This window comes from Bombyx mori, chromosome 12 (assembly GCF_030269925.1).
Source record: "Bombyx mori chromosome 12, ASM3026992v2".
NCBI classification, from domain to species: domain Eukaryota; kingdom Metazoa; phylum Arthropoda; class Insecta; order Lepidoptera; family Bombycidae; genus Bombyx; species Bombyx mori.
Window position 1 is genome coordinate 11,218,118 of NC_085118.1, and position 137,104 is coordinate 11,355,221.

General features: G+C 36.8%; 3 protein-coding genes across 4 annotated transcripts; 1 reads left to right on the plus strand and 2 right to left on the minus strand.

The window, feature by feature from the left end:
• Window positions 1-22,198: 22,198 nt before the first annotated feature.
• Window positions 22,199-117,870, minus strand: Pbanr (pheromone biosynthesis activating neuropeptide receptor). 2 transcript variants are annotated; one of them, XM_021347554.3, is made up of 6 exons: window positions 117,575-117,870; window positions 54,457-55,266; window positions 52,053-52,159; window positions 51,093-51,200; window positions 33,522-33,707; window positions 22,199-23,951 (listed from the first exon to the last, which is right to left on the minus strand). In XM_021347554.3, exons 2-6 carry the CDS (start codon window positions 55,262-55,264, stop codon window positions 23,733-23,735), a joined length of 1,428 nt encoding a protein of 475 aa, XP_021203229.1. In that variant the 5' UTR covers window positions 55,265-55,266; window positions 117,575-117,870; the 3' UTR covers window positions 22,199-23,732.
• A 7,774-nt stretch (window positions 117,871-125,644) lies between these two features.
• On the plus strand, window positions 125,645-126,001 carry LOC119629247 (uncharacterized). Its single transcript, XM_038014434.1, has one exon. It carries the CDS (start codon window positions 125,645-125,647, stop codon window positions 125,999-126,001), a length of 357 nt encoding a protein of 118 aa, XP_037870362.1.
• Window positions 126,002-129,849: 3,848 nt separating this feature from the next.
• LOC101736971 (uncharacterized) lies at window positions 129,850-131,864 on the minus strand. The gene is made up of 2 exons (XM_038014645.2): window positions 131,281-131,864; window positions 129,850-130,296 (listed from the first exon to the last, which is right to left on the minus strand). Exons 1-2 carry the CDS (start codon window positions 131,695-131,697, stop codon window positions 130,105-130,107), a joined length of 609 nt encoding a protein of 202 aa, XP_037870573.2. The 5' UTR covers window positions 131,698-131,864; the 3' UTR covers window positions 129,850-130,104.
• Between the last annotated feature and the right edge of the window lie 5,240 nt (window positions 131,865-137,104).

The window sequence follows — 137,104 nt, forward strand, 5'->3', positions numbered from 1 at the left end:
TTAATAAATTTCAAAGGTATTTTGCTCGAAACACAACATAAGAAAACCAAGAAAGCCAGAGTTGGCCTTCGAACTTTTCACCAACATTTAGATGAAGAAATCAACAATCGAATGAAAGTTCTCGCCAACTTTTATCCTTGGAAATTAACATAGCTCATTCATTTCTTTGGCTGTAGGTGTATGAATGTTTATTTAAAGGTAGCCCTTCGGAAACACAGCTAATACCCACTGGAAAAACACCAACCACAAAAAGTCTCACTCTAATACCCGCTTAATTTGATTTCAGCTATTAAAATACCTCTTCACGAAATTACTGAGGATCTGAAATGCGTAAGGCCGATTCTATGCAGAGCAGCAGCTCATTTAAAACATCTTAAGAAAGATACTAACGGACTATGCAGACTGGTATTAAATTTTCAAACTAATTGAAATAAAACGAAGAACCTTTCGTTTACCTTTGATCCAGAAAAAGTACTATTCTTGAGAAGTAATAAATATTTAAAGTAATAAATATTTATACACTAACGCCAGTGAACCACGTATAAAAGCTAGTGTAGTATAGAAATAAGAGACTCAATTTCGTTACTAAATACTACGATGTCACAAAACCACTGGGACTATGTACTGGTTGTTTCTTTTAGTGGTATCATTATCCTTGTATACTAGGCCTAAGAGAATAAAACAGAAATAAAATAAATCGGTCCCTTCAAATGGCTCATGGACGAGATTTTATTAAGTGAATTTCTGTGGTAGAGAACATTTCCATTTTGTAAAAAAGATGTGTTTTAATTGTTACTAAAATCTAACTATGGCTTCTACTTAACAAATATATTCTTACGTAGCTGCGTAGTTGATGTTATTTTGAATTTGACATTTTACCCGTATTGAAAATGTGCACACTAGAAATACGAAATAGGAACGCAGATGGTGCTTGTCTCTAGACATTGATTGATGAATATCGATATTTGCTTTGTGACGTGTTTGGGCACCGGGCACAAGCGATTTTTTCCTAAAATGTGAGTATTGTAATAAGCATGTTTATCAAAGCGGCATTTTCCCGCGTAAGATAGTGAGTAGAAAAGTTATTCTTAGTTACCTGGATAGTGATAGATTTCAATTTAAAAACAGGATCCAAGTATGATTTAATGAATGCCACACAACAGACAAAAAATGCTCTGAGGAATTGTTTGAGATGATCATTCATCTCCTTTTTATCATCGCACGTCCCGCCATCGGAGCATCCATATTACCTGGAACCGCTGTGTTCATCGACAGTGCGTTTCCAGAGGTCTTTTTTGCCACACACCATCCGGCTATGGAATGAGCTCCCCTCCGGGGTGTTTCCCGAGCGCTATAACATATCCTTCTTCAAAAGAGGCTTATGGAGAGTATTAAGCGGTAGGCAGCGGCTTGGCTCTGCCCCTGGCATTGCTAAAGTCCATGGGCGACGGTAACCACTCACCATCAGGTGGGCCGCATGCTCGTCTGCAACAAGGGCAATAAAAAAAAAAAAGACACGTAGACCCCGAATATGAAAGACATATACTGACTGCAATCGAGTATCAAACCAACCCTTATCACAGTAGTTAGGGTCACTAATATTTGACAAACAGGATCATCAATTTTGAGTCCTATTTAAGATTATTTTCAGAAGACACAATTGTCACCCCTAATGATTTATTGATAAATTTAATTATGCAGCCGTTAATATTTCCATATTATATCTTCCATATAACGATTACTGAGTGTCTAACTTGAGAAAATGAGAATCTTAATTTCATTTTTACAATATACCATACAGACTTATCTGCATCTGTCTTTTTTTGTGTCATTAACGGCTACAGCCCGATCTTTTATATAAAAATGAAGTGTAATGGATTGAAATTTAATTGATTTCTTTGAAAATGTTTTGGGGATTGAACGGTAGGTTAGTTCTTTTGTCGTCTATTTTATGTATATATGAGAACGGTTAATTCGTTCCTTATCGTCTGGTTCGTCGTATCCGTCTTTTAGGAAGTCAAAAAAACTACTGCCATATTAAGTGTATAATATATGTGGTACTGCCTGTCGCTAGTCACGTACACACTCGATTCATTTCTCACTTTATTTTTGAATTTTTGTCAAGTGTCTGTCTTAGTCTGTTTCTAGTCGTTGTAGGTCTTATGTCCTGTCAAAGAGGTTGCACGCCACGACAGGGATGACATTTCATGCAATGAAATAATGTTTAAGAAAAAGGTGACTAGCTCAGATTTATAGTCCGGATATTAATATGACTTCGATATTTTAAAACGTTTGGTTAATTGATTGATTGAATATGCTTTATTGTATACCAAAACAAAAATAATAAAGCATAAATGCAAATACAAATGATACAATAAACGGCCTTATCTCTAAGATATGCATGAAGATTAATATCTTCCAGACAACCATCAAGTGGACAAATATCATCTAAAGGCCTTAAATGTGGTATACTTACTATTTGAAAAAAAAAGGGTGCAGCACGAACTGAAAGAACGCCAGCGCGATGAATGCGTTAATTTAAGCATCGCGTTGCATAAGAGACATATTAACAAAGGATTTTGAATCGCATGGTGCCTTACGATGAAAAATACATTGTTTTTGATAATCGAAAGCAGTCATTATGTTGGTTAGACCCTGATTCAGCACGTAGGGAATGCCCCAAACGAAAATCTACTCCCAAAGTTGTTTGGTGGTGTAGTGCCAGTAACAAAGTTCATCATCCAGGAGACAGTATACCAGGCTAAATACCTTTTAAGCGCTTATTGGCTCCCGTGCACCTGACCTCTTCAAAAAGGACAAAATTACCACTGCGCTTTTAGAGTTCCAACGATACCATACGTACCACATATTTTTATTGAAAATTATTTATATAGAAAATTAGTTGAACTTTCCGTATAGTGCCAATGTTCCATTTATGTTAGACTAATTAGGTTCTGAGCAACAGTGACATAGTCAGAATTCCATTGCAGAAATATCACGATTCTTATAACTTAAAACACTGGATCGGGTGAATATACATGGATTGCATGAAAGCGGCGCACAGAGCGGTGCAAAAATCAATAATCGCTGAAAACTACCCGCACGTAATGTGCACTCGAGGACTTTTATGAAACGAAGTTCCTTATGGGACGATGCGGAGGGGTACCCTAACCGGGAAAAAACGTCCGTAACGTAAGATTTTTATTAGTAATGTGTACTTAGTAGTGTACGACTTAACTTTGTAAAACGTACAAAAAATAACATATTTTTTTATCATTCATTGACCACGATCTCGGAGCGTTCGTTTGCGCAATTAACTCTTATGCAAACAACCGTGAATGAAGTGTACCACAATAAGTTTGCACCTTACCGAATGACCGTGGGTTGTTGCGAAACCTTCAGTTTTATTTTCTTTATACCTCGAATAGAACTTAAAATTAATATTTTTATAATAAGGAACTTCGTTCGTGGTGTCCCACGACACCACACATCTTTTTTTTTAAATGTATGTATGTACATCATCACAACGTAAATGCCACTACCACCCACTCTGAGAATCCAGGACTGTGTCTCAATTGTATCGCCGTGGTGAGGTGGTGTTCATAAAATCATTTCCACCCCATTCGTAAAACAACGCGATTTGGAGACGTCCGTTTTCGAAGAATTTTACCTTCGTCACTGTCATTAGTATTCGAAAATATTCGAGGCGGACGAAATTATAATGACTCCGTTTTTTTTGTTTTTTAGTTAGGAAATTCTCAAACGTAATTGAGAGGCGCTTTCGAACTTGTTAGTTACATATGAAATTAAATTGCTTGCATCAAAAGCGACGCTGAACAAATTGTTCAAGTGGCACAATTTAGTTTCGTTAGTTATTATGAAGTACGTGTGATAATTCGAGAATTACATTACACCCAAAAGTTTACTTACACTTAATTACTTACAATTACTTACTTAATTACTTACACTTAACTACACACTTAATGGTACTATTATTTAGACATTATCAACATTCAACCAAATTAACGTACTGTAATCTATTATTTACCTCTAAAGCAGACCAGTACTAAATAGATTAATGGAGAGATCTTAGTGATTGATGTAATGAAGAAATTTCTGGTTGTAGGTACGGCATCTTGTTAGCCCGCACCACCACTCAGCCTGTTTCTGACATGAAGTAGTAACGCGTTTCGGTTCGAAGGGTGGGGCGGTTGGACTCTATAACTGAGACTTAGGCGACGATGGTACGCCGATAAAGAGTCCATCCAAACCACCGGCCTTAGGATTATAAGATTCTAAATATAATTCTCCATTTAATCGTTGACATTTACAACCGTCCCAAATCGTACAATAACAAAAACCGTAAGACTTAACAACCATAATAAGTATCACAAAATTTTCCTTAAAATTCTTCCACCAAGAAATGAATTATTTTATTGTGTATTGCTTATTTTTATTAACTGGTCTTAACAGTGTCACCATTATGGCCGATTTACTGTTTAGTTTTCCCTAAATAAATAACAGAAAGTTTCTTATCTCTTGCTGTTTCGGTCAAAGTTAACGATACTTTTATATCGAACGCGATTTTTATACAAACTGTTTTATACAACTGAGTTAGGTGATCCTGCAACATTTGTCCTACTTCCTGTTTTTGATGACGTCAGCAGCTATATTTATTTTATGTGTTCAGAGATTCTGTCGCATTTCAAGGTGTGAGATCGTATCGGGTCAATGACGCATTTCTTTTCGCCCGATTTGACAATTATTTGCACGCTTCATCACGGTGTCGTTTCAATGTAAGCCATTTAGCCCTTATCTGAAGTTGCCTGTGCAGATACTATAGAAAATTTTGACCGTAGTTCAACTTTCCGTAACTTCACAAATTTATTCACCATATCACATGATCTAGACAAAATGATTAGTGTTCATTTTGCTGCAAGATGAGTATTTTTATATCCCTTTTTAATAAGATTCGAAAGAAGCTCGCAGATGTAAGGGGTTTGGATGCGCGTCTGTAATTGCGAACATCCTTAGAAATCCGAAAGACGAAAACTCGTTAGCTTGTGAATGCAATTTAAACAATGTGGAACGGATTTAATGTCAGATACATCAATTTACATCCGTAACAATATTCCTGAGATTCCCTGAATTTTGCAATGTTAAATGAAAATATAGAACGAAGTGAACTCACCCCGAAGGAGGTGGGAGGGTAGATAAAATGTTACCTCGCTCTGCTACGGACGTACCCCAATTGATAAAATGACTCCATCTATTTTGCCATATTTTAATCTAAAACGAATTTGTAGCGCATACACGTCGTATGGAGAAATTCATGTTTAGTTTTTTTTTTATTGCCCTTGTAGGCAGACGAGCATACGGCCCACCTGATGGTGAGTGGTTACCGTCGCCCATGGACTTCAGCAATGCCAGGGGCAGAGCCAAGCCGCTGCCTACCGTACCTGCTTAGTAATGCAAAGACAAGGTAAATAGTAGGCATCCCGAAACGCCCCACTCCCGCGTTATTTAAAATCGTTAGGTTAGTGTTTTTATCGCATTGGATATACTAGGTCGCGGTACAAGTTTCATTTTTATGGCACGATGTTATACTCTCGTCGTGAAAATCGTTCGTGAACACGAGACAAGTACGTATTTCGTCAAGAAATATTTGTACTCAGCTGCGATATTTGGACTCCGATTTAGCAAGCCGTTAGCATCGGCCACGATAACTTAAACTATTTTTAATACTAGAGGCATACTTAAACTTTTTTTTAATACAAGAGGCATACATTAATGCAAATTATACAAATATGTATTACAATCAATTAGTACCAGTTAGTAAGCATGTAACATATCTCGTAACTATCTAGGTCACTAATTAAAATCAGATATTAACTTTTCATCAATTGCCATGATCACTGACTGACTTTTTTATTTCAATGCTGAGAAGGGTGCCCATGCGATAGACCGACCAGATCAAGTCGGCGGTTGGCGGCTGTTTGCATGAGTGCACCAGGCTCACCACAAACCGGGAGGAGTGGCGATTGCTCGTGAGGCGCATAACATCTGCTGAGAAGGGTGGACAAGCTTGTGGCTTACTTGGTGTTATGTGGTTACCAGAGTCTGTAGGCATTCACGACGTAAATGTGGCCACCCACCTCGAGACATGAGTTCTAAAGTCTCTGTCTGTACAGTACAATGACTGCCCCGTTCTTCAATCCGAAAACGCATTACTATTTCATGGCAGAGATAGGTAGAGTGATGGTGCCCGTGCGGACTCACAAGACGTCCTACTAACAGTAAAAACTTATATTTTATTAGAAGAAATTTGTTCCGATGATATTTAGAGGTAAATAAACAATTCTTATATTTTTTTAATCAATATTCCAGTGTCATATTTCGTTTTCGATGGAATAAATTAACTTTTGAGCTTTGGAGAATCGACGATACACGAAAAAAAAAATTGTTTATTGAGATCCTTCAAGAGATAAGGAAGGAAATTTTTGGAAGGTTTCGTTCCTACTTTTCCATAAAGCTAACTACTCAAAAGCTCATAGCTCAAAGTCACATCATTTATTCAATTTATATATGTCAGAGATAATTAATTTAGGCGGATATGCGACGTCACTTATTTTATTAGAGTTGCAACTCCGCACAACATGACTGACGTTTTATAGGTGGTCAGTTGTCAATGTCAAAGTATCTGTCAGTAGTGCGTCTGATCCATAGACTGGTGTGATCGTTTGCCGAAGCTCTCTTGCTCGATTAACACCATAGATAATACACATAAACTATGTAGAGGACACTGGCTGCGCTGAACGTGCGCATTGACTGATTAAAATAAAACCACATGTCAAGCGACGATGGCGGCCATTTAGATGGCAATTAATTGAAATCTGCGACACTTTATATGCGACAGTGCGACACTCCGAGATATAAATATGTTTAATAATAATAAAACATATTGTAAGCTCGGCTTTCTTTTCACTGGTGGTAGGACCTCTTGGAAGTCCGCACGGGTAGGTACCACCACCCCGCCTATTTCCGCCGTGAAGCAGTAATGCGTTTCGGTTTGAAGGGTGGGGTAGCCGTTGTAACTATACTGAGATCTTAGAACTTATATCTCGAGGTGAGTGGTGCATTTACGTTGTAGATATCTATGGGCTCCAGTAACCACTTAACATCAGGTGGGCTGTGAGCTCGTCCATCCATCTAAGCAATAAAAATAAAATAAAAAAAACCAGCTACGTAAATTAAACTTTGTGAGCTGATCAGCGCACCGTGGACTCTTGAGTTTCACACAAATCAATGAAACCTTTCAAAATGTTTTTCCGGGTCAGTTGCCAACTTTTAGGGTTTCGGGAATAAGTTTCAATGAGAACAGTTTCAAAATAATGCGTTATACAGAACACGGAAACCTATTAACGTCCGTCTGGTGTAGTGGTAAGTGACATGGTCACTACATTAGGGGGTCGCGGGTTCGAATCCCGCCAAGGGAAGATATTTGTATGATAAATATAAATGTCTTTTCCAGGGTTATGGATGTATATTAAATATGTGTATGTGTATAATAAAAATCTTACATTTATTTCCGATATCTGGAACCTGTAACACAAGTTCTTTACGAACTTATCACGGGACCAGTTAACGTGGCGTGATTGTTAGTAAAATATTTATATTTATTTATTATTTATTTATATATTTGCTTTATTAATTACAACGTTTTATGGTTAATAGAGACATCGTTTGTAATAACGAAAAGTATAATAATATGAAACAATGAAATTATAATAAGTTTCTACATTTACTTTAGCGCTTTTTTGCTCTTAAACATTTGAACCTTCGTCATCAATTAATGTGGAAATTAAATCGTTTTTGTTCTCATTCAGCTCTTTATGTGCACATTTGTATGTAAGTTTCAGAAATGACTTATTTCTCCTTTACATCAATTCGTTGTTCTTAAGCATCGTCTTTTTGCAGACTTGTTACAATATCTCAAAGAGAACACGGGAAAGGTGGAAAAACGTTTTCATCTTTAGAATTACGAACCGTGAACTACATATTTTCTCGCTAACAATTCCCACAGTGTCCGCTCAATTTCCACACGATTTTCCTCGAGAGCTCGTAATATTTTAATACGCCGAAAGCAAACAAATTACTCGTTTGCTCCTTCGTACGATTTTACTGTCGTATATTGTTAAGTTCGCCTCGAACATATTTCTTTCGCTATGAATCATTACAATAGTTTCTATAGGTACGTCCGGTGTCTTTGTCCGCGAGTCTTAGACATAAATATATACACTTTTACGATTTAATTAAAAGAGTATCTAAATTCGTGTGTAGGATTAATAGCTTTCATTTATTAATTACATGTGGTATTGGTAGGCAGCGGTAGGCAGCGGCTTGGCTCTTCTCCTGGCATTGCTGAAGTCCATGGGCGACGGTAACCACTCACCATCAGGTAGGCCGTGTGCTCGTCTGTCTACCAGGGCAATAAAAAAAATGTGGTACTATACTTGTAGAATTGCGCATAAAGTTTCTGACCATGTTCCTTAGGTGTCATGAATGAAACCGTCTCAAATCTGTCTTTTAATTGTTAACTCTGATTATTTAATTCTCCCAAAATAATATTAATAAATTATTACTATATTATATACAAAAACTATATTAATATTATTTCTGTATTATTATTAAACTACTATATACTGTAAACCTAGGACAAATGTAATAGAAACACCGTCGAGGTCACATAGACCGTAAGTGTTATGTGGCAAATAAAACAGAAACTCGAAGAAAGTGATTTCTGAAACAAAACAATCAATTTTAAAATAACGATGATGTACATAAATAGTTAACAAAATGATCCGGATAATTAGTGACGTCAATGTTCAGAATCTACATTCTTAAAACTTCTGAATCCACAGTTAAAACTTTTGCAATATAAAAGTTTTAATGACACGAACAAAACAAGACAATAACATAGTTCATAAGGTCAAACTAGTTTCGCCGTCTTTGTTCAGTCTTAATTACATTTCTGAATAATCTAAAGCATCTAAGATGAAGTGAAGGCCAAAGAAAAAGTATACTTGAATTAAACAATAACGTCTACGGTTGCATTTGTGTTCGTATGTGTGGGTGGGATGTGGCTGTGTAATGGAATAGATGACATAAGATATGATAATTTAGATTAAGATATGATAATTAAGATGATAATTTAGCGTAAATAAATAATAAATACTCAGCGGATTAATTAAAAAAAAAACTTACTTATATATTTAGAAACTTATATATTTAGAACAATTTCACCATGCGCCGGACGTAGAACGAAGATATACTCAAGAACGCTGACTTCTATGAATTTGTCTTTGTTCACAAGATAAGTGTTTCTTAGATTTTTCCGCCCTACTATCAGTAATTACGCAAATAAACATTTTTGTAGGTCTTGATTTATATTACACAATATTATTCCTACATCGTGAAAGTCATTTGTGAATATTTGTTAAATATTTCAATTAAAAAAATGGTATCCGCCAGCGAGAATCGAACCCCGGTACTGTCGCATCGCTTGACATGAATGCACCTTTCTTTTTTTTTCTACCAAAGCTGATAGCCTTAGAGGCTATTTCAGCGTAACCCTAACGTTTGTAGGTAAGCTCACGGGGCTCAAACCTGATGACGTTGCTAACACGAACCCTAGCAAGAGCCGTGCTTCGCAGAATCTACCACCGGATTGGAAACGCGATCCACTGAGAAGATCCGGCGAGAAACTCAGTGGCATGTGTCTGAGAGTTAATTTACTCGTCGAGCCCTTCGTCGCAAGCGACGGGTTCGACGAGAACGGTGACCGGTGCTTGAAGTACCTAAAAGCACCGTTAGTGGATCGGAAGGATCCGAGATGACGTGGAATGCAGCAAACTTCTTGTCTTTTAGTTAGTTTCTTGGCCGGGGTCACGACGTCTTCTATTTTTCAGGTAACACTTATAAATCAAAACTAATCGATTTCATACGATAACTTTAAAAGGAAGTTTATCACAATGTTATGACATTTTGAAATTAGGATACAATAATAAGGTTTCAACATAACAAATGTCCCAATTTGCAATGCAAAGTCTCGGCGCTGAGAAAGCGGTCTGGATCTGTCTTAACAAATCGTGTTCTTGAACAAAGTCTTGTCTGATTATTCTGTTTCCAACGGCAAATATTAGCCGATGATCAGGGAACAAGGAAACGCGTAGCGTACGTAAGGACCCCTATGACGATACTTTCTCGTAATTGGCAACCCTTAATACAATAGGATCGACCAGAAGCACTCGTTTCATACCTTTCCTATCATCTACTGCTCGCCATATACGAGCCAATTATAAGATCAACGAAAATGTAGTACCTACAACTGTTTGAATATTAATTTAAAATCACATGGCTTTGTCATAAACGATATCAATGCCTTACCCTTTTACTTTTATTGACTTTAGTTACATAGTTAGTAAAGATCTCTAATTTGGGCAAATAAGATCTAGCGCAAAAATACATACCATATGTACATATACTTAACAATTTTAACAAATTCGTGTCTGGAGGTAAAATGCTTATTAATTATTTAGGTAAGGTAATTGCTGAGACGCAAGGTCAGACATATCATTCATTGCATGAGAAAATAGAAAAATAAAACAACACAAACCGTCTACGACATTTAGCAACTACTTAAAACCGTTTGAAGAAATATCGGATCATTAATTTTAGAGGAATTACCTAATAGAACGTCAAGAAAATTATAATATTTCAGAAAGCTTTCATAGCACAACACGACGCAATTTTTTATACTCTACGGACATCTGACGAATATCGGTTACGACACGGTAAACAAAAATGGCGCCTGAAGAATTATAAAGAGTCATTTTACACAGGAAATCCGTTTGTCGAAATTAGCAAAGCTACAATTACTTCTTTATAGTACCTAAATCTCAATCCTCATAAGTTGACTAGCCATATCAAGATTTAATTTAATTTAATTGAACATCATAATATAGTCAGGTACATTACAAGCACTAAAGACTTCGTCAAACAGGACGCGTAATTAGCGCGCGTCAGAGCGTTAAACTGACGGCGCGCTATGACGCCGAGATGTGTTGTACTACTATGATAGCATATCGTCAAACAGAGCGCCAGCACTATAAGCGCAGAGCGCCAGCGCTATACGTGCAGAGCGCCAGCGCTGTAAGCGCTATAAGCGCTAATTACGCGTTCTGTTTGACGAAGCCTTTACAGTGTGTCACGTACACTCAAAACAAACAGATGGATTTATAGCATTCGCCATTACCAAATAAAGCCTTCGTCAAATAGAACGCGTACTTAGTGCGCGTCAGAGCGCTATACTAACGCCGCGCTATGACGCCGAGATGTGATGTACTACTGTGGTAACATACCGTCAAACAGAGCGCCAGCGCTGTAGCGCTCTGACGCGCGCTAATTACGCGTTCTGTTTGACGAAGCCTTAAGATTTTTTTAAACATAAAAATTTTACAATAACAGAGAACATAGTGTGCCTACATTTATATTAAATTCATTCTTAAATTACGTAAAACTTTTTACCAGAGAACAAAAAATGCCAAGAAAAAAGGAAAGATTCAATATAATTATCTAAGATCCAGTCTTGGCAATAATTGAGGACATTAATTAGGCATGTATAGCGAAACGATTCACATAATCCTACAGTGTTACAGAATAACGTACGGTATAAGATTTTGTGTTTAAATTACACAAATTGCACAGTACCCAGTAAATGAAATTTAGAGGCGCGTGACATACAGCCTAAACTGAACACTAAACAACCTCAGATTCATTACTGCGCCGGCAAACAAGGTAATTATGTTGCATGTTTTTTTTTTAAATGTAATGTTGTTACTGTACAAGGATTTACAAAAAAGAAATGTTGGAAGTTGCTAAATCAAAGATAAACTACCAAGTATCGAATCACGAATAAACTTCTAGTGTTGAAACTTTGAAATAATATGAGAAACATTTGTACAAATCACTGAACTGAATTCACAAGATCGTAGTAAGAAGAATAAAGTAACTTACAAATTTACACAAACAAACAAATAATGTAATATTAGTTTTTTTCCTTACCTGTTTATCTCAGCGAGTGGAAATTCTGAGAACATTCTACTTTATCCTACTTTCGCTGGTGGTAAGACGTCTTGTGAATCCGCACGCAGTAATGCGCTTCGGCTTAAAGTTTGGGGTAGCCATTGAACTGTAAAAACTGAGACCTTAGAACTCATATCTCAAGGTAGGTGGCGGCATTTACGTTGTAGATGTCTATGGGCTCCGGCAACCACTTAACATCAGGTGGGCCGTGAGATCGTCCACCCACCTGAGCAATAAATAAAAAATAAGTAAAATATATATGCTCACAATCATAACGTACCTTATAAACTTGGAGTTAGTATTGAATTTGAAATTTATTCCTATTATTATTATATTGTATTTCAGTACAAATATTCTGCGTGAAAAATGTATTTATTTCCCTTTTAGAAAACTTTTATCCCTTAATTCGATCGAATTTCAGAATTCAAGACGTAATTCCGCACAATTATATGAAAACATGTAATTCGCAGGAATTGTTTTCGCGACATCGGGTCTTGATTGCTTTTATATGATTATGCCGATTTATTCCCGGAAAATTCGGAGACATGTTCAGAGCGAAATTCATTTCAGATAACGCTAACACGGTTGTTATCACGGTCAATCTTATTTCGTTTGTTTTAATGGTAAGATGTTCTGAACTTTTTTTTACCTGAGAAACTGAGCCAAACCGTTATATGGGCTGAGGAATACAGCATGAGAGAATATGCTAACCAAAAGCGAGAGCAGTGCTTCGCAGAATCTGCCACCGGACCAGAATTTAGTGGTGTGAACCGGTTTTTAAAAACCTAGACAAAACCGGTTTTTATAGAAACCGATTACCATCATACCGATACCGATACCGATACCAAAATATATTTTCGGGCATTTGATATGTGTCTGAACTTTCAGAATTGTACCGCGCCGCTTTCTCGAAGAAGCGTTCTGACGCTGTTTTCAGATACTTATGGATCGGGTAGTATAAGGTGTACTAACAACCAGAAACATACCACAATAGTTTCGGAACGTATATTTCTATAATGCTGCAAGACACCATTCACCTAGCAAAAGTTTATTTGAATGCAAAAAGGTTTTATCCGGGGCTTAATAGTACAATTGGGATTTTCACATCAATTTCCGATGTCTGTTGACAAAAATTATGAGAGAGAACATCTCGTGGATGTCTACCACAATCAGCTATCACTGACAGGGTGATACAATAATGTAACACCAAAGGTTTGGTTTTGGTTTGTTTCGATCTTATTCTTCTTCTTTAGGTTTAAGATTTTGTCACCCCGTCGACCGAATAAAGTGGCTTTAAAAAACCTTTTTTTAGAAGCATTTCGACACTTAAAAGGCAGACGTGACTAAGAGACAATAACTGCTTTATACATAAATGATAGGCAATAACCATATTCGATGCGCAAAAAAAAACATATTTCTAGGTCTATTAAAATCATTTCAATCCTACAGCTCGATTCGTTAAAATAGAATTTTTTTCAGGTATTTCAACTTTAAATTAGTCTACTGTAAAGTTCACGTATTGTCGCTTAGTCACGTTTGCCTTTCAAGCGTCGATATGTTGTTGCTTGCTTGGAAACGAACATGGCTTCTGTGAAAGCAGAGAGTTCTAATAATAAATTAGCTGAAAGTTTAAAACAAGGAAAACCCACATTATTCTTGCGTTTGTCTTTGAAAATTTAATTAAGATGTCGGATTGAGAACTTTGAATTTTCCTTTCTGTTTGTACGTATTAGTGATTCAGGCGCTCATTATGAAATTACTTTTGAAGTCAACGTTAAGTCAGCATCAATTTATGTGGCTTCTTAGGACATTTTTTTGTTTCTTATAGATAATCACATCGTTTCCAAGGCCTTTTTATAGCGTGACCGAGGGAACTAGCTCAAGGCCCAACTAGTGTTAATGGTTACTGAAGCCCAGGGACAACATGACTCAAATGCCGTTACATTGAGACTTGAGGTACACTGTCTCAATTGTATAGTAATTACGCAAATTTTCAATTCGCATGTTTATCTTTTATTACCGGAGGTTATTCCTTCATTGCATAAGTTTTCACGATCATGAGTAGGCGTTTCAATGGAAAAATCGGTATTTATTTGCGAGATTTGAACACCGGAAAGTCGCTTCGCTCGATACGAATATACCGGACATCGAATCCTTTACGCCAACGTGTGTCCCGTTGGAGCACGTGAAAATTATATTGGAAATACTATTTCCAATATAATTTGAAATACTGACAAGTTAAAAGAGTTGAATGAAATAAACTTTATTGGAATGTAACCCCTTACTTCTTCAATAAGTTTGTAGTTTGAAACAAATCTTAAAACTAATAACTTACTTAGGCGCTAGACTGTGAGCGTTTTAATAATAAGTCTAATAGTAAGTAAAAGTAAGTATGTTTTAACAAAACGAGACACATAAAGTTAAAGTTTTATCAAGGAGTACGAGAACGGAAAAAGGTTTTAGAACACAAACCTACCTCCTTGGGCTTAAGCTGTTAAAGCCCATTGACCCGCGAAGAAGAAACTGACCCTGCCACTTCATTTATCAACAATGAATACAATGTAAACGTTTCAACTGCCATCCTTTATCCAATTCAGTATTTACGTCTCAATATAATAACAACCAGCCTAAAAGCGTTATCAATTCTGCGAATTCTATGCACTTTCTAAACTCGGATACATATTAAGATCCAATTTATATGGATGTCCGATAGAGTGTTCCTGCACAACCTTAATTCATCTGTAAGGTCGATAGAGATAAGGCTTTTAATAATAGTAAAAGTGGTTTCAATATTGTCTACCACTAGCAAAAACTGAGGAAAATACTTGTATCTTGTAAATAAATTGATTAAGTATGAACTATATAGGAATTATTTGAATAATGTGAAACAAACAATAACTCATTCACAAAAATAGGCAAGAATACCTAATATGCCTAACTAAATGTTCTTTATAGTGCTCATCATAAGAGTCCGGTATTTACTGTTACAGAGGTAAAGACAGATTTACGACAGTACCGTAAGCAATACAATCTAATCGAGTATTGTTTGTTTACTCATTCCGTAAGCGAATAAAACGAATAGTGTTTTATTGGTCGTATCCAATTCACGCAGGCTTTGGCTGTGAGCAGGGTCGGACAAAGGAATTACGCATGGACCCTCCAATACTTTCAAATTTCGTTCCATTGTTTAACTTAAGCGTGATATTAACTAGTGCTAATCATTTTTCATACCGCAGGTTAGCACCACCATCAACAGTGCTTCGAACTAGCCGTTTTAATACTACTAGCAATACCGTCTTTACCATAAGGGCACACGGGGCCCGTGCCCAGGGCCCCCATTCTCAGGGGGCCACGAAAGACCGACAATTTCTCTCACACGTTTATTCTCTAAACATTTTTGTCGGGCACATTACACTTTTTTTACAAATCAGTAATCAGAAGGTATTTACAAGGCATGTGCTATGGCCTATAATAGAAGATTTTGCTCAACAGAAATCCCGAAAGAAACCGTTATCGAAATCGTAACCAAAAAACCAGCAGCATTTTAATATCATTAATGACATATTATATCATACTGTATTTGATTACCTATAATAAATGGTCATACTCAGTAAAAAAAATGTTACTATAATTCGCTTTTTTTACTTTCCAAAAGGGCCTCGAATTCTTGTGTGCCCAAGGGCCCCTGCCTAGTTTAAGACGTCCCTAACTACTAGACTACGTTTTGTCATCTTTCAATCATGTTCGAAGGATGAGACACTAGTAACACAATTGATACCTCCAGTTTGTGGTATCTACAATTTTCTCTACTACTAAATCTTAAGTTTTTCATTTAAAATGATAAAAATAGTGAATTGATACTATGCGAACTATATTAATATAGATAAAAAACTTTACACAACATAAGCGGTATCTCCAAAGAACATTATCAATAGGCTTTATAGTAAAAACGTGTATATTTGAAAAATACGCTTTGATTTCTCGTCAGGTCTACGTGCTGTAAGCGGATTATTTTTTTATAACAGTGAGACCCAGATATAGTTTGTAAAGCCGAACGGAAAATATTTGGGGATGGAGGTACTAAAATGAAAGAACTTTTTTTCGCTACATAAAAAAATTATTCATCAACTTTAATTTACAAAATAATATTGATTGCCTAGTTTACTTAGCAACAAGTACAACAAAAGAAAACATTATCTTTTAAACGATTTTCATAAAGCATTAAGACCGACTGATTAACAAACGCTAAGACTGGAAATATTGAATAGGAAGTCGTTTAAAAAAGCAGATAAGTATTTATTTTCATTGTATCATATTGCTGTTCGATATCGTATCGTTATAAATAATCGATGGTTAAATGTTTTAAATCCACAGTGACAAATTCATACTTCTAGCCAATTTAAATAAATGATGTGCTTTGTATTTCAACAATTCTTTTAATTCAGAGATTATTTTTTTGGTGTTACGTTTACCTGTCGGTAACGAATAAACTTCCTAACTGTTAATGATACCGTGTGTGAACATTTACCGATTCTACCATAATGTCCAGTTAAAGTTAAAATATTTTACAGAGAACAGCTTCCAAGCCCTTCAAACCCAAAACGTTAAACTCGGAAGATATTATAGTTTCATAAAAAAATCTACTAAGAATCGAATATAAATCACATATTCTACAATAACTAAATAGATATACCCAATAGAATTCAGTTTATTCCTTCACACATCCCTGGAGAGCGTCCATAACGGTCGAACGAATACGTTGATCATTAATGCGAGGGCAAAGGGAATCACCTGGAGCCGAACTGGCAATCTATCTATGTCCAAATTCGGTTACGCTAATAAACACGGATATGTGACCACTTAAATGAACAAATCGTTAGTCTTGGCCTTAATGATAAGACAAGGGAAACTGTCAGCTGTGCTTATAGCGCATTTGTGGTACTATGGACAGTTTGCTCTTCGACATCAAAAGCAGAAACTAAATCCGTTTATTAAGTCGCGATATAATTTTGAAAGTAGTCACGCGTGACCTTTTCAACTCTTGAGTGAATTTCTTAATTCTGTTCGTAAATTACGTCTTTTCTTTTCAAGAATATTTCACTCATTGACCATTAATTAAAATTATTTTTCACTAACCAATCCGTTGCTTTATTCAACTCTTGAGTAACTTTCTTAATTACGTTCGTAAATTACGTGTTTTCCTTTCAATAATACATATTTTTCTCATATTATACCACCAACCAAATACCTGACGACCGGTAACTCGGAACTGGGATCAATATCCCTAACTGATTATGCCAATTATGGTAGGGATTAATGTAAACATAGAAATTGTGTAACATTACTACAGTGGGCGTATAATGGGGAAGAAATACCTAAATTGAGGTCGTAGACCCCTAATTGGATATCATTATGATGTCTTTAAGTTTCTTGGCTTAAATACAATATCAATTTAAGGTGTACCTGATCGTATAGACTTCATTCATTATAATTCGTGCCTCATTTTATAATAATGAAACGGACACAGTGAGGCAATAGAAAAACTTCGTTTTCTTCAACCCTATGTCATCTATTTTTTATGCCCCCGATACACGTGTCTTCAAGGTTTCTATCATAGTTGGTGCAACTAAAATCCCTAATTGTACTCAATGTTATGAAGACGATATTATCAATCAATTCCTCTGATTTTGCTTAAATCGATACTACGAAAATTGTTAAAGCACCATCCATCACCAAACTCATTTCAATTACACACATTCGTGATCTACATAATATCGCACTCAAAGTCGTATCGATTTTTATTGCTTTTCGTATGCACACAACTCTACTCTCGTGATTCACTTTGAATAAATATAGATAGACATCATGTCATTTGGTTTTTATGGATTATAATATTATTTATAAAACTTTTATCATGGGTAGGTTTACGGGAAAAAAAGTTTCAACAAACATATTTTTACACTTTACCCCCCTTTTCCTTGACCCAGTAACCTTACAAAAACCGAATCTGTCACGTAATAACTGTCGATAGGAATCTCGACGTAAGTCCCTTTGCTTTAGGAAAGCTATTCTCAAAAATATATGGCGTGAATGGGTTTACGATAATCCATTTTTAGCGAAAAACCTATTTTATTATTTATCTCCACAATCGGTGTCTCCGTTGTCACGCAATAACGTCGAGAATGTTGTCGAAAAAATCTAGACTTTTACAAGCAACTTACATAAAGTTACAGAGTGCGAAATAGATCGTAAACTACGATTGAATAGTTTACTTGTCGAATAGAAATATTTTTAGAGTATCGTGACGTCAGTTTGTAAAGGATTTATATCATGAAGTAACTTTGTAGACTCTTTTTTGAGGTAACTAGGTTTTTAGAACCGGACCAAATATACAAAATGTAAAAAACTCAGCGACTACCTTTCATTCTTGTCTAACTAACTCTTTATTTTATTGCGTAGACAAGTGATGAACTCACGGCTGGTGTTAAGTAGTACTACTGGAGCCCATGGTCATCACAACGTGAATGCCCTCACTTTTCTTAAGAGGCCTAAATTTCAATTGAATTGTGACCGAACGTACATAGCCCCTTCAAAATGAACCGCATGACTTCTTCGGGTAAATAGGTAAGAGGGAAGTATAAATAAAAGGGGAGGATACAAATTTGCTCTTTAAAAATAGTTACGTACGCACTATTTAAAAAAAAATTATACTTGAATTGTTAGGTAGTTTGAACACCAAAATAGTCCTATTATAGATAGTTAATCTTAGCACACCGGGCTTATTATTCTTAAGGCATCAATTAAATATTTCAAATGTTAACCCATACAATTAAATCTGGTTTATTATTTTGTTACATATGTGTATCTATTCGTATTTATGAAGTAATGTAGTTTGATTATACTACTGAATATGTTATTACAAAGCAAATATGCGTTCATAATTGCAGAATAAGAGATTTTAATATTTAAAACCTTTAATTACTACACCCACAAGTCCTTTTAACCATTTAACATGAAATAGTGGGCTCTGAATTCGTTTCTATATTTTGACCTATAAAAAAATAAAAGAGTGCTTTTTCTCGACCTTGCTTAAAGTTAGAAAAGTAATTTGGAATTTACTTTTTGTTCATAAAAGACGACAACTTTTCTCGTCGTTGTAATAACAAACTATTCTGTATAATCAAAATGGCACGAGTTTGATATGTGTAAGTACAATTTAGCCTATTGTTTTATTTACACCGTCAAACAAGTTATTATTACCTACATGTATGTTACTTTCGAAATATCGATATATTTTTTTAAATTAAATGTAATTAAAAATTTCATATTGACTGAAATATTAACAAAAGGATGATGATTATGACTCGACCAAATTCATCATGACAAGTAATTGAAAAGCAATCTTTCGTTCAAAATACAAATTTCCTTTTTGTAAATTTATTGTAATCATAGCAATCAAACAAATTAATCGTAAATCAAATAAAGGCAAAATTATTTGGTCTATAAACTCGAATTCAATGCTTTTAACTACGGGTTTCTTCTCAGTATTTGATGTTTAATAAGAAATGCTATTCATATTTTTTACATTTTTATTTAAAAAAGTGTCAATCACGAAATATACTTTAATTAACTGATAACTTATTTACTAGAGTTACGATACTTATGTAAATTATGAGACTTGTTTCCATTATCCACGACTGTCCATTATCACTTTCCATCAAAAATTTACCCCATGCTCAGCTAAAGTAAAAAATCAAGCCCTAACGATGCGTATTAATAGTAGGATTAGTATCTCTTGTCTAGTCTAGTATTTTAAAGTTTTCTGATAAAGTCTTGATGGTTGATTCTGAATAAACATACATTCAGATTTTGAAACCCCACCGCTATGAAGAATATAAAAGAGTTGTGAAAGGGGAAAATGAGGAAAACAAACATCACTGTCGGAGTGCTGTAGCTTTGTTTTCGTGGCCTTTCCCCGTGATGCTTCATTTTATTCATACGAAATGTACTACACATATTCACCCTTACTTTGTTTGTTTATTGAATAAAAATAATATCATGGATGAAGTTCGAGATTCGTGTTTGAATTATTAACTAGGACAATAGCTAAAATATAACATCGTAGAAATAGATTTCAATGGATATTAGTTTTAAATAGCTTGTTTTTGTTTTCTTGAAGCAAACTAATACATGCTTCCACTTAATTTTACTGTTTTTCTTTTGATAATATTTCAGCAGACTCAAAAAAGTAAATAAATGATAACTGGGCCTTAGAACTTTGGTAATTTTAACATCGTACTTAAAGCATTTTCCAAGGCACATAGGGCAAAATTACTTTGGTAAAATAGAATCGTATAGTAAATAATAATTTTACTATGACAAATAACTTCTCTCTTGAATTCTTAAACTTTTATAATATCTACCTCTTGCATGTATGTACATGAAATATATAATGTAAACATCAATTTTACTGCATTCACTTTTTGGAAACCTCACCATCTCTCGCCTATAGGAATTTAATTTACTTATTGCTTAAGCCATATGATTTGCTTGATAAAATTCATTTGTCAGACTCTTTTTAACAATTCAACCTAAAATAGTATAGCCATACATGAGACAACTCATCAAAATTTTGTTTCCTGCAGCTTTAAAACAGAGTGCAAGTAAATATAAAGGATCATTACTCTATTTTATGTCTTAAAATAACCAAATGCTTCACCACGCTCCACAGGATACATTGATAAAGTTAGTTGAATTATTGATCAGTTGTAACTCAGATATTGAACATTATTTTTGCGGGTTATTTTTTATAAAAAAGTATAATCTACAAGTATAATCTAAATAAGTTGTATTCTAGGGCTTCTCAGTCAAGTTTCTCTTACATTATAGGCTAATTATACTCTCCGAACTTATATTCAAATCCTCCTCTTCGAAATTTGTCGTGTTCGTGCGACTTAATTCCGTCGAAAGTGCCAACAAAACAATTTCTCAAACCAATAAAAGGTCTTGTACGTATGAGTAAGTAGCGTCATTCAACGTCAGAAGAGTGCTATTATGGTTATGTACGATACGCGTTGCGTAGTTCCCTCGTACGGGACTGTGTTTGAAGATTCCGAACGATACCCTTGAGGGATAACGTACTCTCAATATTGACGATGTTAGATTATTGACTTGACAATACCTTCACAATTGCCTTTTTGGACAAAATACTTCAATTTTCATTTACTTCAATTTACCAAAATAAATTCACCCATTGCGTTGATGATTTTTTACTGCCTGTAGGGTTTTTGAATTTGGTTGCTCTCAAAAAAGGCCGCATTCTGCAAAAATGTGGAAGTCTGTGAGCGTAAAGACTGCTGACGCTGGATGATGGATGAGTCCCAGCAGTTGCTCTTCTAATCTGAGCATCGTTTGTTGTGTAGTCGGGTCGTGCATTGTCGAACTAGAGCCCCCTAGAACTAGATTAACCTAAGCAGGCTTACAGATTTATTAATGTTTTACGATTTTCCATTGTTATATTCAGTTCTTACTTACTGGTGGTAGGACCTCTTGTGAGTCCGCGCGGGTAGGTACCACCACTCTGCCTATTTCTGCCGTGAAGCAGTAATGCGTGGAGAAGCCGTGGTAATTATATTGAGACCTTAGAACTTATACTTCAAGGTGGGTGGCGCATTTACGTTGTAGATGTCTATGGGCTCCAGTAACCACTTAATAACAGGTGGGCTGTGAGGTCGTCCACACACCAAAGAAATAAAAATAAATAAAAAGCTCCGCAGAGTATGTTGGGGATAAATGTAGCAACGTCTAGGAGTCTAGGCTACCGAACAGTCTGCAGACTGAGAGATGTTTATTGTGTAGGCTATGGCCACTGGTCCGACATATCATGGAGTAAATGCGAAATATGCGCGAAGGATTGCGTTATAAATGGTTTCTCCGCAACTCCTCTACGTGGGACGATAAAATACTTAATAAAACTTTAACTTTAATTTGAGAAGAAATCCTTGGATCCGAAAAGGTATATTGAACACACACTGTTAATAAATAAAACTCAACATGGCTGACATCAATTTAATATAATCATAAACTTGGATCGTATAATCACGCGATCACAAAATTTTCCCTTGTTTTTTTTTACAATTTTATACCTATCTAAATCGTTATTTCAAAACACACACCAATTAACAATTTTTAATACTCACAATGTCTTATAATATGTTTTCAGGTATGACTATCACTGACCGAGAACTATTTACAAACGGTTTTGACGAGTATAATATTTGCCAACTGTTCAAAATTAAAGGTCATACACGGTATAAGTGAAACTGTTTTACCTTAACGTGAATAAATAAAAAACACTATAAATATTGCTATAACTAAGCATCAATTTATTCGTTCTTGTAAGATGGCGTATTTTGCGAAACAGCAATCTATAGCGATAACAGTAGCCCCTCGTCGCATAAGGTCGTTGACTCCGCGCGTCAGCTGATTTTTGATTGTGATACAGTTTTTTTTTTTTTTGATTGCTTAGATGTGTGGACGAGCTCACAGCCCACCTGGTGTTAAGTGGTTACTGGAGCCCATAGACATCTACAGCGTAAATGCGCCACACACCTTGACATATAAGTTCTAAGGTCTCAGTATAGTTACAACGGCTGCCCCACCCTTCAAACCGAAACGCATTACTGCTTCACGGCAGAAATAGGCGGGGCGGTGGTACCTACCCGTGCGGACTCACAAGAGGTCCTACCACCAGTAATTGCATTTCATTAACACAAATATGTTGTTTGTTCAAACGTGTTTTACCTATACCTTGGACAATCATTACTGTCAACTGTCTTAATTTTTAGTACTGTTAGAAGGGAACCGTTAGATTCGGTAAAACACTGGATACTTACTTTCCTAAAAAGGCTTCCGTAAGCTCTGAATGGTAAATTCTAATTTGAATAATTTCTTGAACGTGACTGTTATTTTAAAGAGTAGCTTATCAAATACTTAGTTTTTTTGAGATTTACACTATCTGAACATTTCCTCGTAAATCTAATGAGGAATTACGATAATTATTTGTTTAAAATATTATTATTCTAGCATTTATAAATTTTTAATTCATATTTACTTAACAAATTTTAAATTTTTTAATATTATTTAAGAAAAAAAAACCTTTTTTCAATCAGGTATTTTTCCGCACAATCGTAAGTTTTTAATTCATTACAAAGTTCGACTGACGAAAGCTAATTTAACAAATCTTAGTGCCTATCTAAGCTCCTCTATTGCACTATATTTACTCATAAACATATAGCAAAGAGCAGAGGTTTTTGTGATCGATAGTAGTTTTCACATGGAGCATCTAAAGCAATCATGTACTATACCATAAATCTGTACAACTTACGTATTATCATCCTAATGAAACCCACAACAGCTGAATCAGTTAACAAATTACAGTCTTTATACGTTTATCAATACGTTCTACAGCAACTGGACATCGACACTACAACAAACGACAACAACTTTTACTCCAAAGCTCGATCGTCTGTACGCGCGATCCTTTCTCCAAGCGTCTGGATTATTCACCAAACTTAAACACTTGTGTCTCAGGTAAGTCCTTCTATATTACAGTTCACATGATACATATAAGTGGCCAACTCCTCTCCGGTCAGTTCGTCGTCTACTTCTCGGAGACTGGAGTTGGAGATACTTCGTGGAGATCCGATGGAGTCGGACGGCTCGTTTCGTAGACGCCAAACTCGGCTCCAGTGGCTGCTAGCGCTGGGTGACTCGTTCACTATGGAGAGATCGCGATTTTGGTAGCACTGTAATTAAAATACAACAAACTTCAGAGAAAAGGTTTTTATATGCTTAAAAATATAGATCATTAAACGGCCTCTTTCGAATTTCGCGATCACTGGATGAATTGGACTGTAGTAATGGTAAACGTCACGTTTTCTATTACCTCTTAAAACACGACACGAATGATCGACGTTATGAATTGTGCCTTGAATACAAAGAGAGACCATTAAGAATGCTTCTTTTTCTATTGAAATTTCAACCTCAGAGTGTAGATGGGCAAGTTTAGTATATTATTTAGTCACTTGGTGAAAAAGTACTCTCCTAGAGCCGTGTTTCTTGAACTAATTTTACTATTGGAGCCGCGATTCGCAGCTACTACCATACACGATTACTTTCCACAAATTAATTTTCAAAATTGACATAGTTAAGTCAATTAAGCATAGTAGTGACACACAATGGAGGAGGCTCACATTACGCACTACTATCAATATTTACCCTTACAAACTTTATGATAAGAAAACTTTGCTTGAGTTGTTCATGAACATTTTACGTTAGGCGGGCGATCGATACGAGCACATGGGGCATCTTATCGTTGTTTTACAGCCGTGATGACTTCCAAGAGCAAGCATGTGGCTAGGTTTTTTTTTTTATAAAAAGTAATCTAGGCGCTTTTGGAACAGGACCGGATGAAACCTGGTTATGTTTGAATGGACAAATGAAATCTGAATGGACTAATAATGAAGCAAAATCAAACTCCAACTTAAAATCAAAATAAAGTCCAATAAATTACACTCGGATGGCCTCGAGCTGGGAGACGTGGCAGGGAATCGTGAGATGCGTCAAATCTACCACCTTCAGCACTACAATAAGATCACGACCACTCCGTCAAGAGGTCGTTGGTGCGCCCAGTCATGGCCGGGGTTCCCCAGGGAAGCGTCCTGGCACCAATCCTCTACGCTATCTACACTAACGACATTCCCACACTCGAGAGCAACCTCCGAGCGTTGGAAACCGACGTGAAGTTGGCGTCATTTAACTTCCACTCTGCGGCCATCTCGAGGATGCAGAGGGTGGTGGACGAACTTCCCCAGTGGCTGGACCGATGGAGGATCGCGGTCAACGTGGGAAAAACTGCGGCAATCCTCTTCGGTCCGGTCCGTACAAGAGTCGTCCCGAGACAGCTCTGCTCCTAGCGTTAGAGCTGAAGGCGTCTAATGAAAAGGTTATTGGATCTGATGGATCCGTGAGGACGTGTCTAGGGTGTCGACGATGACTGGCTCCTGTGTGATCAGGATTTGGGGAGTAATTAGCGGCGGCAACGATAAGGCGATTATCATGACGCATAGCCCTATCGAAGTATCGTTCCGGCGCTGTCCTCATGATTTCCGGATAGATTGGAGGTCTAGGTCGTCGCGTAGGTCAACCTTCCTCAAGAACCACGAAGCTCTGACGGCTAACCTACAAAAGCGGGATAGTACGGATTGGAGGGTGTCTATGTGTATGCGGGTGCGTGAGCGAACACTACACTCGCGTAAGTCATGACGGGCCTTATGCAATATGCGAGCGGAACGTCATGGATGATCCAGAGTGACTCCTGGGTACTTGACCTTCTTGGCCCAGGGTATAAGTTAGCCGAAGAGCGTGATCGGGCTTTTTGATCATCTGAACCTATTAGCAGTAGGTAAAATTTCAACCTACAGGTAGTCATAAGTTTATTGGACCATTAGTCATCGTGGCCTAAAGAATAAGAAGCCCAGTGCATTCGTATCAAGCAATGAGACTGTGCCGGTGCTCGATCGAATCCCGTACCAATTTTGGACGTGAAATACGTAAATCCTTAAAAAATGTTCACGAATGACTTCCACGATGGAGGATTAACATCATGTAATAAAAATCAAACTTACAAATATTATAATTTGTGTAATTAGTGGTAGAAGGGCGGCATGTGAGCCGGCACTGGTCGGGAACCACCACTACCCTCTCCCTATTTCTGCAGTGAAACAGTAATGCGTTTCGGTCTGAAGGGTGGGGCTGCCGTTGTACTGTAAAACCTGAGACATAGATCTCATGTCTCAAGGTAGCTGACGGCATTTACATTTATAGTATCTATGGCCTCTGGTAACCGCTTAACACCAAGTAGGCCTTCAGATCGTCCACTCAACTTAGCAATAAATAAATAATTGAAGATACAATTTCGAAAAGGGCACATGTCTGAAAATGTAAAATGGAAATGAAAAAAACTAATTATTTTCTAAAACAGTGTAAAATTTAAAATATTAACTTTTGAGATATATTTTAGTGTTAATTGACAATTGAAAATTACTGGAATTATTATAAAATGGGTGTTTAGGTAAGCCTCAAAAGTACATGTATATATGAAAAAACGTATTTGACAAAATATGCGACATGTGCCCTTTTCGAAATTGCATATTCAATTAAAAACTAAAATATTATTTTATCGAGCTGCTATCCACTACAGCGCCTCTTTTAGCGCGGCGCACCTAAGCAAATCAAAACTTCGCAGGCTCAAACAAAAAGGGGATGGCCCATTTTAGGCCCAAAGCGGACAATAGATTATAGAAAAAATACTTAGTGCATTAATTTTGTCATAAATAAATATGCATTTACTTTCTTGCAAATAAGCGCCACTACAGTTTACAATAAGTAGTTTAAAAAAAGTAACTCTATTGAAAAAACAAGGATTTTTATTTTTGCGGGAAAAATATTGCCAGCTTCAAAACCTTTTACGTATGAAGTAAATATTTTGAGTATATAAATAAAACATATAAATAAATCATTTTAAGTATTATCATTAATCAATCGATTTTAATGGATTTTATGCACATAAAATAACATCGAAGACATACCCATTGGACTTTAACTTGTAACTATACTTGAGACCTTAGAACTTATATCTCAAGGTGGGTGGCGCATTTACGTTGTAGATGTATGTGGGCTAGAGTAACCACTTAGCAACACCAGGGTGGCTGTGAGCTCGTCCACCCATCTAAGCAATACAAAAAACTTTACTAGTATTTTTATTTAAATATGTACAACTAAAACAAAAACATAAAAAATAATGTGTACTCGTAAAAAAAAGATTAAGATAAAAATCAATTATCGGTTATTTAAAAAAATAATCGATATATGAATTTCATGTAATTATTTTTCTTTATACTGACAACACTGAATTTAATCTGACTGACTGACACTTCGCTTGCTGCTTGTGGTGTTATGCTTGCGTACAAAATGGATGTGTTTTGATTTTTCTTCGATTTATTTTACTTTTATCAATAACGTTTCATACTACGACTAAAAAACATTGTGTGAATTGTGGTTTTACCCTGACCGAGATTTAAAACCGTGTATATGCTCTCCTTTGCTATTTTTAGACGATAATAATTGTGTATGAAGATGAAGAAAATATAGATATTTAAAGAATTAAGTGTGTTTTTATACCCTATTGGATAAAAATACATTAGGAACATCTTAAACATTAAGAAAAGAAAAGTTCTTGAAGTATCTCACAATCCGACACTTATTTATATAGAAAATTAACCTCAAAACGAGTTTTTTATTTTTATTATATTTTTTATAATAGTGGCGTCAATTTCAATATATTTTTCAGATATCTAATACATTTATGAATTTGAATCAGTCCATTTTTATAGTAATATTTAATGTCCACCTTGGGCCTAGCACACTATGGAGAGTGGGCAATCCCCTTTAAGTCAAGCGTTGGAATTTAATTCACACGTGAGAAACGTTCCCGTCGAAATTATATTTTACTTTATAATTTTATCCATTGTGTTAAAATAATACATATTATTATTATGAAGTGTGTATTGTGATTTTAGTCACGTGGCCTCGTAATGAGAGATCGTAAAGTAATACAATTTTACTGCCTGTATTCACGCTATTAAGTATTTAAGAAAAAATAGATTACAACAGTTTCTTATCTTTATATTACTTCCTGGAAAGAATATTGGCTCTATAATTTCTTGTGATGTTTTCAGTGATAGATTCACAATTCAGAAACCTTGTCAAGAAACGATACATTTATAATACTAATAATTACAAAAGTTAAATTAGATTATTTTTATATACTTATTAGATTTTTCCTATTTGAGATGAATGAATTTTAAAATAATTTCAATTACATGAAACTGATAGTGACGTACGTCTTTTCAACTTCAATAGTTCTAATTTTTAAGTAAACTGGACTACTGTCACGTATAGTTGCCTCACCATTAGTCACATGTACTTATTGATACCGGTTTGTTTACAAAGCTTTTTTTCCCTACCTATGCTGATAGCCTTGAGAGGCTATTTCAGCTTCACCCTAACGTTTGTAGGTGAGCTCACGGGGCTCAAACCGGAGAGTTGCTAACACTGACCCCAGCAAGAGCAGTGCTTCGCAGAATCTAGCATCGGATCGGAAACGCGACCCACTGAGAAGATCCGGCGAGAAACTCAGTAGGCTGTGTCTATGGGTTAATTCACTCGTCGTGCCCTTCGTCGCAAGCGACGGGTTCGACGAGGACGGTAACCAGTGCTTGTGGTGCCTAAAAGCACCGTTAATGGATCAGGAGGATCCGTAATGACGTGCTTTGGGCGACGTCGACGGTTTACCATTCGGTAATTTACAAAGCAATACTCGTTTAGTTTTTATGTCGAGGAATAAAAGGCTATTTGGTTTAAACGAAATTTCCCTTAATCTCTACTTCTATATCGTTCCCTCACTACTGAGGATTGCGACCACATGTGACGTTCTTCCACTGTGTTCGATCACGTGTGGCGTGGACCGCTTGATACAGGGTACCACCAAGTACTTCTCTTACTAGATGACCAGACTGACCATCTGGCTGACGTTCTGCCCCCTTAAGACGCGATATTTATCTTTGTAATTAAAGGTGCATTCCATTTGGTATTAGCATCGACAGTTCGATGCTTTTAATTGAACTTAAATTAAATTAACTACATTGAAACAGCTGAAGAAGTTTTTTTGAATATTTTTTCAAATTTTAAACTTTAAATGGCTCTCCGTTAACGTTGTAAAAATTTCGCTTAAATCAAACAGCCTTTCCCCGCTCGATATATATAGTCTTCGTGGGTGAAAATATTGTTCACGAACGGATCGTCCAATTTGACTACGTTAATTTACACCACTTTACCAGGTTCCTATTCTTGAGGTATTTGATCCGAAAATGATTCGTGCTAATTTGATACTAGGTCTCTGCTGTCGCATGCCTGCACTTAATTCGCATAGTTGAACTTGACTCGAATACCAGCACAAGTAATTCCCATTACTTCACCGCTCTCGGTAAATCGACGTAAGATGTAAGCTAATGCGCTTTGCAGCTTTCTTTTATTTCATCTTTATTTATCGTAAACTGGACTTCCTCCGGGCTTAGTTATGAAGTAGGCAATTCCAGGTCAAACGAGTACCCGTAAAAGGACTCTAGCGTTAAAAAAAAAGAAGATCAACAGCAATCAAACTAAAATCCCAGCATTACGGTGGCGAGTAAGGATTGAGTAGTGATATGCATTCGATTGTTATTTTTTATTTAAACTACTTTTGTCATATTTTCAATCAAAGATATTTTACGTGTGTCATAGTTTGTGTCTTTAAGTACCATAAAATTTATCTGCAAATCTGTATTTATGACTATAAGTATTAAATTGACATATATTATGAGTAAAATAAATATTTAAAAAAAAGAACTTTTTTTCGGATTGTGTGAATATATTGTCTTCGTAAACATCTGTCATGAATACAGTAGACGGACACGGCTTCGTGTTTAACTCAAATAATAAATTTAAATAATTAAATAACGGAGTATATAAGTTTATAAAACAGGAATCTCAAAGTTTAGGTGCAAAAAAAATATACTAGATTTTCATTTGAACATGAATATTTAACTTTCATTCAAGTGGGCATGGCTTCAAACGAAAATTTAATCCCTACTATTTCCACTGTAAGGTTATCTATGTGGTATTTTTATCACAAAAATATAGACAACATTTTGCCGTACATTGTTAATTAATTGATAATTGTTAATTGTTAATTTTGAAGTCGTCGTGGCCTAAAGGATAAGACGTCCGGTGCATTCGTATGTAGCGATGCACCGGTGTTCGAATCCCGCAGGCGGGTACCAATTTTTCTAATGAAATACGTACTTAACAAATGTTCACGTGTGACTTCCACGGTGAAGGAATAACATCGTTTAATAAAAATCAAACCCGCAAAATTATAATTTGCGTAATCACTGGTGGTAGGACCTCTTGTGAGTCCGCACGGGTAGGTACCACCATCCCGCCTATTTCTGCCGTGAAGCAGTAATGCGTTTCGGTTTGAAGGGTCGGGTAGTCGTTGTAACTATACTGAGAGACCTTAGAACGTATATCTCAAGGTGGATGGCGCATTTACATTGAAGATGTCTATGGGCTCCAGTAACCACTTAACACCAGGTGGGTTGTGAGTTCGTCCACCCATCTAAGCAATAAAAAAAATATTGACTACTACGATCTGTTTATACAACTTTTTTTTTACACAAAAAAATTTTAGATGAAAAGAAAAAGATAATATGTACAATGTATATTTATTTGTACAAACAGCGTGTACATCATGATGTATTACATGAAAGTAATCATAAATAGCTTACACGTACCAACTATGTAGATATTAATAAACGGGTAAGTTAAATATAACATTACAAAATCCCCGACATAAACCGCAAAACACGTGTAGTAAACAGATCGTAACATTAAATCCCAAGTAAATAGTTTTCAGGTTCGTGTTTGATAACTATTTGATTTTCAATATAGCTTGTTCATTTTATTATTACTAGTGTTCGCGTAATGGTCTAAATCCGACCATAATTACTGAATCTGAGTTCGACAAAGACCAATTGACAAACAGAGAAGGAAACTGGATTCAACTATTCATAGGTACTAGTGAACCCGGTCACATTCAAGTATCACTAATTATTGAAGAAAACTCAAAAAAATTATAAAAAAATGTTACAAATAGTCAATGTAAAATGTAATTGTATCAAAACATACGTGCTACTATAGGCACGTATACATTCTGTAATTTGTATTCTTCGTACGCCGTTTGGTCAGTCTGATATTATTAAATTTCATAAAATTTTATTATTTAGAATAACATTTATTTAGAACATAATTTATAACATTAGATTATTTAGAATAACACTCGTATATTATTTAAATAATGTATTCAATTAATTACACTTCATACTGGGGGGTGTTTCGCTATTTCGTATATAAAGCAAAACGTAGGAAAATAAAAAAAAGAGGCGTACTAACGTGGGTGTACGTCAAGAATGTATCGTATCGTAAGCGGCGGCTTTACTTGAATTGTACATATGTTCGAATGTACATACCAAATGCCTATTCGTACTGGTACGGAATATTAAACAGACGGCGCTACGGCTGGTAGATATTAATTTGCAAAACTGCGTTACGCTGACGAATTCAATTCTTTTGCTACCAGTGTTTTAACATGAGGGGGATATTTCTAAAAATGGAACTGAGTCTGGTGTTCGGATTAAGGTGTTTTTTTTTTTGTTCAGGATGAAGTTGGAATTTCGGACGGTATGCGAGACATGTCAGAGCTAAGCCAACTAAAACCACCTGTCAGTAAATAACCCACGCTCAAATCTCGCATGATTCAATCCAGGTAGGAGAGAGCAAGGTAACGCGTTATACACAAAACCCTCCTATAACCCTATCTCCATGGGATGCCGAACCAGCAGTCATCAGTGCCTAGCTACCACCTGTCTTCTCGTTTGACCACCTAAATCTATCCTACGTCTTCGTGGCCTAAAGGATAAGACGTCCGGTGCATTCGTATCTAGCAATGCACCGGTGTTCGAATCCCGCAGGCGGGTACCAATTTTTCTAATGAAATGCGTACTTAACAAATGTTCACGATTGACTTCCACGGTGAAGGAATAACATCGTGTAATAAAAATCAAACCCGCCAAATTATAATTTGCGTAATTACTGATGGTAGGACCTCTTGTGAGTCCGCACGGGTAGGTACCACCGCCCCTCCTGTTTCTGCCGTGAAGCAGATGGTGCTACATCTACAACATAAACGCGCCACCCACCTTGAGATATAAGTTCTTAGGTCTATAGTTACAACGGCTGCCCCACGCTTCAAACCGAAACGCGTTACTGCTTCACGGCAGAAATAGGCAGGGTGGTGGTACCTACTCGTGCGGACTCCCAAGAGGTCCTACCACCAGTAATTATGCAAATTATAATTTTGCTGGTTTGATTTTTATTACACGATGTTATTTCTTCACCGTGGAAGTCAATCGTGAACAGTTGTTGAGTATGTATTTCATTAGAAAAATTGGTACCCGCCTGAGATTCGAACACCGGTGCATCACTCAACACGAATGCACTGGACGTCTTCTCCTTTAGGCCACGATGACTTCAAAGTTTGCAAGTCTTTTGTGGAGCAACGTCCTTAGGCCCGAGCTCTCAAAAGTCAATGATCAGCATGACGTCTGCGTATACCAAATTATCCGGAGGCTCGGGAAGAGTATTCTCCTCAGCACCCCATTATACCTGATGATCCACAGCAGAGAGCCAAGGGCTGACTTCTGCTAAAAAAGCTATCCAAGCCTTAATAAATCCCCGAAATATTAAAGTTTGTAAATATTGCAAAGATTCCATCAAATAAGTTAGAATTTCATTACAAATCAATTTGCAAATGTAATTGCTAGAGCTGCTAATGTATCTATCCAACGCTAATCTCAACGTTGCTTGGAAACGCGCAACAATTTATTTCAGACTCCTCAGATTGTAAGCTCTAGAACTATTTACATCAACTGCGTTTGCTTTTAAAGGGCTATACTGAAATATATTTTGCTGGTTTTCAACATTCAAATGTTTGATGAGTTCTGAAAGCGGCTGAAATATTTAGAAAGAATATGCTTTTTATGGTAGTTGAAATTTTGCAATTTTTTATTGCGCCTCAAATAAGTCTATTACGAGCTACTTCAAATGGAATCTGCAGGTAGGGCCTGTTGTATCATCCTGACAAGGCTTGACTTGCCTATTTTTACCACGCAGTATTTTGGCTCTTCATTTCGTTCCGTTCTGACACTTTTTTATCATGCGTTTCCACAAGAGATTATAGTTTTCCACGTACCATTCGGCTTTGGAATGAACTGTGTTTCCCGAGCGCTTTACTCCACGGTGGTTCCTACTTAAAACGAGGTTTGAGGAGAGTTCTCAGCAGTAAGCATTGACTTGGCTGTGCGCCTGGCATTGTTGATGTCCATGAGCCATAGTAACCAGTTACCGTGAGATGGGCCAAATACTCACCCGGAAAACCAATAAAAAATCATACCTTAAGGTCGGCAGCCATAATTAGTTTATTAGAAGTCTTGGTGTTTCCTCCTGTACTATCGGTTTTCAAGATTGCTTTCTCTAGTTATAAAAATTAAAGCATACACACATAAAGCCTGTTAGTTAATATCTTAAGTCAAAATACCAAACCAATGTTAAACCATAGTCCAAGATAACCCGCTAATGCACAATGGGTCTAACCTCACCTGCGCTCTAGGAGGCGCATCGCAAAGGTGCGTAGTAGCGGTCGACAGTCGCCGAAGTCTTCGAGGCCCTCGAACTGGATCTGTCAAGCCATTGGCAGCCCTCTGCCGTTGCGAAGCCAGCAGTGCACTGTATGACCGACCCATGCGAGGCCCACCTCGCCTTCCACACCAAGCCGCTAATGTCATCTGTTAACAAGATCCTTATATTATAATTTACATCTTACACTAGTAAAGAAAACGTTGATTTTTGTTTAAAAATCAAGTCTATAAAATTTATGCTTCCTTCAATTTTCTCCAATCGTGGAAATAATTATTTTAACCCTTAAATTCCAACTTTTCGAACAATTTACGGTTGTCATGATCATTCACAGGCGACAAATGTGTTATTCTTCAATTATTAAATATTGTATTAATCGCTGCTTAATATTTAACCTCTCTTTACATGCAAACATAATTATTAGTATGTTGGGGTCTGGAAGTTTGATTTGAGGTTTTATCTTCACGATAAGATTAAACCAGGTAAGCTCTGAGAAACTAAGTGTATTATTTTCAATAGCAAGACCATCGCGTACTAGACTTGGATTTAGTAGCAAGTATTTGAATTCGGTTAAATTTCATAGAATTGTAGGAACCACTACAACCCAGAACCTTATGATTTTAAAAAGAAAACAATAAAAGCTAATTTAAACCGCACAAATTATATTCATGTTACGATCAACTCTAGCTACTTGTTATAATTAATAAGTAAAACTTCCTAATGCAAATTGTTATAACTTTGAATTGAATTCTCACGAGATCCTGTAATTATCCGTGTTTCATACAAATAGCCTAAAGCAATGTTGAAAGCTACAATCTCATTTCATTAAATCTGACCGAGGTTAGAGAATTTCCATTAATGCGGTTTAAAGTTCAACAGAACTCGTAAATCCCTAAATCGATAAGCGGAGAGTAGGGCGAGCCACTTGTCGCCGACATTTCCACAACGGCATCCCAAATAGCCAAATTATCTAAACGCGTATCTAGATTATGGCTATACACTTTCCTTTTTATTGTGGGCTGACAGTACCATTGAGGATCGGGGATTTTCATACGAACATATTATTATGCTCATATCTCTCGCGGCACAGATTTTAACTTGAAAACAATACAATATATACCCATAAACATACAATGAATTGAATGTGAAGATATTTTTATGTACTTATCTCGAAACTTTTCTAGCTTTTGGGTATTGTGACTTTTACACAGTGCAAATTACTATGATTGCCTTAAAAGCCTATATCATCTTAAAGGATTGGTCACCGATAAATCCACTGGAATGCACGAGGCCCACATCCAAATTACAAAGAAACAAACAACTGGTCCAGAATCAATGGCGTCAAACTAGAATTTTCTCCTGCGTTATGGGTTCCGGAAACTTGCGACACAAAAACACGTACACCCAGGCCTTGAAGACTAAATATCATAAACAAAGGCTTTAACCGGGAACCGAAACAGAAATCGTAGTAATTGCTAACTACATAACAGAAATAGCGCTCCAATGATTTTGGAAAATCCCCATAGATACAACCCACTGATTTTCTCGCCGTATCTTCTCAGTGGGCCGCGTTTCCGATCCGGTGGTAGATTCTGCGAAGCACTGCTCTTGCTAGGGCCAGTGTTAGCAACACTCCCAGTTAGAGCCCCGTGAGCTCACCTACACGTCAAGGAGAAACTGAAATAGCCTCTCAAGGCTATCAGCATAGGTAGGGGAAAAAACAAAAAATTGGAAAATTTATAAATTATACGCCTCCGGTTTTTGTAAGTCAATGTTAATCCTTCTAATCCTAATTGTACTAAACGTGATGATGACTTTGGAAATTTTGAAAGCTCGATCGAAAGCGAACACTTAAATGCTGATTACTGTAACTTCGTTAGACAGTTGATCGACTTGGTTTTTGAGAGACGGATTCATACAATAATTACGGCCAAAATTACAATACTCATCAAAGCGATGGACTAGCATTGTTGTGGCGAGCAAGGTAAGCTCTTCATTTTGCATTCCTGTTTTTCTATAGAATGCACGAGAGTATTTTTAATTTTCGGGCTTTCGAAGACTCGTATTTTGTTCAAGTATCGTAAAACTATTTCCTTAATTCTACATGAAATTAAGTTGACCGAGCTAATAATGTAATGCATCAATGTAAATTAGGTGAGTTATGAATGTTCTTGCTTGACAAACCTTGTTAGAAAAAATGCACCAGCGCTGATGACGTCACGTTTTTGAAAACAAAAGAGGGTAACCCCTTTCGAAGCGCTTAACTATAACGCAAGTTCAATTTACAGCTTTTTTCTTTTCTTAAAATAACGTCTGAAATCCTTTTAAGCATAAAAACGTAAACAATTAACTCCAATTTAACAAACAACACTTTGTTAAGTTTGTTTTATTCTCGGAGGGTATCTAAGTAAATATTTGGATTTAATTTCTTTTGAGCATCTGTTCGTGTCTAGTCTAGTCACGTCCCTTTCTCTAATAAATAAATCTAAATGTAACAGCCAAGTAATCAGAACAATTGTATTTTATTTTAACTAAGCACGAAAACCACAGATTATTTGGTTTATTGGTTTTCGTTAAAAACACACGAGAGTTAGAACCAAGTTCGGTTTCAAAGTTTACCGAAAATAGTAACCAACATTTTCACGAATTTTTCCATCATTACCGAGATTTATATAAAATGGAGAGTGCTATAAGAGTCGCTCAGTTATCTCAGAACAATATCAGTGGGCCATTGGTCCATTTACACCAAATTATTATAGTAAAATGAAAACTTTGGCATTACCCACGGAGGTAGAGGGCATCCCCACTTTCTAAAATCACTGCGTTCACCCACACTGCATTGACAGCGATCATTTTGGCACATATCAGCCTTTGGAATCCTCCTTCTCGGAGTTTACCGAGCGCTACGGCATTTGCTTCTTCAAACGAAGTTTAATAAGTCCTTTAATAAGTAAGTGGATTACGGCGTACCTGTCTCTCTAGATTTCCTGAAATTCACAAGCAGCGATGCTCTCACTATCAGGTAGACCTGACTCCGGAACCAAAAAAAAACACCATCGCATCCTATCTCTTTCGTAGAGCTGTTAACATCCGGGAGCACGCTTCAATTAAGCACGTAACAATAGTGATATTACTCGTAATAGTATAATAAAGTTTAATTTCTGTTTACACAGAAAATGGAACATTTCATAAGCTTTGATTTCTTTCACGTTACACCAAAGTTATTTGAAAGTTGCCCTCGACTTCAAATATTGATACGGTCTGGCTATGTCGTCGTATTTGATGACTCCCATAAAAACACCCTCTGGTTCGTCCCACCTTTATGACGACATAAAATTTATGTTCCATGGCGGTCGTTTTATATCGTCCAACGATTTTATAATTGACATTAGATTAGCTACAATTTGAGATGTACACGCGCACTTTTGTGAATACTAGTGATTTTGTTCTACTTGTGTTGTATGGAGACGAAAAAATCAACTGAAATTAATAATTTTGTTTGCGAAGTTAAAAATGAAGCCCAGGAAAAATGGATTCAGGCTTTGTAACTTAGTTTGCGGAATGTTCTGAGATTAGATTATTTTTAGCTTCCATACTTAGAGTAATTGATTCTGGTTCAATTTTTCTAAAATATAATCTTCATGAATATAAAAAGTAGGTGTAGATTTTTTAACCAAACCATAATAAACTTGGCAGTAATTTTGTATTTGTAACTTTTAGCATATTAAGAAAAAGAAAAAAACTTTTATTTATAACCATAATTAGTCTATTTTGTAGTGTTTCATTATATTTTGTAAAATAAACACATTTTCTCCATTTTTTCAACAATAAAATGCAACAATATTTTATTGCTTTACCAAAAAAAATATTTGCCTCGTTATATATATAAAAAAAAAAGAAAAAACATTGTGATAAAAAAGTATTCCTTTAAATGCATTGTGACAAACAAATACTAAGCTTTATTACCTTAGATTCCTTTGTTCAATATAGCGGTTATTGCGAGTTGTAACTAATATCCGCATTGGGCCGTCTACAAAGGAAGATCCGCTTGCACTACGCACGTAAATCGCAATCAGAAATCCAATATGGAGGTGCTTCAGTATGTAGATAAATAAAGCTAGATTGCTAAGTTTGATGGTAGTTCGACAGCTTCGACGTAATATTGTAATAAGCCAATAAATGTACGTAATAAACTCAAACATATCATCTAAGCCTCTAATCTATATATTAATACGTGAAGCAAAAACTTTGTATCCCTTTTTATGAAAATTGCGCGGACGGAGGAGTATGAAACTTTCCACACTTATAGAGAATATAGAGAAGAAGTGCTCAATGCTAATTTTTTTTTTTTAATAATGCCTAAAATATACATTAAATCAATAAAGAAAACATTACACACACTACATACCATGTATTTGAGGCACACACGCATGCATACTATTTATTGTCAAACTTTTGCTCTTGACGTCTGTGGTCAAATTGAGAATAGATTAAATATTGTTTGTCTTTATTAATATTTTTTTATAGTGTAGCCTTGGCGAAATTTGTGATTATAGAAGTATAAAATACAATCATAACAGTGTATAAACTTACAATTCTAATTAATTATAGTCGAATTTCGACTACCTACCTTGAAATTTATCAATATGTACGTACTGTATGTAGGTAGGTAAGTAGGTACTGTAATTAATTTGACCACGATGTCGACCGAAATCCGTGGTGATTTACCTACCGCCTTTATAGTGAGTGTAAAAATAGTGAAATCCGATCTGTCACAGTTATTGGAAAACTTTATTAATTACGACTTTGAAGCGATCGAGAGAAAATGTTTCAAGTTTAGGTACCTATAATTTTTGCCGTTCTATAAATACTGCCGCCCTAGAACCAGGCATCATAGGCCTAATTCCGCCGCTACACTCAATTGTCGTCACGAATGGTTTTATCGAAACAAATACTTTAGCCTATAATTTTGTGTACGGCTCAATGCCAGTTATATTATGAGTTCATTGAGACTCATAGTCTTTATCTATAGTTAGTATATATTAGTAGTCAGTGTATTATAGTATATAGTATAGTATAGTATTATGTATAGTGTATAGTATAGTATTATAGCTTATATCTATGCGGTGTATAACAATCAAAAGTGTTTTCAAATGTATTGTACTCAGTTCGTAGAAAATATAGAAATTATTTATTAAATCAACTTGCAACATTAACGAAAGCAAACTCATGTCATTTCCTATATTTTCTTTTTGACCCTTTTCTTTATGCCACTAATAATGTCTTCACCTTGGAAAGCGACGATAAATAAGACCTAAAATAAATATAAATAAGGCAGACCGAAAGGATTAATAATAACAGATTGCTTCGAATTGTTTCATTTTTTATATTCCGTTTATAAAAGCTGAATGTTGACTATGTCTACAAAAAAACCAAAAAAATCTCCTTAAATGACAAATGACAAAAATTCTTGAAATCATTTAAATCACCACTATTTAAATCAAATATAATTCCACTACACTTAATAGTAATAAAAAACATTATGTCACTACTACTTTTGCCATTTACTGTCGAAGTATGTATGTCAAAACTTATTTTTTCATCGCCCTGAATTATAATCTCGTAGAGTATAATACACAATATAGAAAAACTTCGTTTACTCTCAAACTAAATTAAGTGTGTAATTATGTAGTTCATTATATAAATAATAATATTGGTTCAGATGATTATGCAAATTTGTACACCCAATCAAGAATAGAGAAGAAGCTGATCGGCGCTAAACAATATAAATTTAAGAATTGCTCTGATTTTCAACTTAAGACAATAACGAATGTTACAAAACATAATAATGGAAACAATATAATACAAAGCCTACGTTTTTATGACCACGACGCACGTCGATGGCACAGATTACCTTATCTTTTTCGCTATAAATTTCCTATTATTTTCCCCAAAAGCCCTTTCAATCTTCTAATTGGACGGCTGATAAAGTAGACGAATGTTGCCATTTATGAAGAACCTCGAACCTCTTTGAGTTGTTTTTAATGTATGATTGGTATGTAAAATTTCCATAACTCAGTTGATCTTATCTTTGTAATCTCCAATTGAAGTATGAATATTTTTATTTCAGCATTGATTGCATTAGGAATATTTTACAAGGAACTGCTCGTTCAACTTCCAAATCAAATATAGTAAAATTAACACTTTCTTTATTAAATGAAGATTCAAAATGCGTTGTGGTTTTTTTAAAAACTTAATATGTATTTACATCATTTAAGTTCATAGGCAACGACATGGCTGTGCCCCTGACATCGCTAGCGTCCACAAGCGACGTTGCCTATTTACAATCTGGTGGACCGTATTCTCCTCTGCCCTCAATGGCAATTTAAAAAAAATGTAGAAAAAAATTAATTGTGATTTCTCCTGATTAATGGTTCATTCTGTCATGAAAGATGAACTTGAATTTACCATTTGGAATGTTTTAATAAAGTACATACACGACATTAATATGGCTTTTTAATGAAAATTATGTCTTTCTTGGAATGTCACCTGTGCCGAGACCAAGGATTACTAATTCTCATTCAATCATTCATTCTTTCAATAATTAATTAATTAATTAATTAATTAATTAATCATCCATTATTTCCCTCATTCATTCATGCATGCATTAATTCTATCATTTAATCAATCAGTCAATCATTCAATATTACAATAATTCATTCAATCATTCATTGTCTTGTCACCTTATTTTCCTACTCAAATCTCATAATCATGTTAAAACACAAAAACAGGATTCATCTCGCGTTTTTACACACTAATGGTCTATGAAAACAACATTTTAACGCAACAGTTAAGTTCATTACATTATTTACAATTACAACTCTAACTTCTGTTTAAGCTGCATACGACAAGCGACGACCGCAGCTGAACAATTCGAAACAAAGTGTATTTACATATAAAAAAAATTAACGCCTAGTAATACGGTATATTTTATTTTAATTGTTATCATCTCAGCATAAATTCAAATATAAATTTGGTTTTAATGTTCAGAATATCAGAACAGTATAATACGAATAAATAAAAAGCATAAGTTGATATACCAGTTGGTCGGAAAAGATCGAGAAATAAATTTATAAAATAATGAAATGGTATAATAGAGATAATAGAAATTTAAAACTATTCGTAATCCTCAATTAACTTCAATTTACACAACATTAAAAATAAACGTGGATAATTTCATAAGTATTATCAAGTATTAACGCAGCATTGTTAATCCCGCTCGATCCTCCCGCGCTCGCTAATATCGAAGCATCAGTGTGCCGAATCTCACTGACGGGACACGCGCCGATCGTTATCGCGTCCGTTTATCTTCCACCGGATAAGATCGTTCTAAGCAGTGATATCGAGGCGCTGCTCGGTATGGGGAGCTCTGTCATTCTGGCGGGCGACCTAAATTGTAAACACATCAGGTGGAACTCACACACCACAACCCCGAATGGCAGGCGGCTTGACGCGTTAGTCGATGATCTCGCCTTCGATATCGTCGCTCCGCTAACCCCGACTCACTACCCGCTAAATATCGCGCATCGCCCGGATATACTCGACATAGCGTTATTAAAAAACGTAACTCTGCGCTTACACTCGATCGAAGTAGTTTCAGAGTTAGATTCAGACCACCGCCCCGTCGTTATGAAGCTCGGTCGCGCTCCCGATTCCGTTCCCGTCACGAGGACTGTGGTGGATTGGCACACGCTGGGCATCAGCCTGGCTGAATCTGATCCACCATCGCTTCCGTTTAGTCCGGACTCTATCCCGTCTCCTCAGGATACCGCTGAAGCCATAGACATCGTAACGTCACACATCACCTCGACATTAGATAGGTCATCGAAGCAAGTTGTAGCGGAGGACTTCCTTCACCGCTTCAAATTGCCCGACGATATTAGGGAACTCCTTAGAGCTAAGAACGCCTCGATCCGTGCGTACGATAGGTATCCTACCGCGGAAAATCGTATTCGAATGCGTGCCCTACAACGCGACGTAAAGTCTCGCATCACCGAAGTCCGAGATGCCAGATGGTCTGATTTCTTAGAAGGACTCGCGCCCTCTCAAAGGTCTTACTACCGCTTAGCTCGTACTCTCAAATCGGATACGGTAGTAACTATGCCCCCCCTCGTAGGCCCCTCAGGCCGACTCGCGGCGTTCGATGATGACGAAAAAGCAGAGCTGCTGGCCGATACATTGCAAACCCAGTGCACGCCCAGCACTCAATCCGTGGACCCTGTTCATGTAGAATTAGTAGACAGTGAGGTAGAACGCAGAGCCTCCTTGCCACCCTCGGATGCGTTACCACCCGTCACCCCGATGGAAGTTAAAGACTTGATCAAAGACCTACGTCCTCGCAAGGCTCCCGGTTCCGACGGTATATCCAACCGCGTTATTAAACTTCTACCCGTCCAACTCATCGTGATGTTGGCATCTATTTTCAATGCCGCTATGGCGAACTGTATCTTTCCCGCGGTGTGGAAAGAAGCGGACGTTATCGGCATACATAAACCCGGTAAACCAAAAAATCATCCGACGAGCTACCGCCCGATTAGCCTCCTCATGTCTCTAGGCAAACTGTATGAGCGTCTGCTCTACAAACGCCTCAGAGACTTCGTCTCATCCAAGGGCATTCTTATCGATGAACAATTCGGATTCCGTACAAATCACTCATGCGTTCAACAGGTGCACCGCCTCACGGAGCACATTCTTGTGGGGCTTAATCGACCAAAACCGTTATACACGGGAGCTCTCTTCTTCGACGTCGCAAAAGCGTTCGACAAAGTCTGGCACAATGGTTTGATTTTCAAACTATTCAACATGGGCGTGCCGGATAGTCTCGTGCTCATCATACGGGACTTCTTGTCGAACCGCTCTTTTCGATATCGAGTCGAGGGAACCCGCTCCTCCCCACGACCTCTCACAGCTGGAGTCCCGCAAGGCTCTGTCCTCTCACCCCTCCTATTTAGCTTATTCGTCAACGATATTCCCCGGTCGCCGCCGACCCATTTAGCTTTATTCGCCGACGACACGACTGTTTACTATTCTAGTAGAAATAAGTCCCTAATCGCGAAGAAGCTTCAGAGCGCAGCCCTAGCCCTAGGACAGTGGTTCCGAAAATGGCGCATAGACATCAACCCAGCGAAAAGTACTGCGGTGCTATTTCAGAGGGGAAGCTCCACACGGATTTCCTCCCGGATTAGGAGGAGGAATCTCACACCCCCGATTACTCTCTTTAGACAACCCATACCCTGGGCCAGGAAGGTCAAGTACCTGGGCGTTACCCTGGATGCATCGATGACATTCCGCCCGCATATAAAATCAGTCCGTGACCGTGCCGCGTTTATTCTCGGTAGACTCTACCCCATGATCTGTAAGCGGAGTAAAATGTCCCTTCGGAACAAGGTGACACTTTACAAAACTTGCATAAGGCCCGTCATGACTTACGCGAGTGTGGTGTTCGCTCACGCGGCCCGCACACACATAGACACCCTCCAATCCCTACAATCCCGCTTTTGCAGGTTAGCTGTCGGGGCTCCGTGGTTCGTGAGGAACGTTGACCTACACGACGACCTGGGCCTCGAATCAATTCGGAAATACATGAAGTCAGCGTCGGAACGATACTTCGATAAGGCTATGCGTCATGATAATCGCCTTATCGTTGCCGCCGCTGACTACTCCCCGAATCCTGATCATGCAGGAGCCAGTCACCGTCGACGCCCTAGACACGTCCTTACGGATCCATCAGATCCAATAACCTTTGCATTAGATGCCTTCAGCTCTAATACTAGGGGCAGGCTTAGGGACCCCGGTAACCGTACTCGTCGAACTCGACAAAGAGGTCGACGTGCAACCTAACCCATGCATCAGCCCGCTGAGTTTCTCGCCGGATCTTCTCAGCGGGTCGCGATTCCGATCCGGTAGTAGATTCATTCGCGAAACAATTGCTCTTGAGTTGTTAGGTCTCCTTCGGAGGCGCTCGGGCAGTTGTTAGCAAATCCCACCCCTCTTGGCTGAGCCTTTGCTCGCCCACCTGTCCTGGTGAAACTGGAAAGGCCTTCGGGCCACCAGTAAACTTTCAATCATAAAAAAAAAAAAAAAAAAAAAAAAAAAAAAAAAAAAAAAAAAAAAAAAGCATTGTTAAATGAACTCATAGGTATTGTGGTTCTTTTTTTGATGAGAGTAAAACCTATTGCATGGCCAGTTATAAAAAAAAAGAAGAAAAAAATGAAGAATATCGCTGACCGCGCCGCGCGCATTGTACACGCCGCTTGTTTTTCATCTCAATAATTTTTGGTTTCTTGTTACTTTTCTCTTGCCAACTCCCACGGACAATCATTCTCGTCATTATGCGAGTGTTATACCCGTTCTGTGAACACAAATAATTTAGAGGAATGCTGTCAAGCCGTCAGGCCAACCGCCGCCATTACGCGTCATCCACCAGTGACGTTTCTTGGATTCTGCAGCCTGCAAGAAGCCAGCGATGGGTTGGCAGGTAAGTCTACGACTCATTATAATGTTAACCAGCCTCGGCCTGGCCCTTTTTTTGTTCACTTTTTCGCGATATCCGCAGGAATCTCTAATAATAAAGAACCAGCTCACGGCCGTTGTGAAAAATTCTAAAGATTTAGTTTTTTTCCACTATATTGTATAAATAATGATTTATTTTTGGACATGTTTTTGCTTTAGATGGACAGATGAGCCCACCTTGTGTAAAATGATTCTAGACCATAGAAATCGTGCATACGTGCTACTTGCATGCCACCACGCGCCTTGATGCATGATATCGGAGTTAATTGAGATTGTTGATTGTTGTTGTTGAGAAAGATTGTTGTTTAGAAATCGACGTGGCCTAAAGGATAAGACGTCCGGTGCATTCGTATGAAGCGATGCACCGGTGTTCGAATCCCGCAGGCGGGTACCAATTTTTCTAATGAAATACGTACTCAACAAATGTTCGTGATTCAAAAAATTTATTACACGATGTTATTCCAAGGTGAAGGAATAACATCGTGTAATAAAAATCAAACCCGCAAAATTATAATTTGCGTAATCACTGGTGGTAGGACCTCTTGGGAGTCCGCACGGGTAGGTACCACCACCCCACCTATTTCCGCCGTGAAGCAGTAATGCGTTTCGGTTCGAAGGGTGGGGTAGCCGTTGTAACTATATTGAGACCTTAGAACTTATATCTCGAGGTGGATGGCGCATTTACGTTGTAGATGTCTATGGGCTCCAGTGACCACTTAACATCAGGTGGGCTGTGAGCTCGTCCATCCATCTAAGCAATAAAAAAAAAAAAGATTGCTGTCCCACCCTCCAAGACGGAAAACATGATTGTTTCGAAGCAGAATTAGGCAGAAAAGGTATACCTACCCGTAACTACCTAACCTAATCTACCTATTACTTACCTAATCTTAGTACTGTGCGATAATACATTTATGCAACAAAACACAATCACAAACAATTGATGGTGTACAGAACTTAATATACCATTCTTAAAGATTTTAATTAGAAATTACATCGGCTTTTCATCGGAGAAATGAATTCGTTCGAAATATGAAATTTAATTAACATCCCAACAATGCCATTAAACGTTTGGATTTTATTTTTCATTTCATTGTTGCCGTATTAGGTAATATTTAATATGATACGATTAATTTACAATAATATACAATATGTTTTTTTATTTACTTACCAAAAGCACTCGAAACGATTTCAAAGAAATAAATTATTAGCTGTCAAACCACAGTAATTGAAGTTTTATTTTCGCCATTTAATATTAAACTAGTGGTCCCGCAGTAGTCGAAATTCGGCTATAATTAACTTAAATTGTAAGCTTGTACACTATTATGATTCTTTTTTCAAAGACTATTTCATAAATCACAAATTTCGCCAAGATTACACTATAGAAAAATATTAATAAAGACAAACAATATTTAATCTATTCTCAATTTGACCACAGACGTCAAGAACAAAAGTTTGACAATAAATAAATAGTAGGTATGCATGCGTGTGTGCGTCAAATACATGGTAGTGTGTGTAATGCTTTCTTTATTGATTTAATGTATCTTTTGTGCATTATTTTAAAGAAATATTAGCATTGTGCACTTCTTCTCTATGTTCTCTATAAGTGTGGAAAATTTCATATTCCTCCGTCCGCGCAATTTTCGTAAAAAGGGATACAAAGTTTTTGCTTCACGTATTAATATACTTAGTCTGGCCATAAAATTAAATACTGTTACAATTAAAAATAAACAAAATATTATATTTGAATTTGGAATCTGTCATTTTTATATGATTGCTCATTGAGTTTTCTCATGTTGGCGCCAATACATTGTGCAAGTGATAAAGAGAACCGAATCGCTGTGATTGCATTACACAAAGTAGGTATGGAGCCAAATTCAATTTTTAAAACTCTCCATACGCTTGGTATTAGTAAAATGTTTGTGTACCGGGCTATTAATAGGTGCAATGAGACCTCCTCTGTTTGTGACAGAAAAAGATCTGGCCGTCCACGTAGTGTTCGTACGAAAAAGGTGGTCAAAGCAGTAAGGAAAAGAATTCGAAGAAATCCTGTCCGAAAGCAAACGATTTTATCTCGGGAGATGAAGATAGCACCTAGAACCATGTCGCGTATTTTAAAAGATGACTTACAACTTGCAGCCTATAAAAGACGTACTGGTCATTTCTTAACTGATAATTTAAAAGAAAATAGGGTGGTAAAATCGAAACAACTACTGAAGCGGTACGCAAAGGGAGGTCATAGAAAAATTTTGTTTACGGATGAAAATTTTTTTACAATTTTACAGTTTTGAATTTTTTTTTTAATACGCTTGAGATCTCGCTTCTTAGAATCGAATGAATCCTCCTTGAAAGCGCAGGCAATTTCAAAATCAACCTTTTTTTTATTGCCCTTGTGGGCAGACGATCTGTCGGCCCACCTAATGGTGAGCCGTTACCGTCGCCCATGGACTTCAACAATTTCAGGGGCAAAGCCAAAGCGCTGTCTACCATGTGCCAATGTGCCAAAACTCCGTTTTTCTTTTATGAAAATATTATCGCACATTCAATTGTCGTGTCCGCGTAGCCCGCAATGTTAAATTAATCAGCAATTAGGTACACTTAGCTTTGCTTATTTCACTGCTGTGACGTCACACCAGAACTATAATTAATTTTGTAATATGCTCGCATCTCATTCGGTGCTTGAAAACGCTATTGAAGACTCGACAGGCTGATAGCATCAAGCAATTCATTCGCTTCAATTCATATCACATAAACCATTTACCACCGTAATACATGTAGAGTTATTTACACGTTACATTAATTACCATTTAAAGAACTTCCCAGACAGTCGCCTTTCCTCAAACCATTCATAATATTAAGAACAAATATTCTTACAATTTCTCTTTCTGTAGTACAAGAGCGACCTTAATTTTCAGAAACGAAAAGCTTCGAGCTAGGATTCGGAGTTCTTGAAGCAATTAGATTCATTATATCTGACATTTAAACATTTCACTTGTTTCAGTTTATAGGAAGTGAGTAGTTGATAGAAATTTTACTTCTGCTTTCTGAACCGAAAGAAAAAAACAAAAGGTAAACTTAGTAAGTAGTAAGTAGTTAAAGTCTACACAGTAATCGAAATACAAAATTAATTTACTATCGTGTGTTACATGTTTTAAATTTCGAACTTTCGTGGTTTCCATTCGATAAAAAAAATCGAGTAAATAATATTAATTACAAATGTTTTTAATCTTCGATTTGACGCGATTGAAAATTCTCAAATTAAATAGAGATTTCATTACAACAGACAGTTGTGATTTTTTTACTATTTGAAAAAGCATAAATGGAACAAAAATTTCATTTGTTTGCGTACAGAGCCTATAAATACCTACCTATTATAACAATTTCATATTCTTTTATTGAAATTGAACCGATTGAAATTATTGTTTAAATAGGTAAATTGAAATTGGAAAAATATTTGCTTAGACCCTAAAGAAACAAAGTGGTAGTATTACATCACAGTACTGGGATTATAAATTTTTAGTTATTCGTATTTCGTCCCTAGTTCGAATTTTTTTTTAAGATAAGCCAAATGTACATTGGCCTATAGAGCCTTATATCACTGACTAAAAAGGAAACTTTAGTAACATACAATTTAGAATGTTATAAGGTAATTACTAAAGCAAACTAAGGAATTTATGCTCAAATTATTCAGCGAAAACTGTTAGATTGATTCAGTAAAACGAACAAAAAAAAATACATTAAGAATGAACATTTAACATCCAAAGTTACTTACAAACTTGTCTTATCATCAACTAACATTTTTTTCAACTCATTGGTTAACTACTAATCGTTAATCAAGATAATTATCGTGATAAATAAATATTGAGCTTGAGGCAAACGATGTGTAATTTACCCGTTTGCCTTAGAAATAGATAATTATTTTCGAGAGTGTAGGATATCTTTTTCATGTAAAGTATCGCTTTGTAAACATACAACAAACAGATTTAATTAAAGATTGTAATACTAGACACACTTATCAAATGAAATTCGTAGAACCGGTCTTTTGATGAGCCTTTTACGAATGGACCCCGTACGGATATATACCACCACCCTGCCCATTTCTGCCGCGAAACAGCGGTGCATTCTGGTTTGAAGGGTGAGATCGTTCAAATCTATCTATATATATAAAAATGAATTGGTGTTCGTTAGTCTCGCTAAAACTCGAGAACGGCTGAGCCGATGTGGCTAATTTTGGCCTTGAATTATTTGTAGAAGTCCAGAGAAGGTTTGAAAGGTACGTAAATACGAAAATGCTGGGAGTTAAATAAAAATAACGATTTTGTTTTTCCTGTGATGTGTCCCCCGTCGGACGGATTCCTTTTGTTTGTTTTAAGTTTATTTTATACAAAAGCTCAGGTCTTCTATTTATCGATTGAGACACTACAAAGTCTGCCGGGTCAGCTAGTGCTATATAATTGAAACTTAGACTTCATGTCTCATGCTATGATGGTGGTATTCACATTGTGATGTCCATGGGCTCAGGAAACCACTCCACAACCGGCGGACCCTGAGCACGTTGAGCCGTCTTAACAATAAAAACTAGATATTACATATGTTTTAGTGTCAATTTTGGGAGGAAAGGAGGGAGTAGAGTAGGCTTTGTGTTTTAAAATATTAGGGCTTAAAGTATGAAATTGCCGATTTGTACTGAAAAATTCAAATTCGTTTTTTTTTTTCATTGAGCACATTTATTACTGCCATCTAATAGCAAGGTCATTTATGCCTTTGCGATAGAGCTCTGGTGATCTAGATTCCACAAACTGTGTGAAAGCATTTTGTACTGCCTCCTAGGAAGAAAACTTTTTATCACATAGAAAATTGTCGAAATTACGAAAAATGGTAGTCCGTTGGCGCAAGGTCTGGGGAATACGGAAGGTGACGAATGGCTTCTAATTGCAGTTCCTGTAGAGTTAAAACGGTTTCTCGTGCTGTATAAGGTATCACGTTATCATAGAGCAATAATGGTGAAGATCGATTCATGAGTCGGGGCTGTTTCACTGCAAGTTTTGTTATCATTTTTCACAGTTCCGCACTATAGATATGTGCCGTTATTGCTTGACCAGATCGGAGTAAGTTATAGTGAATAACACCACACTGAGACCACCAAACAGTTACATTTGACCTGGGGTCAGTCGCATTTTTCGCTTACGGTTATCGTAAATAATCCACTTTTCATCACATGTCACAATTCGATCCAATATTCCTTCATTTCTGTATCGATTCAATAAGGCAACACAAGTTTCAACATGCATTTCTTTCTGCAGATCAGTCAAATCCTGAGGCGGGAAAAACGGGTTTTCATATTTTTTTGTTTTATTGTTGTGACGCAACGCATTAAATAAGCTTAACGCGGCCATTCAACTACTTAATTGAAGCTACAAAAAATCATTTTTTTTTCAATTCTGACCGCTTTAGAAAATTAGCAATTAGAAAATTAGCATTAGTATAGAACAGCGCATATTTTTTGTTATAAATAAAATAGATTGCTACTTTACCAATTCAGCATTTAGTTTTATTCAAAAAAAAAATGTACTTCGTTGTCATAAAATAACTTTTTATTAAGGCGAATTTACAAATGTTTTACAAAATTATCAGTACATTTTCGAACATACAATTTTATAATAAAATAGAGGATGCAATCATTGCGTCTATTGAAGTATTACCGGACGGGGGGTAAATTAGATAATATGTATCATTGGACTGTTTATTGTACTACATTATTGTGTTATTGGCTAAATCGAACTAATCTATCTTGCTTTTTAGAGCTTTAATAAAACTTTGCAGTCAATAAAGTGCGAAAGAAAGCGCATAGATTATGTAAATAATGATATTTACGATTGATAGGTTTTTTCAAGGAATACAATAAAACACATAAGTACACTACACTACACTAAAATATTACACCTTTAATTTTGAACTGTCAAAATCCCTCGGCACGTTCAACTACAGTGTACAATGAACCTCGCTATTTAGTTTGATGACTTGACACAAACCATTAAAATGTCTTAGTCTTTTTACGGCCAATCCCTAATCATGTTTCAGCGATAATTTCTATTAATAAAGTCTATAAACGCACCAACAAATCGTTTTCGTGTTATTATTCGCGGGCAGACAGCCAAATGCCTACAATATCTTACGATTTATCACAACATAAACAAATTATGTAGAACTTCAAACTCTCAATACTTGTTGCGTATGTTTTTCGTTAAGCTACATATTAAAAACGATGTCGATTTTGAGCTGAATTAAAAATTGCGTTTTTCCCTTTTTTTTACACGCTTTATATTAGCTTCACTTGTATGTATGTTTGTAACTGACTCCTTTAGAGGCGATTTTGACCCACTTTAAACGGCCAGATTTCATTCAAACTTTGTAGATTTAGCGAGGACCGATGACAATACACTAATTTGATAAGATTATTCCATTATTCAATTTGCAAAATAAGATTTTTGCTAACTTGTATAATTTTTATCTATAGTCGACAAGGCAAGAATTGATGTTAAAGTACTTAATAGTTTTAAAAATACGCTTTATAGAAAATTTAACTAAGAAATGAAAAATAAATAACAGTTTAAAAAAACAAAAAAAACACGCTTTATATAAAATTCGATTAAAAAATACACGCTTTTTTTACAATAAAATATATGTATATATATTTTTTACACGATTTTCAATTTAAATTTATTAAAATTTATTTTCTATTTTTTTGTTGAATTTTATATAAAGCATGTTTTTCTGTTTTTCTAAACTATTATTTATTTTTTTCAACTTAAAAATGTACTCCCTTTGCCAAGATATTGATGAACACATTTAAAAATAAATAGATTTTCATCAAATTCAGTCAATGGTTTTTGTTGTGCCATGATTGCGTAAACTTTAAATTATCTACCTTCACCTTTAAGAGTTTCGTACTAGTTTAATCTTACCTTGAAAGCGTTCCTGAATTTGTTCGACATTATGTTGTAGAGAAATGGATTAATAGCCGTCGAAAGGAAATACAGGACTCCAGATAAAAAGGTCAACACTATGTACACCTGCGAAAAAATATATATTTTAGTGTCTACTCAAATATGTACATACACAAAAAAATATGTTTGGGCGTAGTTTTTTTTATTGCTTAATCGTGTGAACGTATTCCCGCCAACCTAGTGCTAAGTGGTTACCGGAGCTCATAGACATCAACCGCCCACTTTGAGACATGACTTCTAAGTCTCAGTTCTATAGTACTTCGCTACAGAAATAGGCGACGTGGTGACGAGGCGGCTTACTCGAAGACGTCCTACCATCAGTAATTACACAAATTATAATTTTGGGCGGTTTGATTTTTATTACACGATGTTATCCCTTCACCGTGACAGTCATTCGTGAACTACGTTACGTACATACTTATTTTGTTAGAAAAATTGGTGAAAAAGAAAAATTGGTCTGCGGGATTCGAACACCGGCACAGTCGCATCGAAACGACAGCAGCGAGCGTCTTATCCTTTAGGCTACGACGACTACAATTTGCACTTAAACAAGTCATGTAAACACAGACACAGTATGATAAAGTTAAATATTAATTCGTATTTAACATTATATAAACATTCTTACCAACTGTACAATGAAGTCTGTTTGAGACTGACTGAGATACAAAGAAAAGTTCAAAGGCTGTAAAACATCGTGTTTTAACGTAGATGGCCAGACGAGCTAACTGCCAATATGATATTAAGAGATTACCTACTTAGCCCGTAGATACCACAAACCTTGAAAACTGAGATTGGAGTTTCTGTTATCTACATTGAAATCTCTTCATGTCCCTCAAACTCGAACGCCCAACTGCTTCAACTTTTCTGCCTTAATATCCTTAAATACACGTCACTGTAATACGTGAATTAGATTCATACCAGATAAAATGTATCAGACGGATGTTCCAAACTCTTCCCATAAATCGCGAGAAGCCTCTGCACGTGAAATGGAGCCCAACAGATGAAAAACGACAGCGCCACAGCAACTGAATCGAAAGTAATTCACGTGAATATCTTGATAAATGGCGTCTTCGTTAATATTAAATTTTAAAGTTCGAAGTTCGGGTTTTGAGAGACAATTTTTTTTTAAATCTGACATTAATAGAGGTGAATATAAAATAATTTATTGCACAAACAAAAAATCGTTCGGGAGCGTACATAATACCGAAAAGTATTAGTTGCATTTTTTTTTTGTTGTGAGGCTAATTATTTATTTAATAACTAGTTTTTGCCCGCGACTCCGTCCGCGGGGAATAGTTACGTTGGCATAACGTTAAATTTTACCCCCACTTCATTTACGTAGAAAGTCATAATATTTTTGAATTATAGAATGTTAAGGAGCTATTTAAACCCCTATTTTGAAACATTCTTTATTGGTGCTCCACTTGTATTGGCCTTACCGTGATGTTATATAGCCTATAGCCTTCCTAAATAAATGGGTTATCTAATGCTGAAATAATTTTCATTCAATTAAAAATTATTTCTACTGTTCCTCAGGAACTACTGTTCCTGAGATTAGCGCGTTCAAACAAACAAACTCTTCAGCTTTATAATATTAGTATAGATTCATACCTACTTAATAGGTACTTATTAGATACTTTAGCAGGCAGCGGCTTGGCTGTACCCCTGGCTTTGTTGACGTCCATAAGCGACGGTAACCACTCACTATGCACGTCTGCCAACAAGATCAATAAAAAAATATTAGAATTGTAGCGGGTTTAGTTTCGTCTGTGTTGAGTGATCGCACTATAAACAGGTTTCAATCTGACGTGTCTTTTGTCATTATCACCCTACATAATACACACGCTCTATACTTAGTCTGGCCATAAATACTGTTACAATTAAAAATAGACAAAAAATTACATTTGAATTTGGAATCTGTCATTTTTATATGATTGCTCATTGAGTTTTCTCATTTTGGCGCCAATACATTGTACAATATTTTGCGATATTAAAATGGAGTGGGGTGATAATGAGAACCGAATCGCTGTGATTGCATTACAAAAAGTAGGTATGGAGCCAAATGCAATATTTAAAACTCTCCATACGCTTGGTATTAGTAAAATGTTTGTGTACCGGGCTATTAATAGGTGCAATGAGACCTCCTCTGTTTGTGACAGAAAAATATCTAGCCCTCCACGTAGTGTTCGTACGAAAAAAGTGGTCAAAGCAGTAAGGGAAAGAATTCGAAGAAATCCTGTCCGAAAGCAAAAGATTTTATCTCGGGAGATGAAGATAGCAAGCACCTAGAACTATGTCGCGTATTTTAAAAGATGACTTAGGACTTGCAGCCTATAAGAGACGTACTGGTCATTTCTTAACTGATAATTTAAAAGAGAATAGGGTGGTAAAATCAAAGGTAGTGAAGCCCCTTAACAACACCATGTTCAATAATCAAGAATGGTCCTTCCAGCAAGACTCGGCGCCAGGTCATAAAGCTCAGTCTACTCAGTCTTGGTTGGAAACTAATGTTTCGGACTTCATCAGAGCTGAAGACTGGCTGTCGTCTAGTCCTGATCTTAATCCGCTGGATTATGATTTATGGTCAGTTTTAGAGAGAACGGCTTGCTCTAAACGCCATGATAATTTGGAGTCCCTAAAACAATCCGTACGATTGGCAGTGAAAAATTTTCCCATGGAAAGAGTGCGTGCTTCTATTGATAACTGGCCTCAACGTTTAAAGGACTGGATTGCAGCCAATGGAGACCACTTCGAATAAGCTTTTTATACTTTAAATTGTTTTATATTTATGTATTAAACTAACACACTGTAAAAGTAATAAATGTTACGTGCCATAGTTTTTTTTTTGTTTTCCTTTGTAACAGTATTTATGGCCAGACTAAGTATGTATTTAACAGATTGACTGCCGTGTAGGTCACCGGTGCCCTACGCGGCGCACTGAAGTGATTATATCGATTTCTGTTACTAAGCGCCTTGATTGCCTAACTTTGCCTTCTCTTGTTTGTTAATGTATGTTTTAGTATTTTAGGTCTTAGAAATAGATTCATTCTCAGTAAATTCGGATTCGTCTTTCCCAGAGTCTATTAGATATTCCGGCGCCTTAGCAAGAGGATCGAAGAGAGAAATAGACATAATTACTTCAGTGCGCTGCGTGGGATAGCGGCGACCTACATGGCAGTCAATCTGTTAAACACAGACTTAGAATAGAAAAGTCTAATGTGTGAATTAGGCAAATATTACTACTCAGAAATAAACATATTAAAAATTATCACACATTATATTGGCCTTGATGCGGAACGAGATATCGTTTCAGTAAACTCACCGAGCATTCTGATGACCCTCCTCTGTGAGCTTCCGTTTCTGTACGGTGTGTGCGCGCCAGGCCTCTCATTGCTATCTAATGACAGCTTCTTAACGGGATGCAAAATACGAGACGTACGTAACTTGAGCCCTATCAACGCGTACAACACCGATATAACCGACATAGGTACAACGAAGAAAACAAAACTCGAAATGACAAACACTTGGTGCACACCAGGTCCTTTCACAGTACAAGCACTCATGCTCTGTCCGTTTTCAACGTAAGACACTATACCGAATTGCATCGCTTGAGGTACCGCCGTACACAGCGCGAACACCCATATAGCAATAATAAATCGCACAGCCCGTGAAAGCTTCGACATGGTATGCGACATGAACGGTCTACATATAGCAATGTATCGCTCCATAGTGAATGCCGTAATAGTCAATACGGTTGCGTTCGCAGACGTTTCAGACGCCAGACCTATCGTGATACATTGCGCCTCACCGAGGGGGTACGTAAACGGATTCCACAAGCGATACAATTCTAAGGGCAGACCGCACACAAGGAGTATTATATCGGAGATAGCAAGACTGAAGAGGTAGAAGTTAGTGGCGGTGTGCATGGAGCGGTTACGCGCTATGACCACGCATGTGCTTGTATTCCCTAAGATCCCGACTATGAATATGACAGCGTACGTAACACTTAATGGTACTAGCAGATGTAATGGGTAGGATTCACTGTACGCAGAAGATTGGTCTGTCACGTTCGTGACATTCAGCAAATTGTTCTCGAGCATTTCCATGTTGACGGTTTCATCTGCCATCATTTCTGTGAACAATGGAAAAAAATATTATTTTAAAATAATATTATTGTTCTTTTCGTAAAATCAAGGATACATACATGTAATTAAAAACTTTTCTCGAGAGCGTCGTCAATAAATAATTAAAGTTAAAAGAAGATTAACATATCCATCAACGCCCGCTGTAAATAAATTATATTTTTTTTCGACAACTTTAACGTTCTAAATTATTCGTGTCACTTTTTTTGGACGGAATCGAAAATTTTAACAATAGGGATTAAAGTATGAAATTCCCGTTTTATTGTAATATGTACTTCGAATTGACATAGAACCTTCATGGTTCAAGATTTTTGAGTGAAACTTTATTCAAATGGCACCTGTGAAGTTCTTCTTTTAAAAAATGTGCAACATTCGATTATTGACTTTCAGTTGTTTTTTTTTTATTCAGCTTAGACAAGAAAGATGGATATTTCGAAAATTCGAGTGATTTTTGAATATGAGTTCCCTCCACACCCCATACATAATATTAATATCTCATATAATTTTAAGCAGACAATATCAATATTAGCAAATTATTTTATTTTATTAAATTTTACGATAAAAGTTGCAATCATTTCATTACAAACAGGTTTTTTCCTGTATTTATTATTACTATTCTTAAATAATGTGGCTGTTACAAAAATTATCTATGCAGACCGAAGTGGTTTTAAATTCTAATCGTTACAAAAGATTGTATTTTGTAATTCAAATGGTCTCTAATAAAAGTTCATGGTCGCTTATTTAATGACCCGTTTTCAAAATAATGTTGCATTTTCATTTCTGACGTATTTACTTACGGATCATAGTGCTGGCTGGGTTAAATTAATGCTAATATTAACGTAAACGCACCTAACAACGACCTCTCAAATTCGGTACCCATTACCGCCCGTTTTATAAAATTCTAATTTTGAGCTGTTGTATTAAACTTAGACTAGTGGTTGCTTTAAAGAAAATACAGATGTATTTTTATTGCAAATATACATCACTTCCTTTTGTGCCTAAACCAATAAATTAAATAATAATTGCCTAGTTCGTCGTTGGAGTACGGAGACAGCGCAAATTTCATACTAAGTCGGTCCCGCTTACATAAGTACATCCATTTCGTTTTTAGTAAAAAATATAATCGTAAATTATTGACTTTCAGTTGTTTTTTTTTTATTCAGCTTAGACAAGAAAGATGGATATTTCGAAAATTCGAGTGATTTTTGAATATGAGTTCCCCCCACACCCCATACATAATATTAATATCTCATATAATTTTAAGCAGACAATATCAATATTAGCAAATTATTTTATTTTATTAAATTTTACGATAAAAGTTGCAATCATTTCATTACAAACAGGTTTTTTCCTGTATTTATTATTACTATTCTTAAATAATGTGGCTGTTACAAAAATTATCTATGCAGACCGAAGTGGTTTTAAATTCTAATCGTTACAAAAGGTTGTATTTTGTAATTCAAATGGTCTCTAATAAAAGTTCATGGTCGCTTATTTAATGACCCGTTTTCAAAATAATGTTGTATTTTCATTTCTGACGTATTTACTTACGGATCATAGTGCTGGCTGGGTTAAATTAATGCTAATATTAACGTAAACGCACCTAACAACGACCTCTCAAATTCGGTACCCATTACCGCCCGTTTTATAAAATTCTAATTTTGAGCTGTTGTATTAAACTTAGACTAGTGGTTGCTTTAAAGAAAATACAGATGTATTTGTATTGCAAATATACATCACTTCCTTTTGTGCCTAAACCAATAAATTAAATAATAATTGCCTAGTTCGTCGTTGGAGCACGGAGACAGCGCAAATTTCATACTAAGTCGGTCCCGCTTACATAAGTACATCCATTTCGTTTTTAGTAAAAAATATAATCGTAAAGCATCCTAATGCAGTTTAAATATTTTGTGATGTCTTCGTAATGCTTTAATAAACACAAATAACAAGTAATTTCCATGAGATACAGCTTAAATTTGTCTAAAATTCTATATTTAAAAGTAGCGGTAATAGGAACAATTATCACTATTTTATTTCTATTACCGACCTATGTCGCTATTTGGTTTTAGATGAATATTTTTGTTACTATGTTTTCCATTATGATATATGAATTAATAAGTAATGGGCTATAGTAATTTGGTTAGTTATGTCAAGTTGTATATGAGCCATTAACGCCATATAATTATAAGTACAGATAGTTGTAAAAATCAGCAGTTTTCTTAAGTATTTTTTTTGTAAATGTACGAAGCTTATTTCTCAAATATTGTATTTTTTTAGTTAAAATATCACTATCGTTAAATATTCATAGCTAATTCAGCTAGATTATTTCACAAAAATACTAAAACGCAATATGTTTACACCTTACATAAACATTTTTATGGGTCGGTAATATATATTACGATTTCCTTTAATATTACCTAATACCGATCTACCTGTACTTTTGCGTTATACTTATATTTTATTTTTATATTATACGTTATATTATATTATCATCAATATCGGATTAAATCAAAAGTTCAGTGACATTTCGATTTAAATAACTAATCGATGAAGTTTGTTCGTTCATATTTTCTTAATTGCCTCTTACAAATATTAGTTTATGTAGAAATGGATACATTGATAAGAATGCTGCCGCTGATAATTTATCGCATTTCTGCTAATATATTCTTAATTGCTTCTTACAAATATTAACATATAAGTTTAGAAAAATGTATGCATTGACACATATCAAGCTATCGCTTTTTCGCTAACAAGTTTAAATAACTAATAATGAATTATGTTGGTCAATATATTCTTAATTGCTTCTTACAACTATTAGTATATATAGAAATATATGCATTGACATTGGTGACACTGGTGACTGACTTTTCACTGGTGGTAGGACCTCTTGAGTCCTTGTGAGTCCGCGCGGGTAGGTACCACCGCCCTGCCCATTTCTGCCGTGAAGCAGTAATGCGTTTCGGTTTGAAGGGTGGGGCAGCCGTTGTAGCTGTGCTTGAGACTTTAGAACTGATATCGCAAGGTGGGTGGCGCATTTACGTCGTAGATGTCCATTGGCTCCAGTAACCACTTAACACCAGGTGGGCTGTGAGCTCGTCCACCCATCTAAACATTGAATCTATATATTAGAGCATTAACATTAGATTGCCAAAACTTGACGGATTGTAAATCCTTTTTGGTGAGAAGCTCGCTGCAGCTTTCGCTGCAGGATGTTCATCTGCTGAAGACGATTTCAAGAGTGAGTACTAAACCGGTACATCAAACGTGATTCTTCAACCCTTGTCAAATCGTCGGCTCATCTTGTCAATGGACGATAACAAACACACCTCGTGACTGCAGTTTGACAACCACCCTCAACGCCTGAATTTAAAGTTTCGGACTTACTCGTTCATATATAATTTAAAAATGTTCTTACTATTTTTATTTTTTTCGAACAACATTACTTGTAGATTTTTTTCATTTTATTTCATTGAATTTTCCGTAGTCTACACCTGTGTCGATATCGAATAAAAATGCTAATATTTAATCTAGAAACAAGACAATGGCGCGCTATTATAACACTTTTTATGTTAATGTAATTTTATTTTACATTTAAATTATTTATAGTTTTCATGAATGGCTCCGCTTAAATCATTGATAATTGTATGAGAAACATTCGTATTCTTAAAACTACTCACTACTCACAAAAATCTTTTCCAAAATGCTGTTACCAACTGTACCACACATCATCGAATTTAACACATAAAAACAAAAAATTGTCATTATAAAAAAAAAATATTAAACCGTAAGGGTAGTTTCAATTATGTACATAATATGAATCGCGAAAACTGAAGAAAATTATTACCGGAGCCTATAGACATGAAAACGTGAAACCCACCTTGAGACATGACTTTGAAGTCTCCGTTTTACAGTATAACAACTGCCGAACCAAACTGAAACGCATTACTACTTAACGATAGAAATAGGTAGGGTGATCGTACCTACCTGCGCGGACTCATAAGACGTCCTACCACCACGTCCACCACTAATTACGCAAATTAATTTTTTTGCAGATTTGATTTTTATTACGCGATGCTATACCTTCATCGTAGATGTCATTCGTAAATATACAACAGTTACTTGATTATCACTAGCACACTATGTTTCTAGGTTTAAATACTTTAGTTTGAATATTATCAAAAATGTTACTTTACAAATACTAAATAACTACATTAACATTTTAAAACTGACTTGAAAACTAAAATAAATTTAACATAAAACAAGATGAGGAGAGAGTAAAAAAGTCATCGAGCAATTCGATAATGGACTTATCAAATGCAGAACAGAACCGTTCCCCCGCGATCTTCATCGAATACGTGAATCGAAAGCTAAAACTTCAATTAAGTCTCGCAGAATGTTAATTTCATTGAAATAAACGTTAACAACATTTAGGCTGAATGTTATTCTTGATTTGATTCTTTTATAATCTCAAGCTTGCTTAATGCGAATGTTTTACTGCATCAAATAGAATAGCATTATGTGTTTAATTTCTAAATTTTCCCGCGTATTGTTTACTTTCATTACAGACCTCCAGAACCCCTAAGTTTTTCAGATATGTAGGAATTGAGAATCGGTAAAGAGACTTAGAAAGCTACATGTAAGTTTCCCGACGCTTTTTGCGAAAGAAATTGATGCTCAGAAATGGGCGAGTGGTTAGGGGAGGAGAGGAGGAGGGATGAGGTTGGTACTCATCCAGTATCAACTAAGAGACAGGATAGCTCTCCAAGCGAGAGGCCCTGTCATCACGACACTGCAACCATTCCACGTTCCATTTACGATACATCCAACATGGAAGCGTGACTAAAGTTATGTTCTACCTTATCTAAGATTCAGACGCCGGCTGTTGAATAACACAGGTCTAAGTTGCTCTAACTTGTATAGGCGGAAATCTATTTCCATCTGACCAAAAAGGCCTGGCTGTACCTTACGCGTGCATAAATTTCACAGAAGGAACGTACCGTTATTGAACTATTGACAATATCTGACAATTTTTTGACACTATCGACAATATCTTTCGAAGATTACTGATTACCGGAACGGTGCGTTTTCAAGTTAACGGTTCAGCGAATACTGTTAGAGGTCAACATTGCATAGCAATTGTAATAGCAAATGAGTCAATATTGTTGGTAAGGTAACGTTAAGCCATGCCGCTAATTCTTGAGTAGTTTGACTCGGATCGGCTTCCACCATCTCTTTCAATTCATTATTATTCGCATGTGTGGTGTCTTCCATATGGCTTGTTTTTTAAATCAAAATTTCCATCACGAAAGCGTTTAAGCCAAAATCGCACGGTGCATTTATGGCAGTCCCCTCTCCAAACGCAACATTGATATTGCGAGCTGTGTTTCGCTGTTGCAGCGTTAGTTCCGCATTGGAACTCGTATTCAAAAATCACTCGAATTTTCGAAGTATCCATTTTTGTTGTCTAAGCTGAATAAAAAAAACAACTGAAAGTCGATAGTCAAATGTTGCACATTTTTAAAAGAAGAACCTATAGATAACATTTGAAAAAAGTTTCACTCAAAAGTCTCACACCATGAAGGTTCTATGTCAATTCAAAGTACCTATTACAATAGAACGGTAATTTCAACGGTAATTCCTATTATTTATCAAGGCACTTATCATTAATTTCTCCAGATTACCTATGTTTGACTGCTACAGAATGTCTTAGGCATTAAGCCCGCCAATGCATTCAAATACTCGTACATAGAGTGTAATATACATATAATCAAATAACTAATCAAATATGTACGTAACATCGACTATGAAAGTGAAAGCAGAAAATAAACCTGCTGTGAACATTAGCTCATCACTAATTTAAACGTCTTCATCAAAATTATACAGAAACTAGCGACCCGCCCTCGCTTCGCTTCGGAAACATTAAAATACACATGAAACAAAAAAAAACAAAAAAAATTGCCTATGTTCATCAGGGACAATGTCGGCTTCTAATGGAAAAAGAATTTTTCAAATCGGTTCCGAAACAAACAAACAAACAAATCTTTCCTCTTTATAATATTAGTATAGACAAACAGAGATATTAGGAATATTTATAGTGGCAGAATTTTTGCTAGACCCATACGAATTTGCTTAGCTTCATATATAGCTTTGACATAGCTTCGGTAACTGCTTGAAACTTTGGACACGGCAGGTCGCCCGCCTGTGTATGAATGAAAATTCCCAAACACATTCAACAAGCTGTGTTTTAATTAAAATACTGTAAATTGCTTTTATAACAACGTAATGAGTTGAGTTTCCTACGTTAACGACATCTGACCACGAAAATAAAATAGTTTATCCGTTCATTTCAGCAGTTTAAATTACGCTAAAAAATAATTTTACTAAACTTTTTTTTTTATTGCTTAGTTGGGTGGACGAGCTCACAGCCCACCTGGTGTTAAGTGGTTACCGGAGCCCATAGACATCTAGAACGTAAACGCACCACCCACCTTGAGAAGTTCTAAGGTCTCAAGTATAGTTACAACGGCTGCCCCAGTCTTCAAACCGAAACGCATTACTGCTTCACGGCAGAAATAGGCAGGGTGGTGGTACCCACACGCGCGGACTCACAAGAGGTCCTACCAGCAGTAAAATAATATTAACTAACTATAACTAACTATATTAACTATAAAATAAAATAATACATAATAATATTGCGAATGTGATTTTACGTCGGTGGTGCAATAGTTAGCGCTCCTGACTATTCCGCCGAGGGTCGTGGTTTCGATTCCCACATCGGGCCAGCATTCGTGTGATAAACCGGTTTGTTTGCTCTTTGGGGCTATTATCTATAATCGTATATATTTATACGTATATAAGTATGTATGTCAGTGTCTTCAGCACAGGGAACCCTAATTTGGGGCTGAGTGACCTCGGTTTGATTTATTATTATATAATCGCATTGTCAATTAGCCCGTGATTGAGTTGTGTGAAATATAGATGTAAATATTCGCTTTTCGCTAACAGATTAATGTCTGTAGCGTGAAATTTTAAACTAGATCATCAATATTGAAGCAGTTTCCACCTAGTGTGTTAGATAGAAAATGTAATTTCCATAGAATTATTGCGAACCAGTGCTCCAACTTTTAGGTTTTACTTGTTTGATCCGGCTACGCTTTGCTAACACTTTGAAATTGCTGTTTTAATATAAAGGATAGTAAAATAAAAATATAGAGGCACTTTTAATTACTTTTCGTGGTTACGGACGATCAAAGTGTTACTCATCTAACATAACATAACATCACATCACATGTACAAAAATAACATTCTTTATTATTGAAACGGGCTATCTCGAAAACTCAAAAGGTAGGAAATTTTTTACAGATCATTTGAAACTTCTGGGTCCAGGAAGGGACTTCGTTTTTTTTTGTTTTTTTTTTCCATATGTTTTATGAGAGTGCTCTGAAGAATCCTTTGATTGAATCATCTCGTTTTTACCATCGCATCGCCCTCCACGGGAGCAAAATTCATCCATGCTAGCTAAAATTACTGCCTTAATCCACCATGCATTTCCAGAGATATTTTATGCCACAAGCCATTGCTTGCCATTGGCTTTGTTGTACAGGAACCACTTAAAATCAAGTGAGGTGCGTGCTCATCCGCTCTATTCATTCTACGTTAGGAGAAGATTCCACTAACGAATGCAATCTGTTCCTTTTTGGTTTAATCGCATTCGAACTTGAAGCTTTGGTTTAAAGCCCGCACCATGATTAAGATCCGGTAGTAAGTTAAATAATAATGATTATATCTTGATTTTTATTACACGATGTTATTCCTTCACATGTGAAAGTCATTCGTGAACTTTTATTAAGTACGTATTTCATCAGAAGAATTGAACTGAAAAGCTGTGCGACTCGTGAAAGCTTTTCACATCATGTAATTCAGAGATCAGTAACCAGTTTTAACACCTAAGGCACGTACAAAAGATTTACCTAAGCTACAAAACCCGATCTCTACGAACTTGGCTTGACTAAGTGTTACATTAACATACGGCCTTGAAAAGCTTCGACAAAGCACAATAAGTTACGATACGTTACGATAAAGTAAAACCTTATTTTAATATTATCAGGCCGTAAAACGCTCAAAAGAACGCAGCGGGATACGAAAATTCAATATCATGTAAGAATTTTCACGCTGAAATAGCCTAATGATATGTGACCGGAGCTCAAGTAAAACTATTTCATAGATTAAGGAAACGCGTGACGAAGTAAACAAATCATATAACGTGCGTCGTAGATTTTAGATCTTATATGTGTTTCAAATGATTGCTTCGCGTTAGAAACGGCCAAGATGATGGTATCGTCTGCCTACAGGGGCAATAAAAAAAAACTACCAGTGCGGGTTGACAATACCACTAGCAAACGCGCAATTTTTTTTTAGTTTTCATTATTAACCAATTGAATAAGACAGCTAATTTTGACTGGACCGCAGGTCGTGCGATCATTTCTGGTAAATATTTTTATGACGAAAAGGTTTTTTTCTTTGTATCGGGTTATTTTATATTTTTACTCTTCTTCTTAGTCGTTTCGTCGGACTTCATCGTTAACGGTGATTCGGCCTTAGTGAGGGGCAGATTTGACGTCTTATGGGAATCTGTGATTCCCATAATGAAGAGAATCCTAAATCGAAGTAAGATCTATATAGAATAGATCGATATAGAAAAATTAAGACTAAGTGAATAGACAACTTAGGAAAAAGTACTTGAACTTTAAAGCCAAACAATTATTTTAATATTAAAAAAACTCTGATCATGATTACACTTTTATATGCTACACAATTTTAGGTAAACATGTATGTTTAAAGTAATAACATGAAGATATTTTAGATACTAAGTCTGAGATTACCGAAATAATTCCACGGAATAATTGGAAGCAATCTCTTTTAATGCACATAACGCGATGTTAATCCCGGCTAAAATTTATCAATCATTTTTCATCTGGAATGTAATTTGAACATCTAAATTTATTTCGCAGAATGAGGCGAGCTGTAGTGTCACTTGCGAAAACGCCGGGCTCTATAAGCCTTCATTCAATTAGTGGCAAATGGAGGCGGCTTTCTCACAATGAGGCAATTTATACACACCCAGAAATCGTTGCGGATACGACTTTTTCTTTATGCCTTCTGAACTTAACATGACAAAATGATGGAACTGTAGTTTTAAGGTATAATAAATATCAGTACGATTTTTTTTTATCCAAAACCATTTATTAGCTCTACAAAATAACGATTATATATCTATCTATAATTGCTGTAAAACTGTTCCGAGAAGTCTGTCTATTTTTAATCCGAGTACTATGTTCTCGACCAAAATGACAAGTTTATTTTTTATATATTTGTTAATTTATTCGTAAGACTATCACGCCAGAACCACTCAACCGATTTCTATGCAAATATTGATGTTAAAAAGATTATAATTAGACTTAAAAACAGAGATACATTTCATTTTCATCTCAGTGCAACGTTGCTATTTTTTTAAGCTATTGCATAGCTTTTATCGCGGGCTTTGAACGTATCTGAATCAAGAAATTCCGTAACGAAAATAAAACCTAACACCTCCCCACTCCACCTACCATATAGCTCGCGTAAAACACATTAATACGTTGCGCTTGTGTAGTGTTTGTAAATAAGCACGCGGCGTGACGTCGCACTGCATGAGCATCATGAAAAGTCTGCCCATCTTTCTCTCGCGCGGTCTAGCTTATGAGTGTGAAGAGGACAGTAAATGTTTTGCTTTTGTTATGTTTATAAATATGGCGTGGTCTTATCTTATTATTGTTTTAATATTAAATTATTATATATCGGACGATTATAATTGCATAAGTTGATAAAAAATGCTATGCAATAGCTTTACTGCGGCAGTCCCTGAGGGCCACACATGTTTTTTTTTCCACAGGAGAAAATCACCGGATTCCCTCCCGCGCGGCGGGTGGGAAACTCACTAAAAACTCCTGCCGCTCATAGCCGGCGTCCAACCCTGGACTGGCCCGGAGCTAAGTCGGGGTTATTGAGACGGCGGGACAGGGTCGACGCAGAGCATATTATAACCAATCCCGCCAGCTCCCAGACGCCGGCCCGGCGGCCGCCGGCGACACGATCACCGGTCTCCTCGGTCGACGGGCCGGGAGCCCGCCTTGATGGCACCGCGTTGCACCTTCCCCCGGAGCGGTCGGGGGAACGCGGTCTACTATCACCCGGCATCCTATTACGGGCGAGCGTGGAAAGCACGCCACCTCGCTCCTGGGTTCCTCCCCGCCTAAATCGGGTGGAGCTCGAAGTTCTTAGGGGGCCGGGTCACGGATGGGACCCCGGTCCCGACCCCTGCTCGGCGGCGCCGGATTTCTGCGTTGTGAGGAGAGCTTTGCCTCACCCACCCCGCCACCTCTTTCTGCGAGATGGTGCATTCGCAGAAGTCGAGCGTAGCCTTCCAGGACTCGTCGCCACGACGCCAGGCAGCGACAAGACCGGTCTTATCTTTGGGACCAAGACACGGTGCTACACCTCCGAAGCGGGGCAGACAGCGAACGTATGCTCCGCCGTGTCCAGGTCGTGTCCACAATGGTGGCACTTCATCGTCAGCTCAGCTCCTATCCAGTGCAGGTACTTCCCGAAGCATCCATGCCCGGTCAGCACCTGCACCAGACGAAAAGTGAGGCGTCCTTCGCCACGGTAACTCACTTTTGGGAAGACACGCCACACCCAGAGCAAGAAGGTCGCTACACCACCGATAATCGGCAGCGAGCGACTCCGCATCCAGCTCCCATGGAGTGCAATGTTATTAGCCGGATATATAACATTCTTCCTTTTCAAGTACACCCATTATATCATTCTGACGCACATAGAGCAACAGAACACAATTTAGATCAAAGTTGAGTATACGAGAATGAATTGTCTTATCTGTAACTGTCGGAATAACAGCGTGAAATTAAATACCATTGTAACAATCTACATACTAATATTTCACCGAAAAGATTGATTTGCTGTTACTCAAATTCACATCGTATAACTTTATGCACTGCATATATTTTATTTTAATATGTATGAAATGTGCAGTTAAGTTACTTTTTCACACACAAATGACCTTCCGTCCGGTCCAAAGTTTCCTATTTAAAAGTTATGAACTCATGTCCCGGTCAACGAAAAGTTCTCGAAATACAAGCTGAAAACTAGATTTTTTAATATTTTTTAAATGCAATCAGTCACGGCCAACCCACAGCTTGTGCCGGATGAAATATTTTTTTCCATTCACTTTATAAATTATCATTGGACGAATACACATGAATACAATAGAAATAAAAGTTAAAACATCTATAACGCATTCATGCTTCCTACTTCTAGACAACCACAGGTAACCACCAGCATTCCACTGCATATGTATATTATATATATTTTATCTGTTTAATCTATGCAAAAAAAAACAGAATATTTGTAAACACAATAAATTAAAAAGCTAACTTCTGTAATATGGTTAACGGCTTTTAAATATGAATCGAAAAAAATATTAAGTAAGTTGTTTTGCGAAAAAGTATTATAATAATCAGTGGCAATTTGTTGATATAGCGAAAACGTAATTATGTATTAGTGAATAACACGAGCTCAATAAAATAAAGTTGAAAGACTTCTGTTTCGGGACTTACGTACTCAGTAATGAAAAAGAACGAACTTGATTAACCTGATCGGAAGAAAGTTGGATGACGATCCCACGGGAAAGTCTCACGGAAAATTACTGAAACAATTTACGATAACATACACAATTGTTTTGGGAAAGTTGGAGAAATTGATATAAAAATAAATGCTGGAATGCTTTTAACCTAACGGTGCTGTGCCGTGTCAGATATCAGGTCGAGGCCGAAAATATGTAATATATACAGAGAGAATGCGATTCACTCCGGAAAACAAAGACACGTGGTGGATGGCGATATCTTGATACGACAACACGAAAAATTCCCGAACAAAAAAAAAAGATTTTTTCCACTTTCGAAATACACATGTCAGGATAATTAAATGAAATTAAATATGTAGCATCTGTTTGAAATAACGTAGCAACACCGTTCTTGACATCTAATTTTGAACGTATATTTAAAAAGCAATAACACAACTTAATGTAGATGTTTCGTTGTGTTTGGGGAGAGCAATAATACTATACCGGACTTGAGCCCAGCCATGTGATGCAAAACGTGTTTTGTCTACACATTTTAATTAATACATTTTAATATATTTTTTTTATTTCAAATATTTATTTGAATCGAAATTACCTACATAGGTATTATATTACGAATATAAAAAAATGTATAAGAGCATTGCCAGCTACTGTTTTTAAAATAGAGAGAAGTAGTAGTGACGTTACTATACTCATAGAAATGGTGGAATAGAAGGAAAACTCAAAAATCACAAGTCTACCTTCAATTTATTGCTCAGGATAAAGAGTTGGTTTCTTAGATCCAAAGGCATTTAATCATAATTATATTTAAAAAACACAGTCTCGAAACCAATATTTTTCCAACTACCTCACATTTACAATGAATTGCATACAATCAAATACAAATTCTACGCTTGGCATGACGACATCTTTCTCGTACCTATATTGTATTTTGCGAATCGAAGTAGTTGTAGTAATACTATTGAAAATCAACTTTGTCTAACAAACTTAAAGAAGTTTTCTCATTTGTAATATCGCTAAGGTTGTAAATACTACATAGATTATATTGTTTTATTTTGGATATCAGCAATACTTTTCCATGGATTATTGATTTCTAGTTTTCCAGAAATCTGACTTTTTTTTTTTAAAGCATTCATTGTTTTTGTAAGTCAAAGTGATGCGTATGACAGTTAAGCAAATCGAAGTTTCCTTACCTAATATTAAATCGTATTATCTGCTGACTACCCTCCAAATTAAACACACAATCAGATATAAAAAAATAACAAAATGTGTGCAATTCACACGTGGTAGAAGTGAAACCTTCCAAAATTAAAATACAATTATCCTAAACGTCTTAAGTATATGTAAAATTTTGTCATTAGTAAATAATTGTAGGTAGCGCCCTCTGTGAATTGATATTTTAATTTCACGTATAATCCTAAATTAAAAGCTTTCATACACACGTTAGTATTAAAAAATCTCACAGATGGCGCTGTATTAAATAGTATGTATATTTCTGTCTCATTCTTTGCTGGCTTCATCCTACACATTTTTGTATTTGTGTCTCTTACCTGTCGTTTTTCCGTTGCATCCGGTTTGAAATCACAACGATTCTAAAGAAGTTTTCACTTCAATAATTCAGAATTTATCCCACATTATAAATGCCATTCTATAACCATTGATTGACTTATGTTATAAATGCCATATTATAACTATTGTTCTATACTATAAAAAATATGTAAAAATATTCTTGATTCAGGCAGACACATAACGCTCAACGCATAACGGTCAACTTGTTTACATAGTCTTGCCGAAGTTTTGATTTGTTATTTCTCTATTGATTTACATTAGATTTTGTGTTCCATATAACTTAAGCAATTCTTGTAAGTCAATCTAGCCAACTTTTGGGACAATCTAAGAAACGAAAATCTCAAACTTCACTTTAACTATTTCATTCAGAGTTAAATCTTGTACAATAAAAGTTTTCTTCTATTCTTAAAACAAAACTATTCCTTGCTATGTAACAATCCTTGAGACAAATTGAAATGTAGGTAACTCGATTCGATCGATCATCGAGCAAATTAATTAAAATCTAACTGAATATAAAAAAGAATTGAATTTTCAAAAAACAATAAAAGTGTATTATTTGTTTTGTTTGACACTACTACAGAAATGCGAAAGGAATCGTCGTAAAATGTTGGCAACAATTGCTTATATCTCAGCACGTATCCGACCAGAATTTACCTACATATATGAATGTACTATGCCGTTACACCCTCTTTTCTTTCATGGTATGTTTTATTACCAAAACTGTTTCACACGCCTCCATTATTTTCTGATACTTCTACAATATAAAATATCTGAAAGGCCTTCCAAATATTAGGAGTTAAAGTGTGAAATGGCCGATTTGTACTGAAAAATTGGAATTCGTTTTTTTTCTTTCAACATTTTTATTTAATCAAAATATCTATCGTTACATTGCTGCCATCTAATAGCAAGGTCATTTATGCCTTTGCGATAGAACTCTGGTGATCTAGATTCTACAAACTGTATGAAAGCATTTTGTACTGCCTACTAGGAAGAAAACTTTTTATCATGTAGAAAATTGTCCAAATCACGAAAAAAATGGTAGTCCTTTAGAGCAAGGTCTGGCGAATACGGAGGGTTACGAATGGTTTCTAATTGCAGTTCCTGTAAAGTTAAAAATGTTTCTCGTGCTGTATGAGATCTCGCGTTATCATGGAGCAATAATGGTGAATATCAATTCATGAGTCGGGGCTGTTTCACTGCAAGTTTTGCTATCATTGTTCAGAGTTCCGCACAGTAGACATCTTCCGTTATTGCTTGACCAGATCGGAGAAAGCTATAGTGAATAAAAACATGCTGGGACCACCAAACAGTTACCATTACCTTTTTATTGGTAATCTTTGTTTTAGGACACTGTTGCGGGGTTTGACCTGGGGTCAGTCGTTGCATTTTTCGCTTACGGTTATCATAAAGAACCCACTTTTCATCACATGTCACAATTCGATCCAATATTCCTTTATTTCTTTATCGATTGAACAAGGCAACACAAGTTTCAACACGCGTTTCTTTCTGCAGATCAGTCAAATCATGAGGCGTACATTTTTCATATTTTTTATTTTATTGACTTGAGGCAAATGAATCAATATTGTTGGTAACGTTAAACCATGCCGGTAATATCTGGGTAGTTTGGCTCGAACCGGCTTCCACCATCTCTTTCAATTCATTATTATTCACATGTGCGGGCGGTCATCCACGTGGCTCGTTCTTCAAATCAAAATTTTCTATCACGAAAGCGTTTAAACCAAAATCGCACAGTGCGCTCATTAGCAATCCCCTCTCCAGACGCAACATTGATATTGCAAGCTGTTTCCATAGCGTTACTTCTGCGTCGGAACTCGTATTAAAAAATCTCTCGAATTTTCGAAGTATCCACCTTTCTTGTCTAAGTTGAATAAAAAAAAAACTAAAAGTCGATAATTGAATGTTGCACATTTTTTTAAATAACCTCATAAGTACCATTTGAAAAAATTTTCACTCCAAAATTTAAAACATGAAGTTTCTATGTCAATTCGAAGTACCTATTACAATAAAACGGCAATTTTATACTTTAACCTTTTTTTATCTTTTTATTGCCGTTGTAGGCAGACGAGCATACGGCCCACCTGATGGTGAGTGGTTACCGTCGCCCATGGACTTCAGCAATGCCAGGGGCAGAACCAAGCCGCTGTCTACCGCTTAATACTCTCCACAAGCCTCGTTTGAAGAAGGACATGTCAACCTCTATTAATAATGCTGCATTTAGATTGTTCAGATAACATTGTTAAAAAAAAAAATTTCCTCCGTTTTCCCAGATATAATTAAAACGACTTTTACAGTTTAATATCGAGTTTTTATTGTTATTTTATCTTATTCAGACGTTTCGAATACTTTACAGTTTTCGTGGTCATAGAAACCTCTCAGTGACCACATAAAGCTGTTTTAAGTACGATTAAAAAGTCCTTCTCTAGGTAATTTTGTTATTATTAAATTGTAGGATATTTGCGAATTTTAGTTATTATTAATCACTACGTAAAAAAGGGAAAAAGCATGACGTGGGAGGAGTTAGAACAGACTGCCCAAGACCGATATAAATGGAAAATTTGATTCGGGCCCTACACCCCAGCAGAGAGTAATAGGAAAGCATGATGATGATGATGACGTAAAAAAGGGGGACTGAACGATGCATTGAAGCATAAACTGCGTTCACCTATCGCTTTTTGCTCTAGGTTTTTTTTTTATTGCCCTTGTAGGCAGACGAGCATACGGTCCACCTGATGGTGAGTGGTTACCGTCGCCCATGGACTTCAGCAATTGGCAGAGCCAAGCCGCTGATATATAATCTGAATATTACAACCATACGATTGACTAGCGGTTACGTGAATATGGCGCGAATACAAAATAGGTTGGGGAAAAGTCTTTTTGAATTATAGTATACTGATCTTGCTCTACTTATAAACAATAGTTTATTTTTACAAACACAAAACCGCCAGTCTTCGATGTTCAAACTGTAAAATATTCTAGATTTTCTAGATATTCTAGCATAATACTTATGTTACATATACATTATCTATGTACAGACTATAAGGACCCCTGAGCTAAGTTTGAAATTTAAGCTTGGTGAGGCAGGCAGCGATTTGACTGTGCCACTTATCCACGTCACTGAGGGACATTATGTTTGTTTGGAACAAATGCGTTTTAAGAACATCTTTCACGTTAGACAATGAAAAATGAGGGTTCTATGTAGTGGAAAAGTAATTTGTGGATATGCATGTTATAATATATTCTTTATATCAATGAATTTTTTTTAATTTTGAGACGAATTTCTAATCTTAGTATGCTGATCCTCTGTGAGACAATTTCAAAATTGATTGCAAACAGGGATCTGGTCATATTATGTACTAAATTTCAATAAAATTCAATATTTTTTTATTTAACAACACAATTCAGTTTATTCCGTCTTCTACCGTTCAAAAAACGAGCCAGTCAGAAAGTGTTTTTAAAATGAGGTCGTTGCGCCCTTGTCGACCTTGATATGTTTAAAAACAAACAAACAAAAAACAAGTTTCTTTTACCGGTAACATCTTAAAGGTACATAGAATACTTAACCTCTGTGAATGGGTCTAATTGAGTTATTAAGGTCACAAGAACCTTTAGTAAATACCTTTCAAACAAATTTGTGGTTTGTTGTTTACTGCCACATTAGCGGGAAATTTACACTCAGAAATAAATAAGTCAATCACACTATTTTATAAACACTTATGATATTTTGGTAGTATATAGTATACTATTACATACATTAACAAGAAACGAAGAAAAGTAAGCTAAGCACTAGTAATAATAATAATTGTATTTCGAAGATCTCTATATTAATTTTAAGTTAAACGTAAAATCGGTGCGGCAGTGGTTGTCCACTGACATCAAGTAACACTTGTGTATTCGGGAATTCCGATTGCGCCTTTGCCACTGTTGCATGTGGCGGGTAGCCATCATACAATGCAAGATAATTGACAGATGCCTGAATCTCGCTTACGACATTTTCAAGATAAAGCGCAAATATACAAGTTCCGAAGAACAACGTTCGGACCATCGGTCTACCGAGCAATATCACCCGCTCGATGGAAGATCTTCCCTTTCGTCGTTAAGCCTTCAAAACTGGTGACCTGCGACGAGATGTGAACACGCAACCTTCTGATTCATCATCAGCGCATCAAGAACTTCGGCTACCACAATCCCCGCATTCTCGCAGATAAAAGCACGTTATTGTCAGTCGTCCCACAGCAAGCCAGCATCGCAGCAGGACCATCGCAGCCGACTCACCGCGCTTCCTGGTCCTACGGCACGCAACTTCACTGCCTCATTACGCCGCTACAGTTCATCGCAGCCCACGACCGGATCATCAACGCTTGGGGTCACACATCTCCGGCGTGGCAGCTCTGCATCACATGGACTACGTACGACACGCACGCAGCATTCAAGCTCAGTCTCGACTCACCGCAGACTTCGAGCAGCACTGGCGACAATCACGCAGCATTCAGCTCAGTTTCGAATCATTGCAAACTTCGAACAGCACTAGCGACACGCACGCAGCATTCAAGCTCAGCCTCGACTCACCGCAGGCTTCGAGCAGCACTGGCCCTTGCAAGCTAATCTCAGCACGGACAACGCTAACTAAAAATGACACGACCTCCAGTCTCGGAGGGGAGTGATGTGGCGGGTAGCCATCATACAACGCAAGATAATTGACAGCTGCCTGAACCTCGCTTACGACATTTTCAAGATAAAGCGCATAATATATATACAAGTTCCGAACAACATCCCTACATTGCACGTTACAGATGACATATAACTAATTCGTAGTGATGTAACTCACTGAGTTTCTCGCCGGATCTTCTCAGAGGGTCGCGTTTCCGATCCGGTGGTAGATTCTGCGAGGCACTGCTCTTACTGGGGCTAGTGTTAGCAACTTCAACAAGTTAGAGCCCCGTGAGCTTACCTACTAGTTCAGTGAATCTAGTATAACCCCGCGAGGTTACTAGAATAGGTAGGAAAAAAAATATAGTGATGATAAAACACTTTATTTTACTTTAAGATCGAAGAATTTTCCTCTGTGATTATATTTATTTTTACGATTTAATGTCGCCTTTGTTTAACGATTCCTGAGGCTTTGTATACTTACTCAATCGGTAATCGTAATCACCGATGACTAATTTAGACCGTAACCGAGATATCAATAGTATAGTGTATTTATTACCTATTCAACAGTGGTACTAGAACTAGGTAATACCATATAACCTAGTATTAATTTCATTTTGAGACTGCGATTAATAAACGTAGAATTCACTTAGACAGTACAGTAAATGCTTTCCTCGCATCTAGATTATAGAGTGAACTGTAGCAACACTTACATTTTAAAATAAAAACGTATTACTTAATCTATGTACATTCTATTAACAGACAAAGCCGGTAGCTATTTAACTTAGTGTTATCAATAAAATAATATTATGGTTCTTTCTTTTGAAATTCTAATTTAAATTTATAAAGTAAAAAACCATAATACATAAAATTAAAATAAAACTTAAGGTGTCAGTAATTATGGTCGAATTATGATCTTTTTACAAATATGTAGTTGTAAAAACTAATATCATATTTTATAATATCTATCTTCTATAGCCTATTTATATTAAATAAGAACGTAAAATTGTTCGTCACCGCATCTACATAAATCACGATGACTTTATTCATTTATAATTTCGATTCTGGGTTAAATTCCAAGACATCGACCTCATATTTAAAGATGGATGGCAGCATTCACGTTGTGATGTCTATAAGCTGTGATAACCACTTTGAACCAGGAGGGCCTTGAGCTTGTTCAACCAATAAAATAAAAATATACCTTTTGCAGAAATTTCAATATACAATAAAATCAATAAGCTGATCAATATATACCCCATGACACAGACCCAATGCAAACATGCACTAACAAATTGGCTTCACGACCTAGACTACGAGCAAACAGAGAACTTACTCCAGACTGTGAAGTAATCTGCTTTTTTGTTTTTGAGCCCAATTAAGCAATTAATTATTTATACCTATGTAATAGTAATAATAAACACGCATAGATGCAGATACTCCCTCATACACAATACAACATGCATGCGCGCACACGCCCACATATACACACACTCACACACACTCACAAATACACACACACTCACACACGCACACACACGTATAATGACCTTAAATGATAGCACCTAATGATCTCTCAACACTAGTCCGCAGCATCTGTTCACGACTTAACCTAACCTAATCTATCTTAAGAAGGAGGGAGCCTGGAGATCAGTAATACAGGTCTTTGAACCTAGTACAGACTTCAGCTCTTTCAAAGGCTTACAAAATAAATTATAAGGTTCATTTCCATTTGTATTTGTACTATACCTTTAAGCCTTCGTCAAACAGAACGCGTACTTAGCATCGCGTACTTAACGTCGCGCTCTTTTCATGTCACACAAATTGACTAGATGAGCCCAACGCTCCTTGACGCAACGCATTCGCCAAATCATAGTGCCTTTCGATAGCAGTGTGAAAATTTAAAAGTATTAAGAAATCGAGTGATTCAGGTGTGGCATTGTATAAGCATGGATATTTTCTAACCATTTATATCATTTTTTCGGTCATTATCTAGTATTTTAATACACATTCACTCCGACGCTAAAATAAAATTTGTAAAAAATTACAACGCCTGACGTCAAAGCGTCCTAACGACGCGACAGAGCGCTGCGTACTTATAGCGCTGGGGCTCTGTTTGACGGTATGTTACCATAGTAGTACAACAAATCTCGGCATCATAGCACGGCGTCAGTTTAGCGCTCTCACGCGCGCTAATTACGCGTTCTGTTCGACGAAGCCTTTAAGAGAGAAATAAATAAATTATTATTATTTATAATTCTTGTGAAAGCGCTCTTGAATACGTCGGAGGTTCTAGCTTATTAATAGGCAGGGAGTTACTTAACATAATCCCTATCGTGGATCATTTAGCATAAGCTAGGATTACACCTTCCTAAACTACGATTACCTAAGTTAAGATTCGTTTTGCAATTCAAAAACGACGCATGGATATATAATATATATGTTTTTCCATTTAATTTAACAATTAATTTATCAGACTTTTTGGTAGGACGTGAGGAGAGATATGTTGTGTGTTTTATTTTGTTAATTTAATGTTTCTTCTAGTGTTTATAAATTGTTTAGCATCTGTGAAAGTGCACCAATGTTGGAAAATTAACCAAAGCCGCTTGACGCAACTTCTCGGGTTCTTCCAAAAACTTTTATCGTATCTCATCTCGTTTCGTTTAATTTCAGCCCAATTGATTAAAGTCCGAAATTAATCAACTTCATTTCATTGCGCTTCAAACCATTTTTCATGTTATAACAAGAAAGTATAAGATTTTCTTTAAAAGTCTCGTTACCAGGCGAAAAAAATCTTCAAAAGAAAAGTTTGTATTTCAATTATTTATAGAGTTGCCACTCTTTTCAAAGACAATCGACCGAAAAGAGTGAAATTAAACATAGCTCATCAAGATCGAATGTAAATCATAATATGGTTTGAATATATCTATATATACTACTATTTTGCATCATAATCAATATTATAATATGTAAGAAGATCTATATTGTAGAATTGAAAAGCAGCTGGTTTTTAAACCTATTAAACTCAATCCGTATCCGTATTTTTTCTGATATTTAGTTAATATTTACAAAATATACCAATCAACTAATTTCTAAATTTCAATATTGCTACTAATACGAAGTTTTTCGGATTTGTAAAGTAGTTTGTTTTATATGAATATAACGTGAGTTCCAGACATGTTAATTGTAAACTTAAGTTGTATTATGCAAATTAATCTCCTCGCATGTCCAAGTTTTTCAATTTTAATATCAACACTTTATCGCTTTTTTTTTATCAACGCTTATTTACTATGTGTAATTCTGAAATCTATCTTGGAACTGATTGATGCGCGCGATTTGAATCATGAATTACATGTTTAGTATCGGATATTTACCAATCGGATCGATTAATACTCAACTTTCTGCGTTTTATAATTGCAAGACAAGTATTGCATAAGTAATAACAGCTGCTTACCTACGGAGCCGAAACGTGGACACTGACTGTGCGACTAGTCCACCAACTAAAAGCTACTCAGCGAGCTATGGAGAGCTATGCTTGGTTTGTCATTGCGAGACCGAATACGCAATGAGGTCTTCGGGCAAAAACCAAAGTGATCGATATAGTTCGCAGAGTTAGTAAGCTGAAGTGGCAGTGGGCTGGTCACATATGTCGCAGAACCTATAACCGTTGGGGTAGACGTGTTCTGGAGTGGAGACCGCGAACCGGCAAACGTAGTGTAGGACGCCCTCCTTCTAGATGGAGCGACGACCTGCGCAAGGCAGCTGGCAGTAACTGGATGCGTAAAACCGAAGATCGGGTTCAGTGGTGAGCTTTGGGGAGGCCTATGTCCAGCAGTGGACTGCCGCAGGCTGATGATGATGAATATCAGCTGTACTTACTTATCCAAAAACAATCGACTAAGGATTGGATAGGACGGTCTTTTAAACGCATGATTCTTACCATACGGCTCCAAAATCTCTGATGAACAATAATGTGATGAGACGATAAGAATAACAGGCTTTATACTAGAGTATGTTACGTTTTATTTAAAAAGCGTATGGTATTTAAACTTCCCGATTTCTAGTAATCTTTTTTACTGAAAATGTTTTCACCGGACGGGAATTATGCTTTCCGTCCATCGCACACACGGAGAGAAAAAAAAGTTAATTGAAAAACGCCAATCCGCCTAACCAAACAGCCGATTTCGTCTGACCAAAGCACGGCTGTCTTTGCCGTTCTCGCATCGACCTGTCACAGGCAGAAAGTTCAATAAATTATACTAGGTTAGTAGTCAGCCTAGGTCCTTTCTATATTTTATTGGAAACGTGACGTGGTGATGGAAATAAAACGGCAATGTAAGGTTTGAAAATCTATCATTAGATTATGAAGTTGACAAGTGTAAATTAATTCATGAACTCCCAAGTAAAAAAATTCATAAATATAATATGCAGACATCAATTTCGCATTTCGAATTTCAAATTCGTGGATCAACTAAGGAAAACAGACTTAAAGGTATTTAAGTGAAAATTTGGAGATTTGTATGTAGCACATGTTGTTATAATATTTACACATATAAAATTGAAATAAACTTTTAATGTATTCCGTACGCTTAGGTATTAAATTATTCAGAAATGCTAAACAATAACAACGTCCTGGCTTTATACCCTGATTACTAACATAGCTAAGTTACGTAAAAGCACTCTAGAGACAACACACCGAAATTATCCTAGTAAAATAGTAATATCGTACACTAAATGTATCCTCATGTGTATTTCGAATATTTTCTGAAAATATTATATTTGCATCTATTTCTATTTGTAATTTTATAAATGTGATACTTTTGGGAAATTGTAATATTTATATTTGCTGGTAGCTTATGGGGTTATTATAGCTACACGCGGACGAGTAGATGAGCTTGCGGGCTCCGCCTAAGAGAATTTGCTAACACTAGTCCTAGCTAGAGCAGTACTTCACAGAAACCGGATCGGAATCGCGACCCATTGAGAAGATCCGGCGAGAAACTCAGTGGGCTGTGACGATGGGTTAGTTTGCTCGAAGGACGGTGATTGGGAATCCAACAAGATATGTTTTGGGCGACGGCGGCTTTCCGTTGCCACGTCACCTGGGTCGGATAAGCTAGGTTATTTTATTTTTATACATAAAGTATTATTATTATCATTATATTATTGATATTATATACTTTTTGCAATCTATAAGAACACCGATGTTATTATTTTTCCTTAGATGATTCTCGTCCACCCGATGGTTGTCTGGGAGCGATCTGTCTTAGCGTGATGACCACTCATTGTACTTTTGCATGTAATGTTTTTTTTTGAGTGTTTATTTTATTTTGGTGTGCAATAAAGCAGTACTCTATAATTTATCTAGTTTTGCTCTATTTTCGCTATCTATAGTAAACTTTTTTTTCTTCTCCAATCGATTCTTAAGTTCGCTAATAAAATGGGTCGTATTTTCATTACCTTATTTATATATTTTTTTTGTTAATGCTCTGTCGATTACACCTATAATTGAGGTGACATCTGCCATGAACTTTTGTCAATTTGTCAATATTTTGTATTGATGATCACTTTGTTAGTGCAACTTAATACATAAATAAATTACCATCAATTGATTCACTGGTATGTCTGTTTACGTATATGTCAGCGTTAAGCCAGGATTTACACACATAAGTTCTTTTACAATGAAAATACAATACAATTCTATAAAACTTTAACATTACTTGTTTACAACAAAAAGCCACGCCTGAGTTATTCAGTGGTTTTTATACAATTAGCCATTTTGTGATAGTTATAGCAACTACAACTTCTTTTATACAAACAAATGTAATTACTGCGAAACAATTCACAAAACATAGCTTAATATTCAAAATACATATTTTAGTGATTTTACATGACTCACATTTAATTTATTTTACATGAATTACTTTTAAGTAATATTAACTAACATTGTTATTAACCAGCTTAATAATAGATGGCGCCAACAACATCATTGCATAACAATTACAATACTTAATTAAATTATTAGTACTGTTAATTATAATATAAATTATTATTAATATTTATGCTTTATTCATATTTAATCATTTATACAGTCATTTGTGTTTTTAAACAATAATATAAACATTAAACATATTCTGAACATTTTCACATCAAAACAGTGTCTGCTAATTATTAAATATGGTAGAATAACAGTTTTGTTGCTAATAATAAATAAATATTAACATAGAATAAACTAAACTATATATTATTATGTTAATTATTGCCAACAGTGGCTTTTGCGCCCATATATACGTACACTGTATTATTAAATAGTTTAAAGCTATTCCAATACTATGCCTTATTATTATATGTCTTTATTCTGTATTTTATAATTATTTTTCAACGAAAACTAAATATAACTATGCTTACTTTCAACGAAAAATAAATTTAAAATGTTATTAATATTCTTATTTTCACAATATTTATTAATTACGCTAGATCTGATACTTTATGTACACCACATAAATCATAGGGTTTTTTTCGATCGCCCTTACAGCTTTCTATAAAAAAAACACAGTGTAGCTAAATCTAAATAAAAAATTATTTATTAATAATTTATTTCAATAATAATTTGATATTCTTCTATTACTAAAACGACATAATCCTTCCAATAAATACATGTAGTCAATGTGATATTCACTTAAATACATAAAAAACAATGTCATATTAATTTATTACTCAATTGTTATCATAATGAGACATGCGTACTTTTTTACTCAACAGCTGAGAATCAAATGTTGCTCATTTCGAAAGAAAGTATTTTCCAGTTAAAAGTAATTGAATTTTTTTTTCAATTCGACTTGTCTTCACCGTTTCCGTAATATATTATATCTAACAACGGCATTCGTGACAAAATCTGTGCGACACCACTAGATGAGTGATGGTAAAAGAAGAAAAGAAACTAATATGTGTACTCGACTCGGTTTCGAATAACATAAAATTGTTTACCCCAATCCCTCATGTTAGTGTATATTATTCCTCAGAAATACATGTCTCACAGTGAAGGGTAACAGTGAAGGGTTTTGTGATCGGGATGCTCATGATTTTTTTTTTATTGCTTAGATGGATGGACGAGCTCACAGCCCACCTGGTGTTAAGTGGTTACTGGAGCCCATAGACATCTACAACGTAAATGCGCCACCCTTAGGAGACCTCTTAGGTCTCAGTATAGTTACAACGGCTACCCCACCCTTCAAACCGAAACGCATTACTGCTTCACGGCAGAAATAGGCGGGGTGGTGGTGCCTACCCGTGCGGACTCACAAGAGGTCCTACCACCAGTAAATACGCAAATTATAATTTTGCGGGTTTGATTTTTATTACACGATGTTATTCCTTCACCGTGGAAATCAATCGTGAACACTTGTTAAGTACGCATTTCATTAGAAATATTGATACCCGCCTGCGAACACCGGTGCATCGCTCGATACGAATGCACCGGACGTCTTATCCTTTAGGCCACGACGACTTCTTAATATGTAATGTAATTAAGTAATTAAGGGAATAATTAATAATGTAATTAAGGGAGAGGAAGGCTACTGCTACCAGCAATGTCTAAGCAAATGTAGTAGTGATAGCTAAAGGAGATCACACATCCATATCCTCTGATGAACAACTGAAACTGACTACTATCAGTACAATATTATTTGAACTATAACGATTTTTAAATTAAGAGTAAAAATCACAAAATGCTAAAAGTATGAATGGCAAATAACTAGTCAGGTCATAAGTATTGTCACACAGTAAAAACTTTTCTTTTAGAATGTTGGCCACAAAAAAGTTTATTGAATTCGAATTTCGAATTGTTCATGAAAATAAAAATGTATACTTTTAGAATTTTACTCATTTTTAAATATGGAGTGGACGCTTAAAGAAGCCAGTGTTGCAGTTATTGCGTTGCATCGTTGCGGTTACGCGCCAATTCAAATTTTTAACATACTGAAAAATTTTAATATAACCAAAAGATTCGTTTATCGTACCATCAAACGATACAATGAAGACTCTAGTGTAGATGACAGGTCAAGAAGTGGTCGCCCTCGGTCTGTTAGGACTCCAGCAGTGATAAAAGCTGTGAAGGCGCGAATTCAAAGAAATCCCAAACGTAAGCAGAAACTGTTGGCCCTTCAGATGGGGTTAAGCAGAACCACGGTGAAAATGGTGTTAAATGAAGACTTAGGGCTTCGGGCATATCGAAGAAAAACAGGACATCGTTTGAATGCTCGTCTAATGGACCTGAGACTGAAGAGATTTGTTGAAGCGGTACGCGGGAAAAAAATATCGGGTAATTCTTTTTTCAGATGAAAAATTTTTTACCGTAGAAGAGAGCTACAACAAACAAAATGATAAGGTGTACGCACACAGTAGTGAAGAAGCGAGCAACCGTATTCCGCGTGTCCAACGAGGTCATTTTCCATCCTCGCTCATGGTATGGTTGGGAGTTTCTTATTGGGGCTTAACAGAGGTACATTTTTGTGAGAAAGGTGTAAAAACGAATGTAGTTGTGTATCAAAATACAGTCCTGACGAACCTTGTGGAACCTGTTTCTCATATCATGTTCAATAACAGGCACTGGGTATTCCAACAAGATTCGGCGCCAGCTCATAGAGCGAAGAGCACACAAGACTGGCTGGCGGCACGTGAAATCGACTTCATCCGGCACGAAGACTGGCCCTCCTCAAGTCCAGATTTGAATCCGTTAGATTACAAGATAAGGCAACACTTGGAGGAAAAGGCGTGCTTAAAGCCTCATGCCAATTTGGAGTCACTCAAGACATCCTTGATTAAGGCAGCCGCCGATATTGACATGGACCTCGTTCGTGCTGCGATAGACGACTGGCCGCGCAGATTGAAGGCCTGTATTCAAAATCACGGAGATCATTTTGAATAAACTTTAGTGTCATAAGAATCTATGTTTTGTTAAGTTCATTTTGGTATATGAATGGTTACATAATGAATAAACTTGTTTGAATTATTTTACATTAAACATGTGACAGAATTTATGACCTGACTAGGTATATTCATATTAAAATAATATGGCCCTTACTATTTTGTTTAATTCGATGCAGAGTACATTATACGATTCCCCTCTTCTTCTACTTCACTGAGTAGTTTTAACCTTTGATCAGTAGCTATCAAGAAGTAAGACCTGCGTCAATGGAAATCTAAATACTTTTCTATATCTTTCTATTTATTTTAATGTGTCTGCGCAACATTGTCAAGCATTTTATGTCAAGATTGAAAAGCACTTCTGAGTGATTTACTGCATTTTTACGACAATCAATATACAACTTAATATGAAATTATGATGAATACCTTTTAATATTATCAACAATTAATTCTTCAGCAAGAATTTTAGACAGACAAAGTAAATTCAATGTACAAATAAAAAAAGGATTAAGCCAAGACGCTTAAGTTATTTAATGTTCTTTAAAATATAAAGAGAATATTTGTTTACATCGCTAACAATTAAAACGGGACTTAATCGTGCCTAAGACCAATTTCCAATATTAATAAGAAGGTCAAGAACGAACAATCGAGAAAATGTTAAACATAAAATTGTTTTTCATTTTAAGCGCGATGAACTCCTATTAAGGTGCTCAGCTATTGTCTTCCAATCACGAAAGTGGGACATTATCTGATTAAGATAAAACTTTCCACTGTTATTATATAACTAATAACAATCCAAGTACAGAGCACACTCTCGTGTTTGGCTTTAAGAATTTCATACTTCATACTGTTGGCCCATTGGTACCCAGTGAACGATGGTATAATTCACGAAATATTTATATGAATATAATCTTTTTATTAATTATATACAATGGCGGCAGTAAATTATGTTTACATAAAGAAGTTATAAAACAATGCATCATTTGATTACAGAAAAAAAAGAAAACGTGATCCCGCGTCGCTCTTGGGACTCCTTTTCATTATCTGTTTTTCGTTAAAGGGAAACGCGCACGGATTATTACGCAAATATGTATACCGCTACGGAAAAATATGTGTGTAAAATGCAATTAAAATCAGTCATTTCATTTAAGTTGTTTAATAAGTCGTAATTTTGTTTTTAAATACCTTAACGTCGAACCAGGGTAAAGGAATTTAGATATGAACTAGTGTTGGGGCGTCTTGTGAGACTGTACAGGAAGGTATGCTTATGGTTATGCCACAAAACAATGATGCGTTCCAGTTTCTACGGTAGGACAATCGTTAATCTGAATACATATTTGAGCGTTAGACCACGTAGTCTACTTACATTGACAATATAATAATAATAAAGCCCCTGTTTATTTCTAATCTACAATAATAGTTATTATTACATGCGTTCATGTATTACATTAATATATGTAACTACGATTAATCTGGCCACATAAAAACTTTTCTAAAAATCTTTCAACAAGAAAAATTTTACGATTGAAGAACACAACAATAAGCAAAATGGTAAAGTGTACGCTCACAGTTCTAAAGAAGCTGCTCAAGTAGCCGGAAAGGTACAACATGGTAATTATCCTGCGTCAGTGATGATTTGGTGGGGCGTGTTTTATCAAGGAGTCACAAAACTACATTTCTGTGAAAAAGGAGTGAAAACTTCAACCAAAGTGTATCAAGATACAGTCTTGGGTCATGTTGTGAAACTTCTCAACAATACACTTTTTAAAAATATACCGTGGACTTTCGAGCAGGACTCTGCACCTGGTCACAAGGCACAAACTACCTAAACCTGGCTTGAAACCAAAAGTATAGTATAGTTTAGTTTTTATTTTTGAGTTGTATGTCCATTTTTGGCATCCGTAGGTAAGAGTAGGTAAGACACAGGTATCCAAGACAATTTTCTTTAGGTAAAGGTAAAGGGAAAATTTCTCTTTCAAGATTTCCTTCAGTGAACAAAAATTTTTCCAGCTCATGTTGATATGTCGCTCAACCTCTAATTCTTCGTTTTTATCATCGAATGATGGTTGTTTTCTATGGAATATGTAATTTCTCATATATACAAGCGGCTTTCCGTCCAAACATATGGCGTTAGCGTATCTGTTAGTCAGTATTTTAGTTTTATTCCCGTTTATTTTGAGGCTCACCTTTTCGCTTTCTTCATTCAAACTGCATATCATTATTTCTAATCCTTTGCTTATTTTAGCAAATAATACAATATCTTACGCGAATCTGAGGTATATTTTATTAATTCTAATCTCCTCCGACTGCCAGTAAAAATTGTCAAGAACGTGTTGTAGTATCATTATGAACAGCTTTGGTGAGAGGGTGTCTCCTTGTCTCACTCTTCTACAGATCAGTATATCAGGACCTCTCGCCTTCAGTTTGACTTGATTTACACTACCCTCGTAAATGTTTTTCAATACCTTGCATAATTTTATTTAGGGCTCCCCAAATAGCATTATGAGAGAGCAATAGAAAATAAAAAGCAGTAATTATAGGATAAATAAGCCTTAGCACAACGAGCCCCTACCGCGCGAATACCTCGTCTATCTTTTTGATAAATTACTTTTATACATTGTAACCCCAACGTGTAATTTCTTTTCGTAACCGCATTCTTAAGATCTATAATTTAAAATGATGAAAAAAGCGTGCACCTCGCGAAGACTTAAGTAATGGTGACTCATAAATAATTAATATTCTAATAAATCATCATCTTTACATGTCATATGAATATCGATACAAACAAATAAATTTATGTATCTGTTTGCAATAAAAAAAAAACAACAGGTTTTCATTAAATAGAAAATATATCATAGGGTAATAGTATTTTGCCTCTCTGGCTAATCCAATTGATCCCCTAAATGGTTAAACGACTTTGATGGCTCCTTCACGAACAGATAGAAGAACGGTTATGAAAATTAACTCGTGTTATTTTAACTTTATAAAAACAATTAGGATTCTACGTAAAAAAAAGCCATGAAATCGTTACCTAAATCCGATTCAATTGGAGGAGTAATATTAATATCAGACAATTATAATATTAAATTCTAACAAAGTCAAAGCAAAATGTGGTCGGGCTTATCTAGTACATTTTTATTATAAAAACTATAAAGAAGTCGTGTGTAGATTAAATGTTTTTAGTAAACTTGAATGTCGGTAATAGATCCCGAACCCAAAATATTTTTGAAGGATTTCAATAAAATTACTGTTCCTAATTAGTATTTATTGCCTAATGATGGGTAACAAAGGGCAAAGTTGGGACCGCGGATTCCACGTTGCTTCTTACACGTCCATTTGAACGTAGCTCTTTCACACATTAGTGGTGATGCCGATAGTCTGTGTACGTCTGTACGTGGTATATTACAATAACACTTTTCAAAAGGAGACTCTCTGTCTACAATTATACTGATTGATTGCATGTCTCACTATTCTTTGTCGCCTTTTTGTCAATTTACGTTTGCTACTCGGAGAATACGAAACTGTTTAATTACGTTAATTACGATATTACTAGTATGTTTTTTTTTTATTGCGTAGATGGATGGACGAGCTCACAGCCCACCTGGTGTTAAGTGGTTACCGGAGCCCATAGACATCTACAACGTAAATGCGCCACCCACTTCGAGATATAAGTTCTAAGATCTCAGTATAGTTACAACAGCTACCTCACCCTTCGAACCGAAACGCATTACTACTGCTTCATGGCGGAAATAGGTGGGGTGATGGTACCTACCCGTGCGGACTCCCAAGAGGTCCTACCCCCAGTGATTACGCAAATCATAATTTTGCGGGTTTGATTTTTATTACACGATGTTATTCCTTTACCGTCGAAGTCAATCGTGAACATTTGTTGAGTACGTATTTCATTAGAAAAATTGGTACCCGCCTGCGGGGTTCGAACACCGGTGCATCGCTACATACGAATGCACCCGACGTCTTATCCTTTAGGCCACAACGACTATGAACAATGTATGTACAAACTATGACTATGAACAATCTATGTACAAACTCATATCGATGGTGGCAAACCTAGTAGCTTCAATATTAAGTAAACGCATTGTTGTGATTCTATGAACTTCGAACATAACGTCATGATCGTTGTACATCATTATGATACTAATTACAAAGGAACAACCTTTGTTAAATAATTCATAAAATGATGTTTTGAAATTTTAAAATAGTCTAATTATTTCTATGTGTTTATTGATCATCGAGTTTTGCATAAAAATAGTGAAATTATTTAATATGAATGCGTTAAATAAACGATTTAAAGAATTTTTCACGTTTCCGAGCTCATTTGTTAATAATAAAAAGTCAATGAAAAGTTTATATATAATATATAAGTTAATAAGACGTCATAGCATTTAACTGGTGAACACGTGCTGGACCAATGTGTTGCGGTATATAGGGGCCCGAATAATCGCTAAACACTATTTAAATTTACTATTACGAGTTATATTTTCAGTTCATTATTTTCTCAGTTTTCGTGAACACGGGCAACTAAGATGTTATTCGTCGTTAAAATGATTTATTGACATTTACATTTCTTCGTACAAAGAAATAACTTAATTTTGAGGTCTGTTTGTTTGAGCTGATTTTTCTTATTCGCGATAAGAGGAACTCAAGTGTAAGATAAATGTCAACGCATTGTCTCTTAAAATTAGGATATTAAAATTTGTTGATAAACGGGAAAATCATGATTTTTTGGCAAAATCGTTTCAGATTGAACTGGTGGTAGGACCTCTTATGAGTCCGCACGGGTAGGTACCACCACCCCGCCTATTTCTGCCGTGAAGCAGTAATGCGTTTCGTTTTGAAGGGTGGGACAGCCATTGTAACTATACTGAGACCTTAGAACTTATATTTCAAGTTGGGCGGCGCATTTACGTTGTAGATGTCTATGGGCTCCAGTAACCACTTAACATCAGGTGGGCTGTGAGCTCGTCCAACCATTTAAGCAATAAAAAATATAAAAAAATTGACAAAACGCTTTTACATTTCACGTAAGCTAAATTTATAATAACAAACAAACATTACAAACCTACTTCTAAACTACTTATACAACATAAAATAGTCATATAAAAATTCATTTAAAAAAATTTAAGCCTAAATCAAACGGTTGACGGCGAACGATTGCTCTCACTCTGCGAAACACCGTGCCACATGGCGTCGCATCCCGAGAGCATCGGTATCGCAGGATCCGACTGATGCATGACCACGACCACTCTGTCAAGAGGTAAACTCTACTTCTTCTCAGTCGTACACTCCTGGCGGAGTGATCGTGGTTACGTAAGTCTTAACGTTTGGTTGCGGCTTTTGAGAGACTTCTCCATCTTTCTCTATAGAGAAATAGAGAAAGACGATGAAACCCAATCTATAGGATTCCCTTTACTATAAATACCAGAGCCTGATACATGTTTGTACACCTATATTGTGTACATGTGTGTATATATTGTGTATATATTTAAATATATACATATATAGATATTAGACACCCAGACTCAAAGCAATCAAACCTTTTCCTCACAAGAATGTTTACCCGGAGATGGAATTTAGCCCATGACCCACGACCCAATCAAAGTTAATAATTAACTTAATTAACGAACTATTAATTTTATTAAACTAATATAATTTACGTAAATATATTATGAAATTAAGTCTTAACAAATATTTTTGGATTTGTTCTACTGTCCACGCTGATTGGTTGAACTTATTGATAATAATGACATTAAAAAAAAAAAATTTGTCTGTGAACGCGATAGTTGATAATCTAAGAAAAAACATCTCCAGCCGTAAATCTCCAGGATATATTAACTTCTAAGGTACGTACTTATCTTCACTTTGAGAAATCAATTTGATAACTTTAACCTTGAAATTCTATCCAAGCGATCATCGTCACTCAACTTCATTGTAACAAGCACTTGAATAATTTATTAATGTGATCTTAATAATAACCGGGCGCGGGCGGCTAAATTAGGGATACCAAGAACTGCCATCCGAAATCTAGGATAGGCAAAATCTAACCTCCGTCTAATGCGACTACTTCCCTACCATCCACCCATAGTCGCAGTCTCAGGCAACTTCTACGATGAATAAATATTAACATCATCATCATCAGCCTATAGTAGTCCACTGCTCTTGGGCCTCTTCCAATCCACACCACAGAGCACGGACGTCGGCTAGAATAAATAACGTCATATAGTAAAAAACTTTCCCAGACTTAAGAATTAGTCTCCTCTACTTCCTAGCCTTAGTACTGGTGCCAAAGTTGCAATTCCACATGATTAAGTACCACAATTCTCAACTTTTAGGCCGCGAATCAGTTAATACGTTACGATTTGAATGGTGAAACAGCTACAATTGACACTAGGTGAACATTTCCGCTGAGTTGCTCATGGACTCCAACGAACACTTCACCTCCGTTAGACGTCAGCTCAGTTCCGTTATATTTGCTAATTAAAAGTTAACCGTTACAAATATTTGAAGTAAGAAATTGTATTAATTGAAGGCTATTTTTCACCGACGACCATTGTAAATTCTAAATGCACATTTAAATTTGAACTTTGTGCCCCTACTTAAATAAATCATTTCATTACAATATCTGTTTTTCGTGCCATCGGATAGTGTTTTTATAACCGTTTTAGTTTTTTTATATCTTTGAACCGAAGATTTATTTACAAATAAGTTTAGCCGTCCTAATTAAGTAGTATCTTTCGCTTTTATTTCTCAATCAGTTTCTATACCCGTCGTTACATTATCCACTACCTATGACTCCGATCAAAAAGATTTTAGTTAGTGGGTATAGTCTTAGATACTCAAAAATGTAAAGGACAAAAAAACGAACCTTGAAAGCTAAGGTTTTTATACTATATAGGTAACATTTGAATAATCATTTATTCAATTAAGTATCTTTTACTTAGTTAAAAGAAAAAACAAATTTAAATATTGCGGATTATTGAAATATAAAATATATCTAATAAATTAAATGTGCCTCCACATTAAATTTACAAAAAAGCAACTAAATTATTAAACTTTGTTTTCGTTTAATCTGTACTTGTAAATACTATTGCAGTACAATATACTTTATTCCGTAATAAAACATTAAATTGAATTTCAATCAATAGACAGGTAATAAATAAAATGTACAATGGGTGGCCTTATCGCATCTACAATCCGAAATCTTCAATCGATATTAACTTTTACATTTGATTACTAAGAAAAATAAGTTTTCAGTAATTTACTGTAATCCAGTTTATAATTTAAAGAACTCTGAAAGAAAAATCTCACTAGAAAATTAACTCACGTCATCTGTTAGCAGGCTTGACACAAAACCCTACATTGATTAACCAGGAAGCTCATAAATTAATACAATTAGACAACTGACAAATATGAATTACAACTTACCATAATAATACGTAACTTCGTGTAATTTTCAAATTTCATACAGCGAACGTCGCGTAATTGCAGACTATAATCGATTGGTACGTTTAAGAGCTAGCTGCCTTTAGCACTACTATGAACAATGTGAACAATAGTCTTGTACTTTTCCAGTTCTCTTATTTTCAAACTTTAAAGGGTAGATTTTTTATTTTATTTTCTTTTATTACGTGGACGTTTACTTTAAAGTTTTCGCAAGGGAAAATATTCTAAATGTCGGAAATAATATAAAGACAATGACAAATGCGAGATTAAGCCCATCTGGTGTTAAACTGTTGCCGGAGCCGCCGAATACTGCCATCCATTGAGAATTAAAGTCTGAAGTCGTCGTGGTCCAAAGGATAAGACGTCCGGTGCATTCGTGTTGAGCGATGCACCGGTGTTCGAGTCCCAAGCGAGGCTACCAATTTTTCTAATGAAATACGTACTCGACAAATGTTCACGATTGACTTCAACGGTGATAGAATAACATCGTGTAATAAAAATCAAACTCGCAAAATTATAATTTGCGTAATTACTGGTGGAGGGGCCTCTTGTGAGTCCGCACGGGTAGGTAACCACCACCCTGCCTATTTCTGCCGTAAAGCAGTAATGCGTTTCGGTTTGAAGGGTGGGGCAGCCGTTGCAACTATAGTGAAACCTTAAAACTTATATCTCAAGGTAGGTGGCACATTTACGTTGTAGATGTCTATGGGCTCCAGTAACCACTTAACACCAGGTGGGCTGTGAACTCGTCCACTCATCTAAGCAATAAAAAAATGCGTGTATGTGTCAATTCGCCCATCAATAAACGTCTGTTATCACTGGAGGTCTGGATCTTAAAAAAAAGGGAATAGGCATACCATCAAGTCACCTCTATATAGTTGTCAAACATTTTATTGTTGAGGTTCGCTTTCTCATAGCCCACTGAATCGTATTTGACCTTGATTCGACTATAAAGTTTTTATTTCTTGCTATGATCGCAAAGAATCTAATAATCAGGACAAGTCATTAATTTGACAATTCTAACGAATTACTAACGCTAAAAGTACTAAACCTCAGCCATTAAAATTAACTAGTGGTCCCGCAGTAGTCGAAATTCGACTATAATTAATTGAAATTTTAAGTTTGAACATTATTATGCTTCTATTGTCAAAGAATATTATTGTACTTCTATAATCACAGATTTCACCAAGGCTACACTATAAACAAATAATATTAAATAAAAAAAAACGTATTCTCAATTTGACCACGGACTATAAGCAAAAATAAAAGTTTGACAATAAACAAAGATAAATGTGTGTGTGTGTGTCAAATACATGGTAATGTGTGTAATGTTTTCTTTGTTGATTTAATGTATTTTTATGCATTATTTAAAAAAAGTATTAACATTGTGTACTTCTTCTCTATACTCTCTATAAGTGTGGAAAGTTTCATACTCCTCCGTCCGCGCAATTTTCGTAAAAAGGGATACAAAGTTTTTGCTTCACGTATTAATATATAGATTCCCCCTATAATGCGGTATTCTTATAACGCAAATTCATATCACGGGATTCTATGTCCAACCACGTTATTTATCCCATATAGCGCGCGGATTTTTCGCATATTTCTTTTAAAACGTTTATTTTAATAAAACTTACGTATTTTTTCATAAAACAGTTTTCACTAATTCCGATTTAAGCCCCCTTTAATGAGAAAAGTTAAATGTGAATCATTTGTGCATAACGCCTAATATGTGGGGGTATAGGGGCTAGTTATACGAGAAAATTCCTACAACGCGTTTTCCTACGCGAAATCAAGCCGCTATGTTATAGGGGGATGGATTACTATCAGAAAATTTTACGCTAGTCGTCAATTACTTATCTTCGTAATCATAAGAAAACTAAGATATAGGTTTCCCTACAGGTTTCCCTAAGGATGTGCATATTTTAAAACATTGCGAGTACATTCTCCACATATGTAATTTTTATTTATTTATTGCATAGATGGGTGGACGAGCTCACAGCCCACCTGGTGTTAAGTGGTTACCGGAACCCATAGACATCTACAACGTAAATACCTACACCCACCTTCAGATATGAGTTCTAAGATTTCAGTATAGTTGCATACTCGTATATGTGACGTCATATACAAAGGCGCATCGTGTTTCTGTCACTTTAGAATATGCCTTGTAATTATGTTATCAGTATACGTTCGTAGGCGGAACCATGATAAATTGATCGGTCTAAGTTACAATGTATCTATAAATACATACACATATCTGTATTTATGTATATATCGACGCTTGAAAGGCAAACGTGACTAAGCGACAATGCGTGAACTTTACAGTAGACTAATTTAAAATTGAAATACCTGAAAACAAAATTTATTTTATCGAATCTAGCTGCAGTAGAATCTAGCTAGTTAGCTGTAGGATTGAAATGATTTTAATAGACCTAGAAATATATATTTTTTTGCGCATCGAATATGGTTATCATTTATGTACAAAGCAGTTATTGTCGCTTAGTCATGTTTGCCTTTCAAGCGTCGATATGTAGATATCATACATTATACTATAACACATTAAGGTATGCAGTCTATTAGTCACGATTAACATTTTATATCCATCATATTTCAGTAACCAAAAAACTTTGATTAATTTATTATATTTTTAAATCAAATTTATAATGATGTTTTTAAATTAACATCAAAGATTACGAAAGATGTCATCGGAAAAGCAATTATATTTTTTTGTCCTTTTTTACATTTTTATTCGTACATTACGCAAAAACTGTCAAACTGTAATAGGAATACAAAAGCTATAACATGACTTCAAAACTGATTCAGTGTATTTTTTTATCTGGCCACAACGATGGAGACAGAGTGCCGAAGATTTAGCAATTTAACTTTCACTTATTCGCAAAAAAAACCTAGCTGAAGGCACGGGACAACACAACAAAACTTTTATACGTAAAATTCTTGTTTCTGAAACTTTTGTCAATGAAGACTTAAATCGCTTGTTTAAAAAATACACGCCATATATAATTTCGATAATATGAAATTCGATCTGTAGTATTTCATTTCAAATCGAGAATTTCTTCAAAAATCTTACGTAATAAGTACTTTTGTACACAGCGACATACAGTAATCTCTTAAGCAAATATATACCTTAACAACATTAAATTAAAGTAGTAAATATTTTTCTATTTATCCACCTTACCATGTATTAAACAAAGGCTAGTGTAGAATACAACGAAGTGACAATCTGGTAATGCGCACAAGGAACGCTGAGCGGTCCTTATAGATTTTATCTTTCCAAGATATTAACATGAAAATGTATTCAAATTCGGATGCTGTAATGTAAGCGTGGAGCCTACAGAGCCAGTACGGTGCTTACAACGCAATCTAATCTCCTTACAAAAACAAACGATTCAATTTAGAAACAATACATAAAACATCGGATTTATTTTCAGAAAATACCGCAATGATGAAACAAATAAGGAAATACATATTTTTAGATAACGACTTGACTGTGCTTTTTATTTTTTTTATTGCTTCGATGTGTGGACGAGCTCACAGCGCACCTGGTGTTAAGTGGTTACTGGAGCCCATAAACATCTACAACGTAAATGCCCCACACATCAACAACGTAAATGCGCCACACATCACAACGTAAATGCGCCACACATCACAACGTAAATGCGCCACACATCACAACGTAAATGCGCCACACATCACAACGTAAATGCGCCACACATCACAACGTAAATGCGCCACACATGACTTGACTGTGCTGTGGCTTTACTGTGGCTGATGTGAGCAACGTTTACTACCTACTATCAGATATAGTATACGAATATAGATGATATATTCGTGCAAAAATACGTTCAGATTAATAAAAACTACCTACGTATTTTGCTATAGTTAGATGCAAGTAAAGTGGCATGATTCAAGCGTTAGTTATATAATCAATTTCCGTTTCACTCAAGATTACCCTATCCTTTTTCTCTGACCGGGTGAATAGTGGCGGAGGACGCCTCACCTTCGTGTAGGTGCTGACTACGCACGGATGTTTCTGGATGTACCTGCACCGGATAGAAGCTGAGCCGACAACGAGGTGCCACCATTGTCGACACGACCTGAAAACGGCGAAGCATACGCTCGCTTTCTGCCCCGCTTGGGAGGTGCAGCGCTGTGTCCTGGTCGCAAAGATAGGACCGAACTTATCGCTGTCTGGCGTCGTGGCGTCGATACTTGGTGGCGACGAGTCCTGGAAAGGTATGCCAGACTTCTGCGAGTACATCGTCTCGCAGAAGGAGGCGGTGGAACGAGCTAGGCAAAGTTCTCCTTACTACGCAGAAATCCGCCGCCACCGAGCAGGGCGTCGGGACCGGGGTCCCGTCCATGACCCGGTCCGCTAAGAGCTTCGGGCTCCACCCGCTTTGTGCGGGGAGGAACCTAGGCGTGGGGCGGCGTACACGGCAAGCTCGCCCGTAATACGAAACCGGTCGATGGTAGGCCGCGTTCCCCCGACCGCTCCGGGTGAAGCTGTAGCGCGGCGCCATCAATGCGGGCTCCCGGCCCGTCGCCCAAGGGAACCGGTGGTTGTGACGCCGGCGGCCGCCGGACGGCGGGATGAATGTAATATGCTATCCGTAAATCCTGTCCCGCCGTCTGAATAGTTTCGACTGGACTCCGGCCCGGTCCGGGGTAGGGCGCTGACTGCGAGCAGCAGAAGTTTTATTGAGGTTCAACTCCCACATACGGCAGATTTTCTCCCGGAGAAAAAAAAATCCTTTTTTCTCTTACCGACACTGAAAGTTCGGTTTTCGTCCCGCGGTATAGGGAAGAAAGTCTAACTTTTTTTCCCTGGGTTTTTTTTTTTTTTTTATGATTGAAACATTACTGGTGGCCCGGAGGCCTTTCCAGCTTCACCAGGACAGGTGGGCGAGCAAAGGCTCAGCCAGGAGGGGGGGAATTTGCTAACAACTGCCCGAGCGCCTCCGAAGGAGACCTAACAACTCAAGAGCAATTGCTTCGCGAATGAATCTACTACCGGATCGGAATCGCGACCCACTGAGAAGATCCGGCGAGAAACTCAGCGGGCTGATGCATGGGTTAGGTTGCACGTCGACCTCTTTGTCGAGTTCGACGAGTACGGTTACCGGGGTTCCTCAGCCTGCTCCTAGTGTTAGAGCTGAAGGTATCTAATGCAAGAGTTATTGGATCTGATGGATCCGTAAGGACGTGTCTAGGGCGACGACGGTGACTTGCTCCTGCGTGATCAGGATTCGGGGAGTAATCAGCGGCGGCAACGATAAGGCGATTATCATGACGCATAGCCTTATCGAAGTATCCCTGGGTACTGACAAGTGCGCATACGCGTTAGTGTCTACGTCTGCTCTAAAGCAGCTAAAATTCTCCGCCATTGTTGTGCTCGGGTAATTTGCAATATTGTGTTTAGTGTAAAAGTGAAATAAACAAAAGGCAATAAAATTTAATAGCGAAGTATTAAACAAAGATGAGTTCATCAGATAGTTCTTATTCAATTAGTAGTAGTTTATTTAAAAATTAAAAAACAGTTAAATTGTTATCTATTCCATTCTTTATCATCTCAGTACACCTACCCATTTTCTACCAAGGGGCCAAGAAATTCAATTAATCGCTTCTAATTTTCGCAAAATTCGCACGTACATCTAGTAAACATGGTAGCTCAGACACCGTCCGCATGGTGCATTTATGGAAACCTCTTACATATCCTATACGTCCTACTTCGTTCTTCTTTTCTTTATAAACAATGAACGAAGAAGTATTTCCTATTATCGTTCCTAAATTAGAGATTCCATGCGTTATGGGTACCAATGACTGACATACATACATATGTATATACGTTTAAATATATATCTGTAGCTATAAAAATATACATATAAATGATAAGCACCCAGACAAAGAGCAAAAATACCTGTTTATCGCACAATGTTTGCCCGATGTGGGAATCGATCTCACGACCTTTTGGCGCAATAGTCAGGGGCGCTAACTACTACATCACCGAGTCAATCTGACATTTTTATATTTCATAATATATTTTGCATTATATATTATTAGTTTTTCTTTATTCTATGTATAGTATCAGATTTATCGGTTACTTTGAACTATTTGATTTTTTATAGACTTTACGTTACTATTTAAAATACTTACTTTACTTTAAAACAATTTGTCGTTATCTTTTTACACACTGTTTTAAATACATTATTTTTTGCTATTGTATTGTATTTAAATAAGGAAAAAAAACTATAAATTTGAATTAAAATGAATATTAGATATTCAAAGTAATTAAACAGAGAATAATAATTAACTAAAAATTTACATTTGAACGTCAAATAGTCACAATTAGATACAAATTAAAATGTCATGATATTGACGATTATCTCGGAATCTTTCTCCGTCTTCTCGAAAAACCAATTTACTTGTACATTCCAGAGCGTTAGTAAACCTCTAACAATATTACAGCAAAAGCTCTTTATTCGAGCTACCTTTATTCGCGTATTAAAAAAACATGCGATCCAGTTCCTATGTTCCCGGCTAAAGTGTTCATTATTCTCGGATCTAATTAGTACATACACATTGATATAAAGGATTCCAATATGTAGATATGCAACCGAATCTAATGTATTTATGTGTGTGTATATGCATATATGTATGTGTGTATGTCTATATATAGGTATATACTTCACTGGATTGGTACACCGCGCGTCATTCGTTTCCAAACGATTCTTGTCCACCTGATGGTTGTCTGGAAGAGATCGCTCTTAGCGATAAGACCGCCAATTGTACTTTTTTTGTATTTAATGTATCTTTTTTTTTTTATTGCTTAGATGAGTGGACGATCTCACAGCCCACCTGGTGTTAAGTGGTTACTGGAGCCCATAGACATCTACAACGTAAATGCGCCACCCATCTTGAGATATAAGTTCTAAGGTCTCAATTATAGTTACAACGGCTGCCCCGCCCTTCAAACCGAAACGCATTACTGCTTCACGGCAGAAATAGGCAGGGTGGTGGTACCTACCCGTGCGGACACACAAGAGGTCCTACCACCAGTATCGCATTGTTTATGTATTTTTTGGTGTACAATAAAGAATACTCTCTCTCTCTCTCTTTCACACACATTTCCATAATTACGGTATTTGTATTCGCGGCATATTTACGGAACATATGCCCCTCGATTTAGAACTTTTACTGTAGGTACCCATCTAATTAAGTGCGAAAAATTTTATTCTTCAAAAAAAAAACTCCATTAACCTTCAAGTCCCACATGTATTTTAAGTATTAATTAAGATTCAGAACTAAATCGTACTTGTGAACAAAGCAGTTAAAATCAAGACCACAAATGTTTGCAAATGTTTGTATTGTTTGCAATTTAAATGATAATTAGGAAATATTAATACGTAAAGCAAAAACTTTGTATCCCTTTTTACGAAAATTGCGCGGACGGAGGAATATGAAATTTTCCACGAGACTATAGAGAAGAAACGCACAATGCTAATATTTTTTTAAAATAATGCATAAAAGATACATTAAATCGATAAAGAAAACATTACACACACTACATACCATGTATTTGACGCACACACGCATGCATACTATTTATTCTCAAACTTTTGTTTTTGACGTTTGTTGTCAAATTGAGAATAGATTAAAGATTGTTTGTCTTTATAGTGTAGTCTTGGCGAAATTTGTGATTAAAGAAGTATAAAATACAATCATAATAGTTTATATAAGTTTATATTAATATAAGTTTGTACACACTTAAAATTCCAATTAATTATAGTCGAATTTCGACTACTGCGGGACTTCTAGTTAGGAATAAATTTTCGATTACATTGGATCAATTAAGACAATTAAACCTTGTAACGATTCAGAACTGTGATTTAAAAAAGCGGCTAACTTCTCCAACCCTTGTTATGGTAGATAAAAAAAAAACAGTTTTCAAAACTAATGGAATTGAACTTCATACATTAACAGTTACACAAAAAACAGTCTACCATTTTTTTTGCATGATATTCATATAAACAAAGATATAGTCAGACAGACAAAAAGAGATATTCGAATTTGAGGAATGAGAACTGCATATTTAGAAGATAAAAAGCGTAATTAAGCATGCTCTCAGTAAAAGAAAACAAGTTTCAATTGTACAACAAGTGTGGGTCTTAATTAAAACCAGTTTTAAGATTTAATCGTCTCCTTTCTGTGTGCAAAGAAACATGAATATCATTATTATTTTCTAAATAATTAGACGGTACTTAGCACAACACTAATACAACACTAATAAAATGTTTTTACTGGTGTAGGATATATTGTGAGCCCGCACGCATAGGTACCACCACCCGGCTTATTTCTGCCGTGAACCAGTACTGCGTTTCGATTTGAAGGATAAGGCGGCCGTAGTATTATAAAACGGAGACTTAGAAGTCATGTCTCAAGATGGGTGGCGGCATTTACGTTATTAACGTCTATGGGCTTTTTTTCCCGGGTCGGGGGCCGGACCTCCTACGAGGTCCCCACGCATAAGGGGCGTGCGGGGTATGTGAGACTCAACGATCTGCAGGTGTTGAGAGCAGATCGCGGGCCCAAGAATTTTAGGACCCACCCACTAAACGACTCCCCTGCACTCTTACACCCAATGTCCGATCTCCGTCCGGGGTCAGAACCCGGTCAGAGTAGGGGGGTTCCCGCGGTCAACATTACAACCAGACACGCGATGCCACCCCGAGGACGCCCGACCGATGGGTCCTTGAGGCGATAGTCGACGACTAACGATGTCGGTCTCCGCGGCACGGCGGCCCTACCAGGCCGCCCGGGCGATGCCGCTGGTGTTCCGGGATACCCCGCTGGGCCAGAACCAGCCTGCTGGGTCGGAACGCGATACACCGCCGACCGGCTTACTCTTCCACAGTATGTTCGGCGACGACAGCGACGGCAAAAATGCGGATCGCATCGCTCTCCCTCTCCCGTTCCGCCGCCTCCTTCTGCGAGATAGTGGACTCGCAGAAGTCGAGCATCGCCTGCCAGGACTCGTCGCTGCCGAGCATCGTAGCCACGACGGTTGGAAGCGACAAGTCCGGTCCTATTTTTGCGAGGCGTCCCGGCGAGCACGCACGCCGCCTCGAACGAGACGGTGCGGTACCCGCGAACCGCCCTAACCGCAATCGCCCGCTGTGGGCGTCGCGGGTCAGGGCGTGGCACCACACGGGAGCCCTGTACAGTGCCATCGACCGCACCACCCCCGTGTAGAGGCGGCGCACCACCACGTCAGGCCCCTCGACGTTCGGCAACCGACTCAGCCGACTCAGCGAGCCGGCAGCTGCCATCAGCCGGGGACCTAATCTTTCAAAGTGAGCGCGGAAGCTCCAACGACCGTCCAGTACGAGGCCGAGGTACCGCAACCCGGTCGCCTCAATCTCGACGCGAACGCCTCCGATCACGAGGTGGGCCCCCTGAGGCGGCGCTCTCCGGGCCCCGTGAAACAACAGGGCCTGAGATTTATCGAGCGCCACCTCCAGACTCAGCCTTCGGATCCTGCCGACGACGAAGGCCACCCCCGCGCAGGAAAGACGGGCAGACTCGCGTAAATCCTTCCCCCGGGCCACGACCACAGTGTCGTCCGCGTAGCAAACTACACTCAGACCCGGGAGAGGAGCGCTAAGGGCGCCCCGCAGGACCCAGTCATAGCTGATGTTCCACAGGAGAGGGCCAAGGACCGACCCCTGTAGAACACCGCGCTCGACGGGGAAGCGGAGCACCGTCCCACCGTGCCCAGTGCACACGACCGACCTATCCTCGAGGTAGCCGACTAGCCGACGGAGATACACAGGGACGCCGTAATACTCCAGCGCCCCTGCGATCACAGATCAGGGCAGGGTGTTGAACGCGTTGGCGATGTCCAAGGACACCGCCAGTGCAACCCCGCCCCGGCCGACAGCCTCATCAGAGAGGGGACGTCTATGGGCTAAGATAATCACATAACACCAGGTGGGCCGTGAGATCATCCACTTATTTAAGAAATAAAAATGTCGACGAATAACAAACGCCTTCGTCGTCCGTGACTGCGAAGATTGTTATGTATTCGAAGCATCGGAAACGATAAGCGCGGCTTAAATCGTGAAAGTAGTTTTAAATATGTCTATACTCTTCTCTTATGTACTCTTCTACTTACTACTCGCGAAAACCGATGAAAACGCGACAACTCGGTCTGTTGTAATTAAAGCTGCCTTCTAGGTTCGATCCGGAGCATATGAGTTTCAACGGTATATGTTGCGGGCGGCCATTCGATATCGTAAATGGTGGGCGTGAAATTCTATCGCACGTTATACACGGATGCCTCTCTCAAAAACAATCAGCGCCGCTGAACAAATCACAGTTACACACAAACAAATCGAGTTTTTTGATGAAAAAATAACAATATTATTTTCACATTTTCCTTTCGTTAAATCCTTGTGCTTGTACGATTCTGAAATTTAGAAAACCATCAGCTACGCCTGTCATCAATAGAAAATCTATTGAATGATGAAAATATATCGGCTATAACAAACTGAATTGCTTTATTTTTGTCACTATAGCTGTAACACATTTAGCAGTTTTTTTTAAAAACCACGATCCTGCCTGTTTTTAATCAAAGATACTAATACTATATGAACACTAGTTATTTTTTTTCATCTCCTTCATTACTGAAAATACATTGACAAAAAAATTAATGAACTAAATCTGGAATTAATCGTCTGGAATTAGATACTATTTTACCAAAAATATTAATATGTACTTTGAGAACATATTTTCGTGAAAAACTGTCGATACTATATTATGTAAAGTCTTTATTTTCGGGGTAAGTCGTCGAATTCCAGTGGCAGTCCTCAAACACGGGCTCTAAGAGAATAGAGTCAATAGAAAAATAAAGTTGTTGTTGACCAAATATTGTTTCTTCAGTACTTAATCAGTTGATAGTTGTTTTCCTCAATTCGAATCTAAACTAACCTATCTTTGATCTAAATGTGGAGTAACGTCCATCTTCCATAATGACAGATTCAACGCGATCCACTTTCCTCACAAACAGATTTAGATACGAAAGTTGATCAATCGGGAATTATATGAACCGGTTTGAATTTTTCTGAAATTTATTAGACAAAAAAAAAAACATGTGGCTAGTTACAAAACAACTTTTATTATTATTAAAAGCGCGTAACATAAAGTACCTAGATACTACCTACCCCAAGATTTAACTCAGGTATAGGCCTTTCGACGCGAGTATATCGTATATATCCCTCTAGACAAGTACGATATGTCAGAAGACGTTACTAAGTTTTATCCATCACAAACACAACAGCTTTCTATACTAGCTAAATTTAAGCTAAAAACTCAATTTTATTTAAACTTAATTCCTAGACCACCTACCTACGCGGTTTTACCCGCGTTAAATTTGTAAGTCACAGATAATAAAAATAAAAACATATTTTCCCCGTATAAGCGTCTCTCTTATCACTGTCGTTCATAAATTACCAGTCGATTTGTAGATCCGTTGGCACGTAAAAATACGAACCAGCGAATACTCTATTGTATTTAATTTGGCAGATATACCCGCCGACTTTGTTGGGGTTATGTATTTTATTTTATTATCACAGAAGTATTTTATATGTTAATCAATATTATAAACTATATTTAGGCGAGATGTTCAGAACCTACATATACATAGGTTTAAGAAAACTATTAAAGAACATCTGTGCTGGTCACGCGCGGATTAGTAATGGGATGCTAATGAATTATTGGGATGGCGCCACCTTTGGAGTTTGTTAGTTACTAATTACCGCGACTATCCAAAGCGTGGTTCTACCCGATCGATCACGCTTTACCGCTAGCTGCCTAGATGGCGGCACTTGTATATTGTGTGGTGCTTGGGCTTACGAAAAGCTACGTGAGCTTCGTCACCCCCTCCCGCCGCCCGCGTGCTTCCATCGCCGACGCCCGCACGACAGTCACTGGCAAGGTCTACAGGTGAGTGCAAGTTCTTTTAATTTATTGCCATTTTATTGCTGCTTCCGTGTAATCATTCGCCCGCCCGCTCGCTTATGTGTATTTAATTTATATCTTTAGTTTGATTACTAGCTTTTGTTTACCGCTATATAGTTTTACCGCTCCGCTAATTATAAGTGACAAACATTTGTCACATACCGCTTAGGACGGCTATTTACACGCCTTTCTACAACCCCGCTTTATATGCTCCCGCCGCAGGAGGGCTATTTACACGCCCCCTTGCTAGCCCATAGTTTGGTCCTGCGAGCCTGGATTAGATCCAGCTTAAATTTTAATTAAAATTATAATTAATTTATGATTACCCCCATTCGCCATTTTGTTACAGTATTGTATTGTATGTAAAAGTTAATTACATTCATCGCTATTAGTAATAATAACTCGTAACCGCATATTGAATTATATTTATTAACGTAGTTCATTTAGTGTTATTTTTTAGTCAGTTATTTCAAAACTTCATTATGGAAAATAGACAACTAAAGAAACTTATCGCGAAGAATAATTTAGTATTTGCACAAATTAATGATTTATATAATAAATCAAAAAATATTTCGGAGTTTGATTCGGAATTAATTGAAACTTTTCTTGCCGAATCAGAATCGATTGATGACATGCGTGTTAGATTTGAAAGCAATTTGGATGATATCAATGATTTAAATTTAAAGCAAAACCCCGAAGTTGAGCCTGAATACGCAGCTTTATCGTCTTTTGACACGTTATATAATTACGTAAGACGCGCTCGTAACAAAATTACAATTGGTAATTCGTCAAATGTAATGAGAACTACCGCCGCCATAAATGTAACATTGCCAACAATTTCACTTCCTTCCTTTGACGGACGCTCTCTTGAAGGATGGGAAACATTTTACCAGGCTTTTAAAGCTAACATCCACGATAACCCGCAACTGTCTGATGCGCAACGTGTGCAGTATTTAATGGGCAAATTAACACATAGTGCATTAAAGTTAACCGCTGGTATAATACCCACAGGTGAAACTTATAATATTATTTGGTCGAATCTAATTAGTAAATATCAGGATAAACGAGCTTTAGGATGTCATTATCTGAATAATATATTAGATTTAAAAAATTGTTCACCTAACGCAAATAGTTTAAATATGTATATTGAAAAAATTTCATCTTCGATTGCCGCTTTAAAACAATTAAATTTACTTGATTTGACTGATTTTATTTTATTACAATGCTCACTGAGAAGGTTGGATCCTCAAACTTTACATTCGTTTGAAGCATCGGTTCGTGGTATTGAAATACCCACAACTGAAATGTTTATTAAATTCATACAGGATCAGATAAAAATATTAGAACGCTCTGCACCGAAATGTAACATAGAGAAATCTAAAAATCACAAATCGTTTATTTCCAGTAGTTATAATGACCCAGTCCGCACTGAAAGGGTTAACAAACCGGTTTCGTTATCTACGTGCGATCTTTGCTCGAGCTCGCACCACACGCAGTTATATCGTTGTAATGAATTTAAAAATATGATTTCACCGCAAGCACGTTATGATTTTATTAAATCGCACAAGGGTTGCATCAATTGTTTAAGCTTATCGCATACATTAAAAGCATGTCAATCAAAGTTAACATGCAATAATTGTAAGAAATATCATCATACTTTGTTGTGTTTTGGTAATAAACGGGCGAATCGAAAATGTAAAAGCGTACCCAGTCCATCGAATGACTACGCTGATATGGACAGGCAGGTCAGTCGGTCGCAGGTACAGGGAATTCCGAGTGATGCCGCGCGGCCCGATTACGGTCGGTCCCAGGTTCAATCTCAACCTGTTGTTCAGAGTTACGATCATCATGATGCCGCTTCGAATACTTGTTTACACTCTAACAGAACGATACAACAACAAAATAATACGACCGCTACCACGTTGACTCACAGTTCGGAAATAAAATCGAATAGTAATATTTTATTATCAACCGCTCAAATATACGCTCACTCGAATAAAGGGGAACGTAAAATAGTTAGATGTTTAATAGATAATGGTTCCCAAAATAATTTAATAACTGTCAATTGTTGTAAATTACTTAAATTACCGATTATACCTTTAAATAATTCTTATATTAGAGGTATTGGATTAACCGCTCGCCCGATTCACGGATATGTTTATTTAAATATTGAATCTAGATTTTCTCCTAATAAATATTATATTCACGCTTTAGTAGTAGACTGTATTACAGATAAATTACCCGCTTATTTTATAAATTCCTCAAATATGAATCATATACGTAATTTACCGCTTGCCGATTCAAACTGGAACGTTCCAGGTGTGATTGATATGGTGTTAGGTGCTCAGTTATTTCCATATATATACTTAGGTAATCGTATAGATACCGGCTCACTAGCGCCACCTGCCGTAGAAACAACCTTCGGTTATGTTCTTATGGGTGACGTACCTGAAGTGAGTTACACCGGCATTATGAAACCGCAACATGATAATTTTTCTGTTATAAATGATAATAATACCTCTTTGTGACTATCTAGTACAGTTTATATTGATAATCCACCCGCTTTCGAAAATACTAAAATTCATTCTGCATTCACTTTAAATAAAACTTTTTCATCTATAACGCATAAAGACCTTGAGTCATTTTTACATAAATTTTGGGAATTAGAGGAGATTCCTCATGAGCGTCATCTTAGCCCTGAGGAAGCCGAGTGTGAAAGCAAATATATTTCTACAATTACCCGCGATAATGATGGCCGATATACGGTTGAGTTACCATTTAGTAGAAATCCCGCTGACCTTGGCAAGTCTTATGCTGTTGCTCACCGCCGTTTTCTTTCGCTCGAACGTAAGTTTGTTCAATTACCCTCACTCCGCGATGATTACGATATCGTTATACAGGATTACATTAGTAAAGGTTATTTAACTGAAATTAACGACACCGCTAAGGAAACCGATAACGGTTATTATATACCGCACCATGCAGTTATCCGCCCAAGCAAGACTACCACTAAACTACGTGTAGTTCTTGATGCTAGTGCTAAAACATCTAGTGGACTGTCACTTAATGACGTCTTGCATACTGGTCCAAATTTACAGGCAGACTTATTTTTGCTTTTACTCCGCTTTCGTTTGTTCCCTGTGGCATTGTGCGCTGATGTGGAACAAATGTACTTACGCATTAGGGTGACCACAGACCACCATAAATATTTAAAAATATTGTACCGCTTTAAAAATGATAAACTTCGCATTTTCGCTTTTAACTGTCTGCCCTTTGGTTTAAAGTCATCACCTTATTTAGCAATGCGTACTATACGTCAATTAGCATCAGAAGAATGTTATCGTTATCCAGAAGCCGCTAGTGTAGCTGAGTCTCAATTATATATGGATGATCTCGTCACATCCCTACACGAAGATATTTCAGCTATCAAACTATCGAAACAACTAATTTCACTCTTTAAATCAGGAGGTTTTAATTTAACAAAATGGGCAAGTAACTCCACTGCCTTTCTTAATAGCCTTCCAGAAACGCACCGCTCTTCTGTAAGCTTCTCTGATGATGCTAATAATACCATGAAAGTTTTAGGCCTTGCGTGGCTTCCCGCTAATGACTCATTTTTTATGACGAGCTCAAACACTAATGAAAAGTGCACTAAAGGAACAATATTATCTTTAGTCGCACGCTTGTTCGACGTGCTTGGTTTAGTTGCTCCAGTTATACTGTTCGCTAAATTGCTTATTAAGGAACTCTGGAATTCTAAAATAGACTGGGATGATACACCTCCAGATACAATTATTTACCGCTACTCTTCACTTGTGAAAGAGCTTCCATTGCTTTCAACTATCGCAATACCGCGCCATATTGGAGTTTTTAAAGACTGTGAAGTAAATATTGTTGCATTTTGTGATGCAAGCTTGAACGCTTACGGTTGCGTTGTTTATTTACACATTACAGATCCCACAGGAGATATTACTTTAAGATTATTGTGCTCAAAATCAAAGGTTTCTCCGGTTAAGATAACTACATTAGCTCGCCTTGAGCTTTGTGCCGCTCTTCTTTTGTCAAAATTAGTTAAGCTTATTTATAACGCTTATAATTCTTTACATCCTATCACCGCTATATACGCTTTCTCAGATTCTACAATTGCTCTTTCTTGGATTAAATCTTCCCCGCATAGATGGTCAATATTTGTAGGAAACCGCATCGCTCAAATTCAGGAGAATTTATCACCTGACCGCTTTTTTCATATTAATGGTAAGGAAAATCCTAGCGATTGTGTGTCACGAGGTCTTTTACCGTCACAAATTATTAATAACTCGCTTTGGTGGCAGGGTCCTTCTTGGGCCTGCTATCCTATTTCACAATGGCCTATTGAACCTTTTGTACCTTGTAAATCTGGAAGTGACATACCTGAAATGAAAAAATCTGTAACACTTACCGCTTTAACTGTTGTCGAAGATTCCCCAATATATCAACTTGGGTTGAGAGTTTCGTCATGGTCAAAACTTCTTCGCTGTGTTGTTTATGTACTTCGATTTATAAGAAAACTACCGCGAAACAAGTTTGTAACCGCATCCGATTTAAATACTGCTGAGAAAGCTATTATTCGAGCTCTTCAAGCTAAATATTTTGGTCATGATATTGCCAGCATTAGAAAATTAGATTTACCTTCGAAAAATATTCGTAAACTTAACCATTATTCCATACCATTATTCGTAACCATTTATTGACGAAGATGGAATTTTACGTATTCAGGGTAGACTTTCGAGCTCTGATTTACCGTTTGAAACGCAACACCCCGCTTTATTGCCAAAACACGATCACATAATAAATATTATTGTTGATTATTTTCATAATACAAACTTGCACACTGGTCCGGACCTTTTGATGTCCATTATTCGTCAACGCTTTTGGATATTGTCCGCTAGAAACGTTATAAGAAAAAGAGTGCATATGTGTAAATCATGTTTTCGAGTATCACCTTCACACCCAACTCCCATGATGGCTGACCTTCCGTCAAGCCGTGTAATGGAGGCCAAAGCTTTCTGTCACACGGGAGTAGATTACGCGGGCCCATTTAAGATAACGCTTGTACGCAAACGTGGTCATCATTCACAAAAGGCTTACATTTGCCTGTTCGTATGCTTAACGACAAAGGCTATACATATTGAGTTAGCCTCGGATTTGTCAACGGACTCATTTCTTGCCGCTTTCAAACGTTTTATATCTCGTCGAGGTCCAGTTTCTTTCATGTATTCAGATAATGGCACTAATTTTGTTGGCGCAAAGGCTCAGTTAGATGAAATGTATAAACTTCTAGTTTCAAATAATTTTATATCCGCATGGAATGATGAATTAACTAAATACCGAATCATTTGGAAGATGATCCCGCCTCGGGCTCCACATTTTGGAGGTTTATGGGAATCAAACATTAAATCCGTTAAAACTCATTTAAATAGAGTAATAGGCGCACAAATTCTCACTTACGAAGAGATGTTAACTGTGTTGAATCAAATAGAATGTCTTATGAATTCCAGACCTTTATGTCTTTTATCCGCAGATCCCAACCCCGAAATTCTCACACCCGCACATTTTTTGATGTCCACTCCTTTGCAGTATTTACCCGCGTCTGAATTGTCCGCAAATCAGATGAGTCTAACTAATCGCAAAGCGTTGTTAGATAGTTTGGTTAATTCCTATTGGAGGAAATGGAGATTAGAGTACCTGCATACGTTGCAAGTCAGACAGAAGTGGTGTACATCAGATAACCCCGTGAAGGTTGGGACAGTAGTTCTTATTCATCAAGATGACATTCCACCGCTCCGCTGGCCACTTGGCGTTATACAAGAGGTGTATCCAGGTGCCGATAACATTATACGCGTTGCTTTGGTAAAAACGAAATCTGGATTTCTTAAACGTCCAGTTGTAAAATTATATCCGCTACCGCTAGAATAAATTAGAGTACCGCATGTCATCAACCGCTTCAACTCTACTCGTAAACATTCATGATGGCTTATTATTAATTAAAATTTGTTTCTTTTCAAATAACTTCCCGCTATTTAAGCTTTATGCTTCCTATCTTAGTATCTTTATATATTTGTTGAAAGTCCTGCGAACTTTCAAGGCGGGCAGGATGGTCACGCGCGGATTAGTAATGGGATGCTAATGAATTATTGGGATGGCGCCACCTTTGGAGTTTGTTAGTTACTAATTACCGCGACTATCCAAAGCGTGGTTCTACCCGATCGATCACGCTTTACCGCTAGCTGCCTAGATGGCGGCACTTGTATATTGTGTGGTGCTTGGGCTTACGAAAAGCTACGTGAGCTTCGTCACCCCCTCCCGCCGCCCGCGTGCTTCCATCGCCGACGCCCGCACGACAGTCACTGGCAAGGTCTACAGGTGAGTGCAAGTTCTTTTAATTTATTGCCATTTTATTGCTGCTTCCGTGTAATCATTCGCCCGCCCGCTCGCTTATGTGTATTTAATTTATATCTTTAGTTTGATTACTAGCTTTTGTTTACCGCTATATAGTTTTACCGCTCCGCTAATTATAAGTGACAAACATTTGTCACATACCGCTTAGGACGGCTATTTACACGCCTTTCTACAACCCCGCTTTATATGCTCCCGCCGCAGGAGGGCTATTTACACGCCCCCTTGCTAGCCCATGTGCAATAAAGCTTACTATAAAGTCAATGATTATCTAGAAGATTGCACAAAGTGGAAATGAGTTGCTCGCTCCGGGCTTTTAAATATCGCAATAATTGTTACGTTATAATACTCATTGTAAAAATTAATATTTAAAAAAAATCTAATATTAAAAAAAAAAAAAGACAATATGCCCGCTGAGTTTCTTGCCAGTACTTCTCAGGACGGCGGCTAGTTTTTGCGAATTGGCGGTAGTTCTTTTTGACGTTCAAAAAGTATGTACTTTCATTTATGTTGAATAAAAATTTTTTGATTTGATTTGATTTGGTTTGATTTCACCTAAATCCAGTCATTTATGCGTGATTGAAAAACAAACATACAAACTTTCATATTCATTATAAATTTGAAGGGTTGTTATAGTCTACATTCTGTGTTCATCGTGTTCACGAGGGTAAGTGGATAGTATTGTGAAGGGTACAAGACGGGGGCTGAGCACGTTGCCGGGTAAGTTAATCTGATAAAAATGGGATGTTTGTTTTTCGCTGCAAACTAAAGCAGATTTTTTTATTGCTTAGATGGATGGACGAGCTCACAACCCACCTGATGTTAAGTGGTTACTGGAGCCCATAGACATCTACAACGTAAACGCACCAGCCACCTTGAGATATAAGTTCTGAGGTCTCAGTATAGTTACAACGGCTACCCCACCCTTCGAATTGAAAAGAGCAGAGCACTTGTAAATGTGAGATTAGTGATACTTGCTCATAATCTATCTATCATAACAAATAAGATTTTCTTCTTAATTCCCATACCAAATTAAACAACGAATCGCTCCCACAAAGAAAGTAATCTCAAAAGTATCACAAGGAAGTAAATTGAGTCCACACTACGTTGGGTTTTGTGTTATTTACTGCTGACCTGTCAATACACGCTGATGCTACAGCTAACACTCATGCTGCTCACGTAGCAATTGTCATGGTAAGTAAGATTCTGTTAGACCATTAGCGAAACTACAAGGCTCTACGTCCATTAGGTGGATAAGTAACTAGATAAATAGGGTATTCACTATTCAGTAAATCAAGCAAAACCTATCTATGTGACAATATATTAAAAAAATTGGTTGTTTGTAAAGACGGTTTACAGACGATAGTTTTACGTGATACTTCATAAAGAAACATTGATGGAAAATTGCATACTTTTATGAATTGAATTGAATTATTAGCATTATTAATTAAAATTATTTTGTATAATACAAAGCAGGAGTTAATTGAAAATTACAATGTTTTCGATAAATTATCGCTTGGGCTGATCGCACCTCTCTAGCGCTTGTTCCATGCTCTCGCTCAGGCTCAGGCGGAACGTGACACTTTTTCGTGCGTGCAGCCGGTGTTCATCGATTTATAAGACGTTATTACGTCAAAAAAATAATTAAACAATCAAAACGTTCCCTTGAAATGATTAACTACATATAATAACTTCAAACCTTAAAAATGATTGATTCACATTCTTCTAATGGGTTGACAATTTTAAAATTGGGAACTTGTTTAGTTTCGTATCTTTTAAAAAAAATTTTTTTCATCAGCTATATATTTTTTCTTACTTAAGTGGGTGGTCGATTTCACGACTCACCTAGTGTTAAGTGGTAAACGGAACCCATAGACATACAGCGTAAATGGCGCCACCTACCTTGAGATACGAGTTCTAAGGTTTCAGTTTTTACATTACATAATATTATGACCATATTATTGCATTTTGAAGTCCTCGTGGCGTAAAGGATAAGACGTCCGGTGCATTCGTTGTTGCGATGCACCGGTGTTCGAATCCCGCAGGTGGGTACCAATTTTTCTAATGAAATACGTACTTAACAAATGCTCACGATTGACTTCCACGGTAAGGGAATAACATCGTGTAATAAAAATCAAACCCGCAAAATTATAATTTGCGTAATCACTGGTGGTAGGACCGCTTGTGAGTCCGCACGGGTAGGTACCACCGCCCTGCCTATTTCTGCCGTGAAGCAGTAATGCGTTTCGGTTTGAAGGGTGGGGTAGCCGTTGTAACTATACTGAGACCTTAGAACTTATATCTCAAGGTGTGTGGCGCATTTACGTTGTAGATGTCTATGGACTCCAGTAACCACTTAACACCAGGTGGGCTGTGAGCTCGTCCACCTATCTAAGCAATAAAAAAAAAACAAAAAAAACCATTTCTAGAAGCGATCAATAACAATAACATCTACATACACACCTATGTACTTAAATGGAATAATTTGAGATCAAAGAGTCACAAATGATCAAACGAATAATAATCATGGTAAAATTTAATATCGTTTTCCTTATTTGCCATAGCCATTGGAATTGAAGCACCAAACATAATTAATGTTTACAATTACAAATTAACAACGGTTTTCCACAATTCTCGTATTTTTATTAAGAAAATTCAAAGATAGGTGGTAACAGTATGGATAAGAAGCTTTAAGATTTATCTGAATACGAAGAATTGAAACCACAGAAATAACTAACGTAAGCATTGGAAGTATCCAAAATTATAAAATGAATGAAAGATTTCACAGCGTTAAATTAGTGGGAAAAATTAAATATACCAATGAGTAATTGGTATGGTATTGGTAGGTAGCGGATTGGCTCTGTCCCTGGCATTGCTGAAGTCCATGGGCGATGGTAACCACTCACCATCACGTGGGCCGTGTGCTCGTCCGCCTACAAGGACAATAAAAAAATAATAAAAATAATAATAATATTGATATGATTGGAAGGAACTATTAACCCCACCAGTTGCAACAATATTCAGCATAAACTGATGCATTTTCCTATAAGCTGATAGTTGAAAATCGTCGGGTCAAAGAATTTGTTCTTCGAGCTGGGAATATCTTCCGCTGCGTATGTATATCATACTTGTGTTTCTTCTTCCTTCTCACAGTACATTGCATCAAAACTATCTAAGGTAAAAAGTCCTACGAAACATACGATATCCCGTCAAAATCCTCAAGAGGTCTCGCAATCAGCCTCTGAATTGATGTATAGCATAATTTGTCTACATTTATGAATAATACCATATTGCTACGTTCTCGTACTAAAGGTAAGGATTTTATAGAAAAAAAATAATTTTTAAAAGTAAATTCCCGCTAGATGTCTATAATATAATCTCGGACATCATCTTGATCTTTCGCTAACCGTGTTTCATTAAGATTTTATTTTCTTCGTCAAAGGTCAACCATTGGTACAGTGTCAATCACTGGTGGTTTTACTTTAATAAAAAAAACAAAAGTGTGGCACTCGGGAACTGCCGCGGTAAAGCTATTGCATAGCATTTTTTATCAACTTATGCAATTATAATTAGACAATGATAATTTAATATTAAAACAATAATAACACAAGACCACGCTATACTAAACATTAATAAAAGCAAAACCTTAACTGTCCCCTTCACACTCATAAGCTAGACCGCGCGAGAGAAAGATGGGCAGACTTTTCATGATGCACATGCAGTGTGACGTCACGCCACGCGCTTATTCTCAAACACTACACAGGCGGAGTGAGGGGTGTTAGGTTTTTTTCGTTACGGAATTTCATGATTCGGTCGCCGCGCTCAAGGCCCGCGATAAAAGCTATGCAATAACTTTAAAAAAATATATTATATATTTACATACATAATCTAATCGCAATCGTACGCGTAGCCGAAGCGTTCATCAATTGGAAATCGCTTCACGATTAATTTTCATATCAATTAAACTACACACCTAATATTCTTACAATTTAATAAGTTATCATCATTGTAACAACTTCATAAAAATATACACTAGTTCGGCAAAAAAGAACATTCTTTCTATTTAATTGGTAGCGGAGCAATATTGGCTTCCAATAGAAAATCTTATCTGTAATTAATTTAGATTTGTTTCAAGGTGTCGTCTTACTATTCAGGCGACGTTCAGTAATGCTCTGGATTTATTTGGTACATGTTTAATTAAACACTAATTGACCTTTTGCGCCGTTACATTTTAGGTAATTAGGGGAAAAACGAACAAAGAAGATAGTTTTTTAACTTTTTGTTATTAGAAAAGTTGGCGAGACAAGCACACGGCTCAGTCGGTTTTAAGCCGTAACCAGAGCAATCTCAAAATCAAAGCCACTTCTGGCTGTATATTTTGCATAAAATTCCTTCTTTTAATCACATTACTTACGGTATAAAATATTTACAAAAGCAATTTTAGGGTTTCCTTTAATTACAAACGTTGTGCGTGTTTATTTATTCCCGTGAGAAATAAATAAAAAACATTGAAGGAATAAGTAAGAATAAATAAACATGGGTTTTATTTGTAAAATTGAATCACGGATTCAAGTTAGTCATTTAAAAATTCATATAATAGAAAAGTAGGATCCGGTGCCTGTACATTTTGAAAAGTAATAAAAATAGAGAGAGGTTAAATTCAATAAGTGTAACATAACCTAAACAAGAAATTATTAGAAATCTTTCCTGTTAGCTGATTTCTTCGGAATCATCTCCAGAATCACTCAACGGATTTTCCCGTAGCTAGAAATTTGTTATGGAAATAATATAAGAAATAATATAAAATAATATAAGCTACGTTTAATCTTACTACATATTGAGCTTGGGTATCAGCCCACGTGATGTATTGTGTGATCTACGCGGGCGAAGCCGCAGGCGGAAAGCTGGTCAACCGCCAATAATTCCGATACTACGAGATAAACTGCTAACTAAAAAAAGCTGTGAAGGCGCGAATTCAAAGAAATCCCAAACGTAAGCAGAAACTGTTGGCCCTTCAGATGGGGTTAAGCAGAACCACGGTGAAAAGGGTGTTAAATGAAGACTTAGGGCTTCGGGCATATTGAAGAAAAACAGGACATCGTTTGAATGCTCGTCTAATGGACCTGAGACTGAAGAGATGCCGCGCTTTGTTGAAACGGTACGCGGGAAAAAAATATCGGGAAATTCTTTTTTCGGATGAAAAAATTTTTACCGTAGAAGAGAGCTACAACAAACAAAATGATAAGGTGTACGCACACAGTAGTGAAGAAGCGAGCAACCGTATTCCGCGTGTCCAACGAGGTCATTTTCCATCCTCGCTCATGGTATGGTTGGGAGTTTCTTATTGGGGCTTAACAGAGGTACATTTTTGTGAGAAAGGTGTAAAAACGAACGCAGTTGTGTATCAAAATACAGTCCTGACGAACCTTGTGGAACCTGTTTCTCATACCATGTTCAATAACAGGCACTGGGTATTCCAACAAGATTCGGCGCCAGCTCATAGAGCGAAGAGCACACAAGACTGGCTGGCGGCGCGTGAAATCGACTTCATCCGGCACGAAGACTGGCCCTCCTCCAGTCCAGATTTGAATCCGTTAGATTACAAGATATGGCAACACTTGGAGGAAAAGGCGTGCTCAAAACCTCATCCCAATTTGGAGTCACTCAAGACATCCTTGATTAAGGCAGCCGCCGATATTGACATGGACCTCGTTCGTGCTGCGATAGACGACTGGCCGCGCAGATTGAAGGCCTGTATTCAAAATCACGGAGGTCATTTTGAATAAACTTTAGTGTCATAAGAATCTATGTTTTGTTAAGTTCATTTTGGTATATGAATGGTTACATAATGAATAAACTTGTTTCAATTATTTTACATTAAACGTGTGACAGAATTTATGACCTGACTAGGTATAGTTTTTTGAAATAGTTTTACATTAATATTTTTTTATTTATAATTCAACAAATCAAATTAATTTAACATAAATCAACTCACAGTAGAACAAATCTTCCAATGTGCTTGAAGGAGACACAGTCCCCAAGGTACCGGTTACGTTACCTCGTTGGACAGCCAGACTCACTCTCTGTGCAAAGTACCAGCCAGCCTTAGCATCATGTGTAACCTTCAAGCGTTTGGAGATTTCTGATAAAAAATTCTTTGCTTCAGGGCCCCAAGGGCCCATCGTCTCAACCGCGAAAGGCAAAAAAGAATAAGAAGACCCCAAACCCGAATACTTCCGCTTTTTTGAAATTTCTGCTGAAACTGCAGCTGAACCGGGGCGGGATGAAGTACCATCTAAATGACAGGAACCCATAGTATCCACACAAGTAGCATCCCATACCAGGCTCCTACCAACTGACCATGGAATTAGCGTGACTCCATCGGGCCTTTTCCCATCTGACCTCAAAATCCCGATGGGCTCCAAGACAGCCGGAACATTGACTGTAGTGAGCGCCCTTCTTACCATATCATTTAAAGACGCGTGTCTTGGAATACGCCCAGCGCTTTTCTGGCACGAGAGTCCGTGATGTCCAAGCTCATTGACGTACTCGCCACAGACACAGAAATGTCGCACGTTAATATGGGCCCCCAATCGTAAGTCAATAGCTAGCGAGAAAGCGTTGTTGTCCAACAACGTGCCTGTATTGGACAATGGATAGGCTTGGAGCCAGTAACTAGATTCCTTTTCGGTAACGACGCGAAAACGAGCAATGTCCACACTGTTATCATATGACTGTAGCAACTGTTGCTGTATACGTTGACAAAGTGGAGTGTCCAAAAGAACGCTGCAGATGCGGTAAAGTAGTAAAATCCGCCTGACACAAAGACTGCCAGGCCGATCCACCCTCCGACACACCCACAATCTCTACGGAACCCATACAAGGGTTGAGAACATTACCGACTATGAGACAGGTGGCGTGTGCAGAAGCCAGAAAGGCCGGCAGCGCAACAGCTGATGCTTTACGTACACCGATACCATCAAAACGTACTAGTAGGACACATTGCTCCCAAGAAAGGTCACCCAAATTACAATTAATTATTTTGCACAGAATATTTTTTACATTTGTATAATATTTATTTATTAAGTTTCATGTATCGGGGGTCGAAGTTGCATAACGTCCGTAGGAGATTACCCACCGCTACCCTACACGTGACCCCTGGGTGGTGCTAATAGTGCAACAACCTGGCAACGGAACTGTCCTCCTGAGGATCTCCCGGTTTCAACTACACTGCGTCAATTAGAATACCCTAATCACAAACTGTAAATTTCAATTATAACCACGCAGTGTAAACGAATGCCATACGATAAATAAATAAATAAATGTATAGCACAGCATTATTATGTTGTTATTGTGTAATTTTCAATCGGGTAGGATCAACACGGAAAATATCAATGATTCTTGTCCAGTGGTTGTCCGGTAGAGAGCGCTCTTGGCGATAACACTGTCCATTTCACTTTTTGTATTTAACGCTTTCTATTTGCTTTGCTTTAATTATTATACTTTGATGCTCAATAGAGCATAGAAAGGTTAAGCATTAATACTGAAAACGATTGTGCTCAATTCGGCAAATGTTTTAATGAAAAAGGTTATGGTTTAATCTTCATAATGTCGTTCGACTGTCAGTGACTTCCGACTTGGGTCTGACCTAGGGATTGGCCTTCCTTTAATTTAGCGACAAGGGTCTCGAGATGAAACGCCTTCAAAAGTTACATAACAATATTATATTAATCCTTTACTAGATACCAAAAGCGCCCGAAATACGTAAAATTTTTAATCCTATAATAAATGCTAAGGCTTACATTTAGATTGTTTTTTTTTATCTCTCGAACAGCTCATTTATTTTTATATAGCATTATAATAATATTACCTACCTAATATATAATAGTAGATACCTACGATATATAGACATATTGAACAGATTTATTATTAATCACAAAATATTTATATGCTTAGCGCAAATCTACGTTTCTTCTTCTCTAGAAGTTTCTTTAGGACTGTAGGCTCACTGTCAATAGAGCATTGTCTTTATTAGTCTCCAAGCGAAACAGCTACTCCCTGTTCTCTAGTAACAAAGTTTTGCGCCTTCCAGCGCATATCCGTCCGCCAACCTTATCAATCATTAAGTGGAAGGCATTTCGTCTAAGTGATTACGTAATAAGTAAATAAACACGTGATTTCCACGACGAAGGAACAACGCGGCGTAATAAACCCCGCATACCTAAGTAATTATTAAACTTTCGTAATTATTGGCACTTATAATTACGCGCCTGCTGATGACAAGTCGTCACCATTGATCATGAACATCGGCAACACCTGTGTCGCGGCCAAGCCTAACATAAATATCACCATCCCTTAAATATCTGCCGTGACGAAAGCGCGCGTAATAGTTTGAGTCATGGTCTAATCAGGATAGCCGAGATGTCTGTCCATCAAAGGAACAAACGATAGAGCCTGATTCATAAAGTAATATTCACTACTACGAGTACTATTTAATATTTCGAAAAGCAATTTTAATGACAAAGGCGTTCGAGTGGCTTATAAATTTAAAAATTATAAACGCAAATTGTAATTTTGTTTAAACCGTAACGAAACTTGTGTCGAGCACGTTAATACACTGTAATACGGTCTATAATCGTTTTCCGTATTCATTATTAATATAAATTTATTCTATACATAATACATATACTATAAAGTTCAAAATATAGTGAACACAAATATTAATGTTTTGGTAAATAATATTAAAACATTCCGAGATAATAATTTTCAAACGTTGGTAGTGAACAACGAAAATCCCCGCAAACATTACAGTTTTCATTGTCAAAAGAACACCTACGTTTCTTCGCAATTTGTTTGATTTCATTGAATTTTTCACCAAGGTACATTAAAACATAATTTATATTTCCATCACAAAATATATTTTTAAATTTTAATTAAGTTTATAGGGGTAACGTACTCAGAGATGACATTGTAATTACTTTGTCCCACTAAGAATCTCCTTTTAAACACCTTGTATTAATCAAACAATAACAGCATATTGACAATAAGTAAATACATAATTTACTTATCTTTTCATTTATTGATGAACGATTCATAGTAATTCTAATCGGTTCTGCACGAATGTAAATTAAACGAACATGTGGAAGAAATACAATTTTAATTCAATTCTTTGCAAAATCAACTTTATTCATTTCGAATTTAAATTTATGTAAACCATTTGTCGATATGAATGGACCCGTGAATTATTGGAATAATCAAGGTGATAAGCCATTTCGATTTTTTCGAATCATTTTATCTGCCTATATTGCGAAATATGGTTTTTAAGACTGTATTTCAAAAACGGCTACTTTAGTTTAGTCAAGAAACCACATTAAGATTAAAATATTTTCCGAAAAGTTATCAGCCAAAATCTAACAACAGGACATTTTATATTTTTAAGGATTTATATTACATATATTGATATTTAAAAAGGTATTTTAGCCTTCAAATTAATCAAACGTATTTATGGTACTTACCGAATATTTAAACAAACGCGTTATTGATACTTTCTTGATACATTAATTAATACACACGATTTCTTAATTAAATTTTCATTTCACGATTAATGAACGTGACCTTTTTAAAGTGACCTAGTCGAGAAATAATTTTCATTCACACACATATAAATTTATTATATATTTTGCACTTTTGGATAATAAGCAATTACTCGTAAATAGTTCTAAAGATAACGCGCGAAATCCGGTGCGCGTTTCCGTGGTTATGAGACGTAAACGACTTCGCATAGACACGGTCGGTGGAATACTGAAAACGCCCAGTGAGACTTGAGACTTGAGTGAGAGACTAGAGCCACTAGCGAGTTTGTGTGACCGCTAAACCACATACATGTCTACAAACACAACTATAAACGGGCATTTTAAATAAAATACACTTAAACATTTATTAAAATGTATTTAAAATGCAAAAATATTCATCTTCATTAGAATTATTTGTTGGCGCACAAAAAAAGGGTAAATAATTCACATAATTATCGCGGTAATTATAGTTCGTTGTGTTTTGTTATTAACGTGCAAAAGACAGACGAGCCCAAAGTCACCTAACGCTAAGCAGTTCCCAGAGCCTACTTTGAATGCCTCCATACTTGAGCTATGAATTCAAAGTCTCAATGGTCCTTCCAAATGGAGCCCATTATACTAGTCACCAGCTACGAATCTAATGTTAAAATACTAACGTGTTTAATTTTAGAGATCTAGTTACATTATTCTATAAATAAAAACGATTGATTGTATATTTATCCTCTATGCTTTTCTAAGCCATTGATTGATTGTGATGAAACTTGGTACAGTTATTCTTAGCGCTCCAGGCAAGGTTTCTGTCATAGTACGATCAGCGTTAGATCAAGTTAGTCAACGATACATGATAGGTTGATGGCACAGAAAGTAATTTTTTAGATAATTTGCAATCACAGGGTCGTTGTAGCCCCTTACGGAGGCCTCGGGGCAACCCCTCTGCCCGGGGGTGAGAGCAAGTGGTGATAGTCACAGCAGATCATGAACAGATTTGTTTTTTGTTTATCATTACCTTGGTTGGCAGACGAGCTTACAGGCACTCTTATGGTAAGTCATCTCTATCGTTCATGAACCTCAGCAATGCCAGGGACACAGCCAAACCGTTGCCTAGTTTATGGTAGGTATACTTCACTAGTATTTGATAAAAAAACATGTAAATTAGCTTTCCGTTCTCTATCATCAAGGAAGTCATTTGAAAACCTGTTAAATGCATATAATAAAGTCAGAAATATTGGTCACGGCCTCTCCGCATACTTGCTTGTAGGATTTATGACAATAATCTTGGTCGGATTTTGTCTCATACATTAGTGACTTCGTTTATGATTGCTTGAAAAGCTAAGGAGTTATTTGCCAAACCAAAGTATGCAGACGTAAAACCCTTGCGACCTATCTCTATTTCACGTCACTGCGTGTGGCTGCATCTGCCAAATGTGTTTTTTGTATGACTTCGATCGGTAAACGAGCTCACGGCACACCTGGTGTTAAGCGATTATCGGAGCCCATAGACATCAACAACGTAAATACCGCCACCCACTTTGAGACATGAGTTCTAAAGTCTTACTTTTAGAGTAAAACGGCTACCCCACCCTTCAAACCGAACGCATTACTTCTTCACAGCAGAAATACGCAGGGTGGTAGTACCTACCCGTGCTGACTCACATAACGTTACACCATTAGTAATTGAGGAAATTCAAATTTTAGCGGTTTGATTTTTATTACACGAGGCTATTCCTTCTGCGTGGAAGTCAATCGTGAACATCTATTAAGTACGTATTTCATTACAAAATTTGTACCTGCCTGCGGGATTCGAACACAGTTGCATCGCTTGATACGATTGCACCGGGCGTCTTATCCTTTGGGCCACGACGACTTCATATAAGCTTGATTTCAAGATCAACTTTATTTTTGTTGAGCCACAGCAGGCGTTTATCCTGTCGGGCTCATAGAATCTACTCTCTTACTTATAGCTAGTTAATTACTGTTCGGAGTCGGTTAAATGCTTCTAAGATTGTAATGGTATTTTCTTCGGCTTTCGCGAGTTGTAGACATAACTACATCCGCTTTTGCACTTTAATATCGCGTTTTTAATTGTCATTATATTAACTTCGACGTTCCGAGAAAAGTTGTATTAATTATGTCTAAGATTGCTATTCAGTAAATTTGTAAAGGACATGATAATTCAAAGGGAGAAAGGCTATTTGATTTAAGCGTCACTTCGCTTCTTCTTCTTCTCCACCTTATCCCACTAGGTGAGGTCGGCACAGTGAATGTTTCTATTCCATTCTCTTCTATCAGCCGTCATCTCAATACTCACTTTTTATTGTTTATTTTTTATTGTTTACATTTTACGTTTTTTATTATTATATTACTATTATTTATTATTATATTTTCTATTTTATATTTTACATTCCGCTTAATATGCGAGATTCATCTTTGTAATTGAAGGTGCCTTTTATTTCGTATGAGCATCAACAGTTCGATGATTTTAATTGAACTTCTGAAAATTTAAACTTATAAAAGGCTCTCCTGCAAAGATGCAAAAAAAAAAAACAAATCTTTCACTTCTCGATGTAGTTGCTTTGGTAATTTTCATAAGCGATGGCAGCCACTCACAATGTACGGCATCTAATATTATCCATAAATAATGTATTCTAAATGTATGCGCCCTTCGTTCTAGAAGTGCGTTCAAAGAACACGAAACTCTTTTGTACGCGTGGATCCGAGCCACAAAATTTATGGTATCTATAAACTATTAAGTATAGACATAGTAAAATCTGATATTACATACATTAATAATTGTACTAAAATGTAGTTTAGAAATTTACAGCGTAAGCCGCATTCAACGGCAGTATTAAATGGACGATTAATTAACAGTCGTATCGGGGATAAGCCGATTAATACTGATTGAGTTTACCCATTGTGTCTGTGCATAAAACAAATTTAAATACCACATATAACATTTCTTATTAATATTTACTTTCGTTCTTTCTTACTGGTTCGTTTTATTAGGTAAAATAGCCCACGGCCCGACTGGTCTTAAGCGGCTACCAGAGCTCATAAGGTCGTTTCTTGAATTGCATTGGTGCAAAGGTTGACTTTTCCTTAAAATCGTTGCGCAAGATTGCTTCGCGTTTAAAATAGGTAGGACGGTGGTAACCATCTGTACAAACCTCCATCTTGTCCTACCATGGGTAGTGTCTGGGCTTAGGAAATAAAGAGTTAGGTTACTGTGGATCAGGAAACTGCAATACCGAGAGATGACTGAAAAGCTTTCAAACTTGCATAGATTCGTAAACGTCCAATCTGAAACATGTCACTTGGCGCATATCGTAGTGTCAATATGCTGTCACTTTACCATCAGCGGTATTTTACGGGGTTGAACTGAATAGTAATTTTGTGTTAGTACATTAGTAATACTACGATTTCTACATTTCTTAGTAAATACGATAAGTCATACTATCATCTAAAATTATACCTAACGAAGAACGATTTTCGCTTTCGTATGGTTTTTTTTTATGAATAGAATAAAAAAATCCTTTTATAATAACTCCATCAAACTAATAAGGTATATAAAAATTGTGATAGAAGCAATTGCAAAAAAAATTTGAAACCAATTTGAACAAAATTTGAACTTCTATTATAGTTTTGAACAATGTAATTAAATTATCCTTTGTATCGTGAAAATTGTTATTTGGCCTTCTTAAAGTGCTTATTACGAAATAAAATGAAGACACAGAGACAATACGACACAAAATTACAAAATGTTTCTTAGACAAACCCTTAACTACCAAAAACTTCTAAAGGAGACTTGGACTTCGAGGCCAAATGTAATAACCTAATATAGATTAATATAGCTTTTACATCGGTTTCACGAGTTGTAAATATATTTTTTATAATATCACCATATCCGTGAGCACGAAAACCGTAATATATCCGAAAAATAGTAAATAATATAATGCCAATAAAAAGTCCGAAATTAAATCGTAAACGTAGTTTGAATAATGGGGTGTATTTTTTTGTTTTATAATATGGAAAACCAGCTCAAAAATTACATAAACCAACATATGATCCAGTAACTAATAAATACGAGACGTATATTTGAGATAACTAACAGAAACTTACTGATGGTAGGACCTCTTGGGAGTCCACACGGGTAGATACCACCACCCCGCCTATTTCCGCCGTGAAGCAGTGTTGCGTTTCGGTTCGAAGGGTGGGGTAGCCGTTGTAACTATACTGAGACCTTAGAACTTGTATCTCGAGGTGGGTGGCGCATTTACGTTGTAGATGTCTATGGGTTCCAGTAACTACTTAACATCAGGTGGGCTGTGAGCTCGTCCATCCATATAAGCAAATAAAAAAAAATAAAAAAAAATCCATTACTCAGTTGTATTTTCGTCACTAGTTATTAGTTAAGCTATGAAACCATACTTTTATCAAAAACGCTTGTAACTCTGTTTTTAGAGAGCTATTATCCGAAGAATTTTCTGTTATCTTTGAACGATATATCTGTCATTGAATTACACCACGTTCATCTGTTAAATCGCGGTTCCGATCCGGCGATAAATTTACTCGCAAAGCGAAGTAGCTGCAGTTGGGCGGTTAACCTTTGGAAGCCCTCGGGCAGATATTAGCAAACTCGACGCCTACTGTCTAAGCCCGAGCTTGTCCACCTTTTGTTATTGCCATGTGCAACGCCGCGCCTGCCCTGGTGAAGCTAAAAAGACCTTCGGAGTACCGACAGCCTAAGACAGACACCAAAAACAAAAACCTTGTGAATTGTAAGACGGCAAAAAAAAAAGCAACAATACATTACAATTTTAAATTACATCTGAGATTGATGTAAATTCTCAAAGGAACATGAGACGCCTGCCTTTGCGTTATATTTAATGTTCACGATGCGGTGTTCTACATCCTGTAACATAATCACGACTAGACTAACGCCTCCGAAAAACCGTATTATTTTTAATTGGACAAACTGGCGTGATCGTATAACTCTAGCGGACAAAATTAAAACATCAATAGAAAGCATATTATTCTATCGCAACATCTACGATGTTGATAAAGGTGTGAATGCCGTTATATCAAGGCACAAAATACCATGAATGATGGATGTGTCCCCAATTGTAAACCCGGATCATACTTGGACGGAAAATATTGGATAGAAATTGATACGTTAAAAGATGAGGCTACGTAGGCCGTAAAGGAAGTACAAAATGATGCATAAATATTTTATTTTCAACAAAATAACACCATCATCTAGTATGATTATTTTTATAATAGTGCAGTAACATAGCAAGCGTAATTTAATAGAATATTTTGTATATTATTCAGTTACTGTATTATATTGACTTTGTAAAGAGACACATGCCGCTCACCTGATGAAAAGTGATCACTGCCCATTGACACCACAAATGTTAGGGCACACACCTAGAGGTGAGTATTATAATCAGACTAAATTTATCAATAATTAACTTTTTTTTTTTTTGCTTAACGTTGGTGGACGAGCTCACAGCCCACCTGGTGTTAAGTGGTTACTGGAGCCCATAGACATCTACAACGTAGACGCGCCACCCACCTTGAGATACAAGTTCTAAGGTCTCAGTATAGTCACAACGGCTGCCCCACCCTTCAAACCGAAACGCATTACTGCTTCACGGCAGAAATAGGCAGGGCGGTGGTACCTACCCGCGCGGACTCACAAGTGGTCCTACTACCAGTAAGATATTGATTTGAAAAGAAAACTCATATAGCTGATTTCATTGTAATTGTGATAATAAAGAAGTGTGGTCACGCATATAATTACGCACAATTAAACATGTACCTTTCATCACACTCACAGGCTTTGAATTGGTTTAATAAATCATTGGGCTGCTAATTATTTCGACGCCGACAGCTTAATCGATTGCGACCGGCCCATTATCACTTTGTCTACCAAGAAGGTTTCTTATATCACTTTATGGCGTAGATTCGCATATACGGATAGTAACATTGTAACAGTTAAATTTGACGCGTAAAAATTCTAATTGGAATTTTAGATATATAACTCATGTTTATGGAATATTATACATTATTCGCTTAAGTACTATGTCTAATCGGTGAATTAAATCTTCAAGAGAACACATGTTATCTAGCCAACTTGATTAAGGAACATTGTAGACGGCCCCATCTATTATGATCAAGATTAATCTTAAAATATCGAGATTTCAGACAGCTGTGGCGCTTCCACAACACATTAATTATTAGAAAATCCTGTAATTCCATTCGACATGAACATAAACATGTATATATATGTTGTATAAACATGTATAACATATATGTTGTGTGCACAGCCTCCTTTTCAATTCATATGCATTTGCCAATAAAAGCCCGGTAGCCACAAACGCAGCCAAGTCAGCTACTGACTACCAATAATTCTGGTAGTTGTTTTTTTTTTCAGGCGGTTGGTCGAATCCCGGCTGAAATCCCGGCGCTAGGGGGGCTCGCGGAGTATGTGAGACCGGACGTCATCACATGCATTCTCGCCCAAGCATCCAATCCCTGTCAACACTGCAACCAAACGCGTGGCTCATCCCAAGGACACCCGACCGGCGGAGCTTTCGAAGCCTATGGAACGTCCACCGTCTCAGCATGTAAGCCCGTAAGCACGCATGTAACCTAGTTCATATCCCGGGATACCCCGCTGGGTCAGGACCAGCCCGCGCCAGTTAGAATAGAACGCGATATACTGTCAACGGTCGGTCTTACGATGTTACTCATTGCGTTAGAGTGCTGGAAGTACACCGCACGACATTGACACCCTTCAACTCCGACCTCCGGATCAACACCAATAGACCGATGTGGAGAGGGAAGAATTCTTTCATTCTGCCGCTTTCTTCTGTAAGATGGTTAACTCGCAGAAGTCAAGCATTGCTTTACAGGACGCGTCGCTGCCAAGCATCGTAACAACGACGGTCCGCAGCGACAATTCCTCTCCTATGAACGCGACGAGGGCGGCGCGCTATTTAGCCCATGCGATGCAACACATGAACGTGTGTTCCGTGGTCTCCTCCTCGTGCACTGTCGGTTCCCTCCTGGCGACACGTTGCAGGTGTCGGCTGAAACAAGTGGCCCTAGCCGGTGAGCATCTGCGTAAAAAGTAAAATACAACCAGTCAATCAAGCTTTCAAGGTCAATGCAAGTGTGAGAGCGTCGGCGACCTTAATTTTTTCCGATTAATTCGTTTGCTTTTTATATTTTTTTACAAGACTCAGAGTTTGATTTCCTCAATTGATATTTGAACCTCTTCGTTTTCAATTAGATATTTTCCATAAAGATCCTGGTCTAACGACCATAACAAAAGTTTGGCATAAGACAAGTTACATTAACAAATTTTGGCTATAATAGATCAGAATTTCTTTCACAATACATTTGGGTCTTCGTAATGGGATATATGTAGCGATCAATGTAGAATAAATACAGGTAAGCTAAGCATTTACCGATGGCAGGACATATCGTGATATCGTATGCCTGGATACCACCATCTTCGAACCTCATAATGCTATGTATAATGCTATGGTAAAGTGGAATAGTTTATGGAAAGTTCTACAAGAACTTGGGGTACCAAATCATCTCATCGCATTACTTCGCAGCTTGTATGGCTCAAGTCAGGCAGTCCACAGAACAACCATAAAACCTTTTAAATTTCACAAAGGAGTACGCCAAAGTTGTATTTTATCGCCCATTCTTTTCAACGCATAAGAAGAGCACATAATGAGACAGACCTGCGAGAATTTAGTTGTAACTATACTTGAGACCTTAGAACTGATATCTCAAGGTGGGTGGTGCATTTACGTTGAGGATGTCTATGGGCTCCAGTAATCACTTAATACCAGGTGGGCTGTGAGCTCGTCCACCCATCTTAGCAATAAAAAAAATATATAAAAAAAATTTGGGTGGGAGGCATAACAGTTGGTGGCGTGAAAATCACGAACATGTTACGCCGATGACACTACCCTTCTTGCAGCAAATGAGTCGGAAATGGTTGCGCTTCTAGACCTAATGGAGCGGATAAGCAAGGAGATGGGGCTTTTCATAAACAGGTCCAAAACCAAGGTCATGGTGGTGGATAGGTCTGGAAAATTGGAACTTACTGGCGCATTGGACCTAGATATAGTGGACAACTTTAACTACGTGGGTTCCAACATCAGTAACAATGGCTCGTGCGAGAAGAAAGTGCGCCGAAGAATTAGCATGGCCAAGAGTGCCATGACTCAGCTCGGAAAAATCTGGAGAGATCACAACATTCCCGTAAAGACCAAACAAATACGGAATCTAGTCTTCTCTGTGGTACTGGAGAAAGATGCTCCGTATTCCGTGGACAGCGTTTCGGACTAACGTATCAATTTTGCAAGAACTCAAAATCTCCTAGCGGCTTTCATCCGAGTGTCTTCGCAGAGTCCTTGAATACTTCAGTCACATTGCAAGGAAGGATGGTAGCAATCTCGAGAGGCTCATCGTGACTGGTAAGGCGGATGGGAAAAGGCCTCGGAGGCGCAGCCCAATACGTTGGTCCGACTAGATCTGCACCGCTCTTGATTCCACATTTCACAACGCCCTCCACACCGCCAGAGACAAGAATAGATAGAGAAAGATCGTGCGTGCGAAGGTTATACAAAAAGGTTGTCACGACCCTCAGCAGTGAGGAATACGACGCAAGGAAGAGGATGAACTTACCTCTTACAGGTTAATTCTACTCGCAAAGTAAAACTGGAATCGTCATTCTGGGCACAGATTCCTTAATACATTTATTTAGTACTTCTCATAGTGTCGCTCAATTTCGTAACATTCATAACCATTTAATTCTTTCTTTTATGTAATAAAATCTAAATTATTATAAGTTTCATTGTTTTTCTCATTTTGAGGATTCAACTCGAAATTGTAAATTTTACGTGAAGTTATCTAAAAAGTAAGTATCGAATTGCCAATACATGAAAACTATGTAAGTGAATTTTCCGGAATATCATAACATATCCTATAAAGGCATTTTATTAAAGACACGAACGCCTATAAACATGAATATTGGCGTGACGTAACACACATACTAAAACTTTCTTATAATACGAAGGGTATGTGCGCTAAAATCGTCATAAACTTTGGGGCAGAATTTTTTGTATAAAATCACAAGGTTCAAGTTTTTATTCTTAACACAAACTTGTTGGCTTTGATAAGCAATTAAATCTAACCCGAAACTGGATTTTCAGGTCTATATAAAAACGAAATTGAAAATATAGGTCTAGGAAGCTTTCTACAGGCACAGGTTAGAAAGAGATCATTTGATTAATCTTATCATGATCTAGTCTATTAGGCAAAAAGTTGCCAGAGATTACGACCCCTCAGATATTATTCGTAACTCCTCTGTCTTGCACACGTGTGTTCGAATGTAGTCGTCGTGGCCTAACGGATAAGACGTCCGGTGCATTCGTGTTGAAGCGATGCACCGGTGTTCGAATCCCGCAGGCGGGTACCAATTTTTCAAATGAAATCCGTACTCAACAAATGTTCACGATTGACTTCCACGGTGAAGGAATAACATCGTGTAATAAAAATGAAACCCGCAAAATTATAATTTGCGTAATTACTGGTGGTAGGACCTCTTGTGAGTCCACGCGGGTGGGTACCACCACCCTGCCTATTTCTGCCGTGAAGCAGTAATGCGTTTCGGTTTGAAGAGTGGGGCAGCCGTCGTTACTATACTTGAGACCTTAGAACTTGTATCTCAAGGTGGGTGGCGCATTTACGTTGTGGATGTCTATGGGCTCCAGTAACCACTTAACACCAGGTGGGCTGTGAGCTCGTCCACCCATCTAAGAAATAAAAAAATAAAATAAAAAAACACGTCTTCTCCAAGCAGTAGTCGCAACGAGTTTTGTCACGGCTTGGAGATAAGATCCCCGATTGATCAATATAGTAAATATGTAAAATTACTTTTTTAAACCAGTTATTTTATGAGCCCAAACCGATCAGTCCACCGTACTGCCTATGTCTGTCTTGAAGTTATCTTACACTCTAATATTAAGTAAATAGGATTACGATTAGCACCAATGAAATCAACAATCATTGAATAATTAATCTTTAGCCCATTGTAAATTTATTGACAACAGCTAACAATCTGTTGTAATCAGTAGGTACATTAAAACTCACCTTAATTCAAAATTGAATTGAAGAAAGTGTTTCCAACATATATTTATAATTAAAATAATTTTCATGCAAATTACCTATGTATGTTCATAAGCTGTGAACTAAATTCCTTAATTAAAGAACGAACAATCCAAATTCAAACGCTATAAAATCTCACGGCCATTACAATACCTAAATGGTTGTTTTTTAATTATGTGAGAATTTATAATAATATGTGTAAAAATTATTACAATATTTCAAAATACGAAAAAATAGATTTGTAAACTTTGTACAGATGTAGTGAGCACTATAGTTGGTCTAGGCAAATAAGCAAATAAATTAAACTTGCCAATCCGTCCGCGCAGACTAGGTACTAGTTGGAATTAGCGTTCGGGCTTAAAATCAATTTTCTATTTGAATTGTAAAACTATACAGAAACATCCTCATCGTTGTAATTAAAAATAATCTGTGTACATTTAAATTATTATTCATTGCTTACGTGTGTGGACTTGATCAGGGCCCACTTCCTGTAAAATGGTGACGGGAGCTTATAGACATCATAGAAATTGAACCCATTGACCCAACGTGAACGCTACCTTGAGATATAAGGCCAAAATCCCGATTGTAATATATAACGACTGTCCCATCGATTACATCAGAAGGCATGACTGCTTCGTAGCAGAAATAGGCAGGATGGTAGTACAAACCCGTACGGACTTACAATGGGACCTAACATGAGTAAACGTCTGTTTATGCGGAGTTTACATTACGAAATTAGTGTCATGCATGTTGAACTCAGTTGCACGAAAGTAGTTTCGATATACATATGCGAAAGTACTTTCGTAAAAAAAATTGGTGTCGCGAAATCCACAGTATCGCAATAACCATGGCGCCGTCAGCATCAAATCTATATTTTGCTATATTCAATGTAGCTAAAGAAATGCTTATATATAAACTTAAAAAAGACAATCAAGAAAAAAAAAAGTGTGTGTGTCCGCTCCGACGCACGACTGGAGTTTACTGGATATAAATATAAATTTGTGTCAGTTGAATACAGTAAAATATGGAAGTTACGTATTCTAGTGAGAATGATCCGGGAGTTGCGGAACACGTGGATGCGGTAATTAAGTAAGTCTATATAATTCACTTTTACAATTAATATATAAGTTGTCCATTCACTGATAGAAGGAATTGTTTATATTTAATAAGCTTTATTAATAAATGATTTGTAGCGGGTTATATTCGGGTATCAACCCACTAACAGTTGATACGTTCAGGAATCGAACCCGAACGGCGTCCGGCCACAAGCAAAACGATGTCGGTAAATTAAACGAAACAATACGAGAAATAGTTCTATATTACGACAACACGATACACTACAGATTATTAACAAATTAACGAGACACAAAACAAACGACTAACAAATATATGAAAATACAATAATGAGAGAAACGCGCGATCAGTACGAGGCTTTGTGGCGGACTGCCGGCGCAGCAGCCCGGCGTCACCTGCGATAACGCGGCCGCGCGTTGGCTCCTGATTGGCGCGCGCACGCATCACCTGGCAATGGTGATGCGTGCGCGCGCCAATCAGGAGCCAATCAGGCGCATAACGCATTTCGTGTGACATGCTATACTCTCTAGTACGATTTTGGTCCCCATAATTTTCATACCCCGGGCCTATATATGTAAATCGATTCTTAAGGAGTAAACTCCAAAAAAGACGTTGGTGGATTCGAGGATGGTTAACAAGAAAGTATTTAGGTGCAATTAAGTTAGTCTCTGAATTAGCAGATGAAGATCCTGAGAGCTATAAAAACTATTTTAGAATGAGTGAAGATAATTTTAATTTTTTACTGACAAGAGTGTCCAACAAAATATCTAAACAAGATACGATATGTCGAGAAGCGTTACCAGCAAAACTTAAACTTCAAATTACGCTGCGCTTGTTAGCATCTGGAAATAGTTTTAAGTCTTTATCATACGAATTCAAGGTATCATCTTGTAGTATATCGAAATTTGTGCCTGAGATCTTGAATGCAGTCTACCAAGAATTAAAAAACTTAATTGAGGTAAGCAAATAATTTTTATTTTTTATTTGGAAGTAGCTACAAACAATCAACAACTTAGGATATTTAAAAATTAATATTGATCATAACTCTATTTGGACTTCGACATAGATGTATCATGAATGCTTGCTACAGCCCGTGCGAGTACATCGTAGTCCTCATCATAAGGATACTCATTGTCTGTTACTACACCACTTTTACCACTGGTAGAAGCAAAGGTATTGGATTCCGAGGATAAAGTTGGAAGGCGAACTTATTGAGTTGATGTCTGTTGTTTTGCTAATTTGATTCGTTGCTTTCGGACTGTTGATAAAATCATTTCCTCTGTTTTCAGAGCAATTTCTAAAGGAAGTTGCCGTAGCTGTTCAGCTATAGTTTGTCCAAAAAGATCAAATTCATCATTTAAAAAGTGCTGCGTTGAAACTTTTTCTAATGCGTCTACTGCCTGCAATAGAGGATCTTTTATTTTTCTTTTATTTTTTGTAGGTATGGATGGTACGGTAAAATCTTGCCTCTCAGATTCTGAAGTAGAAGCTGCCTGGGTATTTGGTGCATGAAACAATTAATTATATTTTTAATGAACTTTTTTTCTTTACAGATGGCAAACACAGAAGAAACTTGGAGCGAGATAGTTTATGGTTTTAGTGACAAATGTAATTTTCCGTTCTGTGGTGGCGCTATAGATGACAAACATGTCCAAATACGTTGTCCAGCGCGTTCAAGAACTGATTACTATAATTACAAGAGAACTTTCAGTATAGTCCTTCTAGCAGTCTGTGACAGTAATTTAAAATTTAGATACATTAACGTGGGTCATTATGGTCGTGCTTCTGATGGGGGATTTTTTGCTAGATCAAATTTAAAAACAATGTTGGAGGAACGCTCCTTGAATGCTCCTGAAGGAATGGTTTTGTTGGGAGATCATGCTTTCCCCCTAACCGAATATCTTATGACACCATATAGTCGTCGATTAGACTTATCAAACAAGCAAAAAATTTTCAACTACAGATTAAGCAGAGCTCGAAGGACTATAGAAAATACTTTTGGTGTCTTAGTTAGTAAGTTTCGGATATTCGAGAAGCCTATCCCGGTATTGCCAGAAACTGTGGACAAAATAATAAAGACATGTTGTGTCTTGCATAATTGGCTGAAAACTATTTCATCGACTTACATAGATTCCGGGATTGATGAAGAAAATCCAGAGACGAGAGAATTAGTGGAAGGTTCATGGCGGAAGGTAACCCAAGGAGCTTTTTCCACACTCCGTAATCTGGGTAGAAATCATTATAGAAATGTAACCCTCATAAGACAAGGTTATACTACTTTATTGGACATGGTCGTGTAGAATGGCAAGAGAGAATGCTTTTTTAAATGCATGGAGGCAAAAGCGAAACATCCATTGTAATATTGTAGAATAAAGTATACTTACCATATTTTCTGTATTTTCTCTCGTGTAACTGTCAATATTTTTCAAGAAATCCAAATGACACAGCCAAGGAATTTTAGAAATATACAGATCATTGGTTGCCATACCCGTAGTATTAGATTTTTTTGCCTTTAACAACTCATTGTTGTAAGTATTTCGAAGTGATCGTATTTTACCAACAACTTCTTTGACACATTGCATCTCCATGGCTTCCATAATTATTTTGTAGGCCGCATCTCGGGCATCCCTATTTTTATATTGTAGGTGTTTCGGGTCCCAGAGACACTCTTGTCGATGATATTCATTAATGAATTGTATATTTTTTTCTGTACTCCATCGTTGGTTTGCCATTTTCAACACTTGAAGCGCGTCCGAACTAACAATACACACGTCCGTACAGCGCAAGCGCTTTCGCGACATTAGTTTCACGTCGCGTCTACACTATGAAATTAGTTCATGACACTAATTTCACCAAAAAATCGCGCGGGGCACGAAACTAATTTGCATACATGAAATGAATGCATGCATTACGAAAGTATTAAATTACACGTGAAACTGTTGGTAAAACTAATGTCACGAAATTAATTTCATGCCACTAATTTCGTAATGTAAATTCGCCAATGCGGAATTTACATTACGAAATTAGTGTCATGCATGTTGAACTCAGTTTCACGAAAGTAGGTTCGATATATGCGAAAGTAATTTCGTTAAAAAATTAGTGTCGCGAAATCCACAGTATCGCAGTAACCATGGCGCCTTCAGCAGCAAAGCTATAATTTGCTATATTCAATGTAGCTAAAGAAATGCTTATATACCTATAAACTTAAAAAATACTATCAAGAAAAAAAAGACGTTGGTAGATTCGAGGATGGTCAACAAGAAGGCATTTAGGTGCAATGAAGTTAGTCTCTGAATTAGCAGATGCAATGAAGTTAGTCTCTGAATTAGCAGATGCAATGAAGTTAGTCTCTGAATTAGCAGATGCAATGAAGTTAGTCTCTGAATTAGCAGATGAAGATCCTGAGAGTTATAAAAACTATTTTCGAATGAGTGAAGATAATTTTGATTTTTTACTGTAGGTGTTTCGGGTCCCAGAGACACCCTTGTCGCTGATATTCATCAATAAGATCTATATTTTTTTCTGTACTCCATCGTTGGTTTCCCATTTTCAATGCTTGAAGCGCGTCCGAACTAACAATACTCACGTCCGCACGGCACGGGCCCTTTCGCGACATTAGTTTCATACTCGGAGAACACTACTGCCCATTCTCCGCTGAATTGCTTAGTTGTCTTTTATGATACCGGCGGTCGGATATATTATTGGGCGATCATATTCTAGGCAAACACCCTACAACCATTTGAAGTATGCGCAATAGATGACCTCTTTAGTTTTGATTAGAAGCTTAAAAATCCAAAGGAACATCTTTTCTATAAACGTAGAGTAAAAAATTATACCAAACAAAGTGAACAAAGACATTATTTCTCACAATATAATTTAAATTAATTTATTCGGCTTATTTAAATACACCTGCAAATTACTTAACCAGTTTCTAACTTTAATAGCGAATTTGAAAAACAATAAAGAATAAATTTAAACAGCAAACAATTGATTAAAACCTAATGCACATAAGTGTTTCTTATAGAACATTTTACATACAAATATAGAAATACTTACTTTAAGATTCATTAGGATGAAGCAATAGGATAGTAATTCTGAAATAAAAATAACGAAGTAGCTTCAACCTTCGCGGCGACTATTACATCTTGATTGCTTTCGGTCAAGCAATAAAATAGGTAAGTATAATAGCCGGCAAACTTCTTGAGTATTTGTTGACGTAGTGGGGGTAAGTTTGCGCATGGTACACTCACGTGCAAAAACATTATTTACTCTGCGTCATAATGCAATTAAATTATTAAAATCAACATATGTATTTATTTATATATTTATTAGAACATCAACAAAAAATATAGGTTAATAATTGTAATAATTTAATCTTGGGGTAAAATAGATATTCCTTCTATTAAGTCAAAACTAGAGCTGTTGCCAGGTCTTCGTTCAGTTGAAGCGAAGCTGGTATTTGTAATTTTTTTTTCGTTATCATAATCTTGACTATTATCATCATCACTGTTTTCATCACCCGAGTCGCCATCATCGTGATAAGTCGACATAGGGCTCATCGGTGTAGTTTACGACTCGGTCGGTTCGATCTTCTTTTTTGTCTATAATTAATTATTTTTTGAAGATATTCGATTCGTAGTAATCGAATGTTACTTTTTTCAATTACCAGCTTCCGATTATTTTCTGTTTTTTTTTTCCATCTGAAGCCTAGCTCTTTCATAATTCGTCGTAAGCTTCATTCCGAGCCATTAAAATGTATATCTTCTTTAAAATTTTCGAAGCCTTTCTACGGTACGGAGTTTCGCTGCTTGTTATGTAGTTATTATGATTACATCTTTTTATTACAGATTGAACGAAACTATCCATTCCGGTAACTTTCTTCTTCCCTGATCTTTTCTTACCCGGAGTCACAAGCACGACGAGCAAGCCAGAGCCTTTAGCTTCGTTAATAATGCACCTAACAGTACTCACTGATGTTTTTGTTGCTTCCGAAGTCTGTTTTACTTTTTCCATAATATTATTCTTCCCCTGTTTTATAATGAAGCAATATACGTCGTACACAATTTTTCTACCCTTTCTTTTGAATACTACACCAGTTTGTCGCGGCATAGTGTATTTTTTATAAAAAATCAACAAACACTCAACAAATAGCAATGGCAACAAAGTCAACAAGCAATTATAACAAATAACTTAACGATTAATAACGATAGACTTTTCACTGTACGCAAGCATACTTTTGGGAGCAAGCGGAACGAAGGCGCGGTGCGGGACGCAGGGTTCGACTGATCTACCAATAACGCGCTCGATACGATTTCCCCTGCCGTCGCGCCTCACCCTCACCACCAAAGTGATCTAAAATTCGGTTCTGCGCAGTCAAGGTCATTTGCTCACGATGTTTGCCGGTTACTATACCTACGTACGTACGAGTGTCGATTGATCGCCGATAAAACAAAGAAATTACATTTTCAGCGATACTTTATAATGCTAATGTAAGTAAAGATTTCCTTTACGCTAGTTAATTTGTATATAATACTTAAAAGTTATATTTGTTTTATTGTTATTTTGACGACAACGAGCTAAAAGAGAAGAACGCCGTCTGCCTCTGCAACAACGCCCCATCAAGACTAGTCATTGCCAAGCATTGCAGCCACTACGTGCGGGTTTGTATGATGAAGACAAGCCTTAAGGACCAATTTGCTTCAATCGACTCCATTCCGATTCGGTCTAGGAACTTCCTGAAGCATCTATGTCTCTATCCGGTGATTTGCAAGCGAAGTAAAATGGTCGCTTAGAAATAAGGTGTACCTAAAAGCGCCGTTAGTGGGTCGGGAGGATCCGAAATGATGTGTTTTGGGCGACGTCGACTGTTTACCGTTTAGTCCACAGGATTGGCTATGTAGTTTCCAGCGGCCACGATGAGAGGATTCTCATGTCGTGCCGCTTTATCGAAGTGGTAAATTTATCATGATTTATTTCGTTACTAAGCTCTTTTCTTATGTTTTATCCTATTTTCTTGAAAACTGTAAACGTTACGCTTCGGGACACTTCCAGGGATGCGAAAAGGCAACGCTCGCCGCGGAGGGAGTGATAGGATAGATAAATTTCAAATTGAAGTCTAACGTGTATGTAATTTTAAATCTAAACGTACTTTCAACTTACAGCTTTCTGAACTAGAGCACTATACTTTATTTACTGCTCAATTGCATTGTATAACGTCTTCCTAGTTCTTAGCATCAGTAAGCGTGACTACTTTACCGTACGAAGCGGCGGCATAACGTTCGGGTATACATCAGACCCTACCACCTGCGATCGTGCTCGTGGCAGTATCACAGTCTTGTCCATTTATGCAGCAGGAAGTAAGATAACCATAATGATTCCACATTTGGGCCTTCGATTCCATCTAGAGTTTGTTGGCGGCATTCACCTCGTGGTGTTTATTTGAGCTCATTCCAACTGCTTATACAAGTTGGGGCGTGAAGCGGATAATAGTCATAAAGAAAAACGTTACATATATCAAAGAGAAACTCAATTCATAAGAAATAACCATCGAGAGAAAAAAACGCCGACATGCCGTTCCTCCCTCTCTGTATTCAATAGAAAAACGAATGGCTTAACATTTCCATAAAGATCAGTTTCCCGGCACGGGGACATTACAAGTTCCTTCCGACTCGGCCCTTTCGTTACATCGAATGGTCACATACTATTGAAAGTCTATTTGAGGAAAAAAAAGTATAACAAGATAATATATTTCCATCATGCATGAAACTAGAAATTTGCGAAGGTTCTTACTGCTCTTTTCTACAAAGGGCTTTTGATATACTGAGATTTATTTAAAGGTAAAAGTCCTCGCTCCATTTTAGTGATATGCTTTTTGCATTGTAAATGAAAAATATTCTCAATAACTTAAATACGAATGAAACAGAACGTTTTAATGTGCTATTAATAAACAATGACGTTTAAATACAAACAGTGAAACCTAGATATTATGCTCTGTTTTGATTATGAATAAATAAATGAAAACTACTCATTTGCTGACTGCTCACGCGTTTACCTATCATATTTTTATTTTACCATTACAAAAACCGTACCTTATACTTCCAATAACTTCACAAATGCTGAACTAAATCGGGTGCACCACTTGGGAATACGAACAAACAAATACGTACACCTTTAATTAATAAAATAGATGAAAGGTATTTCTAAAACAAATTTTTAGTAGGTATTATCTAAATAATTTAAATAGGTCAAAATTATAGCATTTAAATACCATTTTCGTCTCTTTCTCTCGCACATTTCTCCTACATTTTGTTTAGTTAACAGGATTCGCTTAAACTATTCAGAAGAAGAATTGTAAAAATTCAGTTTTTTAAATTAAATTACGGTATTATCTAAATAATTTAAATAGGTCAAAATTATAGCATTTAAATACCATTTTCGTCTCTTTCTCTCGCACATTTCTCCTACATTTTGTTTAGTTAACAGGATTCGCTTAAACTATTCAGAAGAAAAATTGTAAAAATTCAGTTTTTTAAATTAAATTACGGAATATTATTTAGTGTCTTTACCCTCTGTCTGTCCATTGACTTCCTTTTTTGTTATGATTAAATATGTATTTAAAAGTGTATTAAATATGTATAAAAAAACAGTAATAATGTAGTGTTTGTTTCACCAATAAAAACATTTCGGTGACAGTTACTTTTTTCCATCTTTACCCACAAAAATCAGTTTCAAGGTAAAAGAGAGAAATGTAATACATATATAAAATGAACCCAAACATTGAGGTGTCAATGAATCTAATTTCATGTATTATACGAACATATAGCTTATCAATAGGTATTAATAAATTTAAAAAAAATGTGTGTGTGTGCAAGTCACACACGGTAGAAGTGAAACTTATAAAAAATAAGAATAATCGCAAGGGGTAACCACCAACACTCCGCAGTGCAATGGAGCAGCCTCACTCTGAGGGAACCGCCTGTATGATCACGGTATCTCTACGCCAAGTAAGTATGATTTAGCAAGAGAAAATTTCTCTTTTGTTATCAACAGATGTCGCTTCCCGTACATTCAACAATTCCTGAATCGCGATGACGAGATGTTGATATAGGTTCTCGAGCTCGAAACTAAATAGAAATAATTGTTGATTATCTTTTATAGTATGAGGTAGCACCCTCTGTGAATTGATATTTTAACTTCACGTTTCATTTT

Excerpts from the sequence above, each read along its gene's own strand:
- Pbanr (XM_021347554.3), bottom strand. The coding sequence starts at position 55,264 with ATGATGGCAGATGAAACCGTCAACATGGAAATGCTCGAGAACAATTTG. Across the intron at positions 52,160-54,456 it reads GAGGGTCATCAGAATGCTCG|TTGCTGTGGCGCTGTCGTTT; the intron begins GTGAGTTTACTG and ends CTTTCGATTCAG. Across the intron at positions 51,201-52,052 it reads CGTCTGATACATTTTATCTG|GTGTACATAGTGTTGACCTT; the intron begins GTATGAATCTAA and ends ATTTTTTCGCAG.
- LOC119629247 (XM_038014434.1), top strand. The coding sequence starts at position 125,645 with ATGGTTGCGCTTCTAGACCTAATGGAGCGGATAAGCAAGGAGATGGGG.
- LOC101736971 (XM_038014645.2), bottom strand. The coding sequence starts at position 131,697 with ATGTCGCGAAAGCGCTTGCGCTGTACGGACGTGTGTATTGTTAGTTCG. Across the intron at positions 130,297-131,280 it reads GAGAAAATACAGAAAATATG|GCAGTAGACGCATTAGAAAA; the intron begins GTAAGTATACTT and ends CCTCTATTGCAG.